At 45.2% G+C, this 144,179-nt stretch overlaps 2 protein-coding genes across 2 annotated transcripts; both read right to left on the reverse strand.

The window, feature by feature from the left end:
• Nucleotides 1–22,343: 22,343 nt before the first annotated feature.
• Nucleotides 22,344–22,955, reverse strand: LOC147978633 (uncharacterized). Its single transcript, XM_087514830.1, has one exon. It carries the CDS (start codon nucleotides 22,953–22,955, stop codon nucleotides 22,344–22,346), a length of 612 nt encoding a protein of 203 aa, XP_087370956.1.
• A 33,090-nt stretch (nucleotides 22,956–56,045) lies between these two features.
• Nucleotides 56,046–69,435, reverse strand: LOC125530154 (ephrin type-B receptor). The gene is made up of 22 exons (XM_087546418.1): nucleotides 68,350–69,435; nucleotides 67,315–67,430; nucleotides 66,599–66,807; nucleotides 64,725–64,844; nucleotides 64,516–64,644; nucleotides 64,305–64,430; nucleotides 63,740–63,795; nucleotides 63,543–63,642; nucleotides 63,337–63,454; nucleotides 61,910–62,119; nucleotides 61,515–61,824; nucleotides 60,378–60,471; nucleotides 59,963–60,071; nucleotides 59,329–59,600; nucleotides 59,076–59,203; nucleotides 58,666–58,900; nucleotides 57,970–58,158; nucleotides 57,602–57,888; nucleotides 57,332–57,512; nucleotides 57,000–57,242; nucleotides 56,792–56,874; nucleotides 56,046–56,655 (listed from the first exon to the last, which is right to left on the reverse strand). Exons 1-22 carry the CDS (start codon nucleotides 69,192–69,194, stop codon nucleotides 56,508–56,510), a joined length of 4,308 nt encoding a protein of 1,435 aa, XP_087402544.1. The 5' UTR covers nucleotides 69,195–69,435; the 3' UTR covers nucleotides 56,046–56,507.
• Between the last annotated feature and the right edge of the window lie 74,744 nt (nucleotides 69,436–144,179).

The following is a 144,179-nucleotide window of genomic DNA, read 5'->3' on the forward strand; positions in this document are numbered from 1 at the left end:
TGGGTTCAAATGGGCAAATATAAATAGCACTTGCTTCACAATGTGCCATTTAGGACAGAATAGGAAATGAATTTATTGAGCATGATGGGAAACATGGCCAATGATATAGTTTGCCATATTTGAGGAAGATATTACCCAAACAATTTATGATAATTATTTGGGAATTTTAGGAGTGACAGAAATATAGGTTGCTTCACAATCTAGGGTTTTAAGAGTTATTCCTTTATCAGAAAATGAATATTCCCAACAAAGGAATTTTGGGTTAGGTCAAGGATGGAAATGACATGATCTTGGGATGATGAAGAGGGTGGCAAGCCACTATAAAACCTAGGAAGACATGATCTTCCCAAGTTTCAGTACCACATAGCCACGGAAAAGCAAAACAAAACAGGAAATCCAAGAAAATCAAAGGAAAAAATAAAAGGGCAAAAATCCAGGTTGTTACTAATTATTAGAGGAATTTCCTGGAAAAGGCCTAGGATTAAAATTACCTCTATTGTTATTGAAATTGTTTCGCGAGAAAAAATTCACATCTACTGAATCACTATTTCTCTCAATCAAAGTACACAAAGGAACATCATTAAGATCAATAGGAGTACTTTTATTAGCAACCAATTTCATAAGAGCATCAACTTTTTCACTCAGAGAATTTATTTCCTCAACCGAATTGACTTTTTTACTAGTAGGAGCTCTTTTTGTATGCTATTGTGAATAATTTTCCATAATATTATCAAGCAACTTAGTAGCTTGACCCAAAGTAATTTCCATAAAAGTACCACCCGCAGCGGAATCTAAAAGATTTCTAGAGACAAAATTCAATCATGCATAAAAAAATTGTATGTTCATCCAATGATTTAAACCATGAGTAGGACAATTTCTTAGCATTAGTTTCATTCTTTCCCAAGATTGCGCAACATGTTTGTGCTCAAGTTGCTTAAAATTCATGATTTGTGTTCTAAGGGAAATAATTTTCACGGGAGGAAAATACTTAGTAATACAAGCATCTTTGCACTTATCCCAAGAATCAATACTATTGTGAGGCAAAGAAGAAAACCAAATTTTTGCATGATATCTCAAAGAAAACGTAAATAATTTCAACTTCACAATATCATTGTCCACATCTTTTTTCTTTTGCATATCGCATAATTCTACGAATGTGATTAGATGGGACGTGGCATCCTCATTAGGAGTACCAGAAAACTGATCTTTCATAAAAAGATTCAACAAAGCGGCATTAATATCACAAGATTCCACACTAGTGGCGGGGGGAGCAATCGGAGTGCTAATAAAATCATTATTATTGGTATTATAAAAATCACATAACTTGGTGTTCTCTTGAGTCATCATGACTACGCAAACAAGATTAAACACAAAAACAGATCAGACAAGAAAACGACGAACGAAAAAGAGGACGAATAAAAGGGCAAATTTCTGTGAAGTGGGGGAGATGAAAACGAGGGGCAAATGGCAAATAATGTAAATTTCATGGAGATGATATTTGTGATTGGAACCTGGTAGATGTTGATGATGTCTCCCCGGCAACAGCGCCAGAAATTCATTTTGATGCGGCTTGAACTATGACGGTATTTCCCCAAAGAGGAAGGGATGATGCAGCACAGCTACAGTAGGTACTTCCCTCAGTTATGAAACCAAGGTTGTTGGGGAACGCAGTAATTTCAAAAAAATCATGTCTCAAGATATATCATGGTGATACATAGCTACGAGAGGGAAGAGTGTTGTCCACGTACCCTCGTGGACCGTAAGCGGAAGCGTTATGAAAATGTCGTTGATATAGTCGTACGTCTTCACGATCCGACCGATCCTAGTACCGAAAGTACTGCACCTTCGCGATCTGCACACGTTTAGCTCGGTGACATCCCACAAACTCTCAATCCAGCTGAGTGTCGAGGGAGAGCTTCATCAGCACGATGACGTGATGACGGTGATGATGAAGCTATCGGCGCAGGGCTTCGCCTAAGCACTACAATGATATGACCGAGGTGGATTATGGTGGAGGGGGGCACCGCACACGGCTAATACAATGATCAACTTGTGTGTATCTGGGGTGCCCCTGCCTCCGTATATAAAGGATCAAGGGGGGAGGCCGGCTAGCCCTTGGGGCACGCCAGGAGAGGAGGAGTCCTCCTCCTAGTAGGAGTAGGACTCCCCTTTTCCTAGTCCTACTAGGAGGGGGAAAGGAGGGAGGAGAGGGAGAAGGAAAGGGGGCGCCGCCGCCCCTTCCCTAGTCCAATTCGGACCATAGGGGGAGGGGGGCGCGGCCTGCCCTGGCTGGCCCTCTCTCTCCCTCTCCACTAAGGCCCATGTGGCCCATTAGTTCCCCGGGGGGTTCCGGTAACCCTCCAGCACTCCGATTTTCTCCGAAATCACCTGGAACACTTCTGGTGTCCGAATATAGCCGTCCAACATATCAATCTTTATGTCTCGACCATTTCGAGACTCCTCGTCATGTCTGTGATCATATCCGGGACTCCGAACTACCTTTGGTACATCAAAACACATAAACTCATAATACCGATCGTCACCGAACGTTAAGCGTGCGGACCCTACGGGTTCGAGAACTATGTAGACATGACCGAGACTCATCTCCGGTCAATAACCAATAGAGGAACCTGGATTCTCATATTGGTTCCTACATATTCTACGAAGATCTTCATTGGTTAAACCGCACAACAACATACGTTGTTCCCTTTGTCATCGGTATGTTACTTGCCCGAGATTCGATCGTCGGTATCTCAATACCTAGTTCAATCTCGTTACCGGCAAGTCTCTTTACTCATTCTGTAATGCATCATCCCGCAACTAACTCATTAGTCACATTGCTTGCAAGGCTTATAGTGATGTGCATTACCGAGGGGGCCCAGAGATACCTCTCCGATACTCAGAGTGACAAATTCTAATCTCGATCTATGCCAACTCAACAAACACCATCGGAGACACCTGTAGAGCATCTTTATAGTCACCTAGTTACGTTGTGACGTTTAATAGCACACTAAGTGTTCCTCCGGTATTCGGGAGTTGCATGATCTCATAGTCATAGGAACATGTATAATTTATGGAGACAGCAATAGCAACAAACGAAACGATCATCATGCTAAGCTAACAGATGGATCAAGTCAATCACATCATTCTCTAATGATGTGATCCCATTAATCAAATGACAACTCATGTCTATGGTCAGGAAACATAACCATCATTGATTCAACGAGCTAGTCAAGTAGAGGCATACTAGTGAAACTCTGTTTGTCTATGTATTCACACATGTACTAAGTTTCCGGTTAATACAATTCTAGCATGAATAATAAACATTCATCATGATATAAGGAAATATAAATAACAATTTTATTATTGCCTCTAGGGCATATTTCCTTCAAAGGTATCAATCCAATAGGAGAACCAAGCAACACTATATAAACGGTACCTGCACATAAAGAACAAATATTTGCAACCCGACACGTATAAGGGGTTGTCAATCCCTTCTTTGGGTAACGGTGCCAGAAATTGTCAAGTTGATGGGATAAAATTGTGATAGATTGGATAAATAGATCTCGAATAAACATGAAATAAAAGATGCAAATAAAAAGTGCAACAAGGTATCTTTGGATTTTTGGAATAATAGATCTGAAAATAAAAGCGAATACAAATAGATCTCAAAGCAAATATGATAAAGAATAGACCCAGTGGCCGTAGATTTCACTAGTGGCTTCTCTCGAGAAAAATAGCATACGGCGGGTATACAAATTATTGTTGGGTAATTGATAGAACTTCAAATAAGTATGATGATATCTAGGCAATGATAATTATATAGGAATCACGTCCAAGATTAGTAGACCGACAACTGCCTACATCTACTACTATTACTCCACACATCGACCGCTATCTAGCATGCATCTAGTGTATTAAGTTCATGGAGAAATGGAGTAATGCAATAAGAACGATGATATGATGTAGACAAGATCTATTCATGTAGGAATAGACCCCATCTTATTATCATTAATAGCAATGATACATACGTGGCATGTCCCCTTCTATCACTGGGATTGAGCACCGTAAGATCGAACCCATCACAAAGCACATCTTCCCATGGAAAGAAAAATCGATCTATTTTGCCTAACTAAACCAAAGATTTGAAGAAGAAATACGAGGCTATAAGCAATCATGCATATAAGAGATCAAAACTCAAATAACTTTCACGGATAAAATAGATCTGATCATAAACTCAAAGTTCATTGGATCCCAACAAACACACCGCAAAAAGAGTTACATCAAATAGATCTCCAAGAGACCATTGTAATGAGAATCAAAAGAGAAAGAGGAAGCCATCTAGCTACTAACTGCGGACCCAAGTATCTACAATGAACTACTCACGCATCATCGGAGAGGCACCAATGAGGATGATGAACCCCTCTGTGGTGGTGTCTAGATTGGATCTGGTGTTTCTGGAAATTGCGGCGACTGGAATTGTGTTTCGTTGACTCCCCTATGATTTTTGGATTTTTGGGGTATTTATAGAGCAAAGAGGTGGTGCGGGAGTGACCGAGGTGGGCACAACCCACCAAGGTGCGCCTGGGCCCCTAGGCGCGCCCAGGTGGGTTGTTTTCCCCTCGGAGCCCCCTCTGGTACTTCCTTGGCCCATCGTGTGTCTTCTGGTCCAGAAAAAATCTCCAAAAAGTTTCGCTGCGTTTGGACTCCGTTTGGTATTGATTTTCTGCGAAGTAAAAAATACAAGCAAAAAATAGCAACTGGCACTGGGCACTATGTCAATAGGTTAGTCCCAAAAAATGATATAAAGTTGCTATAAAATGATTGTAAAACATCCAAGAATGATAATATAACATCATGGAACAATTAAAAATTATAGATACATTGGAGACGTATCAGTATCACACTCCTCGGCAAGTCTGCGAAGGCACTTGATACACGCCATATTTGCGTCAGCTCGTCAAAGTGGCCACCACCAAAGACACACTGCATTCAAAATGGCTTACCAGTGGTTATCTCCAAAATTTGTCGAAGTTATTCCCAATTTGCCCTTGCCTCGACCTGGGCCTCTTTTCGCGCCAGGTCGGGCCTTTTAATCTTGGCAACATCCTTCTCCTTTTCGGCCTTGAGGGTGTCACGCTCGGCGTACAGACCCTTTAGGTACTGCTCCACCTCTAATATCTGAGGTTGATCCTTCCTCCTAGCATTTCGCTCTTTGGCAAGCTCGGTGCGGAGGGCCTCCATCTCGGCTGCGGTAGCTAACACACCAAATTCATGTTAGCACTAGAGTTGTGTTAACAATAAATGAAGTCAAGGTGCTGAGTTTGTTTTCTACCTTGCACTTGGTCCATCTGCTTCTTCAGCAGATTGATGTCCTTTTCGGACCACGCAAGCTTGTCGTTCACCTCTTCCAACTCTTTCAAGTTGAACGCCAAAGATGAGGCAGAATCCTGCAAAAACCTTTGTTAGACTCTGAAAATCGAAGTCGATCCTCTCATCGGGCATACTTGACCGACGAGGATCTCAGGGGCTACTTCATATTCACTTTGGATATAACTTTTAAAACTAACAAATCGACCCCCAAGTCAGTTTGTTAAACTAACTCAGGGCTCGGGGGCTACTGTATATGTGCTCTTAAAAGCATAAGATGAATCTTGTTAAGTAAGTCTTCGGGCAACTTTCTTTTCGGAACATGTCGTTAAAGGGATACTAGGTGTATAAAACACTGAACTTGAGCATTGCACTTGTACAACTAACATACCTCGAAACCTTTTGAGAGGCTTATGAAGGCCTCCGCAATTCTGGCCTCTGGACCAGAACTGGTTGTAGGTCATGCCCAGAAGGGCATGGTGATGTGACAGCGGCCCAATCTTTCAATGAGAGTGGGATAACTATCGATTTGGTGGATTTTGACCTTGATGATCCGGCTATATCATACCCGACGATATGCCTCGACAATCGCTAAACCAATCTTCGATGGTTATTGACCTTGCTGTAGGCACGATCAACCTGAACAATGAGGTTTGAGTTCCTGCAAGCAACCGAAGAACCGGCAAGAACAAAGATGAATTGCAATATGAAATTGCGGATGAAAAATTAAGCACACGAACTAGATCAAAAGTTAGGGTTTCACTGTGGATCTGACAAGGCGGTAGTCCTACACATCTTGTAGATGCGCAATTGTAGCGATGGCTAAACAATACAATAAAACCCTAGTCTAAACTCTAATTTAGACTCTATTTGTTAAAAGGATTGATGGTTGACTCATGTCACAGGACGCCTGCTGTACGAAGGCCAGACACTGCATGGCGTGGCGGTTGCTTCTGCTGATGAGACGTGTTGGCCTGATGTGGTGTAATTAGTGCACCAAAAAATTCTTTGGACCAACATGTTTCTCCTCTTGACCCATGTAGCCAAAATCAAATTAACTGGCCCTTGTGGGGTTGGCTTCTTTTACGGTTGCATGCATGATGGATGGGATGGATGGTTTAGTGAGTGCATGCATGGATGCTTTGCATGCATGTATTTATATACACACCGATATGTGTGTGTATACATGCACCTTCGTATCTTGACACATGGTTTGCATAAATCTCTATTAACTCTGCACAAAATAACAGATTGTGTTGTATTTCTATTCAGAGAAACAAAATAATAATTTATATAATTATTAATAGAAATCACCTGAATATTGTATATGTGGACAATATTTTTGGTCACATCTATAGAGGTCATGTCCACATCACATGGTACTCGGGAAGAATTAAGGAGTGCTTTAAAGTGCCCTATGTCTCCTTATGCCGCCCCAAAATGGGCAGCCTAGCATCCTTGGCCTCGTCCCTCGCTGGAGAGGTGACGGTCGCCTTTGTACGGCTCGATGGTGCTAGAGCCGTCGGAGACAGGGACTCCGGGAGGTCAAGCATCAGTTCTTCTAGAGCCAAGGGAGTCCCCTCCCCTTGTTCCCCAGCAACCGAGGTCTGGACCTCGGCCATGGACGCATTGGAACCACTCTCAGTGTTTAACACAGGAGGGTCCGGATGCGAAGAAATCTCCCCGAGCTCTGCACGAGCAGGGGAAGGAGGCACGCGGCACCCGAGGAGCTCTCGGCTAGCTCGGGCAGGGGGACGGTGTTATCCGACCCTTCTCTGGGGAGGCGGCATTACAGGCTATAAAAGCAAATAGTGCATCTAAATCAGCAGCACACCCATTAAAACTTATTATGGGAAAATGTGTCCAATATGGCACCTTCTTGGTTGTGGCTTCTCCCTTCGTGGTGGTGGAAGCACGTCCTCGAAGGATTCGGAGTGTGTGACCTCAGCAGGGGCCGAGGACTGGCTTGGCTGGGCGGCAGAGGATTTTTGAAGCCTTTTATGAAACCAATGAGGGTCGTCCTCCTCGGCGTCTTCGGCGCCACCCTCCTCCTCTCAGGGTATGATTTCTTGCCCTCCTCCTCTTTGATAACCCACAAGTATAGGGGATCAATTGTAGCCTCTTTCGATAAGTAAGAGTGTCGAACCCAAGGAGCTAAATGTAGAACAAATATTCCCTCAAGTTCAATCGACCACCGATACAACTCTACACACGCTTAACGTTCGCTCTACCTAGAACAAGTATGAAACTAGAAGTACTTTGTAGGTGTTGTTGGATAGGTTTGCAAGATAATAAAGAGCACGTAAATAAAAGCTAGGGGCTGTTTAGATAAAGACACAACTAAGTTAGTTTCAGTAGGGAGCTTTTTTTCACGAGAAAGTTATTTGTCCCTAGGCAATCGATAACTAGACCGGTAATCACTATTGCAATTTTATTTAAGGGAGAGGCATAAGCTAACATACTTTCTCTTCTTGGATCATATGCACTTATGATTGGAACTCTAGCAAGCATCCTCAACTACTAAAGATCATTAAGGTAAAACCCAACCATAACATTAAAGTATCAAGTCCTCTTTATTCCCATACGCAAACAACCTACTTACTCGGGTCTGTGTTTCTATCACTCACGCCACCCACCATAAGCAAGTCATGAACATATTGCAAACCCTACAGCGGGGATCCCTCACACTTGCGCGACACGGAGAGCACCATAGGACAGCACCAATAATAAAACATGCAACTCAAACCAATCACGATCATCAATTAACCCATAGGACAAAACGGATCTACTCAAACATCATAGGATAGCCATACATCATTGGGAAATAATATATAGCGTTGAGCACCATGTTTAAGTAGAGATTACAGCGGGTAAAATAGGGGTTACACCGCTGCATAGAGGGGGGAAGAGTTGGTGACGATGGTGGTGAAGTTGTTGGTGTAGATTGCGGTGATGATGATGGCCCTGACGGCGTTCCGGCGCCACCGGAAGAGAGGGGGAGAGAGCCCCCCTCCTTCTTATTCTTCCTTGACCTTCTTCCTAGATGGGAGAAGGGTTTACCCTCTGGTCCATGGCCTCCATGGTGGCGGAGGGGCAAGAGCCCCTTCGAGATTGGATCTGTCTCTTTGTCTCTCTCTGTTTCTGCGTTCCAGATTCTGCCCTTTCACCGTTTCTTAAATTCCCGGAGATTGTAACTCCGATTGGGCTGAATTTTGGACACAATTTTTATTCGGATATTAGCTTTTGTGTGGTGAAAGAAGGGCACCAACCGCCTTACGGGGTGGCCACGAGGGCCCAGGGCGCGCCCCCTGCCTCGTGGCCCCCTCGGGAATCGTCTCGCGTTGATTTTTCTTCCCGAAAATCACATATATTCCAAAAAAATCTCCGTTAGTTTTTATCCCGTTTGGACTCCATTTGATATGGATTTACTACGAAACAAAAAACATGCAACAAACAGGAACTGGCACTAGGCACTAGATCAATATCTTAGTCCCAAAAATAGTATAAAAAGTTGCCAAAAGTATATATGAAAGTTGTAGAATATTGGCATGGAACAATCAAAAATTACATATACGACGGAGACGTATCAGCATCCCCAAGCTTAATTCTTGCTCGTCCTCGAGTAGGTAAATGATAAAAAAGATAATTTTTGAGGTGGAATGCTACCTAGCATAATCTTGATCATGTAATCTAATCATGGCATGAATATTAAGACACGAGTTATTCAAAGCAATAGTCTATCATTTGACATTAAGACAATAATACTTCAAGCATACTAATAAAGCAATCATGTCTTTTCAAAATAACATGGCCAAAGAAAGTTATCCCTACAAAATCATATAGTCTGGCTATGCTTCATCTTCACCACACAAAGCATTCAAATCATGCACAACCCCGATGACAAGCCAAGCAATTGTTCCATACTTTTGATGTTCTCAAACCTTTTCAACTTTCATGCAATACATGAGCGTGAGCCATGGACATAGCACTATAGGTGGAATAGAATATGATGGTGGAGGTTGTGTGGAGAAGACAAAAGGAGAAAGTCTCACATCGACGCGGCTAATCAATGGGCTATGGAGATGCCCATCAATTGATGTCAATGCTAGGAGTAGGGATTGCCATGCAACGGATGCACTAAGAGCTATAAGTGTATGAAAGCTCAAACTGAAACTAAGTGGGTGTGCATCCAACTTGCTTGCTCATGAAGACCTAGGGCATTTGAGGAAGCCCGTCATTGGAATATACAAGCCAAGTTATATAATGAAAATTCCCACTAGTATATGAAAGTGATAACTCAAGAGACTCTCTATATGAAGAACATGGTGCTACTCTGAAGCACAAGTGTGGTAAAAGGATAGTAACATTGTCCCTTCTTCTTTTTCTTTTTTTTCTTTTTTTATTTTTTTTGTAGGCTTCTTTGGCCTCTATATTTTTTTGGGCTTCTTTGGCCACTTTTATTTTGATCATGGGACAATGTTCTAATAATGATGATCATAACATTTCTGTTTACTTACAACTCAATATTACAACTCGATACTAGAATAAAGATATGACTCGATATGAATGCCTCCGGCGGTGTACCGGGATGTGAAATGATCTAGCGTAGCAATGACATCAAAAATGGACAAGCCATGAAAACATCGTGCTAGCTATCTTATGATCATGCAAAGCAATATGACAATAAATGCTCAAGTCATGTATATGATGATGATGGAAGTTGCGTGGCAATATATCTCGGAATGGCTATGGAAATGCCATGATAGGTATGTATGGTGGCTGTTTTGAGGAAGATATAAGGAGGCTTATGTGTGATAGAGCGTATCATATCACGGGGTTTGGATGCACCAGCGAAGTTTTCACCAACTCTCGAGGTGAGAAAGTGCAATGCACGGTACCGAAGAGGCTAGCAATGATGGAAGGGTGAGAGTGCGTATAATCCATGGACTCAACATTAGTCATAAAGAACTCACATACTTATTGCAAAAATCTATTAGTCATCAAAACAAAACAAATTACTACGTGCATGCTCCTAGGGGGATAGATTGGTAGGAAAATACCATCGCTCGTCCCCGACCGCCACTCATAAGGAAGACAATCAATAAATACCTCATGCTCCAACTTCGTTACTTACATAACGGTTCACCATATGTGCATGCTACGGGAATCACAAACTTCAACACAAATATTTCTACAATCCAAAACTACCCACTAGCATGACTCTAATATCACCATCTTTATATCGCAAAACTATTGCAAGGAATCAAACATATCATATTCAGTGATCTACAAGTTTTGTGTAGGATTTTATGACTAACCATGTGAATGACCAATTCCTGTCCTCTCTCTAAATAGATATAAGTGAAGCAAGAGAGTTTAATTCTTTCTACAAAATATATGCCCATGCTCTAACAAATATAATTGAAGCAAAAGATCATTCTACAAATGGTGGTTTTCTATGTGAAGAGAAACAGGCAATCCAAACTTCAAAAGATATAAGTGAAGCACACGAAGCATTCTATAAAGCCATACTCAAAAGATATAAGTGAAGTGCAATGAGCATTCTATAAATCAACCAAGGACTATCTCATACCAGCATGGTGCATCAAATAAAAGTGAAAAATAAATGCAAAAGACGCTCCGAGATTTACGTATATCATGTGACGAATAAAAATATAGCTCCAAGTGAAATTACCGATGATCGTTAGAAGAAAGAGGGGATGCCTTCCGGGGCATCCCCAAGCTTGGTTTCTTGGGAGTCCTTGAATATTTACTTGGGGTGCCTCTGGCATCCCCAAGCTTAGGCTCTTGCCACTCCTTATTCCTTCATCCATCATGATCTCTCCCAAAACTTGAAAACTTCAATCACACAAAACTTAACAGAAAGTTCGGTAAGATCTATTAGTATAATAAAGCAAATCACTACTCTATGTACTATTGCAAACCAATTCATATATTTTTTTGCATTGTAGCTATTGTAATAGAACTTTTCCATGGCTTAATCCACTGATAGAAATTAATAGTTTCATCAAAACAAGCAAACTATGAATCAAAAACAGAATATGTCTTAAATAGGACAGTCTGTAGTAATCTGAACATTCACCATACTTCTGGTACTCCAAAAATTCTTGAAAAATAAAAATTTGTATAGAAAGACATTGCAGAAAGTTTTAGAACCGTTTGACGTTCCAGTAAAAAATTTAAAATCGTGCACTATAGCCAAAGTTTCGGTTCTGCACTGCACAAACCAACAAGCAACATAAACATCCTAAAGGCAAATCTTGGCACGGTATTTTTATAATACAATGGAATTGTACAAGGGGATAATTATTTTTGTTGAAAAGTTTCTGTAATCAATATTCACAAAGTTTCCGTGAGCATGAACAAAGTTCAAGGAGCTCCCCCCACTTCAACAATGCTTGTCTCTCTCACTTTCACTTTCCTTTTTGAAAAGTTTTGGGTTCCCCTCTTTATTTTTTCGTTTTTAAACTATATAAAATCACTCAACAGAAATAAATGACTCTCTAAAACTTCCGGGTTGTCTCCCTGGCAGACCTTTCTTTAAAGCCATTAAGCTAGGCATATAGTGCTCAAGTAATGGATCCACCCGGATCCCAAGGTATATCAAAGCCAATTTTAATTAACAATGATTTTTGATTTAGTAGTGAGCACAAAGTAACATATATCATGCAACAACGAAGTCTAACTCTCTTCCTATGCATCGGCATGTCATAAAAGAACAATTCATGCACACATAGTAAAGGCCAATGCATAGTATAAACAGTTTCTTACAATTTTATCATATTGAAAACATGGAGAGGCGGAGATGTAGTTCCTCTCTCATAATAATTGCAAGTAGGAGCAGCAAGCACATGCATATTATATTCATCAAAATTATCATGTGTAACAGTAAAATGCAACCCATCAATATAATCCTTAATAAGGGCAAACTTCTCCGATATAGTGTAGTCGGGAGAATTCAAATAGATAATAGGACTATCGTGCGTGGGTGCAATAGCAATAATTTCATGTTTAACATAAGGAACTATAGCAAGTTCATCTCCATAAGCATAATTCATATCGCCATCTTGGCCACAAGCATAGCAAGCATCATCAAAAAGGGATATTTCAAAATAATAAATGGGATCATAACAATCATCATAGCAATCATCCTTCGGTAAGCACGAAGGGAAATTAAACAATGTATGAGTTGAAGAGCTACTCTCATTAGAAGGTGGGCACGGGTAGCTAATCCGCTCTTCCTCCTTTTGGTCTTCGCTCTCCTCATCATCTTTTTCATCCAATGAGCTCACATTTTCATCAATTTCTTCTTCCATAGACTCCTGCAAAATATTAGTCTCTTCTTGGACAACGGAGACTTTCTCAATAAATTCATCAATATCGGAATTGAATTCATAATTTTCATATCAATATTTAAGTATAGCAAAATTTTCAAGTCTGTAAACAGCATCATCAAGATTTTCACACTCTTTAAACAAAGATTCAATTTCATAAGCACCCATAAAAGCAACGAATTCTTCTATTCGTTCCACAGCATAGTAATCATATATACCATTAGCATATGAAGCTAAGGTTTCATTATCATTAAATTCGCATGAAAAGGGAAGGTGTGGAGCCTTCATCCTAGAGCAACAAGTATAATCATATCTCAAGCATAGTTCCCAAGCATACCAATGCAACATATAAATTTGATCCCATAATAGTTTCCCTTTTTGAGTCAAGCGATAATCCCTAAAGTATTCACGTTGATCCAACGTGTCTCCCATAACATAATTGAATGGGGTTTTCTCAGGATTATCAAAGTAGTACATAATCTCTTTCACATAATGAGAATCGAGGGTTTTAGGAGGTTCCCCATCTCCATGAGTCGCAAGTACACCTGATTTTTTTGGTATTTCATGTTCCATATCGATAACTAAAGATAGAGAACAACTTAGAACAGAAAAAAATTACTTAGTTATAAAGCAAACAAGCACACACGAGAATATTCACCCCACGCTATAACTCCCCGGCAACGGTGCCAGAAAAAGATCTTGATAACCCACGAGGAGCTAAAGGTAGAACAAATATTCCCTCAAGTTCTATCGACCACCGATACAACTCTACGCACACTTAACATTCGCTTTACCAAGAACAAGTATGAAACTAGAAGTACTTTGTAGGTGTTGTTGGATAGGTTTGCAAGATAATAAAGAGCATGTAAATAAAAGCTAGGGGATTTTTAGATAAAGACACAACTAAGTTAGTTTCACTAGGGAGCTTTTTGTCACGATAAAGTTATTTGTCCCTAGGCAATCGATAACTAGACCGGTAATCACTATTGCAATTTTATTTAAGAGAGAGGCATAAGCTAACATACTTTCTCTTCTTGGATCATATGCACTTATGATTGGAACTCTAGCAAGCATCCGCAACTACTAAAGATCATTAAGGTAAAACCCAACCATATCATTAAAGTATCAAGTCATCTTTATTCCCATACGCAAACAACCTACTTACTCGGGTCTGTGTTTCTATCACTCACGCCACCCGCCATAAGCAAATCATGAACATATTGCAAACCCTACAACGGGGATCCCTCACGCTTGCGCGACACAGAGAGCACCATAGGACAGCACCAATAATAAAAACATGCAACTCAAACCAATCACGATCATCAATTAACCCATAGGACAAAACGGATCTACTCAAACATCATAGGATAGCCATACATCATTGGGAAATAATATATAGCGTTGAGCACCATGTTTAAGTAGAGATTACAACGGGTAAAATAGGGGTTAGACCGCTGCATGGAGGGGGGAAGAGTTGGTGATGATGGCGGTGAAGTTGTTGGTGTAGATTGCGGTGATGATGATGGCCCCTGCGGTGTTCCGGTGCCACCGGAAGAGAGGGGAGAGAGCCCCCCTCCTTCTTATTCTTCCTTGATCTTCTCCCTAGAAGGGAGAAGGGTTTCCCCTCTGGTCCATGGCCTCCATGGCGGCGGAGGGGCAAGAGCCCCTCCGAGATTGGATCTGTCTCTCTGTCTCTCTCTGTTTCTGTGTTTCAGATTCTGCCCTTTCACCGTTTCTTAAATTCCTGGAGATCCATAACTCCGATTGGGCTGAATTTTGGACACGATTTTTATCTGGATATTAGATTTCTTGCGGCAAAAGAAGGGCACCAACTGCCTTACAGGGTGGTCACGAGGGCCCAGGGCGCACCTGACCCCCTAGGGTGTGCCCCCCTGCCTCGTGGCCCCCTCGGGCATCGTCTCGCGTTGATTTTTCTTCCCAAAAATCACATATATTCCAGAAAAAATCTCCGTCAGTTTTTATCCCATTTGGACTCCGTTTGATATGGATTTACTGTGAAACAAAAAATATGCAACAAACAGGAACTGGCACTGGGCACTGGATCAATATGTTAGTCCCAAAAATAGTATAAAAAGTTTCCAAAAGTATATGAAAGTTGTAGAATATTGGCATGGAACAATCAAAAATTATAGATACAATGGAGATGTATCACTCTTCCTCCTCCTCCTTCTCCTTCTCCTCCTCTTGGATGGAGGAGCCCTGGTTGTTTTCGGACCTGGCATCCGAAGGAGCTCCTCATATGTGAAGGTCCTCCTTCTTCTTTGTCTCCCCCTTCTCCTTGGTCGGAACCACATATGGCTCCTCGGCTAGGAGCGCTGTGAGCTAGGGGGTCCTAGCCCCTTCGAGCAGCAGCGCCAGAAACTTTATCTTCCAGTAGTAGTTGGATTAATGGTCTACTTGTCATGAACATAATGCCTATGTAATAATTATGCCATGAATGATCACAATTATAACTATGCTCAATTTTATCAATTGCCAAACAGTAAATTGTTTACCCACCGTTGCTATGCTTCCGAGAGAGATGCCACTGGTGAAGCTATGGCCCCGGGTGCATCTTCTATCAATACTTAAGTCTCCACAATTGCTATCTTATTTGTTCTTTTATTTTGTTTTGCTTTTCATATCACTATTTGCTTTTAACCTTGTGGCTAGCAAGAACAAGGGGAGTGACGACCCCCTTGCCTTTGTTGGGTGCGAGCAATTATTTTGTTTGTGTGCAGGTGCTACTAAAGTTGTTCGTGTGTTGCCTCCTACTGGTTCGATGAACCTTGGTTCTTAACTGAGGGAAATACTATCTGCTACTATACTACTTCACCCTTCCTCTTCAAGGAAATCCAACAACTCCATCACGGGTAGCACGCACGTGCCATCATCTAATATGGTAGCATATAATGCATCCTCTAAGCAATTGCAAAATTTCAGGGAACACTCCCAAATCATTGCCAAAAGGAATCTGAAAATATTATGGAGCAATGCTTTCCAAAAGCGGTTGTAGTTGCATTAAAAAGAGCTTAGCACAAAAATGAGAGGATTAGTGCTCTTTGCGTTGAACAACATGAAAATGGGTTGTTTTCTAATTATGATGCAATAAAAGCTAGAGTTTTGCAAGAATATGAATCTTTGCCAACTAATAAAATTGGCGAGCAAAAATATGGCTCTACAGCAATGGATATGCCTTCACCAAATACACAACATACTATACACCCCCTACACCCTTGCAAAGTTTCAGCAAAACTCATGTTTCATTGTCGAACGAGTCTAAAAGCATTGGGGGCAATCGTATTCGGAGTGGGATGAAATTGAGAAAATCTTAAAAACCTATTTTGCAGCTCGCCACCAGGAACAAACTAAAAAAGAATTGGCTCAAATAAAAGAAGCATTACCAATTGGTAGAGTCAATAAAAACAAGGTTGATTCGAAGAGTGAAAGTGCTTCAGTTGAAAAATCTGAATCAAACACTATACCTTCTGAATCCATTAGGACCAAAGCAGCAAGCTTTGTTAAGAAAGGGCATGACAAGCATAGGAAAACAGTCGTGCTTGATTTTTCTAAATTTAATGGAACCTATTTCCTACCCTATGAGTTCCGTGACGTAGAAATTAATGAGCCTCAAGGATAGGAACAAATAGGTGAACAAAGGTCTTCAAAGTAATGATGCATGGAATCAACAAAATAATGAGGAAAATGCATTGGGGATTCATCCAAAAGTGGAGAAAAATATTATTCAGGTCATCCAACCATCACGCTCTCCCAATGTATTTGAAGAGGTATGTTTAGCAAATAATTTATTGATATTCCGATTTGGCCATAAGTTTGTTGTTGATGCATCTATTAGAAAATCTTTATAGGCAATCTTGAGATAACAATGAAGAAGTTAGCAATAAAAAGATTACAAAGCATATCGGTCAACACATTGTGCCATTCAAACAGGCCGATAGTGACAACTTTTTGTAGCCAAAGCTTTCCCCATTGTTTTCTTTAAATTTTATATCTAATTGGGTAGCTTTGCTTGTTTGATACTTGGCTTACGTTTGGTCTCACATGATACATATATATGTTCTAACTATTTTTGTTCCACAAACATAAAGCCAAGTTTGGATTCTTTTGAGAAAATCGATGATAATATATTATCTTATCCAATGACATCAGAAAAAGAATGTAAAAGGAAATTCATTGCTGAATGGGGAGATGTCAAATCTGAACCATTCGTTTGCTTAGTTCCAAAGCCGTTCTCACAACAAGATCAGCTATAGAATGGAAACTATACATTCAATTCAAACATGTGTGATCAAATCTTTGATTTCTTGTTGAGGAATGATTCTATTAGAATTCTTGATCACCATGATGAGCCATCAATTCGAGGACGAGTGTATTGCAATTGCATGATTCGTTTGATCATAATTTTGAAGATTGCAACATGATTCATCAAATAGTACAATCGGCCATTGATAAAGGACGATGAGAATTTGTTGAAACACCAATGAATGACCAATCTACTCTGATTCATCAAGATGCCAAAAAAATTGTTGCATCGGCTGCCTCAAGCTGATTCATTTAAAGAAGAGGAGGTAACAAATGTAGGTGATGGGATCAAGCTCCAAGTAAAGAAGATGTTCGATAGCACAATGAAGATAATATTGAAGGAAATATGCCCTAGAGGCAATAATGTCACATCCCTAGTTCTGGTATGCACTAGGCTAGCCCTTCATGTGAGCATCATGTTTAAATTCAAATGAAATTTGAATTGAGGAATTTATAAAAGCCTCAGAAGACCTCTAAAAATAACCAACATTTAAATCTCATCAAATGAGTCCAAGAAAATGTTCCTGTTAATCTCTGGAAATATTGGCAAGGGATAAAATTCAAACCAATATTTCTAGAATCTCATAAACAATTATTTTTGGCCTTTCAATTAATCCAATTAATATTTGAATTGGATCTATATTTATTATATAATAAATATATGTTCAATAATTCTGGAAATTGTTGTGTAGCTTTGGATAAGTCCATTTAGTTCACACAATTATTTTCATGAATTTTGAAAATGGTTTGGTCTTTGAACTAAATCAAAACATAATAGAAAAAATAGAAAAACAGAACAATTAATAAGGGGGAGAGAGAGAGAGAAGGACTCATCTGGGCTTCTCACCTGCAGCAGAGTCGGCCCAGCTCCTGATCTGGCCCAGCCCACCAGGGGCTCCCGGGTCTTCTTCCTCCTTTGACAGAAGGACAGAGGCGCGTGGCCACCGCACGAGCCACCTCCTGCTTCCGCCACTTCTGGAGCCAGCCCCGAGTGCCACGCACTCCCTCTCGACCCCCTCGCTCTCTCCCTGGACCCCCTCCCCCTCCTCTGCTCTCTTTCGCAGCACCACCGAGCGCGTTCGCCGCTGCCGCTCGCCGTAGCCATGGCCACCACCTCTCCTACGCCCCCTGAAGCTGCCCACAAGCTCCGCCTCGTTCCTCTCTTCCTCCTCACCGCACCAAGTGAGCTGGGAAGCCCTGCAACGTCCTCACCACCCTCGTCTCCGTCCTCGGCCGCTCTAGACCGTCGCCGTCGATTTGCTCCGTCCAAGCCTTCACCGAGCACGCTGACCATCCCCTCGTATCCTCTGTGAGCTCCACTGCATTTCCCCTCTCTCTGTTTGCTCTCCTCCATGCCGTAGCACCGTTCCATGCCATGACCGAAGCTCGCCGCCGCATGGCCTTGTCGCCGCCGCGGCCTGAGATCAAACGGGTCGCGCCCATGCACCGAATCGAGCTCCTGGTGAACCCAGGAGGTTGCCCAGGCCTTTACTTTGCTTGTCCGCGTACTGCAACGCCGGTTCCGCCGAGGTGCAACTCCGGCCGCCGCCTGCCGTTGTTGCAGTCAACGTTCCGGGCCACCCCAGCTCCTCCCGCTTGCTCCATTGGATGCGCGCAGATGCTAGCTCGCAGTAGAGCCAAACCCCGCCGCGAACCACCTTCTGTAGCGCCATCCCGAGCAACTCCGGCGAGTCCCCGCCGTTGCTGTGGTCGCCAGCGTCAACTGCTGACGTGGCACCGGTTTAATTAGCGCTAATGATCCTTCTAAACACCCATAGAGCCACTGCCATGTGGGCCCCTGTGCCTGTTTAGGTTAGACTAATTTTATTTCTAGATTAGTGATAACCACGTGGCCCCACGTGTCGGCTTTGACTTTGACCTAGTCAGTGCTGACCCGACCCCACCTGTCAGCGACACTAACCAGCACCGTGTCATTGACATGTGGACCCCACACGTCAGGTTTGACCCGGAATAGCCCCTGTTAACCTGCTGACATCACAGTGACGCAATGCTGACGCAGTTAATAATTTTCTTGTGCTCTTTTCTAGTGGGGGCGCGCTAGCGCACCCACTGGGTGTAGCCCCCGAGATTCGGGCCAACTACGTAGTAGTTGGGCCAAATCTTAAGTCTTGCTTTTTTCTTCTACTGAGTCCTTCCTTTTTGCAGCCGAGGTGCTGTCCTGGCGGACTCGTCTGCTCCAGGCAGGTCATCACTACAACCGGCTCGTTGCCGACACCGGCCGTCTTGGCGTCGAGGCAGCGCAGGCAAGGGAGGAGGCGGTCGTGGCTCGGCGGTCTCTTGATGAGGCCAACCGGCTCCGTGAGCAACTGGCGGGTCACAAGAGCCGCCTCGAGGCCGAGGTGGAGCACCTTAAGGTGGAAGCCGCCAAGGTGGTGGAGGCGCAGCAGGCCCTGGCGGAGGCAGACCAGCAGCGCGGCCAGCTGGCCGAAGACAAGGGCCGGCTCCAGGCCGAGGTGGATCGCCTGCGGGAGCAGGTCACCACGGCTGAGGGGGCCCGTCAGAACGACGCCCATCGCCGCGAGGCGTCCGAGAAGGCGGCCGAAGACAAGGACGCCGAGGTGAAGGCGGCCCTTGACAAGGCGGCCGACCTGGAGAAGGCGCTGAAGGAGCGCGATCGCGCCATCGAACAAGAGCGGCGTGGTACGTTGCTTGAAGCGCAGCACCTGGAAGAGTTCTTCTCAAGTAAGTGCTTTTTCTTGTCGTTCGCCAGGTCGGGATCCGGCCTTTCTTCCTTGTTGTTCTTCTTCTAACTTGCTTCTTCCTTTGCGGCAGGGGCCTTCCCGGAGACGTAGCGGCTAGCGGAGGAAGCGTCCGCCATCAGCGCAACCCGACCGGCGTCGTTGGGTCCAGGACGGATCCGAGGGTGGCCTGGACCTTCTCGAAGATCATCGCTGCCGTTGAGGCCCACCTGCAGGTCCTGGGAGCGCAGTTGGGGCGGCTGTCCTAGGCTGGCACCGCGATGACGACGGCCCTATGGCCGGGCTCTGTCGAACCGAGCAGCTTCTCGCGCTTGGCGCGTTGGTTGGAGATGGGGTCGGACCGGCTCGGCGAGTGGCGCGTCTCCGCCGCTCGTGCCGGTGCTGAGATGGCGCTCCAGTTCACGTTGTCCTGGCATCCAGACCTGCAGCTCGACGCGTTGATGGGCCAGCAGGCCGGTTCGGAGCAGCACTTGCAGGAGCAAGCCGGCCGGATCACCTCTCGGGCCAGCTACATCGCTCATTTCGCCTTCCACGACGAGTTCCATCCGGAGCGGACGGAAGACGGCAGGGTCGTGGATGGTGAAGACTAAGCCTTGCTCCTCCACGATCCGGAGGGGAGCTCGGAGGAGACGGGCGTCTACCGCGACGCAGGTGCTGAGGAGGACACCGGTGCCTCGCTGGACCCGGAGGCCGCCAGGGGAGAGCCGTCGACGTCGCAATGCGGCGCTGGAGATGCCTGAGACACTTTGTAAAATTTGTTAAATAGTAGGTCCGCCCACCCACTGGGGGGTTTTAGGGTGTAATGAACTCGGGTCGTGGGCCTTTCCTTAAATATTTGTGTAAATGTCGTGGGTGCTTTCGCTTTTTGCCTTCCGTTTTTTGGACCGATTTCATGCGTTTTTTCCTTTCTCAAACCTCCCCCCCCCCCACGAGTCAGACGGCCAAGGCTCTGGTCCGTGACAAGGAGTTTGGTTCTTCGAGAGGAGCGCGTAGGACTTGGGTCCCTTGAAACATTGAGCGCGATCGAAACACCCACTGGGCCGGCTGGCGGCAATCCGGCGAAGCCGGTTGGCGAGCAGCCGATCGTGCGGCTGTTCATTCGATGAATGGCGGGCCGGGTTGATCGACCTGGCAGCCTTTGACTTAGTGTATGAAGCGTAAAGGAGTTTTGGCCCGTTGTGCTTCCCAGCCGACTGCCAAAGCTGGATCTCTGGATTTATGGCAAAGTGGGGGCCGTGGCATCCTAACTTTATCAGGAATCACCAAGTAAGGTGGCGGGGTGGCAACCGAGCCGGCCAGCCCCCGAGCCCCCGGGTCGAGCGAGTCGGACCGATGGCCGGGTTCAGTGGTATAGTGATGCAAGAAAATAGGACACAATAAATTGGTCGACAAAAGGCAGCCCTCGAGTCTTGTTCGAGGACCCCGTAGTATCATGCGTTTACAAAAGGCGATGATACATACGCTCGTGCGGCTAACTGTAAAACGGGCGGAGGAGTTCCGAGTTGCATGGCCGGGTCGTTTCTTCACCGGCGGTGTCCTTCTTGCGCTTCCTTGACTTGCGTGCGTCGATAAGGTAGTAGGCGTTGCGGTCGCGCAAGGCCCTGGTCATGATGAATGGGCTCTCCCATGGAGGGGACAACTTGTGCTGGCCTGCCTGCTCTTGGACGAGTCGGAGGATGAGGTCGCCCTCGCGGAACGCGAGGGGTTTGATCTTCTTGCTGTGGTAATGCCTCAGGCCTTGCTGGTAGATGGCCGAGCGACTGAGTGCCAGGAGGCATGCTTCTTCGAGCAGGTCGACGCCATCTTCGCGAGATTCTCTGGCTTCGGCTTCGGTGTACATCGCGACGCACGGCGAGTCGAACTCGACGTCGGTCGGGATGACGGCTTCGGCTCCGTAGACGAGGAAGAACGGGGTGAACCCGGTCGACCGATTTGGCGTGGTGCGTAGACTCCAGAGAACGGCTGGCAACTCGTCAAGCCAGCTGCCGGGTGAGCGGATGAGTGGCTCGACGAGTCGCGGCTTGACGCCGGACAAGATGAGTCCATTGGCCTGCTCGACCTGCCCGTTGGACTGCGGATGCGCAACGGAGGCCAGGACGAGGCGGATGCCGGAGGCGGAGCAGTATTGTTCGAGTGCGCCCTTGGCGAAGTTGGTGCTGTTGTCGGTGATGATGATGTTCGGCATGCCGTAGCGCACCGCTATGTCCTTGATGAACCGGACGGCTGTTGGCCCGTCCAGTTTCTTGATTGGTCTTGCCTCAATCCACTTGGTGAATTTCTCCACTGCCACCAGTAAGTGCGTCATGCCACCTCGAGCGGTTTTGAAGAGTCCCGCCATGTCGAGTCCCTAGACCACGAAGGGCCAGGCGATCGTTATGGTGCGGAGTGCTGACGCCGGCTGGTGGCTGCGTTTGCTGAAGCGCTGGCATCCCTCACACTTGAGGATGAGCGACTCGGCATCTTGGAGGGCCGTGGACCAGTAGAAACCGTGGCGAAACGCCTTGGCCACCAGGGATCGTGACGCGGCGTGGTGCCCGCACTCACCCTGGTGTATGTCGCGGAGGATGTCGATGCCTCATTCCTGCTCGACGCAGCGCTGGAACACACCGGTGGAGCTGCGCTTGATGAGCTCATTGTTGATGATGCTGTAAGCGGACGCCCGGCGTTGCACTTGCCGAGCTTCGGTCTCGTCCATGGGGAGAACCCCGTTCTCCAAAAATTCTAATATTGGGAGGGCCCAAGATGGAGCCGTAACCATGACAAAGACGGCCACCAGGGTGGGTTCCGAGTCAGCAGCCCCCGAGCCGGGTTGAGTAGCCCCCGGGTCGGGTATGGCGACGGTGGGGTCTGGGATGATGGTGGCCGGGTCAAGCTGAGCAGCCCCCGGGCCGGGTTGAGCAGTCCCTGGGCCGGGTTCGGCGGTCCCCGGGCCGGGTTCGGCGGTCCCCGGGCCGGGTTGAGGTGCGGCCGGGTCGTCTGGAACGTGGATGGACTCGGAGTCCGGCGATGGCTTGACGGACGGCTTGCGCAGGTGCTCGGGGGAGATGCCGGACGGGATGGCTTGTCGAGACGAGGCGATCTTGGCGAGCGTGTCGGTTGCTTCGTTCTCTGCGCGCGGGACGTGGAGGAACTTGCAACCCTTGAAGGATCCGGACAGCTTCTGTACGAGGAAGCGGTAGCTTGCCATGTTGGAGTCGCGGGCATCCCATTTGCCAGAGCACTGCTGCACCACCAGGTCCGAGTCACCATAGCACAGGATGCGTCGGATGCCGAGTTCCTTGGCAAGCCGGAGGCCGTGCACAAGGTCTTCGTACTCGGCGACGTTGTTGGAGGCGGTGAAGTGGATCTGGAGCGCTTAGCGGAGCTGGTCGCCCTTTGGGGATGACAGTACGATGTCGGCCCCAAAACCGAGTCGCATCTTGGACCCGTCGAAGTGCATGCGCCAATGCGTCGAGTCGGGAGGCGGCGGCAAGTACTGGGTCTCGGTCCAGTCAACGAGGAAGTTGGCCAGGGCTTGAGACTTGATCGTGGTGTGGGGCTCGTAGAGAATGGTGTGGCCGGCTAGCTGGATCGCCCACTTGGCAACCCGGCCAGAGGCGTCCCGGCACCCGATGATTTCTCCGATAGGCGTCGTGCTGACCATGGTGACAACGTGCTCTTGGAAATACCGCTTCAGCTTCTTGGCGGTGAGGTACACGCCGTAACACATCTTCTGGTAGTGCGGGTAGTTTTGCTTGGAGTTGGAGAGCACCTCGCTCAGATAGTAGACTGGGCGCTGGACGGCTTGGATCTTGCCCTTCTCTGGTCGCTCGACCACCAGCACCGTGCTGACCGCCCGCGAGGTCGCGGCTATGTAGAGCAGCAGCGGCTCCTTGTCGGTCGGCGCGGCCAGGACTGGTGTGGTGGAGATCATGCGCTTGAGGTCTTGGAAGGCCTCGTCTGCCTTGCCGTTCCATTCGAACGGGCTCGTCTTCTTCATCAGCTGGTACAGGGGTAGCGCCCTCTCGCCCAGCCGGCTTAGAAACCGGCTGACCGAGGCCAAGCATCCGGTGAACTTCTGGACATCGCACAGCCGAGCCGGCTTGCACATGCGCTCGATGGCCTTGATTTTCTTCAGGTTCACCTCAATGCCGCGTTCCGAGACGAGGAAGCCGAGTAGCTTTCCGGCCGGGACGCCGAAGACGCATTTTTTCGAGTTGAGCTTGACCTTGTATTCGTGGAGGTTGGCGAATGTTTCCTTCAAATCGTCGAGGAGCGTGAGGTGATGCTTGGTCTTTACCACGATGTCGTCCACGTACACGTGGATATTGCGGCCGAGTTGCGGCAGCAGGCATTTCTGCATGCAGCGCTGGAAGGTGGCGTCGGCGTTCTTCAAGCCGAACGACATGGTGATGTAGCAATACGCCCCAAAGGGCGTGATGAAGGGCGTCTTCAGGGCGTCGGTCGGGTTCGGCTTGATCTGGTGGTAGCCGGAGTAAGCGTCCAGGAAGGACAGGAGCTCACACCCGGCGGTCGAGTCGATGACTTGGTCGATCCGCGGGAGGGCGAACGGGTCCTTGGGACAGGCCTTGTTGAGGCTGGTGTAGTCTATACGCATGCGCCAGGTCTTGTTCTTCTTCAGGACGAGGACTGGATTGGCCAGCCACTCGAGGTGAAACACTTCCATTATGAAGTCGGCCGCCAAAAGCTTGGCGACCTCTTCACAAATGGTTCTTCTCTTTTCTTTGGAAAATCGTCATAGGGGTTGACAGACAGACTTGGCATCCTTGCGAACGTGAAGTTTGTGCTCGGCGTACTTCCTCGGGATACCCGGCATGTCCTTGGGGGTCCATGCGAAGATATCCCGATTCTCACGGAGGAAGTCGACGAGCTCGCCTTCCTATTTGTTGTCGAGGCGGGCACCTAGGATGACGTACTTGCTGCAGCTGGGGTCTTCTGGGTTGAGCTTCACTTTCTTGATCTCCTTGGAGGGCTTGAAGGCGGCCTCGTCGGCCGGGTCCGAGGGCGGGATCGACGCGGCGGAGGCCTCGCCTGCCAGGGCGACAATCCGATCGAGCTGGCGTCGCTCCTCGGCAATGATCAGTGACTCGGCCAACTTGGCGCCGTCTCGGGCGCACTCCAGGGACTTGCGGTAATCGGCGGTGATGATGATGAGGCCCTTGGGAGCCGGCATCTTCATCTTTAGGTATGTGTAGTGGGGAACCACCATGAACTTGGCGAGCGCGGGCCGACCCAGCAACGCGTGATACGCGCTGGACAGGTCCACCACCTCGAACCAGATCGGTTCGCACCGGAAGTGGCTGCTATCACCGAACAGGACATCTAGCCGGACCTGGCCAATGGGGCGCGGGAGAGGCCGGGCATGATTGCGTGGAAGATCGTTCGGGTCGGCTCCAGGTCCTCGGCCTTGAGGCCGAGCTTGGTCATCGTGTCGCGGTAGAGGATGTTGATGCTGCTGCCACCGTCGATGAGGACTCGGGAGAACTTGCATGTGCGTCGCGCGATGATGGTGGGGTTGAGGACGAGGGCGTAACCACCCGGACTCGGCATGACTACCGGGTGATCCTTCCGGGTCCAGGTGATCGGGCGATCCGACCAATGCATGAACTCCGGCTTGGCCGGGACGACGGTGTTCACCTCCTGCCGAAGGAGGCGCTCACTGCGCTTGTCATCGCCGAGGCTGGTGAAGACGACGTAGGCTGCGTTATGGTCCGGGTAGGCGTCGTTGCGCATCGCGCCGCCAGCTGGAGGCGGCGGTGGAGGCGGAGGCGGCTGTCCCGCGCCTGGAGCCGGAGCCGGAGGGGGCGGGACGTCGCCCCTCATGATGCGCTTGGTGATGGCGCACTGCCGAAGCGTGTGCGTGGAGGGTTTTGCGCCACTGTGGTGCTTGCAGGGGGCGTCGAGCATCTGCTCGAAGCTCATGGCGGGTTGCCATGTCGTCTTGCCGGTTTGCCGGCGCTTCGCCACCGGGTCCGCCGCGGCTCGACGGCCGCGACGAGCTGGTTGTCGCGACGCGGCGCCGGCTGGTCGGCCTTGCACTTGTTGTTCTGGTGATGCTGTTGTCAGCTGCTTTCACCGGCTGGCTTCGGAGGGGGAACCGGCTTCGCCTTGCCGGCTTCATCCAGCGCCACCTGGATCTTCATGGCAGAATCGGCGTTGGCGTACTTGTCCGCCGTCACCATGAGCGCGGCCATGGTGGCCGGCTCGGAGCGTAAGAGCTTGTGCTTGAGGAGGGTGCCGTCTCGGCACCCGTTGACGAAGTACTGGATCGCCTGGACTTCATGGACGCCCTCGCAGCTGTTCCGGAGCTCGGTCCAGCGTGCGAGGTACTCGCGGTCGATCTCCGTAGGTCCCTGCACGCACATGGCGAGCTGGCTAGGGCGGCCGGGTCGCTTGTAGGTCCCCGTGAAGTTGCGGGTGAAGGCCTCCTCGAAGTCCACCCACGTGTTGATGCTGCCCATCGGCAGGCTGTTCAACCATGTGCGGCACGACCCTTGGAGCATGAGCGGTGTGTAGCGCATGGCGAGACGACGATTGGCACCGGTGATGCCAATGGCCGTGGAGTAGTCGGTGAGCCCATCTTCTGGCTTCACCGTCCCATTATATTTGGGGGTGTCGCTGGGGAGCATGAATCCTTTGGGGAAGGGCTCCTCCCGGATGCGGGGGCCGAAGCACGCCGGCCCGATAGCGCCACTCTCCTCCATCTCCAGGGAGTGAGCAAGCCGATCAAGTCGGTGGCGAGCGTCGGCGTCGTCGATGGCGCGCGGGCCGAGTCGACTTGCGGCCAGGCCACGGGGGGCCGGGTCGGTTGGAGCCGGACACCGGCCATGTGGGTCGGGTCCGTGCTGGATCTCTAGGATGGGCTCGTCGCCCAATCCACCGGCGGCTGCAGCGGCCTGGTCGCGCTGAGTTCGGGCTCGTCCGGAGTGCGCCTCGCCGGGGGGCGAGGAAGCGGTGTGCAGAAGTTCGTTGGACCTGCTAAGGCGGGCGGAGCCGGATCCCGCCGGCTTGGCGAGCTGGTTGAGGCGGTCCTGCTGGGTGTTGGCGGCGTGGAGGAGTTCGCGCATCTGCCCAATGCGCTCTTTCAGCTCCTCACCCATGAGCTGGTCCAGGCCGGCTGCGGCTGCCTGGGCAGCGTGCATGTTCTTTGCTGGGGTCTCATAGACAGTTGGGACGGCGTCGAGGGCCCGGCTGATCGCTCCTCCCCGGGCACGCACATCGGCGACCCGGCTTGGGTCGGCCGCGGCGGGCGTGAATCTGTAGGCGGCATCGCGCTCCAGCTGAGCGGCGTCCAGACGACGCTGAGTGGTGGCGAGCGTCTCGGACAGCTCTAGCATCTGCTAGCGCCTTTCCTCGAGCTGGGTTCGGGCCTCGGCGATGTTGGTGGCATCGACGTCGGTGCCGATGGGGATGCGGAGGCTCCTCATCGCGGCGCGCAACGAATCAGACGGCTCGATCCGTTCCGCTGCGGCCCTGGCTTCGGCAGCCTTCCTCGTCTTGCTCAACGAGGAGGAGGCGCCGTCGCCGGTGACAAAGACCTCCACATGGACGTCCATTGCCCCGGTGAAAATGTCGCCGCCGAGGGAGAGGGGAGAATCAGAGTAGCTGAGCACCTCGCTGCGGTACTCGTCGGCCGCGAACGTATCGGAGATGCACAGCGCAGCGAAGGAGGTGACAAGCGCACCGACGACGTCGTCCGCCAGCGTGACGGACTCGTCGGTGTAGGAGAAGGGCCCCGTCTGAAGCATGTTCCCGGCCAGTTCCTCGAGCTGCCCCACGGTGGGTGCCAACTGTCATGGCGGGCGCACGGCAGATGCCAAGGGATGGCTAAAGAGAGGAGGAGGCTCGAGGGCGCTGGTGGACTCCAGAGGCGAGGTTGGCATGAGCGGGCGCGGGACGCTGGACATACCCAGGTTCAGGGCTCTCCAGAGAGATAATACCCCTAGTCCTGCCGAGTGTAGTTGGATGATCGATAGTACAATGTTGCTTCTGGAGCTGTATGGAGGAGGAAGGAAGCTGGCCAAGGCTTAGGCAGTTCCCTCTCCTTGGGTGTTGCTAACTAGGTGTGTGTGATGGAATGAGCTCTCTTCGCTCTATTGTGTTGTGATCGCGGGCTCCCGGGGGGTTTTATAGTCCAACCCCTCGGGGGTACAATGGTAATGTTACAAGTCGGTGGGTCCGTATTGTCGGTGTCCGGGAACCCGGGCTAGGTCCCGTTGAGGGCTTGTGGTTCGCCGGGTTCCCCTAGGTGTGGGCCCCGCATGCCTAGGGGGACTGTGCACCGTCTTGTCGATCGTCAGGGTGTGGCCAAGTCGAGTCGCGTATAGTGCTCTACGTCAAGTCGTCGCTTGCTGTTGTCAGCGGTGAAGGCGGGGCACTGTAGCCAGCCGGCCCTGGTCAGCGGGTAGGTGAGGGGCACTGTTGCTACGTACCCTCTGACCAGAGGCATGGGCGGGGCACTATTGCCTCGGTCATCATTGATTGAAGTCCCGTCCCATCATACGGCCTGGATGGGATGGGAGTTGACCCGTGGCTGGATTGCGTAGCACGCCACGGGTGGTGCTGGCTTGTTGAGGAGGCTTTGCTCATGCCGGGTTCGACTGTCTTGCGCTAGTTGTTGAGGCCGAGTCGACGCGTCTTGCCGAGTCAGCTAGTCTGGCCGGCTTGCGGGGCTTGGCCAGGTCGAGCGACCCGGCCAAGCGCGTGCCGGTATTGAGGGGCAGTGTCAACCCTGTAATTTTTGAAGAGGATCCGGGTTCCGTTGCCTGCCCGGGGTCCATCCCCCCGACAATCATCGTAACAAGAAAATAAAGTTTCTACGATCTGATCGTAGGTGAATATTTGAGTTATGAGTTTGGTCTTCATTTGAAATAATGTGGAATAGTTTCACAACTCACGCCACATGGAACACCACAGCATAATGGTGTGTCCGAACATCGTAACCGCACTTTATTAGATATGGTGAGATCTATGATGTCTCTTACTGATTTACCGCTATCGTTTTGGGGTTATGCTTTAGAGACGGCTACATTCACGTTAAATAGGGCACCATCGAAATCCGTTGAGACAACACCATATGAACTGTGGTTTGGCAAGAAACCCAAGTTGTCATTTCTTAAAGTTTGGGGCTGCGATGCTTATGTGAAAAAGCTTCAACCTGATAAGCTCGAACCCAAATCGGAGAAATGTGTCTTGATACGTCTCCAACGTATCTATAATTTTTTATTGTTCCATGCTATTATATTATCTGTTTTGGATGTTTAATGGGCTTTAATATGCACTTTTATATTATTTTTGGGACTAACCTATTAACTGAAGGCCCAGTGCCAATTTTTGTTTTTTGCCTATTTCAGTGTTTCGCAGAAAAGGAATATCAAACGGAACGAAACCTTCGCGAGGATCTTTCTTGGAACAAATGCAACCCAGGAGACTTGGAGTACAAGTCAAGAAGTCCGCGAAGCTTCCACGAGGCAGGGGGTGCGCCCAGGGGGTAGGCGCGCCCCCCACCCTCGTGGGCCCCACGGAGCTCCACCGACGTACTTCTTTCGCCTATATATACTCTTATACCCTAAAAACATCCAACAGAGCCACGAAACCACTTTTCCACCACTGCAACCTTCTGTACCCGTGAGATCCCATCTGGGGGCCTTTTCCGGCGATCTACCGGAGGGGGATTCGATCACGGAGGGCTTCTACATCAACACCATAGCCTCTCCGATGATGCGTGAGTAGTTTACCACAGACCTTCGGGTCCATTGTTAATAGCTAGATGGCTTCTTCTCTCTCTTTGATCTTCAATGCAAAGTTCTCCTCGATGTTCTTGGAGATCTATTCGATGTAATATTCTTTTGCGGTATGTTTGCCGAGATCCGATGAATTGTGGATTTATGATCAAGTTTATCTACAATATTTGGTTCTTCACAGAATTCTTATATGCATGATTTGCTATCTTTGCAAGTCTCTTCGAATTATCGGTTTAGTTTGGCCTACTAGATTGATCTTTCTTGCAATGGGAGAAGTGCTTAGCTTTGGGTTCAATCTTGTGGTCCCATTTCCCAGTGACAGTAGGGGCAGCAAGGCACGTATTGTATTGTTGCCATCGAGGATAAAAAGATGGGGTTTATATCATATTGCTTGAGTTAATCCCTCTACATCATGTCATCTTGCCTAAAGCATTACTCTGTTCTTATGAACTTAATACTCTAGATGCACGCTAGGTAGCGGTCGATGTGTGGAGTAATATTAGTAGATGCAGAATCGTTTCAGTCTACTTAACTCGGACGTGATGCCTATATTTCATAATCATGCCTAGATATTCTCATAACTATGCGCTTTTCTATCAATTGCTCGGCAGTAATTTGTTCACCCATCGTAATACATGCTATCATGAGAGAAGCCACTAGTGAAACCTATGGCCCCCGAGTCTATTTTATATCATATAAGTTTCCAATCTACAATTCTAGTTTACTATTTATTTTATTTTGCAATCTTTACTTTTCAATCTATACAACAAAAATACCAAAAATATGTATCTTATTATCTTTATCAGATCTCACTTTTGCAAGTGGTCGTGAAGGGATTGACAACCCCGTTATCGCGTTGGTTGCAAGGTTCTTGATTGTTTGTGCAGGTACTAGGCGACTTGCGTGTAGTCTGAAGGAAATATGTCCTAGAGGCAATAATAAAGTTATTATTTATTTCCTTATATCATGATAAATGTTTATTATTCATGCTAGAATTGTATTAACCGGAAACATAATACATGTGTGAATACATAGACAAACAGATTGTCACTAGTATGCCTCTACTTGACTAGCTCGTTGATCAAAGATGGTTATGTTTCCTAACATAGACATGAGTTGTCATTTGATTAACGGGGTCACATCATTAGGAGAATGATGTGATTGACATGACCCATTCCATTAGCTTAGCACACGATCGTTTAGTATTCTGCTATTGCTTTCTTCATGACTTATACATGTTCCTATGACTATGAGATTATGCAACTCCCGTTTACCGGAGGAACACTTTGTGTGCTACCAAACGTCACAACATAACTGGGTGATTATAAAGGTGCTCTACAGGTGTCTCCAAAGGTACTTGTTGGGTTGGCGTATTTCAAGATTAGGATTTGTCACTCCGATTGTCGGAGAGGTATCTCTGGGCCCTCTCGGTAATACACATCACTTAAGCCTTGCAAGCATTGCAACTAATGAGTTAGTTGTGGGATGATGTATTACGAAACGAGTAAAGAGACTTGCCGGTAACGAGATTGAACTAGGTATTGAGATACCGACGATCGAATCTCGGGCAAGTAACATACCAATGACAAAGGGAACAACGTATGTTGTTATGCGGTTTGACCGATAAAGATCTTCGTAGAATATGTGGGAGCCAATATGAGCATCCAGGTTCCGCTATTGGTTATTGACCGGAGACGTGTCTCGGTCATGTCTACATAGTTCTCGAACCCGTAGGGTCCGCACGCTTAACGTTACGATGACAGTTATATTATGAGTTTATATGTTTTGATGTACCGAAGGTTTTTCGGAGTCCCGGATATGATCACAGACATGACAAGGAGTCTCAAAATGGTCGATACATGAAGATTGATATATTGGAAGCCTATGTTTGGATATCGGAAGTGTTCCGGGTGAAATCGGGATTTTACCGGAGTACCGGGAGGTTACCGGAACCCCCCGGGAGGTAAATGGGCCTTAGTGGGCCTTTACGGAGAAGAGGAGAGGCGGCTAGGGCTGGGCCACGCGCCCCTCCCCCCTAGTACGAATAGGACAAGGAGAGGGGGCAGCGCCCCCCCCCCCCTTCCTTCTCTCCCTCCTCTTTCCCCCTCCCGAATCATATTCCAACTAGGAAAGGGGGGAGTCCTACTCCCGATGGGAGTAGGACTCCTCCTGGCGCGCCCTCTCCCTGGCCGGCCGCACCCCCCTTGCTCCTTTATATACGGGGGCAGGGGCACCCCATAGACACAACAATTGATCTGTTTGATCTTTTAGCCGTGTGCGGTGCCCCCTCCACCATAGTCCACCTCAATAATACTGTAGCGGTGCTTAGGCGAAGCCCTGCATCGGTAGAACATCAACATCGTCACCACACCGTCGTGTTGACGAAACTCTCCCTCAACACTCGGCTGGATTGGAGTTCGAGGGACGTCATCGGGTTGAACGTGTGCTGAACTCGGAGGTGACGTACGTTCGGTACTTGATCGGTCGGATCGTGAAGACGTACGACTACATCAACCGCATTGTGCTAACGCTTCCGCTTTCGGTCTACAAAGGTACGTAGACAACACTCTCCCCTCTCGTTGCTATGCATCACCATGATCTTGCGTGTGCGTAGGAAATTTTTTGAAATTACTATGTTCCCCAACATAGTCTCCTACTGGATTGATACCTTGGTTCTCAAAAACTGAGGGAAATACTTACGCTACTTTGCTGCATCACCCTTTCCTCTTCAAGGGAAAACCAACGCATGCTCAAGAGGTAGCAAGAAGGATTTCTGGCGCCGTTGTCGGGGAGATCTACGCTCAAGTCAATACATACCAAATACCCATCACAAACTCTTCTCACTCGCATTACATTATTTGCCATTTGCCTCTCGTTTTCCTCTCCCCCACTTCAGCTTTGCCATTTTATTCACCCCTTTTTTCCATTCGCCTCTTTTCGCTCGCTTCTTGTGTGATTGTGTGTTGGATTGATTGTTTGTCACGATGTCTCAAGATAATACTAAATGTGTGACTTCTCCAATACCAACAACAATGATTTTATTAGCACTCCGATTGCTCCTATTACCGATGCTGAATCTTGTGAAATTAATGCTGCTTTGTTGAATCTTGTCATGAAGGATCAATTTTCTGGCCTTCCTAGTGAAGATGCCGCTACCCATCTAAACAACTTTGTTGATTTGTGTGATATGCAAAAGAAGAAATATGTGGACAATGATATTGTTAAATTGAAGCTATTTCCATTTTCTCTTAGATATTGTGCTAAAACTTGGTTCTCTTCTTTGCCTAAAAATAGTATTGATTCATGGAATAAGTGCAAAGATGATTGTATCTCTAAATATTCTCCTCCTGCTAAGATCATCTCTCTTAGAAACGATATTATGAATTTTAAGCAACTTGATCATGAACATGTTGCACAAGCTTGGGAAGTGATGAAATTAATGATACGTAATTGCCCTACACATGGTTTGAATTTATGGATGATTATACATAAATTTTATGCCGGATTGAATTTTGCTTCTAGAAATCTTTTAGATTCGGCCGTGGGAGGCACTTTTATGGAAATCACTTTAGGAGAAGCTATTAAAGTCCTAGATAATATTATGGTTAATTATTCTCAATGGCATACTGAAAGATCCACTAGTAAAAAGGTTCATGCGATTGAAGAGATTAATATTTTGAGTGGAAAGATGATGAACTTATGAAATTGTTTGCTAATAAGAGTGTTTCTTATGATCCTAATGATATGCCTTTGTCCACTTTGATTGAGAATAATAATGAATCTATGGATGTGAATTTTGTTGGTAGGAACAATTTTGTTAACAACGCATATAGAGGAAATTTTCATTCTAGACCGTTTCCTAATAATTCCTCTAATAATTATGGTAATTCCTACAACAACTCTTATGGAAATTTTAATAAGATTCCCCCTGATTTTGAGACTAGTGTTAAAGAATTTATGAATTCACAAAAGAATGTCAATGCTTTGATTGAAGAAAAATTGCTTAAGATTGATGAGTTGGCTAGGAACGTAGATAGAATTTCTCTTGATGTTGATTCTTTGAAACTTAGATCTATTCCACCCAAGCATGATATCAATGAGTCTCTCAAAGCCATGAGAATTTCCATTGATGAATGCAAAGAAAGAACCGCTAGGATGCGTGCTAAAAAAGATTGCTTTGTAAAAGCGTGTTCTTCTAGTTTTCATGATAATAATGATGAAGATCCAAAAGTGATTGATGTGTCTCCTGTCAAATCTTTGTTTTCCAATATGAATCTTGATAAAGATGGGACTGGAGATGAGTCAACTTTAGTTAGAAGGCGTCCCAACAATTCGGAGTTTTTAGATCTTGATGCTAAAATTAATAAAAGTGGGATTGAAGAGGTCAAAACTTTATATAGCAATGAACCCATTATTTTGGATTTCAAGGAATTTAATTATGATAATTGCTCTTTGATAGATTGTATTTCCTTGTTGCAATCCGTATTAAATTCTCCTCATGCTTATGATCAAAATAAGGCTTTTACTAAACATATCGTTGATGCTTTAATGCAATCTTATAAAGAAAAGCTTGAATTAGAAGTTTCTATCCCTAGAAAACTTTATGATGAGTGGGAACTTACTATTAAAATTAAGATTAAAGATCATGAATTCTATGCTTTATGTGATTTGGGTGCTAGTGTTTCCACGATTCCAAAAACTTTGTGTGATGTGTTAGGTTTCCGTGAATTTGATGATTGTCCTTAAATTTGCACCTTGCGAATTCCACCGTTAAGAAACCTATAGGAAGAATTAATGATGTTCTTATTGTTGCAAATATGAATTATGTGTCCGTAGATTTCATTGTTCTTGATATAGATTGCAATCCTACATGTCCTATTATTCTTGGTAGACCTTTCCTTAGAACGATTGGTGCAATTATTGACATGAAAGAAGGAAATATTAGATTCCAATTTCCGCTAAGGAAAGGCATGGAACACTTTCTTAGAAAGAAAATTCAATTACCTTATGAATCTATTATGAGATCCACTTATGGATTGCATACCAGAGATGACAATACCTAGATCTATTCTTGCTTTTATGCCTAGCTAGGGGCGTTAAATGATAGCGCTTGTTGGGAGGCAACCCAATTTTATTTTTGTTCCTTGCTTTTTGTTCCTGATTAGTAATAAATAAATCATCTATCCTCTGTTATGATTGTGTTTTTTATGTTTCAATTAGTGTTTGTGCCAAGTAAAGCCTTTAGGATCTTCTTGGGTGATTGTTGTTTGATCTTGCTGAAAAAACAGAAAGTATGCGCTCGCGAGAATTATTTTAATTTTTTACCAGAGAGCGATAAAATACCAATTCCAACTGTAGTCGATCAATATGCAAATTATTTAGGTCTTCCTAATTTTTAAGAATTTTTGGAGTTACAGAAGTATTCGAAACCTCCAGATTTCTACAGACTGTTCTGTTTTTGACAGATTCTGTTTTTCGTGTGTTGTTTGCTTATTTTGATGAATCTATGGCTAGTACCAGGGGGTATGAACCATAGAGAAGTTGGAATACAGTAGGTTTAACACCAATATAAATAAATAATGAGTTCATTACAGTACCTTAAAGTGGTGATTTGTTTTCTTATACTAACGGAGCTCATGAAATTTTCTGTTGAGTTTTGTGTTGTGAAGTTTTCAAGTTTTTGGGTAAAGATTTGATGGATTTTGAACAAGGAGTGGCAAGATCCTAGGCTTGGGGATGCCCATGGCACCCCAAGGTAAAATTCAAGGACAACCAAAAGCCTAAGCTTGAGGATGACCCGGAAGGCATCCCCTCTTTCGTCTTCTTCTATCGGTAACTTTACTTGAGGCTATATTTTTATTCACCACATGATATGTGTTTTGCTTGGAGCGTCTTGTATGATTTGAGTCCTTGCTTTTTATTTTACCACAATCATCCTTACTGTACACACCTTTTGGGAGAGACACACATGAATGGGAATTTATTAGAATAATCTATGTGCTTCACTTATATCTTTTGAGCTAGATAATTTTGCTCTAGTGCTTCACTTATATCTTTTTTGAGCACGGTGGTGGTTTTATTTTATAGAAATTATTGATCTATCATGCTTCACTTATATTATTTTGAGAGTCTTTTAGAACAGGATGGTAATTTGCTTTGGTTATGAAATTAGTCCTAATATGATAGGCATCCAAGATGGGTATAATAAAAACTTTAATATAGAGTGCATTGAATATTATGAGAAGTTTGATACTTGATGATTGTTTTGAGATATGAAGATGGTGATATTAGAGTCATGCTAGTTGAGTATTTGTGAATTTGAGAAATACTTGTGTTGAGGTTTGCAAGTCCCGTAGCATGCACGTATGGTAACCGTTGTGTAACAAATTTGAAGCATGAGGTGTTTCTTTGATTGTCCTCCTTATGAGTGGCGGTCGGGGACGAGCGATGGTCTTTTCCTACCAATCTATCCCCCTAGGAGCATGCGTGTAGTGCTTGATTTTTGATGACTTGTAGATTTTTTCAATAAGTATGTGAGTTATTTATGACTAATGTTGAATCCATGGATTATACGCACTCTCACCCTTTCATCATTGCTAGCCTCTTCGGTACCATGCATTGCCCTTTCTCACCTCAAGAGTTGGTGCAAACTTCGCCGGTGCATCCAAGCCCCGTGATATGATATGCTCTATCACACATAAGCCTCCTTATATTTCCTCAAAACAGCCACCATACCTACCTATTATGGCATTTCCATAGCCATTCCGAGATATGTTGCCATGCAACTTTCCACCGTTCCGTTTATTATGACACATTTCATCATTGTAATATTGCCTTGCATGATCATGTAGTTGACATCATATTTGTGGCAAAGCCACCGCTCATAATTTTTTATACATGTCACTCTTGAATCATTGCACATCCCGGTACACCCTCGGAGGCATTCACATAGAGTCATATTTTTATTCTAGTATCGAGTTGTAATTTTTGAGTTGTAAATAAATAGAAGTGTGATGATCATCATTATTAGAGCATTGTCCTGTGTGAGGAAATAAATAAATAAAATGAGAGAAAAAAGAGAGAAGGGGCAATGTTACTATCCTTTTTTCCACACTTGTGCTTCAAAGTAGCACCATGTTCTTGAAGGAAATATGCCCTGGAGGCAATAATAAAGTTGTTATTTATATTTCCTTATATCATGATAAATGTTTATTATTCATGCTAGAATTGTATTAACCGGAAACTTAGTACATGTGTGAATAGATAGACAAACAGAGTGTCACTAGTATGCCTCTACTTGACTAGCTCATTAATCAAAGATGGTTAAGTTTCCTAGCCATGGACAAAGAGTTGTCATTTGATAAGCGGGATCACATCATTAGAGAATGATGTGATTGACTTGACCCATCCGTTAGCTTAGCACGATGATCGTTACAGTTTCATTGCTACTGCTTTCTTCATGACTTATACATGTTCCTCGGACTATGAGATTATGCAACTCCCGAATATCGGAGGAACACCTTGTGTGCTATCAAACGTCAGAACGTAACTGGGTGATTATAAAGATGCTCTACAGGTGTCTCCGATGGTGTTTGTTGAGTTGGCATAGATCAAGATTAGGATTTGTCACTCCGTGTATCGGAGAGGTATGTCTGGGCCCTCTCGGTAATGCACATCACTATAAGCCTTGCAAGCATTGTGACTAATGAGTTAGTTGCAGGATGATGCATTACGGAACGAGTAAAGAGACTTGCCGGTAATGAGATTGAACTAGGTATGAGGATACCTACGATCGAATCTCGGGCAAGTAACATACCGATGACACAGGGAACAACGTATGTTGTTATGCGGTTTGACCGATAAAGATCTTCGTAGAATATGTAGGAACCAATATGAGCATCCAGGTTCCGCTATTGGCTATTGACTGGAGATGAGTCTCGGTCATGTCTACATAGTTCTTGAACCCGTAGGGTCCGCACGCTTAACGTTCTGTGACGATTCGTATTATGAGTTATGTGATTTGCTGACTGAAGTTTGTTCGGAGTCCGAGATGAGATCGGGGACATGACGAGGAGTGTAGAAATGGTCGAGACGTAAAGATCAATATATTGGAAGGCTATATTCGGACATCGGAAAGGTTCCGAGTGATTCGGGTATTTTTCGGAGTACCGGAGAGTTACGGGAATCCGTATTGGACCTTAATGGGCCATACGGGAAAGGAGAGAAAGGCCTCAAGGGTGGCCGCACCCCTTCCCCATGGACTGGTCCGAATTGGACTAGGGAAAGGGGGCGCCCCCTTCCTTCCTACTCCTTTTCCCTTCCCTTTTTCCTATTCCATGTGGGAGGTGGAATCCTACTAGGACTAGGAAGTCCTAGTAGGACTCCACACTTTGGGCGCGCCCTATGAGGGTCGGCCTCCTCCTCCCTCCATCCTTTATAAACGTGGCAAGGGGGCACCCCATAGACACACAAGTTGATCATTGATCTCTTAGCCGTGTGCGGTGCCCCCCTCCACCATAATCCACCTCGTTCATATCGTAGCGGTGCTTAGACGAAGCCCTGTTCCGGTAGCATCATCATCATCGTCATCACGTCATCGTGCTAATGAAGCTCTCCCTCGACACTCTGCTGGATCATGAGTTCGTGGGACGTCACCGAGCCGAACGTGTGCAGATCGCGAAGGTGTCGTACTTTCGGTACTAGGATCGGTCGGTCATGAAGACGTATGACTACATCAACCGCGTTGTCATTAACGCTTCCGCTTACGGTCTACGAGGGTACATGGACAACATGTTGGAAATATGCCCTAGAGGCAATAATAAATTGATTATTATTATATTTCCTTGTTCATGATAATCGTTTATTATCCGTGCTATAATTGTATTGATAGGAAACTCAGATACATGTGTGGATACATAGACAACACAATGTCCCTAGTAAGCCTCTAGTTGACTAGCTCGTTGATCAATAGATGGTTACGGTTTCCTGACCATGGACATTGGATGTCATTGATAACGGGATCACATCATTAGGAGAATGATGTGATGGACAAGACCCAATCCTAAGCATAGCACTAGATCGTGTAGTTCGTATGCTAAAGCTTTTCTAATGTCAAGTATCATTTCCTTAGACCGTGAGATTGTGTAACTCCCGGATATCGTAGGAGTGCTTTGGGTGTGCCAAACGTCACAACATAACTGGGTGGCTATAAAGGTACACTACAGGTATCTCTGAAAGTGTCTGTTGGGTTGGCACGAATCGAGACTGGGATTTGTCACTCCGTGTGACGGAGAGGTATCTCTGGGCCCACTCGGTAGGACATCATCATAATGTGCACAATGTGATCAAGGAGTTGATCACGGGATGATGTGTTACGGAACGAGTAAAGAGACTTGCCGGTAACGAGATTGAACAAGGTATCGGGATACCGACGATCGAATCTCGGGCAAGTATCGTACCGCTAGACAAAGGGAATTGCATACGGGATTGATTAAGTCCTTGACATCGTGGTTCATCCGATGAGATCATCGTGGAACATATGGGAGCCAACATGGGTATCCAGATCCCGCTGTTGGTTATTGACCGGAGAGTCATCTTGGTCATGTCTGCATGTCTCCCGAACCCGTAGGGTCTACACACTTAAGGTTCGGTGACGCTAGGGTTATAGAGATATTAGTATGCGGTAACCCGAAAGTTGTTCGGAGTCCCGGATGAGATCCCGGACGTCATGAGGAGTTCCGGAATGGTCCGGAGGTAAAGAATTATATATAGGAAGTGCTGTTTCGGCCATCGGGACAAGTTTCGGGGTCACCGGTATTGTACCGGGACCACCGGAAGGGTCCCGGGGGCCCACCGGGTGGGGCCACCTGCCCCGGGGGGCCACATGGTCTGTAGGGGGTGCGCCTTGGCCTATATGGGCCAAGGGCATCAGCCCCTAGAGGCCCATGCGCCAAAGGGACAAGAGGAGGGGAGAGTCCTAAAGGGGGAAGGCACCTCCGAGGTGCCTTGGGGAGGAGGGACTCCTCCCTTGGCCGCACCCTTCCTTGGAGGAAGGGCCAAAGGCTGCGCCTCCCCTCTCCCTTGGCCCTATATATAGTGGGGGGAAGGGAGGGCAACCATACCTAAGCCCTGGCGCCTCCCTCTCCCTCCCACGACACATCTTCCTCCTCCCGCAGCGCTTGGCGAAGCCCTGTTGGAATCCCGCTACTTCCACCACCACGCCGTCGTGCTGTTGGATCTCCATCAACCTCTCCTCCCCCCTTGCTGGATCAAGAAGGAGGAGACGTCGCTGCTCCGTACGTGTGTTGAACGCGGAGGTGCCGTCCGTTCGGCGCTAGGATCATCGGTGATTTGGATCACGACGAGTACGACTCCATCAACCCCGTTCTCTTGAACGCTTCCGCGCGCGATCTACAAGGGTATGTAGATCCACTCCTCCCTCGTTGCTAGATGACTCCATAGATAGATCTTGGTGACACGTAGGAAAATTTTGAATTTATGCTACGTTACCCAACAGTGGTATCAGAGCCAGGTTTATGCGTAGTTTCTAAGCACGAGTAGAACACAAAGTAGTTGTGGGCGTTGATTTTGTTCAATATGCTTACCGTTACTAGTCCAATCTTGATTCGGTGGCATTGTGGGATGAAGCGGCCCGGACCGACCTTACACGTACTCTTACGTGAGACTGGTTCCACCGACTGACATGCACTAGTTGCATAAGGTGGCTAGCGGGTGTTTGTCTCTCCCACTTTAGTCGGATCGGATTCGATGAGAAGGGTCCTTATGAAGGGTAAATAGCAATTGGCATATCACGTTGTGGTTTTTGCGTAGGTAAGAAACGTTCTTGCTAGAAACCCATAGCAGCCACGTAAAACATGCAAACAACAATTAGAGGACGTCTAACTTGTTTTTGCAGGGTATGCTATGTGATGTGATATGGCTAAAAGGATGTGATGAATGATATATGTGATGTATGAGATTGATCATGTTCTTGTAATAGGAATCACGACTTGCATGTCGATGAGTATGACAACCGGCAGGAGCCATAGGAGTTGTCTTAATTTATTTATGACCTGCGTGTCAACATAAACGTCATGTAATTACTTTACTTTATTGCTAACCGTTAGCTATAGTAGTAGAAGTAATAATTGACGAGACAACTTCATGAAGACACGATGATAGAGATCATGATGATGGAGATCATGGTGTCATGCCGGTGACAAGATGATCATGGAGCCCCAAGATGGAGATCAAAGGAGCTATATGATATTGGCCATATCATGTCACTATCATTTGATTGCATGTGATGTTTATCATGTTTTTGCATCTTGTTTACTTAGAACGAAGGTAGTAAATAAGATGATCCCTCACTAAAATTTTAAGAAGGTGTTCCCCCTAACTGTGCACCGTTGCGAAAGTTCGTCGTTTCGAAGCACCACGTGATGATCGGGTGTGATAGATTCTTACATTCACATACAACGGGTGTAAGACATATTTACACACGCGAAACACTTAGGTTGACTTGACGAGCCTAGCATGTGTACAGACATGGCCTCGGAACACAAGAGACCGAAAGTTCGAGCATGAGTCGTATGGTAGATACGATCAACATGAAGATGTTCACCGATGTTGACTAGTCCGTCTCACGTGATGATCGGACACGGCCTAGTTGACTCGGATCATGTAATCACTTAGATGACTGGAGGGATGTCTATCTGAGTGGGAGTTCATAAGATGAACTTGTTTATCCTGAACATAGTCAAAAGGTCTTCGCAAATTATGTCGTAGCTCGCGCTTCAGTTCTACTGTTTAGATATGTTCCTAGAGAAAATTTAGTTGAAAGTTGATAGTAGAAATTATGCGGACTAGGTCCGTAAACCGAGGATTGTCCTCATTGCTTCATAGAAGGCTTATGTCCTTAATGCACCGCTCAGTGTGCTGAACCTCGAACGTTGTCTGTGGATGTTGCGAACATCTGACATACACATTTTGATAACTACGTGATAGTTCAGTTAAACGGTTTAGAGTTGAGGCACCGAAGACGTTTTTGAAATGTCGCAAAACATATGAGATGTTTTGAGGGCTGAAATTGGGATTTCAGGCTCGTGCCCACGTCAAGAGGTATAAGACCTCCGATGATTTTCTTAGGCTACAAACTAAGGAGAAAAGCTCAATTGTTGTGCTTGTGCTCAGATTGTCTGAGTACAACAATCGCTTGAATCGAGTGGGAGTTGATCTTCCAGATGAAATAGTGATGGTTCTCCGAAGTCATTACCACCAAGCTGCTAGAGCTTCGTGATGAACTATGATATATCAGGGACATATATGATGATCCTTGAGATATTCGCGATGTTTGACACCGCGAAAGTAGAAATCAAGAAGGAGCATCAATTGTTGATGGTTGGTGAAACCACTAGTTTCAAGAAGGGCACGGGAACAAAGGGGAACTTCATGAAACGGCAATTCAGCTGCTGCTCTAGTGAAGAAACCCAAGGTTGAACCCAAACCCGAGACTAAGTGCTTCTATAATAAAGGGAACAGCCACTGGAGCAGAATTACCCTAGACACTTGGTAGATAAGAAGGCTGGCAAGGTCGATAGAAGTATATCGGATGTATTATGTTAATGTGTACTTTACTAGTACTCCTAGTAGCACCAGGGTATTAGATACCGGTTCGGTTGCTAAGTGTTAGTAACTCGAAACAAAAGGCTACGGAATAAACGGAGACTAGCTAAAGGTGAGCTGACGATATGTGTTGGAAGTATTTCCAAGGTTGATCAAATATCGTACGCTCCCTCTACCATCGAGATTGGTGTTTGCGTTGAGCATAGACATGATTGGATTATGTCTATCGCAATACGGTTATTCATTTAAAGAGAATAATGGTTACTCTGTTTATTTGAATAATACCTTCAAATGGTCTTACACCTGAAATGAATGGTTTATTGAATCTCGATCGTAGTGATACACATGTTCATGCCAAAAGATAGTAATGATAGTACCACCTACTTGTGGCACTGCCACTTAAGTCATATCGGTATAAAACGCATGAAGAAGCTCCATGTTGATGGATCTTTGGGCTCACTCGTTTTTGAAAGGTTTGAGACATGCGAACCATGTCTATTGGTGTATATGCATGAAGAAACTCCATGCAAATGGATCGTTTGGACTCACTTGATTTTGAATCACTTGAGACATGCAAATCATACCACATGGGCAAGATGATTGAAAGCCTCGTTTTTCAGTAAAATGGAACTAGAAAGCAACTTGTTGGAAGTAATACATTTTGATGTGTGCAGTCCAATGAGTGCTGAGGCGCGTAGTGGACATCGTTATGTTCTTACTTCACAGATGGTTTGAGTAGATGTTGAGTACATTTACTTGATGAATCACGAGTCTGAATTATTGAAAGGTTCAAGTAATTTCAGGGTGAAGTTGAAAGATCGTCGTGACAAGAGGATAAAATATCTATGATATGATCATAGAGATGAATATCTGAATTACGAGTTTGGCACAGAATTGGGACATTGTGGAAATTGTTTCACAACTAATATAGCCTGGAACACCATAGTGTGATGGTGTGTCCGAACATCATAACTGCACCCTATTGGATATGATGCATACCATGATGTCTCTTATCGAATTACCACGATAGTTTATGGGTTAGGCATTAGAGACAACCGCATTCACTTTAAATAGGGCACCACGTAATTCCGATGAGATGACACCGTATGAACTATGGTTTAGAGAAACCTAAGCTATCATTTCTTAGAAGTTTGGGGCTGCGACGCTTATGTGAAAAAGTTTCAGGCTGATAAGCTCGAACCCAAAGCGGATAAATGCATCTTCATAGGACACCCAAAATAGTTGGGTATACCTCCTGTCTCAGATTCGAAAGCAATAAGGGATTGTTTCTAGAATCGGGTCCTTTCTCGAGGAAAAGTTTCTCTCGAAAGAATTGAGTGGGAGGGTGGTGGAGACTTGATGAGGTTATTGAACCGTCTCTTCAACTAGTGTGTGGCAGGGCACAGGAAGTTGTTCCTGTGGCACCTACACCAATTGAAGTGGAAGCTTATGATAGTGATCATGAAACTTCAGATCAAGTCACTACCAAACCTCGTGGGATGACAAGGATGCGTACTACTTCAGAGTGGTATGTAATCCTGTCTTGGAAGTCATGTTGCTAGACAACAATGAACCTACGAGCTATGGAGAAGCGATGGTGGGCCCGGATTCCGATAAATGGCTCGAGGCCATAAAATCCGAGAGAGGATCCATGTATGGAAACAAAGTGTAGACTTTGATAGAACGGCTCGATGGTCGTGAGGCTGTTGAGTACAGATGGATTTTAAAAGGAAGACGGATAATGATGGTAAATGTCACCATTAAGAAAGCTCGACTTGTCGTTAAGATGTTTTCCGACAAGTTCAAGGAGTTGACTACGATGAGACTTTCTCACTCATAGTGATGCTAAGAGTCTGTTGGAATTATATTAGCGATTACTACATTATTTATGAAATCTTGCAGATAGGATGTCAAAACATTGTTTCCTCGACGATTTTCTTGAGGAAAGGTTGTATGTGATACAACCGGAAGGTTTTGTCAATCCTGAAAGATGCTAATAAGTATGCAAAGCTCCAGCAATCCTTCTAAGGACTGGAGTAAGCATCTCGGAGTTGGAATGTATGCTTTGATGAGATGATCAAAGATTTTGGGTTTATACAAAGTTTATGAGAAACTTGTATTTCCAAAGAAGTGAGTGGGAGCACTATAGAATTTCTGATGAGTATATGTTATGGATCAGAAATGATGTAGAATTTCTGGAAAGCATATAGGGTTATTTGGAAAGTGTTTTTCAATGGAAAGCCTGGATTAAGCTACTTGAACATTGAGCATCAAGATCTATAAGGATAGATCAAAACGCTTAATGGTACTTTCAAATGAGCACATACCTTGACATGATCTTGAAGGTGTTCAAGATGGATCAGTCAAAGAAGGAGTTCTTGCCTGAGTTGTAAGGTATGAAGTTAAGACTTAAAGCTCGACCACGGCAGAAGAAAGAGGAAGGACGAAGGTCGTCCCCTATGCTTTTATCATAGGCTCTCTACAGTATGCTATGTTGTGTACCGCACCTGAAGTGTGCCTTGCCATGAGTTAGTCAAGGGGTACAAGAGTGATCCAAGAATGGATCACAGAACAGCGGTCAAAGTTATCCTTAGTAACTAGTGGACTAAGGAATTTTCTCGATTATGGAGGTGGTAAAAGAGTTCGTCGTAAAGGGTTACGCCGATGCAAACTTTGACACTAATCCAGATTATTCTGAATAGTAAACTGGATTCGTATAGTAGAACAGTTGTTCGGAATAGCTCCAAATGTAGCGTAGTAGTTGCATCTACAAGATGACATAGAAATTTGCGAAGTACATACGGATCTGAATGTTGCAGACCCGTTGACTAAAACCTCTCTCACAAGAAAAACATGATCAAACCCAGAACTCATTGAGTCTTAATCACATGATGATGTGAACTAGTTTAGTGACACTAGTAAACTCTTTGGATGTTGGTCACATGGCGATGTGACCTGTGAGTGTTAATCACATGACGATGTGAACTAGATTATTGACTCTAGTGCAAGTGGGAGACTGTTGGAAATATGCCCTAGAGGCAATAATAAATTGATTATTATTATATTTCCTTGTTCATGATAATCGTTTATTATCCATGCTATAATTGTATTGATAGGAAACTCAGATACATGTGTGGATACATAGACAACACAATGTCCCTAGTAAGCCTCTAGTTGACTAGCTCGTTGATCAATAGATGGTTACGGTTTCCTGACCATGGACATTGGATGTCATTGATAACGGGATCACATCATTAGGAGAATGATGTGATGGACAAGACCCAATCCTAAGCATAGCACTAGATCGTGTAGTTCGTATGCTAAAGCTTTTCTAATGTCAAGTATCATTTCCTTAGACCATGAGATTGTGTAACTCCCGGATACCGTAGGAGTGCTTTGGGTGTGCCAAACGTCACAACGTAACTGGGTGGCTATAAAGGTACACTACAGGTATCTCTGAAAGTGTCTGTTGGGTTGGCACGAATCGAGACTGGGATTTGTCACTCCGTGTGACGGAGAGGTATCTCTGGGCCCACTCGGTAGGACATCATCATAATGTGCACAATGTGATCAAGGAGTTGATCACGGGATGATGTGTTACGGAACGAGTAAAGAGACTTGCCGGTAACGAGATTGAACAAGGTATCGGGATACCGACGATCGAATCTCAGGCAAGTATCGTACCGCTAGACAAAGGGAATTGCATACAGGATTGATTAAGTCCTTGACATCGTGGTTCATCCGATGAGATCATCGTGGAACATGTGGGAGCCAACATGGGTATCCAGATCCCGCTGTTGGTTATTGACCGGAGAGTCATCTCGGTCATGTCTGCATGTCTCCCGAACCCGTAGGGTCTACACACTTAAGGTTCGGTGACGCTAGGGTTATAGAGATATTAGTATGCGGTAACCCGAAAGTTGTTCGGAGTCCCGGATGAGATCCCGGACGTCACGAGGAGTTCCGGAATGGCCTGGAGGTAAAGAATTATATATAGGAAGTGTTGTTTCGGCCATCGGGACAAGTTTCGGGGTCACCGGTATTGTACCGGGACCACCGGAAGGGTCCCGGGGGCCCACCGGGTGGGGCCACCTGCCCCGGGGGCCACATGGGCTGTAGGGGGTGCGCCTTGGCCTATATGGGCCAAGGGCACCAGCCCCTAGAGGCCCATGCGCCAAAGGGACAAGAGGAGGGGAGAGTCCTAAAGGGGGAAGGCACCTCCGAGGTGCCTTGGGGAGGAGGGACTCCTCCCTTGGCCGCACCCTTCCTTGGAGGAAGGGCCAAAGGCTGCGCCTCCCCTCTCCCTTGGCCCTATATATAGTGGGGGGAAGGGAGGGCAACCATACCTAAGCCCTGGCGCCTCCCTCTCCCTCCCACGACACATCTTCCTCCTCCCGCAGCGCTTGGCGAAGCCCTGTTGGAATCCCGCTACTTCCACCACCACGACGTCGTGCTGTTGGATCTCCATCAACCTCTCCTCCCCCCTTGCTGGATCAAGAAGGAGGAGACGTCGCTGCTCCGTACGTGTGTTGAACGCGGAGGTGCCGTCCGTTCGGCGCTAGGATCATCGGTGATTTGGATCACGACGAGTACGACTCCATCAACCCCGTTCTCTTGAACGCTTCCGCGCGCGATCTACAAGGGTATGTAGATCCAGTCCTCCCTCGTTGCTAGATGACTCCATAGATAGATCTTGGTGACACGTAGTAAAATTTTGAATTTATGCTACGTTACCCAACACAACACTCTTCCCTATTGTTGCTATGCATCACCATGATCTTGCGTGTGCGTAGGAATTTTTTTTAAATTTCTACGTTCCCCAGCAGTTCTTCATATAGAGAGTCTCTTATATTGTCACTTTCATATACTAGTGGGAATTTTCATTATAGAACTTGGCTTGTATATTCCAACGATGGGCTTCCTCAAAATGCCCTAGGTCTTCGTGAGCAAGCAAGTTGGATGCACACCCACTTAGTTTCTTTTGTTGAGCTTTCATACATTTATAGCTCTAGTGCATCTGTTGCATGGCAATCCCTACTCCTCGCATTGACAGCAATTGATGGGCATCTCCATAGCCCGTTGATTAGCCACGTCAATGTGAGACTTTCTCCTTTTTTGTCTTCTCCACACAACCTCCATCATCATATTCTATTCCACCTATAGTGATATGTTCATGGCTCGCGCTCATGTATTGCGTGAAAGTTGAAAAAGTTTGAGAATACTAAAGTATGAAACAATTGCTTGGCTTGTCATCGGGGCTGTGCATGATGGGAGCATTTTGTGTGACGAAAATTAAGCATGGCCAAACTATATGATTTTGTAAGGATGAGCTTTCTTTGGCTATGTTATTTTGAGAAGACATAATTGCTTGGTTAGTATGCTTGAAGTATTATTATTATGCCAATATTAAACTTTTGTCTTGGATCTTTTGGATCTGAATATTCATGCCACAATAAATAAAATTACATCGAAAATTATGTTAGGAAGCATTTCACATCAAAAATTCTGTTTTTATCATTTACCTACTCGAGGACGAGCAGGAGTTAAGCTTGGGGATGCTGATACGTCTCCAATGTATCTATAATTTTTGATTGTTCCATGCTATTATATTATCTACTTTGGATGTTTAATGGGCTTTAATATGCACTTTTATATTATTTTTGGGACTACCTATTAACCGGAGGCCCAGTGTCAGTTTCTGTTTTTTGCCTATTTTAGTGTTTCGCAGAAAAGGAATATCAAGCGGAATCCAAACGGAACGAAACCTTCGTAAGGATCTTCCTTGGAACAAACGCAACCCAGGAGGCTTGGAGTACAAGTCTGGAAGTCCGCAAAGTTTCCACGAGGCAGGGGCACACCCAGGGGGGTAGGCACGCCCCCACCCTCGTGGGCCCCACGGAGCTCCACCGACGTACTTCTTTCACCTATATATACTCTTATACCCTAAAAACATCCAGGAGAGCCACGAAACCACTTTTCCACTGTTGCAACCTTTCTATACCTGTGAGATCCCATCTGGGGGCCTTTTTCGGCGATCTGCCGGAGGGGGATTCGATCACGGAGGGCTTATACATCAACACCATAGCCTCTCCGATGATGTGTGAGTAGTTTACCACAGACCTTCGGGTCCATAGTTATTAGCTAGATGGCTTCTTCTCTCTCTTTGATCTTCAATACAAAGTTCTCCTCAATGTTCTTGGAGATCTATTTGATGTAATATTATTTTGCGGTGTGTTTGCCGAGATCCGATGAATTGTGGATTTATGATCAAGTTTATCTACAATATTTGGTTCTTCGCAGAATTCTTATATGCATGATTTGCTATCTTTGCAAGTCTCTTCGAATTATCGGTTTAGTTTGGCCTACTAGATTGTTCTTTCTTGCAATGGGAGAAGTGCTTAGCTTTGGGTTCAATCTTGTGGTGTCCTTTCCCAGTGACAGTAGGGGAAGCAAGGCACGTATTGTATTGTTGCCATCGAGGATAAAAATATGGGGTTTACATCATATTGTTTGAGTTTATCCCTCTACATCATGTCATCTTGCCTAAAGCATCACTCTGTTCTTATGAACTTAATATTCTAGATGCATGTTGGATAGCGGTCAATGTGTGGAGTAATAGTAGTAGATGCAGAATTGTTTCGGTCTACTTAACACGGACGTGATGCCTATATTTCATAATCATGCCTAGATATTCTCATAACTATGCGTTTTTCTATCAATTGCTCGGCAGTAATTTGTTCACCCACTGTAATACATGCTATCATGAGAGAAGCCACTAGGGAAACCTATGGCCCCCGGGTCTATTTTATATCATATAAGTTTCCGATCTACAATTCTAGTTTACTATTTATTTTATTTTGCAATCTTTACTTTTCAATTTATACAACAAAAATACCAAAAATATTTATCTTATTATCTTTATCAGATCTCACTTTTGCAAGTGGCGGTGAAGGGATTAACAACCCCTTTATCGCGTTGGTTGTAAGGTTCTTGATTGTTTGCGCAGGTACTAGGCGACTTGTGTGTAGTCTCCTACTGGATTGATACCTTGGTTCTCAAAAACTGAGAGAAATACTTATGCTACTTTGCTGCATCACCCTTTCCTCTTCAAGGGAAAACCAACGCATGCTCAAGAGGTAGCATGTCTTCATATGATACCCAAAGGAGACTGTTGGGTACACCTTCTATCACAGATCCGAAGGCAAGATATTCATTGCTAAGAATGGATCCTTTCTAGACAAGGAGTTTCTCTTGAAAGAAGTGAGTGGGAGATAAGTAGAACTTGATGAGGTAACTGTACCTTCTCCCTTATTGGAAAGTGGTTCATCATAGAAATCAGTTCCAGTGATTCCTACACCAATTAGTGAGGAAGCTAATGATGATGATCATGGAACTTCTAATCAAGTTACTACCGAATCTCGTAGGTCAACCAGAGCAAGATCCGCACCAGAGTGGTACGGCAATCCTGTTCTGGAGGTCATGTTACTTAACCATGACGAACCTACGAACTATGAGGAAGCGATGATGAGCCCAGATTCCGCAAAATGGCTAGAGGCCATGAAATCTGAGATGGGATCTATGTATGAGAAGAAAGTGTGGACTTTGATTGACTTGCCCGATGATCGGCAAGCCATAGAGAATAAATGGATCTTCAAGAAGAAGACTGACGCTGACGGTAATATTACTGTCTACAAAGCTCGACTTGTTGCGAAAGGTTTTCGACAAGTTCAAGGAGTTGACTACGATGAGACCTTCTCACCCATAGCGATGCTTAAGTCTGTCCGAATCATGTTAGAAATTGCCGCATTTTATGATTATGAAATTTGGCAAATGGATGTCAAAACTGCATTCCTTAATGGACATCTTAAAGAAGAGTTGTATATGATGCAACCAAAAGGTTTTGTCGATCCAAAAGGTGCTAACAAAGTGTTCAAGCTCCAACGATCCATTTTTGGACTGGTGCAAGCCTCTCGGAGTTGGAATATACGCTTTGATAGTGTGATCAAAGCATATGGTTTTATACATACTTTTGGAGAAGTCTGTATTTACAAGAAAGTGAGTGGGAGCTCCGTAGCATTTCTGATATTATATGTGGATGGCATATTATTGATCGGAAATGATACTGAATTTCTGAATAGAGTAAAAGGATACTTGAATAAGAATTTTTTAATGAAAGACCTTGGTGAAGCTGCTTATATATTGGGCATCAAGATCTATAGAGATAGATCAAGACGCTTAATAGGACTTTCACAAAGCACATACCTTGATAAAGTTTTGAAGAAGTTCAAAATGGATCAGTCAAAGAAAGGGTTCTTGCATGTATTACAAGGTGTGAAGTTGAGTCAGACTCCATGCCCGACCACTGGAGAAGATGGAGAGAAAATGAAAGTCATTCCCTATGCCTCAGCCATAGGTTCTATCATGTATGCAATGTTGTGTACCAGACCTGATGTGTGCCTTGCTATTAGTTTAGCAGGGAGGTACCAAAGTAATCCAGGAGTGGATCATTGGACAGCGGTCAAGAACATCCTGAAATACCTGAAAAGGACTAAGGATATGTTTCTCGTTTATGGAGGTGACAAAGAGCTCGTCGTAAACGGTTACGTCGATGCAAGCTTTGACGCTGATCCGGATGGCTCTAAGTCACAAACCGGATACGTATTTTTATTGAGTGGTGGAGCTGTCAGTTTGTGCAGTTCTAAGCAGAGCGTCGTGGCAGGATCTACGTGTGAAGCGGAATACATAGCTGCTTCGGAAGCAGCAAGTGAAGGAGTCTGTATGAAGGAGTTCATATCCGATCTAGGTGTAATACCTAGTGCATCGGGTCCAATGAAAATCTTTTGTGACAATACTGGTGCAATTGCCTTGGCAAAGGAATCCAGATTTCGCAAGAGAACCAAGCACGTCAAGAGACGCTTCAATTCCATCCGCGATCAAGTCAAGGAGGGAGACATGGAGATTTGCAAGATACATACGGGTCTGAATGTTGCAGACCCATTGACTAAGCCTCTCTCATGAGCAAAACATGATCAACACCAAGACTCCATGGGTGTTAGAATCATTACTATGTAATCTAGATTATTGACTCTAGTGCAAGTGGGAGACTAAAGGAAATATGCCCTGGAGGCAATAATAAAGTTGTTATTTATATTTCCTTATATAATGATAAATGTTTATTATTCATGCTAGAATTGTATTAACCGGAAACTTAGTACATGTGTGAATACATAGACAAACAGAGTGTCCCTAGTATGCCTCTACTTGACTAGCTCGTTAATCAAAGATGGTTAAGTTTCCTAGCCATAGACATGTGTTGTCATTTGATGAACGGGGTCACATCATTAGAGAATGATGTGATGGAGAAGACCAATCCGTTAGCTTAGCATAATGATCGTTTAGTTTTTCTGCTATTGCTTTCTTCATAACTTATGCATGTTCCTCGGACTATGAGATTATGCAACTCCCGAATACCGGAGGAACACCTTGTGTGCTATCAAACGTCACAACGTAACTGGGTGATTATAAAGATGCTCTACAGGTTTCTCCGATGGTGTTTGTTGAGTTGGCATAGATCGAGATTAGGATTTGTCACTCCGAGTATCGGAGAGATATCTCTAGGCCCTCTCGGTAATGCTCATCACTATAAGCCTTACAAGCAAAGTGACTAATGAGTTAGTTGCGGGATGATGCATTACGGAACGAGTAAAGAGACTTGCCGGTAACGATATTGAACTAGGCATGATGATGCCGACGATCGAATCTCAGGTAAGTAACATACCGATGACAAAGGGAACAACGTATGTTGTTATGCAGTTTGACTGACAAAAATCTTCGTAGAATATGTAGGAACCAATATGAGCATCCAGGTTCCGCTATTGGTTATTGGCCGGAGATGTGTCTCGGTCATGTCTACATAGTTCTCGAACCCGTAGGGTCCGCACGCTTAACGTTCGATGACGATTTATATTATGAGTTGTGTGATTTGATGACCGAATGTTGTTCGGAGTCCCGGATGAGATCACGGACATGACGAGGAGTCTCGAAAAGGTCGAGACATAAAGATTCATATATTGGAAGGTTACATTCGAACACCGGAATGGCTCGGGTCGTTTCGAATGAGTTTCGGAGTACCGGAACCCCCCCCCCCCCGGGGGGGGAGTTATTGGGCCTCATGGGCCTAGTGGTGGAAGAGAAGAGGCAGGGCAGGGAGTGGCGCGCGCCCCCTTGCCCAAACCGAATTGGACTAGGGTTGGGGGGTCCCCCCCTTTCCTTCTCTTCTCCTCCTCCTTCCCCCCTTTTCCTTGTGGGAGTAGGAAAGGGGGGGCGAATCCTACTTGGAGTAGGACTCCCCCCCTTGGGCGCGCCACACCTTGGTCGGCCTCCTCCTCCCTCCCCCTTTATATACGTGGGAGGGGGCACCCCATAGACACACAAGTTGATCTTTTAGCCGTGTGTGGTGCCCCCCCCCCACACAGTTACACACCTCGGTCATATCGTTGTAGTGCTTAGGCAAAGCCCTGCGTCGGTAACTTCATCATCACCGTTACCACGTCGTCATGCTGATAGAACTCTCCCTCGGCCTCAGTTGGATCAAGAGTTCGAGGGACGTCCCCGAGCTGAACGTGTGCAGATCGCGGAGGTGCCGTGCGTTCGGTACATGGATCGGTTGGATCGCGAAGACGTTCAACTACGTCAACCGTGTTACTAAACGCTTCCGCTTTCGGTCTACGAGGGTACGTAAACACACTCTCCCCTCTCGTTGCTATGCATGTCCTAGATAGATCTTGCGTGATCGTAGGTAAAAAATTTGAAATACTGCGTTCCCCAACAAATATTGAGGCGAGAATTCCATCAAAGCTACAATGAAGATGCCAAGCACTGGGGCAGCATGCAAATCCAATGATTGATGAAAACAAACCAAAAGAAAACAAAGGCCAGAATAAGCACAAGAGTAAGAGATCGAAAATCACCTTTGCTGAGCTATTAGATAAATATCAAAGAAGAGTGCAGAGGAATTCTTATTGGCTAAATCATGCAAAGAAACCAAGATCACCCCCTAGGCGCAAACCTGGGGATCAATATTGACAAATTGCGGATTTTTAATGCAACATATGCATATCCTTATTTTGGGCCGCCAATGCCAATGTCGTGGATACCTCCCTATGCTCATGTAAATCCATATCCATCACGGGATAGGTATGATACAAGGGCACATCCTCCATATTTTTTAGACCTTCTCACTAACATTATGCACCTCCGAGAAGATCAACATTTGAAGAACAATCACATGCCAAAGACCGTTTCAACCATGAGGAATCGGCACGAAGCTCAAGGAAAAGAAAGAGGTGGTCAGGCAAATTTACCGCGTTAAAAGAGATGGTCCTAAGAGTGCTACTTCAGATTTGATCTGAAATGAAAAGGAGCCAATTGAAGTGTTTACATTGGCTACTAAAGGCAAAGAGGCAATTCTATCAAGTGCCAAATCCAAAGAGAAAAAGTTGAGAGTGCATAGGTAAAACAAGAATTGCCATTACTTCAAACAAAATCACAGCTGAGGTGCCCACTCGGCTTATCATATTGGCAAAAAAAGAAATTGCAAAAGCTTAGTGCACAAGAACTTAAAAAGAGGAACATGGCATGGGTTCCCAAAGGAAGTACTCAAAACAAGAATGATATGCATGTTGCCAATGCAAGAAGTGTGGAAAAGGTGAAGAAACAAAAGAGTGAATGATATGAATAACCAAGCCAAAGGTTTCAACATCTTCAGTCCACACATTATCCACATTCTCCAACTATGCCAATGAATCTGATGCCATAGAATTCATCCTCGGGTATGATTAGTTACCCTCCATGGGCTTATTTTGATCCGTGGATGCAATATATTTTCTTACTTCTTGAAAGGATATTATCACATCATCATACATTCGATTAGTTGCATTTTGTTGCTAATCAAAATGGCCGATATAGAATTATTGACCAAAGCATAAACATGGCCAATATATACTTATCGCCCTTAGCACATAAGAAATGGCCGATGGAGTGTTGACATCGTCCTTAGATCAAGCTCTATGCAAGTTATTTTTTGACAGGCAAACTTTGCCGAAAAACAGGAGAGCATGTGTTGACACCAGATATTGGCATGGCTAAAAAGTTAATTCAGATGGCCTCATATAGAAAAGTCCTCAACATGAAAAGGTTATGTATCGTCAAAATGAGCAACTTTGATGTTTGGGTCATCGTCATCCGATCACATCTCAGTTGTGCTTGAAATACTGAGATCTGATATTCAGAGTACTGTTTGGCTGATTACGCATCCAAGAAGACCTCATATGAAAAAGTGTTCTACATGGTATGTCTTCATCTCTTCGGGGCGATTAATTTTTATATTTGGATCATCTTCATTTGAGCCCATATGCATCCTCGACGGACAAAATAGTTCTCTGTAGCAGCAGAAGAGTTTCATGACGGACGGACGAAAGCCCGGATGGTTAATCAGAGAAGAATTTCGTCCGGCTATAGGCGAATCATCTGGCTAGGTACCCGAATGTTTGAGTAATTATGCGACCAATATTCCATACTTTCTCTACCGCAGATGTTGGAAAATAGGCCAAAACACCCTCAAGATGACCTTAATTGGATTAAAAAAAACGTCCAACATGAAAGTTGTTCGTCTCGTTGAAACAGTTAAATTTGCATTTGGGCGCACCTCCATCCAAGGTCATATTTGGCCTATAGAATTTGTTGTCTCATAAATACCTAAATCCGAGTTCGGTTAATTTTGGAAGGATTTGGACGGGATTTGGAGTCATTTTCTTGTACGCGAAGTCCACACGCCTCCTATATAGACAATAGGTAATAGCCAATTGAACAACACACAATCGACAAACTCATGTACCACTTTTTACCTTTACCCATTCCCTTGTTCTTCTTCTACTTCCTCGTTCTTCGTTCGTTCTTCTTGTTACAGGGCGGCGAACCTCAAGGCCATAGTGGCGATCAGGCCGACCTAGGGCAGCCCATAGTCGCCACGCGCCCTGGTAGGGTTCCTTCCGGGCGTGTGGGGTTTTGGGTCTACAAAAGCTCCCGCCGGATTGCTTGCTTACCACCCTTCCGACCGGATCTCCTTCGACGTGAGTTGCGGTGCATCATCCCCGGCGTCGAGGGTACACAATGACGTGTTCGTGTGCGAACACATCCATGACCATTGATTGGCATCTTCATCTTCTTCCTCCACGAATGAACATATCGAGCTGATGTCGTGACTGAACCATAGCCACATGGTGCCACTACTGGGGTACTGCCCGGAGCGACGGCTGGTATTCAAGTGCATGACCAACAGCAACCTAAGGGAGTGCCTGGACGGCCTCAATAGGAAGCCCATGGACCGGGAAACGCCCGTCGGCATGGCGCTAGGCACGGCGAGGGGAGTACCTCCACAAGGCAACGACACCATGCATCTTCCACCGGGACATCAAATCCACCAACATCCTGCTCCATGAACGATTCAAGGCCAGGATCGTGGACTTATTAAGCCCTAGCCCGAATTGTGCTAGTTTTATGCTATTTACTATAAGGAAGGAGAGTCGGCTCATGAAGAGGATCACATTCTTTCCTCAAACTATGACCAACTACATAGGTCCGCGATAGCTTCAATGAACCAAACAATGTTCTACACACGAGATGTCACACTACATGCGATCACGTATGAGGTCCTTTTGTTTACAGGAAATCACCTATCATGTTCTAGTAAGCTACATAAGCAGCCAATTTGCAAGAACATGAACCATGAGCATGGTTGTACCGTGCATCCAAAATGATTATTCAGAATTCACAACATCATTCCGCCTGTCAAGGTCCACAACAGAAATCAGCTCATTTAGAACGGATAGAACATAAAGATGCCAACTTGATGATATGAACCTTGCTACTATTTGTTAATGAAAACCATGAGGCGTGTTAGTTCTTGTTTTATACAGTCAAGATACAACTCAAGTTACACACTGATGCCATGCCCAGCTCAACACAAGGGGCAAGGTCATAACAGTAACACAACAGCAACAACAAGCACAAACAATAAAATGACATCCCCCCCTCTCTTCAGTTAGCTTGGGTATTTGTTTTTAACTCTATGGTGTCTAAATCCTACAAAGAATGGATCGAGAACACCTTTATATATACAAACAGAACACAGGTTGTGTGCCTGCATATGATTAAACGAGGGGCGAGGAAGTATGCATATATAGCACTGTAGTTGCTTCTTTGGCCCGGTCAATAAAGAAAGGCCGAGCTGCCCCCCACTCCTTTTCTTTTATCAACTCCCAAAAAATCGAGTTGTAAAAAGCTATCAAAAGCACCTCTGTTAAAACCGGATGTCACGACTGCCAGAATATGTTCGGGTCCTTGCTGTATACTGCTTGGTCTTGGATCTCTAGATTACCCACATGCCAATCAACAAGCCTTGCTTGGATGCATTTCAACAACATGAGTCCAGTCGGAAACAGCCACCAGCCACTTTCATCCCTGCATAGGATTTCAAAATGTGCAATAAACGACAGGATAAAGAAAATGCAAGCAAAAGATGAGGTTGACAGCCTAATATAATTGAGTTTACAAACATGCATATAAGTTTGTGCTTAGCAGAGAAAATTATTCTTACGTTCCAAAGTTCCATGGCTGTGTGCTTGGATGTCTCTTGGTTGACGACTTATAGTGTACGAATCCGCATATCAAAGCCACAACCTGAACATGCATGTCAAGCAAGTTATGGAAATGAAGTAAACTTTGGTATAGCCAAGCAAAAATCATACTATTGCAGATATCAGTGACCAATGCAAACACAGTCCTAAAACATTCTGAGTACTTACAACATTAACCAGTGAAGTAATGTTCCACAATGCATATACACGAGCAAGGCCTGCTGATCGCCGTGGTCCATGACTAAAAAGAGCATTTATTCCAGCAGGGAAAGGCGACAGTATCGCAAGAGGAAGAACAAACAGAACTAAGAGAACGTCGGCCATTGAGTATGAGTATAGCTGGAGAAAAGTAAGCAACACTAAGCTGAAATCTGCCAGGAGCAATATTGAGATTACTAAGCCAACAAGATCCTGCAATTAAAAACAAATGAATGGTAAGTGCAAAATTACATAATTCAGTCATAATCATTCTATAAGCTGAAATGGTAGCATAGACAAACCTGATGGCCAACTGGTTTAGAGTTGTGCAAGATAAGAGAAAACGGGTACAGAAAATCTCTCCTGTCTTTAAGTGCCCGTAAGGTAGTACTATCTAGAATGCCGCCAGTAATCCTTTTCCGCATAAGAGCATCCTTAATCCTTGAGCGGCTTAGTTGAGCATCAGCAAGCATGTCCTGCACTCTGCATGATGCAATAGAACATTATAAATAAATATAGCTTAGCAAGAAAAATGATAAATGCTGAGGACCAGCAGATAAATAATAACTCACGGCGAATGCTGCTCTATTTTAATTCTTGGGCTGCCATCAAGTTCAGCAGTCACTGGTTCTCCCTCGACAGTGTAAACAACAAGACCCAGTTGGCAATACCCTAATGCTGTAGCTTGGAACCACGCAAGATCGACACGGACACCATTCACGCCCAAAGCAGGATCCGCATGAGTTTCAAGCCAATTAAGGACAGGAAGAAATGTTGCTTTGAGATTTCCACGTCGAACCAAACGCAACTGGGCATTCAATCCAGCTACAAGACGGTGCCATATCCAAGGTTGCACAGCCTGTGAATTGGAAATAACATCAGGCTCTAAGAAAAACTCTGCAGCATGAACAATGCAGCTTGAAAGATCTTAAACTCATACCTGGCTCATAAGACTGGTCAGGACACTGTCACTATGAAGTGAAAATGGAGCCATGTAACTTCCATCACCACCAAAAATCAAGGACATCGGAAACCTTTGACGAAGTCTAGGAGGAAGATCAGGCCTTTTCTCATCTCCACCAAGGAAGAAATCTAAATATCCCAACATTAGATCTGGGGTTGCAGTCACCTGTAGATTAGAGTAACAGGCATATCTTAGTTTCAATCGTGACTCAAAAGGTATTGTTTCAGTCTGAAAAGAGAAAATGAAGAAGGCTACAGCTGTCTTACTTTACAACTGTCCAAAATATTCTCTCAAATGGTTTATCTGAAACTTGAATTTACTCCCTGTTGATATTCCTAAATTTATGCACAATGGTCCGCATTTATAGATTATTTTAAACATCAACAATCAAGCTAACAACATTTACTACTTGCCTATCTATCCATCATAAAAACTTTAAAAGTACAACTTTTATCTGCCCACCCTCAGAGGATATTTCATCAGTTACAAGATGAACAGTTAGTTTCAAAGTGCAACTGGAAGTCATTTCAATTTTCTGACAGAAAAACACAATTATGGGTACAATTAGTAAGACTAGCAAAAGAAAATATCAAAGACAAGTTTATACGATCATTCCACGAACATCTAGTGATTGCTGTTTTTAGATACAAAGTGAAATGCAGAGTAACGGACCTTGAGACCTTCATAAAGCGCACGCGAACGGCAAGACCGTAAGCATGAATGATCATACTCAGAGCGAACAAATTCACGAAGTCTTTGTAATTTTTTTCTTCTACGCCACTGTTGCCATGACCAAGCCAAGGGGTATGCGAGTATACAAAGGATACTGTAAATTGATCCCTCCCACCACTGATAAGCTGCAAGTGTGTTTATCTCATCAACAAATCGATTAAATGCATCCTCATACCTGAAAATTCAGAGACAGCACAAATAAGCAAGAATTGCATCATTTCAATGGAATATCCAACAGCCAAGGTATATTTGAATCATAGCAGTGAACCACCAAAGCACTGGGGACTGCTGAACAAAATGATCAGAAAGATTAAATCAAAGCGGCTAGGTTTGAAGACAAGCATGCATACACAATCTCTGTAATCTGTTCTGCTGGGGTGTGTGGGAGATGCCAAGGTTCACTGAAGGTGTTTGGGCCCATGAAATACATCCTGTGTACATGACCATGTGATTCTTCAGCTCTATTAGTTTCCAAGACCTGCAACAATAGCAAAACTTCAATTTTAATTCGGCATGTTCGTTTTCTCAACAACAACAACAAAAACAGCCTTCATGTGGTATTTAAACTAAATATGAGCTGGAACGGCAGAATCTATACAGTACCTCATTTAGCGATTCTAGGAAAGGGAAGGAGTGATCAATCTGCGACCCTTGTTGAGTTGGTGCTGGCCCGGGTAACTCATCAGTGCCAGCAAATTTCATCCGAGCAACACTTAAAACAAGAGCTAACAAAATAAGAAGGCCTGAAAGAAGTAGACCAAATAACCAAGGTCCCCCAAAAGTGTATATTAACTCTTCAAGAGCAGTATAACAGTGAGGCATGCGATATCTGTCTGACACACATATGTACGGGCATGGAGTTTCAGCAGCCCCTCCTGTCAAACATAAGCTCCAGTTAGAATATTCAAGAAAAAAAATTAAGTGTCTCATACTTACAGAACCCGAAAGTGAGTTTTTTGTTCGAAGCAATCAATATAACATAAAAAAGGAAACGTAGAAGAAATAACATAGTAGCAAGAAAAAAGATTCTAGATTTGAATCTAATGACTAGTTGCAGGGATATTTCGAAAGAAGTAAAACTGATTACTTAGGTTGCACTTATACAACCTCCGTCTGGAATTAACCGTCGGTGAAATGAGTGTATGTAGACGCGTTTTGTAGATACACTATTTCAGCGACAGTTTCCAGACGGAGGGAGTACTATATATCACACCATAATTAATATACAAAGAATTACCTCGGACACTTGTGTACACGGCACGGCGAGGAAGTTCGCCTGAAGGGCACGGAAAGCAGAGAGATTTTGAAGATCCGGTAACATTCTTGTATGTTCCCAAAGGGCATTCCTGCATTTTCCAAAGGAACACCTCCACATTAACAACATAAGTACAGTTCACATATGCATATAGCCACCAATACACAATTAGAAATGGATTGCTCAGTGTTTTACTAATTTTGATAAATGTGGTGATGGACACATGGACTGATTTAAGCACTATCATGATAGTGAACTACAACCTCCGTCCGAAAATATAAGACGTTTTTGCAGTTCAAATTTGACCTGCAACAACGTCTTATATTTTGGGACAGAGGTAGTAACAAGTTGATGCAAATAATACGAGACACAGGGGGTACACGTTTATGGCATATACCTTGCAAAATGTACCATAAAGACCTTTTGGGCAAGCTCTTCCTGTAACTGTTCCATTCTCACCAGGGAATCCTGGCCCTTTGCTGATTCCTCCGCTGCACAAGAATATACAATCAGCAATGTAACAATATATATAACAACTGCTGTTGATGGAAGGAAAATGTGCAAAAATCAAGCATTGCATCATGCACATCACAAGTTAACACAACTCAGCCCCAAATTATAGAATTTGATCATAGCATGCATAAAATAAACACAACTCAATTACACATCCACCTTGGATAAATCAAAATACTGCAAGACACAGATTTCCTTTAAATACATCCAAATTTGATCATAATTGAAATGTCCCAAAATTGATGGAATCACATACTCCCTCCGTCCCAAAATAAGTGACTCAACTTTGTACTAGCTTTAGTACAAAGTTAGTGTAAAGTTGAGTCACTTATTTTGGTACGGAGGGAGTATTATCTTATTTTAACTTTTAAGTAATGATGTTTCTGATATCTTACGGTACCTTCAAACCAACAAGCATACTTTCCTTTTTGTGATGGCAAAGGATGCATAAACATACAAACACCATCACGCCCGCGCGCCTAGGTGAGTGGCCCCATTATAACACAAGCACGGAGGATAAATCCACAAGTGCCACAAAGTTCACAGTGAAGCACACTCGAACGCATACATGAGTCTGAACCTAATTTCAATAGTTTATTTTCTGCAAATTCATCCGTACTACCTATACAATGATACGTAACCACATACAGTTCGAGCGAGCATGATGCAGGGAGTTAAACTCCAAATGTTAAAAGGTACGAGAAGGGGGGGGGGGGGGGGGATAGCACGCAGCCTACAAACTTGAACTGTAATTCGGCTATTTCTTGGCCTCGTCATCACATAACATCCCCATAACAAAATTAGACTAGACATGAAGAGTAGCCAAATATAGATTTCAAGTATTGCAAGATTAGATTTGAACAACCAAAAATAATAAATTCCCTAATACCATTAACACCAGATGGTATGTCCTAAATTGCCAAACATACTGCAAATCTAGAGTAGCCTGTATATAGTTTTGCACATCCATCCAGGAAAACAGAACATTAGAAGTAATATTAGAGAAAAGATCAAATCAGACCTTGCAAGTATTGATCCTTTAATAGCTGCAACAGGAACATACTCATCTCCAGTAGGAATGTTAGACCAGTGAAAGTGAATCCTTCCCCCTCCACCCCCACCGCTGCCAGCTCTACCAAAGCCACCAACACTCGAAAGGACGGAACTCTCTGCTAGGGACAAAGTGCGCACAAATAGAAGAACCGTACCCCCAGAACCACCACCAGGTCCAATGGAGGAATTAGTTACAGCATCAGTCAAACTACCACCATTTGATTCTATTGTACCGTAGAGCGTGAGACTTGGTAGAGAATACTCCCATGAGCCCAACACTGGAATATAGTCACAACAACCATAAGACACAAGTTTTTGAGACCTATTAAACTAAATATGGTCAACCATGGATATATGTGTTACCTATTATACCACCACCAGCTGTGGAAAGCCCTGTTGAGTCATTGCCACTTCCACTGCCAAGTTCACAAGGCAAATCGGCATTACCATATGTAGGTCCACCCTCAGCACGGCTTCCATTAACAACACTGTTCCCCCCTTTACCACCGTGTCCACCACCACCACTTAGGCCGCTACTTAATAATCTTCCTCGTCCTATTCCACTTTTGCAGCCTGAAGTCATAAGAAATGGAAATGAAGAAACTGAGACGAAATAGTTTGAAACATATGCTAATATAAAGCACCATGAAGTAAAATAGCATGCACAAAATACACGGTTCTCCTCATGCCCCGCAAAGGGGTTCACACTAGCTAATCAAGCTGAGACGAACAGAGAAATGATAAGCAATTCATGTGGCGAATAAGGGAAATCTGGGTGTCCATTCATTTCAGGATTTCTATCTATTTATCGAATTACTTGAAAATGGTGAAGGTATGAACACATTATTCAAAGACTGCTTCATAAGGACAGAATAGAGAGGTTCGCTGAAATATATGAGATACAAAAGAAGATAATAAAAATGGATGACGAAGCAAACAAGAGCTGTGCGTCTAATATTCCCATTGCAGCCAACAGGAAAAGCATGCGTCTAATATTTACACAAGGCAAATATTCCTGAAAGCACAGAGAGAACTACTCCATTCTACAGCATTCAATGTGCATGAGGTACAAAGAGGGGCTGTGTACTCGTAATGAAATTTAGTGTACTTCCACATGAAGCTTATTTTACTTTAAATGAGTGATATTAGATGATCATGAATTAAAAATTGCAACTTCAAATGAATGGGAGGGTAACTAATTAATGTTACATTTATTTTTGTTAGTGGGTTCCACATGTAGTGTTCTTAGTTATTGAGGATGTACCGGCATTGCCTATCCATGGCCCACCTCACATGTATTGATGGCTGTATTTACCATATATTCAATCAAAATCAATACCTGATTTTCCCTATAAAAAAAGTTGAACCATCTAAATGCAATTCTCTGCAGTATAGCTAGAGGTTTCCGTACCCAAGCGCCAAAATCCGCATCGGGTATTATCAGCATTAGACTGCTTATTTTGTGCTCACCTGGTTGGAATACAATATAACATATACTGTATTTGCTACTGAAAACAACAAAATAGACCACTAAATTTTGACAAACTGGCTGAATCTTAAAAATTAATGTTAGCATGTGTCGGAAGTTACAGAATTGTAATATTAGAGTGTTCTGAAAGACTTAATAAGCAAGCAGCTCTAGAATTTTCTACAGTATATTTAAATCGTATAGCTGATCAATAGGGGCTGGTCTACTCAAAGGATCCACAGGATAAATCAAGGTGCCCCTAAAAGTGAGGGCCAAAAGTCAACTGCATATTCTGGCAGACAAAAGGAAGATAGGACATTACCCAATCCTGTTGTGCTGATAGTCCCAGATGTGTGAACAGTAACACTTCTTGCCCTATTGAAATGAATTACAGTTCCTTGTATGAGACCCCAGACATCAATGTCTTCTACGCGGCATACCTAAAGGGAAGAGGGGTAGTAATGCTTATGTTACCAACAAAGTAGCCTAATATGCATCACACCAGAAAGATTAAAAAAAACAGTGTACCTGGAGAGTAAATGACAGTGAAGAATTCAGATTGCAATCTTCTGGTGGATGAATTATTTCTACAGGGCAACTCTCATCTTCACAGTTCAGCTTTGGGGACCTAATAGATGTACAAAATTTAACAGCTCATTAACGAGCAAAAAACTTTCCAGCACTGGAAATATGTCAATGCAATAGTTCAAGGTTGAAGTATTTACACATCGCCGTTACTTCCATTTACAAGTGGACCCCGTATAATGGAGCCAGGTCCAACCTACAAAATATACAACATTATAGGTACTTCTTTCAGTAGTAGTTACAGAAAGGCCGGTTACCTCATGAAGCAACTTACGCAACATCATAAGTACAGGAGAAAATAGACAGCAGAGAGGACCCATTAAGGAAATAGAATTAACTATCACGCCAAAGTTGAATGAGTGGAAAAATATGAGCCATCTTAATCAGGACATCTCTATAAATGACACCTAGTTAAACACAGCATATTGGGTTGATTAAAGTGCGGAGACAAAAGAAAGGCTATATACAATAAGCAAAAATGTAAACTGCATTGAGGAAAAGTTTTCATCTGCAGCTGAATAAGTATGACAAGGATATTCGACACGAGTAAAATATATAGAAAACAGTAACAAGGTTGTTGCTTATAAATAGAATCTGCAGTGATGGGCTAAAAAGTAAAAATGAATATGCAAAATAACATGTAGATACAAACAAATATTTGGATAAAGAAACAGAACATGTTATACTGAAGGATATCTATCATACCCGTATGCTGTAGAACAGTGACAAAATAAGACGTGGTGCCTCGATTATGTCTCCATCTCCAGATAAGTTCAGCAGACCTTGACCGCGAACTCCAAGATTAGCAGTAGAATGTATCACAGATGATTCCTGACAAATATACAAGAAATTGATGTGCGTAAATAAAAGCAGCAAAAGGGAAAAAAGAGTCAATGACAGTGGACCGATAATGGACCTTCAGGACTATCAAATTGCTAGCATCCAGTAAGGACGTTGCAACTACTGAATCTCCACCACCATTAATAAGCATTCTGGAGTTCCACATAAGGAGCATCTTAACAGACATTCTCAAAGCACCGAACACCTACAAAAGTTCAAAATAGTGTGACATATGTAAAACTGATGCACCAGAAAGACAGCAAATAACAAGAACAGCTAAATCACCTTGATTGTTGAGTCACTCATAAGAAGCTCCTCAGCCATCAGTTCAAACTCCGAGTATGGATAACCGGTCAATCCAAACGTCAGAACAGCACCAGATTTTAGGCTAAGTTGCCCTTGAACCTGAAAAATGAAAATAATTGGTACCATGCTATTTTCAAATACTTTGAAAAAACATGGAGTTATTGCCTTATTATAAGGGAACTTCAACTTGCATCATATATATGAGTGAATTTCACAAAACCACAACGCTTCAGGAGAACTCGTGTCAATTTACCACAACTTTTAGGTTTTCTGTCGCAAAACCACAAGTTTAGTGCTAATGATTCCAGTGTTTTCAAGGCGTCACTTAGGCATCAAGGCGCACTCCAACCGTGAGGCGCCACGCCCTCCTTAGACAGCAGCTTAAGGCGTGGACTTTGAGGCACGTAGGGTGCCGCCCTGGGCCAAGATGGACATCATAGCCAGAGCAACAACGAGCGGGGACCAGAGCCCTCGAGCGGGAAATTGGTATAAGGAGGAGAAAGAGAAGCAAACCATATTAAACGATTAAGAGCAGAGCTCTCGGTTTCTCCTCTCTGGATACCTAGGCGGCGGTTGGCAACTGCAACTTGAGCACCACCTTCCATGGCTCAGATCTGCGCGGGTGGCCTCATCCTCTCAAGTCTCCTCCTCTGGCGCAGCCCAATGAGGTCATGGGGTCGCCAAGTCGTCTTCAAGAGCCTGCTTAACCGCCGCCACTCTGGTAAAGGCTCCACTTCTTTTCTCCTCCGCCTCTACTCCTCCCCATCTGCTGCCCCTTCTCCGCATCTGATTCTCCACGGCTCCACCACAAGGCCATAGCCACACCACCTTGCTGCTCTCCTTACCCATGCATCCCTTCACTCCTCTGCTTTCTCCTCCTCTTCTCTGATCCCTTTGGCCTTTGCGCATTCTTTGTATTGCCACAGTGCCAAAGTGACCCCTGCTCTGATGGAATCTGAGGCTACGGCTGCTGATGCTTATGATATCCAATGATCCTAGGCAAAGACCTACATCCTACGATCCAGCTTTGCTGCCAGTTATCATGTTATGCAACCCATGGTACATTTTGTTAATGCTAGTTGTTAAATCTCCTACTTGGCTGCCATATATTATGTGTGTGTGTGTGTGTCTAAGGCGTCACCTCGCCTTACGGTTTAAGAGCTTAAAAGGTGAGGCAGTGCTACAGCGCCTCGCCTCGCCTTACCACCTTAAAAACATTGAATGATTCACACAAGACCAAAAATCCCCATTAATGTCAAAACTGGCCGTCACTTGCTACAGTGGCGACAATGGAGTTAACCCGTGTGTTACCCCAAGACCAGGCGTTAACAAAATAATACCCATTTTGGGAAAGATCCGTCTTGTTTGGATTTGCAGTTTGAGTTTCCAGAAAAAACTTGTGTGAGTCAGCTCCAACACTACTTCAGCATGCATATGCATGGGAGCATGAAGTCATGAAAAGGAAAAATATTTGCAAGGTAGCGGGAGCACAAACCCCACAAGACACCTCAACAAATGTTGGAGTGCTTTGTTCACACGATATTAACACAGAGGAGAATGCCAAATGTAAATCACAGTGCTTCCTTTTGGTTGTAAAGTAGCATATGTAGCGGCATAGCATTTGTGATAAATAGATAATACAACAGATGATTAAAAATAAAAATATCAAATATATATCCTGCTGCTTTTTTAGAGCATAGATAAATTAAAGACGAATTGAAGCACGATTCACCCAAACTGTCATGGTCAGCGCGCTAGAGCATTAAACAGATCCATGCCAGGGAAGTGGCATTACTGAAGATGCCACAACCGGTAGAGCATTAATCATTATAATACTGCAAAGCATTGTGTACCTGAACACGACTCCAGAGCAAGGGCACAACAACTTTGGCATGATTCCTGATGTTAACATTTGTCCATAGCGGCTGATTTGGGAAGTCCAACAGAAGAGTGTCAGTCTGTGTACTCATGTTATTGTTGTTAACATCAAGACTCTTAGGTACTGCATCATAGAGAGTTCCAGCAGCTCCTGCATTATCTGGGCAGCCCGAACTCATTCCACCTGGCAAAGGTAACACACTTTAAACGCAAACGCAAATAAAACATTAAATCAATAGGGTTGTCTAGACACTGCATTCATCCCTAAATCGGTAAGAAAGTTGCTCAAGAGTACTCAAACTGGGAACTTCACTAGCACTTCATCTAATAAACATGTTGAAACCTAAGAGCGAGCATACAAAAGGAGTAGACGTGTAGTAGCATAGCATGCTTCCATGGCTGAATAGTGAATATTATTGTATTTGAGACAAACAGTGCAGAGCATTCAGGTGATCATGTCTCTTGCAAATGCAGAGTTGCTAAGCTAAATTTAGGAATGCAAGAACATAGAAAAATATGGTAAAATATGGGTACACAACTATATATGAGTGTCAGCGAGTGCACCAGAGCAACAAGGTGTAATAGCATACAGTCAGCAAATTTGTACTAGCAACTTGTCAGATCCATAAGGGATGATGACTTGTGAACAAAAGATAAATCTGCATCAAATATTCAGATTTGAAAAAGTTACCATGAACAAATATCTGGGTGTCATCATGCCTACTGAAAACATTAATAGAAACCCGTCCTCCACCACCCCCAGCCAAGCCGTTGCCTCCAGAAGCACTGATTTTGCCAGCACCATGCCTGTCACCAACAAAAGATCAGAGAGGGAAAACCTGCACGTACTCACTAGAATACTGACATACATAGTCAAAGGACTTGCAACAAAAGCAAAATAGCATTAGTCAAACTATAAGAGGAAAGACACCGGAAATTTTTCAGTTCAAATGGCTCTGGTAATAAAAGTAGCTAGGTGCGCAGCAATAGATAGAAGAACTATTCCTCACTGGTCACACTGGTATAGCACTCAACCAATGATTGCAGTAGAATACCAATTTTAGTATATATTTGTGTTACTGGAAACTTATTATCAGTAGAAAATCTTTGCTAAATCGACAAACTATTAACTGTATGCGTCATTTCGCTACCACTCATTATCCAGTGTGATCTTCGAGCGAAAGATAATCCCCAAATCCACTTGACAGAGTAACGTAGTGAAGACAGTGATTATTACTTACATGGTAAACCAAACTAAGTTTCCATTTATTAGCATCGCAACATGACAATTTTCAGCACTAGTTCGAACCAGACTACGCTCCTAGAATTCTGAGTACATATTTATGTTCTTTCAGTCATTAAAGTATAATCTACTGTATGATTAATGAATGTAATAATCAATGAAATATAAGCGAAAGGGAACGTTCGTCTCTTATATTTTAATTCACTGACCCCGACCCCGAAAGCCCAACTAAGTTCAGTGTAGTTACAAATTTCACGCATCATTATATGACGCAATCACAACACGAACACTGTTATACTCCTAAATCCCAACTAGTTCCTAATCAACAGGACCTACCAGTCCATCAGCGCAGTCTCCAATTTGGGAAACCATTTGCCAATCTTCAAGTTAATCAGTTAAATTAAATAGCTTAACTGCTAGTTGGTCAGCCCAATCGGTAGAAAGGAAGCAGGATGGGTATTAAAGCATTTCACGAACACTCACATAGTCTTGGCCTTGATATAGATGCTCCCACCAGAGCCACCCCCGCCCTTATCACTGCTATCACCACCATCTGCGAGCACTGTACCATTCATTAGCAGGTCATCCGCAAACAGCCACAAGATACCACCGCCGACGCCGCCATAGTCCTTCTCAACACTAGTAGAGCCCCCTTTGCTTCCATAGCTAAACGGGTGCTCGAGGTCTGACCATGCGTAGGCATCACCTCCCCATGAGTCCTCCTGCGACTGCCCATCCTTGACGTAGCAGCTGGCACCTCGGCCGCCGTGACCCCCTCCATCCCCGTGAGTCCCCGTGGGGACGCCGCTGGTGCGGTCAGGCGGATCGCCTGCTAGACCGCTAGTGTTCACAATGACCGTGTCGGCGATTGTGATGTTAGCGGCCGCGAGGGAGACCCACCCGGCGACGACCCGCACGCCGCGGCCGAGACGCACCTCGCCGGAGAGGTTTGCTGATATGACGCACCCGGGCTTCTCGCAGGTCAGGGCCGCACCGGAGTTGAGGACCAGACTGCCGTTGCCGGTGATGTAGACGTCGCCGTCCAGCTGGACCTCTTCGGATAGCTCACAGGTCGTGCTGAAGTCCCCCTTCCCATGGAGGTCCTCGGCGCAGGTCGCCGCCGGCGCCGCCGGCGGGGGCGGCGGGGGCGGCGGCGACGGCGGCGAGTAGTCGTGCCACGTCAGGATCGAGTACGGGTCCGTCTCGGCCCGATCTGACGCCTCCGGCCCGTGGCCCAGGCCGGGGGCGGCACTCCCGAGGCCGAGGGCGACAGCGAGCACCAGCGAGAGGAGGCGGGCCTGGGGGGCGAGACGGGGGTGGGGGGCCATGGGCTGGGACGCATCAGAGTCCAGGCGCTGAGGGGTTAGCGGCAGCCCTAGGGTTTGGGCGCCGCAGTGGTCGCCGCGGTCGCCGGAGATGGCGGCGGCGGCGTGCGTTGTGGGTTGGGTTTGGTGCGCCTAGTCGGGTTTAGTTTCTCTCTCTCCCCTTTCTGCTTTTTCTCGCCCTCGGCGTAATGGATGGGAGGGACTGTGGAAGGGGGGCGAGGAGAGTGGGGGGAGGAGGCGCCCGGGGCGTCGGATCCGCTTCACGATTCGCGACAGTGGTACGTGGTGGTTCGGTTTTGTATGTGGACTGCGGTAGAGACAAGTGGAGCAGAACACGCCGCTTTTTCACTTGTCCTTTTCCATGTTTTTACTTCTTTCCTAGTGGTTTGGAAAAAAAAAACTTTATGTTTCTTACCGTGTAAGAAATGTATTTCAGTGCGAACCAACATGTGGTTGGATGGTTATAGGGACAGTGGTATTCCCAGCCTTTCTGACGATGTACTTTCAGCGGGAGGAGACGTTCTCATCGATGACGAGGCGCCTATGGTGACTTCATAAATCTCAAGATGGTATGTCGGCTCAGTCTCTCGAAGGTGCTTATAGAGGTAGGGTGTGCGTGTGTGCGTTCATATGGGTGAATGTACGCGCGTATGTATGAGCGTTTGCGTCTGTATTGTGTTAAAAAAATGTATTCTAGTTATTTGGATATTTTGAGTCATTATTATCTAAAAAATAACAAATCTTGTCTTTCTCTAGCTAAGTTACAAATGTGTTCTAGACTAGAAGTGATTGATTCTCGAATAATTGAAATTCCTAGGAGTATGGGTCTAAATTTTCACCAACCAACTCTCTTTATGACGCGTGCTCTAACTGTAAAATAGACGAGTCAGAAGCATGCAAGATGTAAATGGTGACAAGGGCCGAAGGTCAGGGTTTCGGGGCTTCACAAATTGATTGTTACATTTACAGATGAGGGGCACCTCCATCCATAAGAGAGAAAAATGTGTCCCTCGATGTCGGAGTTCTGGTAAGATATTCGATGGTGATGGTTGGGCACAAGGTGGCTGGCGCACATGTGATACGCACATTAGTGCGTCATGTGAGATGTGGGCCAAAAGTCAAATGTCATCGATGTTGCCAGATACGAGGAAGACATGTCGGTACAAGAACTAAGGGTGTGTTTGGTTGAGGAACCAAGTCAGAAAGGAACAGTTTCGTTCGCGTGATTGGTAGAGGCACGAGATAGAATGGAATGGTCGATCTTGGTGTTTGGTCGAGGAGATATAATGACACGAAGTTGATGGTGTACAGAAATGGTGATGCTACCTCTAGTATATGTAAATTTCCATATTAACTCAGTTGCATTCTTATTTGCATTTTTTTAGTTGTATTCCATTTGTATAAAATCTTATCATCTTCAAGTTATACACACGAGTAGTAAACTGACCAGCCAAGTGCGGAACGATGAAATCATGATCTAACGCCAAAGGTGCGGCCGCCAAATCTCCGCTCCCCGGCAAATTGTCGCCACCACATGTTGGTCGTGCTCAAGCTTTGGCCACAAATGCTATGCTATGCTCCGCTTGCCACTGACATGTCCTTGCTGCTTGGTGATGTTGCTTAACACCACTGCTGCACCCAAGATCCCCAACTGCTGGTCGGTGCCTCACGTTGTTGCTACGCTCAGGTTCCCCTCTATCGTGAGAAGTGTTTCGCCCTAACGCTGCTAGCCCACCAGCAAATACACCCTTTCCGCATCTAGCTTGTCGTCAAGCTGCTACCATGCCATCGTTCAGGGGTAGGGAGAGACGATATAGATGGGGGAGAGGTGGGGGCATTCGGGAGGGATGAGGAGGAGTGGATCTAAAGGGAATTGTATAGAGAGGGAGAGAGAGCTGATGGAGTGGCGACGGGGGCGTGCAGGTGGGATAAGGTTTCATGGGGGAGTGCGTCAGGGGAAGGCGGGAGTGCTGAACAAGAGGGCACTCTGCGTGATTCCTCTGTTTTGGAGGAACATGTACGTTCAGCATGTTGGGAGAATATTCAGTTCAGGAGAACGAGTGGTTTCGTTCCCCAATCCATCCAAACACGACAACGAGGCCCGTGTGTGAAATGGGCTCGTTCCATTTAGATATATTATATAATTGCGCACTTTTCCTACCCTCTCAGACCATTAGCATTGGTATCCGTTGGATCGTCACTTTAGGCCTCGGCCGTTGGATTGACTCTTAATCACATGGAAATCGGGCGATCGTTGCTCCGGTAGTTTTTTCATCCCTCTGAGATTCAATTGGGCCTATTGGGCCAGTATTAGGCTACTGTGCAACCGAAAAGCGGAAAACCATAAACCAATCTGGACGCTCGTGGCCCTGTTTTCCTATGCTCGCAACCTCTCGCCTGGCGGCGCCTCTCCATGGTTGACCGATCTGAAGGAAATATACCCTAGAGGCAATAATAAAGTTATTTTTTATTTCTTTATTTCATGATAAATGTTTATTATTCATGCTAGAATTGTATTAACCAGAAAGTTAGTACATGTGTAAATACATAGACAAAACAAAGTGTCCCTAGTATGCCTCTACTTGACTAGCTCGTTTATCAAAGATGGTTATGTTTCCCAACCATAAACATGGGTTGTCATTTAATGAACGGGATTACATCATTAGGAGAATGATGTGATGGACAAGACCCATTCGTTAGCTTAGCATTATGGTCGTTACAGTTTCATTGCTACTGCTTTCTTCATGACTTATACATGTTCCTCAGACTATGAGATTATGCAACTCCCGAATACCAGAGGAACACCTTATGTGCTATCAAACGTCACAACGTAACTGGGTGATTATAAAGATGCTCTACAGGTGTCTCCGATGGTGTTTGTTGAGTTGGCATAGGTGGAGATTAGGATTTGTCACTCCGTGTATCGGAGAGGTGTCTCTGGGCCCTCTCGGTAATGCACATCACTCTAAGCCTTGCAAGCATTGTGACTAATGAGTTAGTTGCGGGATAATGCATTACGGAACGAGTAAAGAGACTTGCCGGTAACAAGATTGAACTAGGTATTGAGATACCGACGATCGAATCTCGGGCAAGTAACATACCGATGACAAAGGGAACAGCGTACATCGTTATGCGGTCTGACCGATAAAGATCTCTGTAGAATATGTGGGAGCCAATATGAGCATCTAGGTTCCGCTATTAGTTATTGACCGGAGATGAGTCTCGGTCATGTCTACATAGTTCTCGAACCCGTAGGGTCCGCACGCTTAACGTTCAGTGACGATCGGTATTATGAGTTTATGTGTTTTGATGAACCGAAGGTAGTTCGGAGTCCCGGATTTGATCACGGACACGACGAGGAGTCTCGAAATGGTCGAGACGTAAAGATTGATATATTGTAAGCCTATGTTTGGACATCGAAATGGTTCCGGATGAGTTCGGGCATTTTTTGGAGTACCGAGAGGTTACCGGAACCCCCCGGGAGTATATGGGCCTTATTGGGCTTTAGGGGAAAGAGAGAGGGGCTGCCTAGGGCAGGCCGCCCCCCCCCAAGGCCTAGTCCGAATTGGACTAGGGGGGCGGGGCGGCGCCCCCTCCTTCCTTCTCTTCTCTCCTTCCCTTCCTTCTCTCCTACTCCTACTTGGAAAGGGGGGAATCCTACTCCCGGTGGGAGTAGGACTCCCTAGGGCGCGCCATAGTAGAGGGTCGGCCCTCCCCCTCCTCCACTCCTTTATATATGGGGGAGGGGGCACCCCACACACAAGTTGATCATTGATCTCTTAGCCATGTGCGGTGCCCCCCTCCACCATAATCCACCTTGGTCATATCGTAGCGGTGCTTAGGCGAAGCCCTGTTCCGGTAGCATCATCATCACCGTCATCACACCGTCGTGCTGACAAAGCTCTCCCTCGACACTCTGCTAGATCGTGAGTTCGTGGGACGTCACCGAGCCGAACGTGTGCAGATCGGGGACGTGTCATACTTTCGGTACTAGGATCGGTCGACCGTGAAGACGTACGACTAGATCAACCGCGTTGTCATAACGCTTCCGCTTACGGTCTACGAGGGTACGTAGACAATACTCTCCCCTCTCGTTGCTATGCATCACCATGATCTTGCGTGTGCATAGATTTTTTTTTGAAATTACTGTGTTCCCCAACAGTGGCATCCGAGCCAGGTCTATGCGTAGATGTTATATGCACGAGTAGAACACAAAGGAGTTGTGGGCGTGGGTATATACATATTGCTTGCTGTCACTATTTGTTTCTTGATTCGGCGGTATTGTTGGATGAAGCGGCTCAGACCGACATTACGCGTACGCTTACGCGAGACTGGTTCTACCGAAGTGCTTCGCACACAAGTGGCTAGTGGGTGCCAGTTTCTCCAATTTTAGTTGAATCAGATTCAACAAACAGGGTTCTTTCTGAAGATCAAAAAGCAATCACTATACCGCATTGTGTTTTTTTATGCGTAGATAAGAACGGTTCTTGCTCAGCCTGTAGCAGCCACGTAAAACTTGCAACAACAAATTAGAGGAGGTCTAACTTGTTTTTGCAGGGCATGTTGTGATGTGATATGGTCAAGACGTGATGAGATATAAATTGTTATATGAGATGATCATGTTTTGTTAAAGTTATCGGCAACTGGCAGGAGCCTTATGGTTGTCTCTTTATTGCATAGAGATGTAAGCGCCATATAATTGCTTTACTTTATCGCTATGCGATAGCAATAGTTGCAAAAGCAATAGTTGGTGAGACGACCATGTGACGACACATTGATAGAGATCAAGATGATGGAGATCATGGTGTCATGCCGGTGACGATAGAGATCATTACGGTGTTTTGGAGATGGAAATCAAAGTCACAAGATGATGATGGCCATATCATGTCACATATTTTGATTACATGTGATGTTTATCCTTTATGTACCTTATTTTGCTTAGTTCGACGGTAGCATTGTAAGATGATCTCTCACTAAATTTCAAGGTATAAGCGTTCTCCCTGAGTATGCACCGTTGCGACAGTTCATCGTGCCAAGACACCACGTGATGACCGGGTGTGATAAGCTCTACGTTCACATACAATGGGTGCAAGCCAGTTTTGCACACGCGGAATACTCGGGTTAAACTTGACGAGCCTAGCATATGCAGATATGGCCTAGGAACACTGGAGACCGAAAGGTCGAGCATGAATCATACAGTAGATATGATCAACATAGTGATGTTCACCATTGAAAACTACTCCATCTCACGTGATGATCGGACATGGTTTAGTTGATTTGGATCACGTGATCATTTATATGACTAGAGGGATGTCTATCTAAGTGGGAGTTCTTAAGTAATATGATTAATTAAACTTTAATTTATCATGAACTTAGTCCTGATAGTATTTGCATAACTATGTTGTAGATCAATAGCTCGCGATGTAGCTCCCCGTTTATTTTTGATATGTTCCTAGAGAAAAACTATGTTGAAAGATGATGGTAGCAATGATGCGGACTAGGTCCCTGATCTGAGGATTATCCTCATTGCTGCATAGAAGGATTATGTCCTTGATGCACCGCTAGGTGACGGATCTATTGCAGGAGCAGATGCAGACGTTATGAATGTTTGGCAAAGCTCGGTATGATGACTACTTGATAGTTTAGTGTGCCATGCTTTACGGCTTAGAACCGGGACTTCAAAAACGTCTTGAACACCACGGAACATATAAGATGTTCCAGGAGCTGAAATTGGTATTTCAGACTCATGCCCGAGTCGAGAGGTATGAGACCTCTGACAAGTACTTTGCCTACAAGATGGAGGAGAATAGCTCAACCAGTGAGCATGTGCTCAGATTGTCTGGGTACTACAATTGCTTGAATCAAGTGGGAGTTACTCTTCCAGATAAGATAGTGATTGACAGAGTTCTCTAGTCACTACCGCCAAGTTACTGGAACTTCGCGATGAACTACAATATGCAAGGGATGACATAAACGATTCCTAAGCTCTTCGTGATGCTGAAATCAACGAAGGCAGAAATCAAGAAAATCATCAAATTTTGATGGTTGACAAAACCGCTAGTTTCAAGTAAAAGGGCAAGGGAAAGAAAGGGAACTTCAAGAAGTATGGTAAGTAAGTTGTCACTCCCATGAAGAAGCCCAAAGCTAGACCCAAGCCTGAAACTGAGTGCTTCTACTGCAAAGGAAATGGTCACTGGAAGCGGAACTGCCCCAAATACTTGGCGGATAAGAAGGATGGCAAAGTGAACAAAAGTATATATGATATACATGTTATTGATGTGTACTTTACTAGTGTTCATAGTAACCCCTGGGTATTTGATACTGGTTCAGTTGCTATGATTAGTAACTTGAAACAGGAGTTACAAAATGAACACATACTAGTTGAGGGCAAAGTGACGATGTGTGTTGGAAGAGATTCCAAGGTTGATAAGATCACCATCGCATACTCTCTCTACCTTCAGGATTAGTGTTGAACCTAAATAAATGTTATTTGGTGTTTGCATTGAGCATAATATGATTGGATCATGTTTATTGCAATACAGTTATTCATTTAAGTCAAAGAATAATTGTTGTTCTGTTTACAAGAAAAAAACCTTCTATGGTCATACACTTAAAATAAATAGTTTATTGAATCTCGATCGTAGCGATACACATATTCATAATATTGAAGCCAAAAGATGCAAAGTTAATAATGATAATGCAACTTATTTGTGGCACTGTCGTTATTGGTGTAAAGCGCACGAAGAAACTCCATGCTGATGGGCTTTTGGAATCACTTGATTATGAATCATATGATGCTTGCGAATCATGCCTCGTGGGCAAGACGACTAAAACTCCGTTCTCCGGAACAATGGAGAAAGCAACTGACTTATTGGGAATAATACATACTGATGTATACAATCCGATGAGTGTTGAGGCTCGCGGCGGGTATCATTATTTTCTGATCTTCACAGATGATTTGAGCAGATATGGGTATATCTACTTGATGAAACATAAGTCTGAAACATTTGAAAAGTTCAAAGAATTTCAGAGTGAAGTGGAAAATCATCGTAACACGAAAATAAAGTTTCTGCGATCTGATCGTGGAGGAGAATATTTGAGTTACGAGTTTGGTCTTCATTTGAAACAATGCAGAATAGTTTCGCAACTCACGCCACCTGGAACACCACATCGTAATGGTGTGTCTGAACGTCATAACCGTACTTTATTAGATATGGTGCGATCTATGATGTCTCTTACCGATTTATCACTATCATTTTGGGGTTATGCATTAGAGACACATGCATTCATGTTAAATATGGCACCATCTAAATCCGTTGAGATGACACCATATGAACTATGGTTTAGCAAGAAACCTAAGCTGTCGTTTCTTAAAGTTTGGGGTTATGATGTTTATGTGAAAAAGTTTCAACCTGATAAGCTCGAACCCAAATCAGAGAAATGTGTCTTCATAGGATACCCAAAGGAAACTGTTGGGTACACCTTCTATCACAGATCCGAAAGCAAGATATTTGTTGCTAAGAATGGATCCTTTCTAGAGAAGGAGTTTCTCTCGAAAGAAGTGAGTGGGAGGAAAGTAGAACTTGATGAGGTAATTGTACCTACTCCCTTATTGGAAAGTAGTTCATCACTGAAATTAGTTCCAGTGATTCCTACACCAGTAAGTGAGGAAGCTTATGATGATGATCATGAAACTTCTGATCAAGTTACTACTGAACCTCGTAGGTCAACCAGAGTAAGATCCGCAATAGAGTGGTACGGTGTAATGCCCCGGACACACCCGCCGGTGGTCGTTACTCCTGGCGGGATCTAGACTGGCCCCACAGATCAATACTAGTCTTTTCTGCGCACTTTGTCCTCACTCATGCACACCCGGGAGCAACTTCCGGGTCGGTCACCCATCCTGACACTACTCCAAGCTGAGCACGCTTAACTTTGGAGTTCTGTCCGAATGGGCTACCGGAAAAGAAGGAATTCCTTATTGATATGAGTAGTCTATCATCCCTAATAAGCTAGACCATCACATACACCCCCACTCAGAGGAACCGACGTCCTCGTCGGGCCACAGGAACGTTCCCTCTTGGCACATACGTCTGTGCTTCCAGTCCAGTACATGTGCCATGCCGTGTGCCATGATGGGTCACAAATGTCATGAACAACATGACCACGCACCTGTCCGCAACCATCCGTGTAACCGCGAGGGTCGGCTCTGATACCAACTTGTAACGCCCTGGACACACCCGCCGGTGGTCGTTACTCCTGGCGTTCTGTCCGAATGGGCTATCGGAAAAGAAGGAATTCCTTATTGATATGAGTAGTCTATCATCCCTAATAAGCTAGACCATCACATACACCCCCACTCAGAGGAACCGACATCCTCGTCGGGCCACAGGAACGTTCCCTCTTGGCACATACGCCTGTGCTTCCAGTCCAGTACATGTGCCATGCCGTGTGCCATGATGGGTCACAAATGTCATGAACAACATGACCACGCACCTGTCCACAACCATCCGTGTAACCGCGAGGGTCGGCTCTGATACCAACTTGTAATGCCCCGGACACACTCGCCGGTGGTCGTTACTCCTGGCGGGATCTAGACTGGCCCCACAGATCAATACTAATCTTTTCTGCACACTTTGTCCTCACTCATGCGCACCCGGGAGCAACTTCCCGGTCGGTCACCCATCCTGACACTACTCCAAGCTGAGCACGCTTAACTTTGGAGTTCTGTCTGAATGGGCTACCAAAAAAGAAGGAATTCCTTATTGATATGAGTAGTCTATCATCCCTAATAAGCCAGGCCATCACATACGGTAATCCTATTCTCGAGGTCATGTTACTTGACCATAACGAACCTACGGACTATGAGGAAGCGATGATGAGCCCATATTCCGTAAAATGGCTTGAGGCCATGAAATCTGAGATGGGATCCATGTATGAGAACAAAGTGTGGACTTTGGTTGACTTGCCCGTTGATCGGCAGACCATAGAGAATAAATGGATCTTCAAGAGGAAGACGGACGCTGATAGTAGGAGTTGACTACGATGAGATTTTCTCACTTGTATCATTGCTTAAAAGTCTATCCGAATCATGTTAACAGTTGCTGCATTTTATGAAATCTAGCAAATGGATGTCAAAATTGCATTCCTTAATGGATTTCTTAAAGAAGAGTTGTATATGATGCAACCAGAAGGTTTTGTCGATCCTAAAGGTGCTAACAAAGTGAGGAAGGTCCAGTGATCTATCTATGGACTGGTGCAAGCATCTCAGAGTTGGAATATATGCTTTGATAAAGTGATCAAAGGATATGGTTTTATACAGACTTGCGGTGAAGCCTGTATTTACAAGAAAGTGAGTGGGAGCACTACATCATTTCTGATAAGTATATGTGAATGACATATTGTTGATCGGAAATAATGTAGAATTTTCTGGAAAGCATAAATTAGTGTTTGAAAGGAGTTTTTCAAACAAAGACCTAAGTGAAGCTACTTACATATTAAGCATCAAGATCTATAGAGATAGATCAAGACGCTTGATATATTTTCAATGAGTATATACCATGACAAGATTTTGAAGTAGTTCAAAATGGAACAGTCAAAGAAGGAGTTCTTGCCTGTGTTGCAAGGTGTGAAGTTGAGTAAAGACTCAAAACCCGACCACGACAGAAAATAGAAAGAGAATGAAAAGTCATTCCCTATGCCTCAGTCATAGGTTCTATGAAGTATGTTATGTTGTGTACCAGACCTATTGTGTACCTCACCATAAGTTTGGCAAGAGGGTACAATAGTGATCCAGGAGTGGATCACTGGACAGCGGTCAAAAATATCCTTAGTGGAATAAGGAAATGTTTCTTAGTTATGGAGGTGACAAAGAGTTCGTCGTAAAGAGTTACGTCGATGCAAGCTTTGACACCGATCTGGATGATTCTAAGTCTCGATCTAGATACATATTGAAAGTGGGAGCAATTAGCTAGAGTAGCTCCATGCAAAGCATTGTAGACATAGAAAATTTGCAAAATACATACAGCTCTGAATGTGGCAAACCCGTTGACTAAACTTCTCTCACAAGCAAAACATGATCACACCTTAGTACTCTTTGGGTGTTAATCACATGGCGATGTGAACTAAGATTATTGACTCGAGTAAACCCTTTGAGTGTTGGTCACATGGCGATGTGAACTATGGGTGTTAATCACATGGTGATGTGAACTATTGGTGTTAAATCACATGGCGATGTGAACTAGATTATTGACTCTGGTGCAAGTGGGAGACTGAAGGAAATATTCCCTAGAGGCAATAATAAAGTTATTATTTATTTCCTTATTTCATGATAAATGTTTATTATTCATGCTACAATTGTATTATCCGGAAACTTAATACATGTGTGAATACATAGACAAAACAAAGTGTCCCTAGTATGCTTCTACTTGACTAGCTCATTTATCAAAGATGGTTATGTTTCCTAATAATAGACATGTGTTGTCATTTGATGAACGAGATCACATAATTAGGAGAATGATGTGATGGACAAGACCCATTCGTTAGCTTAGCATTATGATCGTTACAGTTTCATTGCTACTGCTTTCTTCATGACTTATACATGTTCCTCAGACTATGAGATTATGCAACTCCCAAATACCGGAGGAACACCTTGTGTGCTATCAAACGTCAAAATGTAATTGGGTGATTATAAAGATGATCTACAGTGTCTCTGATGGTGTTTGTTGAGTTGGCATAGATCGAGATTAGGATTTGTCACTCCGTGTATCGGAGAGGTATCTCTGGACCCTCTCGGTAATGCACATCACTCTAAGCCTTGCAAGCATTGTGACTAATGAGTTAGTTGTGGGATGATGCATTACAGAACGAGTAAATAGACTTGCTGGTAACGAGATTGAACTAGGTATTGAGATAGCGACGATCGAATCTCGAGCAAGTAACATACCGATGACAAAGGGAACAACGTATATCATTATGTGGTTTGACCAATAAAGATCTTCATAGAATATGTGGGAGCCAATATGAACATCCAAGTTCCACTATTGGTTATTGTCCGGAGATGAGTCTCGCTCATGTCTACATAGTTCTTGAACCCGTAGGGTCCGCACGCTTAACGCTCGATGATGATCAGTATTATGAGTTTATGTGTTTTGATGAACCGAAGGTAGTTCGGAGTCCTGGATTTGATCATGGACATGAAAAGGAGTCTCGAAATGGTCGAGATGCAAATATCGATATATTGGAAGCCTATGTTTGGACATCGGAATGGTTCCGGATGAGTTCGGGCATTTTCTCGAGTACCGGGAGGTTACCGGTACCCCCCGGGGAGTATATGGGCCTTATTGGGCTTTAGGGGAAAGAGAGAGGGGCTACCTAGGGCAGGCCGCGTGCCCCCCAAGGCCTAGTCCGAATTGGACTAGGGGGGAGGGGCGGCTCCCCCTCCTTCCTTCTCTTCTCTCCTTCCCTTCCTTCTCTCCTACTCCTACTTGGGGCGCGCCATAGTAGAGGGCCGGCCTTCCCCCTCCTCCACTCCTTTATATACAGGGGAGGGGGGCACCCCATAGACACACAAGTTAATCATTGATCTCTTAGCCGTGTGCGGTGCCCCCCTCCACCATAATCCACCTCGGCCATATCGTAGTGGTGCTTAGGCAAAGCCCTTTTTCGGTAGCATCATCATCACAGTCATCACGCCGTCGTGTTGACGAAGCTCTCCCTCGACACTCTACTGGATCGTGAGTTCGTGGGACGTCACCGAGCCGAACGTGTGCAGATCGCGGAGGTGCCGTACTTTCGGCACTAGGATCGGTTGATCATGAAGACGTACGACTACATCAACCGCGTCGTCATAACGCTTCCGCTTACGGTCTATGAGGGTACGTAGATAATACTCGCCCCTCTCGTTGCTATCATCACCATGATCTTGCGTGTGCATAGGATTTTTTTTTGAAATTACTGCGTTCCCCAACATGATCTAGGTGGCAACCGATGTGGGACTTGGACTGCAATAGCGACTGGCTGAGTTTGCACGGATGCGAGGGACTATGACCCGAACCAAACACCCCCTAAGGAGATGATAACATGATCTGAGAAGTTCTAATTAAGCGAAAGGATTATGGATTGTGGGAAGGAGATTCGAGTGACTGGGATTTCTAATGCTTCTGATAAACCTAAAATATCAGAAAATGTTTGAGTATTGTTTTCGTTCGAATGTACTGAGTTGCATGCACCAACCAACTCGTCTTAAAACACGAGCAATGCACTTATACTTCAATGCACCCCTCATGATAAGCTCTCTTGGCTTGGCCGAACATTTTTTCTAATTAGGGGAAATGCCCTCGGCCTTTGCATCGAATGAGGCACACATCTTTTTAAGATTATTTCAAAGTTCATCATCCAAGCACAAAAAAGTACAATAAAATACCACCACATGTGACTGTCCCAAGGGCAGATTAAAAGAAGAAAACACAAGGAGAATGAGCCTCATGTATCACAAATCCTATTAATAGGCTGCCGATCAAATCAGTTAACAAATCCCGAGAGACCATATCCCATCGGTTGCGCCCAAAGACCGTGGGCGCCCGATCCTCCTCTTTGCATAGTAATGACCATGTATGGATCCAACCGATGGCCTTGAAGATAACCTAAAAAATGGAACTTTTGTTCTCTCAAAAATACAATCATTTCGACTATTCCGAATGCCCAAAATAAAGCACAAATTCTCAAATGGGTCTGAGACTTCAGCCTATGATGTACCTCGACTAACCATCTTCTGATCATATTTTTACTACTCGTGGGTGGAGGTAGATTAAAAGTACAGACATATCTCTGTAGGATCGAAAGTATGTCTAGAGGGGGGTGATTAGACTACTTGACCAAATAAAAACTTAACCTTTTCCCAATTTTAGTTCTTGGCAGATTTTAGCTATTTTAGGACAAGTCAAGCAATCATCACACAATTCAAGCAAGCATGCAAAGAGTATATTGGCAGCGGAAAGTAAAGCATGCAACTTGCAAGAATGTAAAGGGAAGGGTTTGGAGAATTCAAACGCAATTGGAGACACGGATGTTTTTCCCGTGGTTCGGATAGGTGGTGCTATCCTACATCCACGTTGATGGAGACTTCAACCCACAAAGGGTAACGGTTGCGCGAGTCCACACAGGGCTCCACCCACGAAGGGTCCACGAAGAAGCAACCACCCACAAAGGGTCCACGAAGAAGCAACCTTGTCTATCCCACCATGGCCATCGCCCACACAGGACTTGCCTCACTAGCGGTAGATCTTCACGAAGTAGGCGATCTCCTTGCCCTTACAAACTCCTTGGTTCAACTCCACAATCTTGTCGGAGGCTCCCAAGTGACACCTAGCCAATCTAGGAGACACCACTCTCCAAGAAGTAACAAATGGTGTGTAGGTAATGAACTCCTTGCTCTTGTGCTTCAAATGATAGTCTCCCCAACACTCAACTCTCTCTCATAGGATTTGGATTTTGTGGAAAGAAGATTTGAGTGGAAAGCAACTTGGAGAGGCTAGAGATCAAGATTCATATGGTAGGAATGGAATATCTTGGTCTCAACACATGAGTAGGTGGTTCTCTCTCAGAACATATGAGTTGGAGTGGTGTATGTGTTCTGATGGCTCTCTCTTAGAATGAAGAGGAGGTGGAGGGGTATATATAGCCTCCACACAAAATCCAACCGTTAGACACAGTTTTCCAATCTCGGTGGGACCGAATCAACAAACTCGGTCGGACCGAAAATGTAAACCTAGTGACCGTTAGAGATTTTCGGTGGGACTGACATGCAACTCGGTAGGACCGATATGGTTAGGGTTTGGGCATAACGTAATCTCGGTGAGACCGATTACACAAACTCGGTGAGACCGAATTTGGTAATTAGCTAACCAGAGAGTTGGTCAGGCAAACTCGGTGGGACCGATTTGCTCTTTCGGTGAGACCGAAAAGTTACAAAGGGGAAACACTGAATTTACATTGCAATCTCGGTGGGACCGATTCGCTCTTTCGGTGAGACCCAAAAGTTACGAAAGGGAAACAGAGAGTTTGCAATCCCATCTCGGTGAGACCGAGATCCCTATCGGTAGAACCGAATTGCTAGGGTTTGGCAGTGGCTTATGACAAGTGAAACTCGGTGGCGCCGGATAGAAAGAATCGGTAGGACCGAGTTTAGCTTAGGGTTTAGGTCATATGTGGATATGGGAAAGTAGTTGAGGGTTTTGGAGCATATCACTAAGCACATGAAGCAAGAGGCTCATTAAGCAACACCTCATCCCTCCTTGATAGTATTGGCTTTTCCTAAAGACTCAATGTGATCTTGGATCACTAAAATATAAAATGAAGAGTCTTGAGCTTTTGAGCTTGAGCCAATCCTTTGTCCTTAGCATTTTTAGGGTTCCACTTTCACATCCATGCCATGCCAATCATTGAGCTTTCCTGAAATAATCATCTTGGAATAGCATTAGCTCAATGAGCTATATGTTGTTATGAATTACCAAAACCACCTAGGGATAGTTGCACTTTCAATCTCCCTAATAGTTTGGCAAGCGGGCATTGAAGGACTAGATGCTGAATCAACTCCTCATTACCACAAAAGCAATACTTACTCCATCATTGCCAATTCCTTTTTTACAGATTATCTTTTGTCAGGATGATATGGTGATCTAAATACCACATGAAGTTTTTTATTTTCAGTGGTACTTTCATTTTCCAAATATATTTGTGGTGAAAAGGTTGCCCATCATTGATGATGTTTGAATACAAGGATTTGACAATAAAGGCACCTGAAGTAGCTAGCTTCCAACGAAATGTATCTGATTCCTGTGGAAGATCAACCATCATCAATCTTTCAACAAGATAGAACATATTGCCTCTAATACCATATTGAGTCTGCACCTCAATCAAATCTTAAACTAACCGAGAAATAAAATCAATGCACTCATACTTTGATATAATAAGTAATAAGTAAATTAGCTCACCATCAGGAAGCAATTAATCTGGTAGATAGTGATGACACAAAACATTATTATTACCCGTTTGTAATTTCAAACACAAACAACACATTTTAGATCGTTTAAATAAGTATGTTGGGACGAAGATAGTAATTTTGGCAAAAAAATTGCATATGTAACTCATATTCTCTCTCCTCATGTTTTCGTTGTTAGAGTCCGTAAATTTTGTGTAATAATTCACGGGTATAAGTCATGATGTATAGTGTGCATTTGTGAAAACTCATAAAAAACATATGACTTCTTGTGCCCCATGCAAAGAGGACACAAGCTTATATCATGTGCATGCCATTTAACTCAAGCATCATTCCATTGGAAATTTTCTTTTGTTACAAATGATTATATCTAGAAACTGGTACTTGATGGCTCGAGGATTTGTAAGTATTTATAAATAGTTGTGGTGAGGTTTCGCCGATTTTTAGTTATTTCTCAGTTATTCCTAACATTAGTCTTTCAAGAGAGAAGAAAACTTGTATTTCCATTGTTTGGAAGGAAATTTATTTATGGAAGGGAACCAACCAGGATTACACCAGATCAAGCCATTTGAAGCAACTTCCACATTGGAATATCCTTCACCATGCGCACCAGAACGCAATATGGCCACCAGCCGCCGCCAGCTCCCCCTCATCTATCGGAGCAACTATCGTGAAGGCAAAGGGAGCGTCAAACATTCCTAGTTGCTGCCACATCATCTAGAACACAAGGAAAGGAGATCTGAAGAAGAAGAACCACCGGGGATCATTTTTGTCTCGTTTACCATCTTTGTCTATTCCATTTCATCATCATTTGTGGAGGAATTACATATTGTAAGATCAGGGTGTAAACTCTATACATACTCTTGTGGAGATTGAGATGTGTTAAATCATTCATATTATTGTGGATCTTTTGGGTATTATCAATATGGTTTTCATGGAATCATTCTCTGCGATGATTGGTTTTTCTTCTCCGATGTGTGAATAATTCCTCCTAGGCATGGGAGACGTAGGTGAGTGGTAAGATTCATTTGTGTCTATTCTATATGTCGTCATTTGTGTTTGTAGTTTAATGGTTGTCAAGTAAGTTGTTACACTATGGTGAGCGCAATGCGCGTTGTCCAAATTAAGGGCCCAGACAACATGATCAAAAGAAATACATGGGTAACACGTATTGTTCAGGGAATCCGTGACCTTCAACGTGATAGGTGGAGATATCTACGAGGACCGAAGACAATATAAGATAATAGTGAACCACCGAACAAAATGCACGATTCTAGTTTAACAACCGTAATTGTGGAGACGACCACGTTGTGGAAACGTCAAAGCAAGAGCATAGTATGGAATGTAACCTCGTGTGGAGAAGTTCCATAACCCTAGGGTAACCCGCCTACTGAAAAAACAACTTTAATACTAAAAAAACAAGACAAGGTAATTGGAAATACCGTCGCACTGGCACACTTGATGTATTCTATGACCCGAAGTTTCTCTGCGCGTAATCTCTTTTTTGCAGGAAAACACTTCCATTTTCAATATTTTATTTATGTTCTAAGTTGTTACTATTTGTCAGTGTCAAAACCGACAGATCTCGGGTAGGGGGTCCCGAACTGTGCGTCTAAGGATCAAAGGTAACAGGAGACAGGGACACGGTGTTTACCCAGGTTCGGACCCTCTTGATGGAGGTAATACCCTACGTCCTTCTTGATTGACTTTGGTGAGTATATGGGTTACAAGAGTTGATCTACCACGAGATCATAATGGCTAAACCCTAGATGTCTAGCATGTATGAGTATGATTGATTCTATGGACTAAACCCTCCGCTTTATATAGACACCGGAGGGGGCTAGGGTTGTACAAAGTCGGTTTACAGAGAAAGGAATCTTCACATCCGAACGTCAAGCTTGCCATCCACGCAAAGGAGAGTCCCATCCGTACACAGGGGAAAGTCTTCTATCTTGCATCTTCGCGGCCCATTAGTCCGGCCCATGTTGCATAGCCCGGACGCCCGAGGACCCCCTTATCCAGGACTCCCTCAGTAGCCCCTGAACCAGGCTTCAATGATGATGTGTCCAGCGCGTAGATTGTCTTCGGCATTGCAAGGCGGGTTCCTCCTCCGAATACTTTAAAGTAGTTGATCAACGAGAACTATGTCAGTATTTGTTTAACAGATTAACCCTCCAACCATAAAAGCATAATACTTAAAATAAGATATATCCATCGACGGCTTTTTCCAGTGAAACATCACGCTTAGCTCTGCTATCATTTCGAACCGTTTTTGGGCCTCCCGCCTCGCGGTTTAACACGCAACTCCTATCAGCACGTCTTGTCAAAACAGAGATCATGTCCCCTTATTGCGGGATTCTCATCAATACGAGTTTTGGTAATCTAACAGTGTTGTTCGCACGACCCCTTGGGAACAGACGAGTTTTAAGGCTCAAGGGAGGGAGGACGCTTGATATTCGCAGTCCATATAAGTGGATAGAATCCAACTCTTCCATCCCACGCCCCATTCTCTCTCTGCCTCCCCATCCTTGAGCTCCCGCACCCAAGTTTCAACCTTTTCTTCCCTCCGCAACTCCTTCGACCATGGCCGACTCTCAGGGCAAGTGGATGGCTTCCTCGGTCATGGAGGAGAATATCAAGGAGCTGTGGGAGGCGCGGTATCTAACCGCGGAAATCAAGCACAGGCTTCCCAATCCGGCGTAGGTCATCCCCACTTCGGAGCACGGCGAGAGGGTGGTATTCATCCCCCACTTCCTCCACGGACTCGGATTCGCCCTCCCCCCCTTTGTGATGGATCTCATGTTCTACTACGGGCTAGATTTTCACGATCTGGCCCCAAATTCATTCCTTCACGGCGTTCATCTGTTGGGTAACGCAGTAATTTCAAAATTTTCCTACGCACATGCAAGATCATGGTGATGCATAGCAATGAGAGGGGAGAGTGTTGTCTACGTACCCCCGTAGACCGTAAGCGGAAGCGTTATAACAACGCGGTTGATGTAGTCGTACATCTTCACGATCGACCGATCCTAGTACCGAAAGTACGGCACCTCCGTGATCTGCACACGTTCGGCTCGGTGACGTCCCACGAACTCACAATCCAGCAGAGTGTCGAGGGAGAGCTTTGTTAGCACGACGGCGTGATGACAGTGATGATGATGCTACCGGAACAGGGCTTCGCCTAAGCACCGCTACGATATGACCGAGGTGGATTATGGTGGAGGGGGGCACCGCACACGGCTGGAAACAATCAACTTGTGTGTGCTAGGGTGCCCCCTGCCCCCGTATATAAAGGAGCAAGGGGGAGGCCGGCCGACATTGGGGCGCGTGATGTCTACTACACAACCTTCTTCTTGTGGACGTTGTTGGGCCTCCAAGTGCAGAGGTTTGTACGACACTAGCAAATTTCCCTCAAGTGGATGACCTAAGGTTTATCAATCCGTAGGAGGCGTAGGATGAAGATGGTCTCTCTCAAGCAACCCTGCAACCAAATAACAAAGAGTCTCTTGTGTCCCCAACACACCCAATAGAATGGTAAATTGTATAGGTGCACTAGTTCAGCGAAGAGATGGTGATACAAGTGGTATATGGATGGTAGATAAAGGTATTTGTAATCTGAAATTATAAAAACAGCCTAAACGGTATTGCAATGCGTGGAAATAAGGCCTAGGGTTCATACTTTCGCTAGTGCAAGTTCTCTCAACAATAATATTCATAATTGGATCACATAACTATCCCTCAACATGCAACAAAGAGTCACTCCAAAGTCACTAATAGCGGAGAACGAACGAAGAGATTATGGTAGGGTACGAAACCACCTCAAAGTTATTCTTTCCAATCAATCCGTTGGGCTATTCCTATAAGTGTCACAAACAGCCCTAGAGTTCGTACTAGAATAACACCTTAAGACACAAATCAACCAAAACCCTATTGTCACCTAGATACTCCAATGTCACCTCAAGTATCCACGGGTATGATTATACGATATGCGTCACACAATCTCAGATTCATCTATTCAACCAACACAAAGGACCTCAAAGAGTGCCCCAAAGTTTCTACCGGAGAATCACGACTAAAACGTGTGCCAACCCCTATGCATAGGTTCATGGGCAGAACCCGCAAGTTGATCACCAAAACATACATCAAGTGAATCACGTGGTATCCCATTGTCACCACAGATACGCACGGCAAGACATACATCAAGTGTTCTCAAATCTTTAAAGACTCAATCCGATGAGATAACTCCAAAGGGGAAACTCAATTCATTACAAGAGAGTAGAGGGGGGAAGAAACATCATAGGATCCAAATATAATAGCAAAGCTCGCGATACATCAAGATCGTATCACCTCAAGAACACGAGAGAGAGAGAGAGAGAGATCAAACGCATAGCTACTGGTACATACCCTCAGCCCCGAGGGAGAACTACTCCCTCCTCGTCATGGAGAGCACCGGGATGATGAAGATGGCCACCGGAGAAGGATTGCCCCCTCCGGCAGGGTGCCGGAACGGGTCTAGATTGGCTTTCGGTGGCTACGGAGGCTTCTGGCGGCGGAACTCCCGATCTATTCTCTGTTCTGGAAGTTTTAGGATACGTGGGTATATATGGGTGAAAGGAGTGGGGGGCCATGAGGCAGGGGGAGCGCCCCAGGGGGGGGGGGGTGGGCGCGCCCCCTACCCTCGTGAGCCCCTCCTTCATCTTCTGACGTAGGGTCCAAGTCTATCCGGTAGGTTTCCTTCCAAAAATAACTTCTCCAGTTGATTTCGTTCCGTTTCGACTCCGTTTGATATTCCTTTTCTTCGAAACACTGAAATAGGCATAAAACAGTAAATCTGGGCTGGGCCTCCGGTTAATAGGTTAGTCCCAAAAGTAATATAAAAGTGGATAATAAAGCCCAATATTGCCCAAAACAGTAGATAATATAGCATGGAGCAATCAAAAATTATAGATACGTTGGAGACGTATCAGCGCGCCAAGGAGGGGGAGGAGTCCTCCTCCTAGCAGGAGTAGGACTACCCTTTTCCTAGTCCAACTAGGAGGAGGGAGGAGGAAGGAAGGAGAGGGAGAGAGGGAGGGAAAGAGGGGGCGCCGCCCCCCTCCTTGTCCAATTCGAACTCCCAAGAGGGGGCGCGCGACCAGGCCTATGCCCCCTCCTCTCTCTCTCATAAGGCCCATGTTGGCTCATTAGTTCCCCCGGGGGTTCCGATAACCCCCCCGACACTCCGATAATTATCCGGTGACCCCCGGAACTCATCCGGTGTCCGAATATAGTCATCCAATATATCAATCTTTATGTCTCGACCATTTCAAGACTCCTCGTCATGTCCGTGATCACATCCGGGACTCTGAACTACCTTCGGTACATCAAAACACATAAACTCATAATACCGATCGTCACCGAACATTAAGCGTGCGGACCCTACGGGTTCGAGAACTATGTAGACATGACCAAGACATGTCTCCGGTCAATAACCAATAGCGGAACCTGGATGTTCATATTGGCTCCCACATATTCTACGAAGATCTTTATCGGTCAAACTGCATAACGATATACATTGTTCCCTTTGTCATCGGTATGTTACTTGCCCAAGATTCGATCGTCGGTATCTCAATACCTAGTTCAATCTCGTTACCGGCAAGTCTCTTTACTCTTTCCGTAATGCATCATCCCGCAACTAACTCATTAGGCACATTTCTTGCAAGGCTTATATTGATGTGCATTACTGAGAGGGCCCAGAGATACCTCTCCGACAATCAGAGTGACAAATCCTAATCTCGATCTATGCAACAAACACCATCGGAGACACCTGTAGAGAACCTTTATGATCACCCAGTTACGTTGTGATGTTTGGTAGCACACAAAGTGTTCCTCCGGTATTCGGGAGTTGCATGATCTCATAGTCATAGGAACATGTATAAGTTATGGAGAAAGCAATAGCAACAAACTAAACGATCATCGTGCTAAGCTAACGGATGGGTCAAGTCAATCACATCATTCTCTAATGATGTGATCCCGTTAATCATATGACAACTCATGTCTATGGTTAGGAAACATAACCATCATTGATTCAATGAGCTAGTCAAGTAGAGGCATACTAGTGACATTCTGTTTGTCTATGTATTCACACATGTACTAAGTTTCCAGTTTAATACAATTCTAGCATGAATAATAAACATTTATCATGATATAATGAAATATAAATAACAACTTTATTATTGCCTTTAGGGCATATTTCCTTCAGTCTCCCACTTGCACTAGAGTCAATAATCTAGATTACATTGTAATGATTCTAACACCCATGGAGTCTTGGTGCTGATCATGTTTTGCTCGTGAGAGAGGCTTAGTCAATGGGTCTGCAACATTCGGATTCGCATGTTTCTTGCAAATCTCTATGTCTCCCTCCTTGACTTGATCGCGGATGGAATTGAAGCGTCTCTTGATGTGCTTAGTTCTCTTGTGAAATCTGGATTCCTTTGCCAAGGCAATTGCACCAGTATTGTCACAAAAGATTTTGATTGGACCCGATGCACTAGGTATGACACCTGGATCGGATATGAACTCCTTCATCCAGACTCCTTCATTTGCTGCTTTTGAAGCAGCCATGTATTCCGCTTCACACGTAGATCCCACCACGATGCTCTGCTTGGAACTGCACCAACCGACAGCTCCACCATTTAATAAAAACACGTATCCGGTTTGTGACTTAGAGTCTTCCAGATTAGTGTCAAAGCTTGCATTGACGTAACCGTTTACGACGAGCTCTTTGTCACCTCCATATATGAGAAACATATCCTTAGTCCTTTTCAGGTATTTCAGGATGTTCTTGACCGCTGTCCAGTGATCCACTCCTGGATTACTTTGGTACCTCCTTGCTAGACTGATAGCAAGGCACACATCAGGTCTGGTACACAGCATTGCATACATGATAGAGCCTATTGCTGAAGCATAGGGAACACCTTTCATTTTCTCTCTATCTTCTGAAGTGGTCGGGCATTGAGTCTGACTCAACTTCACACCTTGTAACACAGGCAAGAACCCTTTCTTTGCTTGATCCATTTTGAACTTCTTCAAAACTTTATCAAGGCATGTGCTTTGTGAAAGTCCAATTAAGCGTCTTGATCTATCTCTATAGATCTTGATGCCTAATATATAAGCAGCTTCACTGAGGTCTTTCATTGAAAAATCTTATTCAAGTATCCTTTTATGTTATTCAGAAATTCAGTATCGTTTCTGATCAACAATATGTCATCTACATATAATATTAGAAATGCTACAGAGCTCCCACTCACTTTCTTGTAAATACAGGCTTCTCCAAAAGTTTGTATAAAACCATATGCTTTGATCACACTATCAAAATGTATATTCCAACTCCGAGAGGCTTGCACCAGTCCATAAATGGATCGCTGGAGCTTGCACACTTTATTAGCACCTTTTGGATTGACAAAACCTTCTGGTTGCATGATATACAACTCTTCTTTAAGATATCCATTAAGGAATGCAGTTTTGACATCCATTTGCCAAATTTCATAATCATAAAATGCGACAATTGCTAACATGATTCGGGCGGACTTAAGCATCACTACGGGTGAGAAGGTCTCATCGTAGTCAACTCCTTGAACTTGTCGAAAACCTTTTGTAACAAGTCGAGCTTTGTAGACAATAACATTACCGTCAGCGCCAGTCTTCTTCTTGAAGATCCATTTATTCTCTATGGCCTGCCGATCATCGGGCAAGTCAACAAAAGTCCATACTTTGTTCTCATACATGGATCCCATCTCAGATTTCATGGCCTCAAGCCATTTTGCGGAATCTGGTCTCATCATCGCTTCCTCATAGTTCATAGGTTCATCATGGTCAAGTAACATGACTTCTAGAACAGGATTACCGTACAACTCTGGTGCGGATCGTACTCTGGTTGACCTACAAAGTTCGGTAGTAACTTGATCAGAAGTTTCATGATCATCATCATTAGCTTCCTCACTTACTGGTGTAGGAATCACTGGAACTGATTTCAGTGATGAACTACTTTCCAATAAGGGAGAAGGTATAATTACCTCGTCAAGTTCTACTTTCCTCCCACTCACTTCTTTCAAGAGGAACTCCTTCTCTAGAAAGGATCCATTCTTAGCAACGAATATCTTGCCTTTGGATCTGTGATAGAAGGTGTACCCAATAGTCTCCTTTGGGTATCCTATGAAGACACATTTCTCCAATTTGGGTTCGAGCTTATCAGGTTGAAGCTTATTCACATAAGCATCGCAGCCCCAAACTTTAAGAAATGACAACTTGGGTTTCTTGCCAAACCAGAGTTCATAAGGTGTCATCTCAACGGATTTTGATGGTGCCCTATTAAACGTGAATGCAGCCGTCTCTAAAGCATAATCCCAAAACGACAGCGTTAAATCAGTGAGAGACATCATAGATCGCACCACATCTAATAAAGTGCGGTTATGACATTCGGACACACCATTACGTTGTGGTGTTCCAGGTGGCGTAAGTTGCGAAACTATTGTGCATTGTTTCAAATGAAGTCCAAACTCATAACTCAAATATTCACCTCCATGATCAGATCGCGGAAACTTGATTTTCTTGTTACGATGATTTTTCCACTTCACTCTGAAATACTTTGAACTTTTCAAATGTTTCAGACTTATGTTTCATTAAGTAGATATACCCATATCTGCTCAAATCATCTGTGAAGGTGTGAAAATAACGATATCCACCGCGAGCTTCAATGTTCATTGGACCACATACATCAGTATGTATGATTTCCAATAACTCTGTTGCTCTCTCCATTGTTCCGGAGAACAAAGTTTTAGTCATCTTGCCCATGAGGCATGGTTCGCAAGTACCAAGTGATTCATAATCAAGTGATTCCAGAAGTTCATCAGAATGGTGTTTCTTCATGCGCTTTACACCAATATGACCTAAACGGCAGTGCCACAAATAAGTTGCACTATCATTATCAACTCTGCATCTTTTGGCTTCAATACTATGAACATGTGTATCACTACTATCAAGATTTAGTAAAAATGGACCACTCATCAAGGGTGCATGACCATAAAAGATATTACCCATATAAATAGAACAACCATTATTCTCTGATTTAAATGAATAACCGTCTCGCATCAAACAAGATCCAAATATAATGTTCATGCTCAACGCTGGCACCAAATAACAATTATTTAGGTCTAAAACTAATCCCGAAAGTAGATGTAGAGGTAGCGTGCCGACGGCAATCACATCGACTTTGGAACCATTTCCCACGCACATCGTCACCTCATCCTTAGCCAATCTTCGGTTAATCCGTAGCCCCTATTTCGAGTTGCAAATGTTAGCAACTGAACCAGTATCAAATACCCAGGCACTACTGCGAGCATTACTAAGGTACACATCAATAACATGTATATCAAATATACCTTTCACTTTGCCATCCTTCTTCTCTGCCAAATACTTGGGGCAGTTCCGCTTCGAGTGACCAGTCCCTTTGCAGTAGAAACACTCAGTCTCAGGTTTAGGTCCAGACTTGGGTTTCTTCACTTGAGCAGCAACTGGCTTGCTGTTCTTCTTGAAGTTCACCTTCTTCCATTTACCCTTTTTCTTGAAACTGGTGGTCTTGTTGACCATCAACACTTGATGCTCCTTCTTGATTTCTACCTCCGCAGCCTTTAGCGTTGCAAAGAGCTCAGGAATCGTCTTATCCATCCCTTGCATATTATAGTTCATCATGAAGCTCTTGTAGCTTGGTGGTAGTGATTGAAGAACTCTGTCAATGACACTATCATCAGGACGATTAACTCCCAACCGAGTCAAGTGGTTATGGTACCCAGACATTCTGAGTATATGTTCACTGACAGAACTATTCTCCTCCATTTTGCAGCTGTAGAACTTATTGGAGACTTCACATCTCTCAATCCGGGCATTTGCTTGAAATATTAACTTCAACTCCTGGAACATCATATGCTCCATGACGTTCAAAACGTCGTTGAAGTCCCGGTTCTAAGCCGTAAATCATGGCACACTGAACTATCGAGTAGTCATCAGCTTTGCTCTGCCAGGTGTTCACAACATCTGGCGTTGCTCCTGCAGCGGGTTTGTCACCTAGCGGTGCTTCCAGGACGTAATTCTTTTGTGCAGTAATGAGGATAATCCTCAAGTTATATACCCAGACCGTGTAGTTGCTACCATCATCTTCCAACTTAGCTTTCTCTAGGAACGCATTAAAATTCAATGGAACAACAGCACGGGCCATCTATCTACAACAGCATAGACATGCAAAATGCTATCAGGTACTAAGTTCATGACAAATTAAAGTTCAATTAATCAAATTACTTAAGAACTCCCACTTAGACAGACATCTCTCTAATCTTCTAAGTGATCACGTGATCCATATCAACTAAACCATGTCCGATCATCATGTGAGATGGAGTAGTTTTCAATGGTGAACATCACTATGTTGATCATATCTACTATATGATTCACGCTCGACCTTTCGGTCTCAATGTTTCGCGGCCATATCTGCATATGCTAGGCTCGTCAAGTTTAACCTGAGTTCTGCGTGTGCAAAACTGGCTTGCACCCGTTGTATGTGAACGTAGAGCTTATTACACCCGATCATCATGTGGTGTATCAGCACGACGAACTATAGCAAAGGTGCATACTCAGGGAGAACACTTATACCTTGAAATTTAGTGAGAGATCATCTTATAATGCTACCGCCGAATTAAGCAAAATAAGATGCATAAAGGATAAACATCACATGCAATCAATATAAGTGATATGATATGGCCATCATCATCTTGTGCCTTTGATCTCCATCTCCAAAGCACCATCATGATCACCATCGTCACCAGCTTGACACCTTGATCTCCATCGAAGCATCGTTGTCGTCTCGCCAACTATTGCTTCTACGACTATCGCTATCGCTTAGTGATAAAGTAAATCAACTACATGGCGATTGCATTTCATGCAATAAAGCGACAACCATATGGCTCCTGCCAGTTGCCGATAACTGTGTTACAAAACATGATCATCTCATACAATAAAATTTTGCATCATGTCTTGACCATATCACATCACAACATACCCTGCAAAAACAAGTTAGACGTCCTCTACTTTGTTGTTGCAAGTTTTACGTGGCTGCTACGGGCTTCTAGCAAGAACCGTTCTTACCTACGCATCAAAAACCACAACGCGGTATAATGATTGCCTTTTGATATTCAAAAAGAACCATATTCATTGAATCCGATTCAACTAAAGTTGGAGAAACTTACACCCACCAGCCACCTGTGTGCGAAGCACGTCGGCAGAACCAGACTCGCGTAAGCGTACGCATAATGTCGGTCTGGGCTGCTTCATCCAATAATACCGTCGAATCAAGAATCAACTAGTGACGGCAAGCAATATGTATATACCCATGCCCACAACTCCTTTGTGTTCTACTCGTGCATATAACATCTACGCATAAACCTGGCTCGGATGCCACTTTTGGGTAACGCAGTAATTTCAAAATTTTCCTATGCACACGCAAGATCATGGTGATGCATAGCAACGAGATGGGAGAGTGTTGTCTACATACCCTCGTAGACCGTAAGCGAAAGCGTTATGACAACATGGTTGATGTAGTCGTACATCTTCACGATCGACCGATCCTAGTACCGAAAGTACGACACCTCCACGATCTGCACACGTTCGGCTCGGTGACGTCCCACGAACTCACGATCCAGCAAAGTGTCGAGGGAGAGCTTCGTCAGCACGACGGCGTGATGACGGTGATGATGATGCTACCGGAACAGGGCTTCGCCTAAGCACCGCTACGATATGACCGAGGTGGATTATGGTGGAGGGGGGCACCGCACATGGCTGGAAACAATCAACTTGTGTTTTCTAGGGTGCCCCTGCCCCCGTATATAAAGGAGAAAGGGGGAGGCCGACCGGCCTTGGGGCACGCCAAGGAGGGGGAGGAGTCCTCCTCCTAGTAGGAGTAGGACTCCCCTTTTCCCAGTCCAACTAGGATGAGGGAGGGGGAGGGAAGGAGAGGGAGAGAGGGAGGGAAAGAGGGGGTGCCGCCCCCCTCCTTGTCCAATTCGGACTCCCAAGGGGGGACACGCGGCCAACCCTATGGCCCCTCCTCTCTCTCTCATAAGGCCCATGTTGGCCCATTAGTTCCCCTGGGGGTTCCGATAACCCCCCGGCACTACGATAATTATCCGGTGACCCCTGGAACTCATCCTGTGTTTGAATATAGTCATCCAATATATCAATCTTTATGTCTCGACCATTTCGAGACTCCTCGTCATGTCCGTGATCACATCTGGGACTCTGAACTACCTTTGGTACATCAAAACACATAAACTCATAATACCGATCGTGACCAAACGTTAAGCGTGCGGACCCTACGGGCTCGAGAACTATGTAGACATGACCGAGACACATCTCCGGTCAATAACCAATAGCTGAACCTGGATGTTCATATTGGCTCCCACATATTCTACGAAGATCTTTATCGGTCAAACCGCATACAATATACGTTGTTCCCTTTGTCATCGGTATGTTACTTGCCCGAGATTCGATCGTAGGTATCTCAATACCTAGTTCAATCTTGTTACTGGCAAGTCTCTTTACTCGTTTCATAATGCATCATCCCGCAACTAACTCATTAGTCACATTGCTTGCAAGGATTATATTGATGTGCATTACCGAGAGGGCCTAGAGATACCTCTCCGACAATCGGAGTGACAAATCCTAATCTAGATCTATGCCAACTCAACAAACACCATCGGAGACACCTGTAGAGCACCTTTATAATCACCCAGTTACATTGTGACGTTTGGTAGCACACAAACTGTTCCTCCGGTATTTGGGAGTTGCATGATCTCATAGTCATAGGAACATGTATAAGTTATAGAGAAAGCAATAACAACAAACTAAACGATCATCGTGCTAAGCTAATGGATGGGTCAAGTCAATCACATCATTCTCTAATGATGTGATCCCGTTAATCAAATGACAAATCATGTCTATGGTTAATAAAAATAACCATCATTGATTCAACGAGCTAGTCAAGTAGAGGCATACTAGTGACATTCTTTTTTTCTATGTATTCACACATGTACTAAGTTTCCGGTTAATACAATTCTAGCATGAATAATAAACATTTATCATGATATAAGGAAATATAAATAACAACTTTATTATTGTCTCTAGGGCATATTTCCTTCATCATCGTCGTGTGTGAGGCCTTCCTCCGCGTCCCTCCACACTTCGGCTTATGGCTCAAGATTTTCAACGTGAAGCCGAAGGTGGTCGATGGCAACACGCGGACTGCGGTGGCTCCATGGTGAGCAAGGTCCCCAAAGTCAACTGGCCAAAGGGAGCCTTTGTGGACACCGTCAGGATATGGCAACAGGAATGTTTCTACATCGCAGAACCCCACGGCTCTAAGTGGGCAGCCGCTCCAGCCTTCAGACCCGGACCCCCACTAAGGCTCACATCCTGGACCGACAAGGGTCCGGACTAGGGGTCGGTCAATGAGGTGCCGCTGCTGCAGAAGCACGTCCAAGGCATGATAGCGAATGACATTACCCTCGCTGATGTGATCCAAGTGATGTTGATCTGCCGAGCACTTCCCTGCCAGCGGTGGTCCCTCGGGATGTGGGAGTTCAATCCGGCAGGGCCGCGGACCCTACAATGGTTCTACAGCACAACGCATAAGGGGATCCTGAAGCTGCTTTTCAAGAAGCAGAAGTCCTGGCCAAAGTCACCGGTCGACACCAGCCTCGACTGCAATCATCCAGCCTCCGAGGTAAGTTCTAAAACCTCCGAACACCAATTGGTGCGTCCATCCTAAGGAGAAGTATTGAGTAGTCTATCTCCAAACAGGTCTGGACCAAAAAGGCGGAGCAGATCCGGTGTTCGGCTCCGCTCCCCGAAAACCCAGCCGATCCTCTACTAATGAGGATGCTCGTCCCGGCGCCATACCAGGCGCCAGTAAAGAAGAAGAAGAAGAAGAAGGAGGAGGAGGAGGAGGGCGCTTCAGATGCAGTGTCCAGAGAAGTTGATGCCCAGTCCTCCCATGAGGGCAGCGACAACGAGGAGGAGGAGGAAGAAGAAGATGCCACCCTACAAGGGCAAGAAGAGGGCATCCTCCGAAGGCCTGGAGGCCGAAGCATCCAAGAGGGACAAGATTACCCTCTCCGATGACTCGGAATCAGACGCCGAGGCCATCCCGACGCACCGTCGCTGGACCAAGCCCCAAGCCGACTCGTAAGTAGTCCAGGATTTTTCCACATACATCCAATCTCTATGGATTGTGATGATAACTCTAAGTTCAATTTTTTTGTTAGTCCGGCCCGTAGTCTCCCCCAGCAATCCTCATCCTCGGGGGATCTGCCGCCGGAGATGATGGAGAGCGAATCGCCTCCCCTAGCTTCCACGCCGCCTAGGGCGGATGACACCGAGGTGTCATTGCATAGGCCCTCCCCGGGCCTCAAAGAGATGCGAGGGGCGACTTTACGGCGTCGGAGGGCAACACCTCAGCTGCCGAAGGGCTAAGGGGTATTTCCCCCACGGAGACCGACGACAGGGGCCCCGGTCAATCCGACCCACAGCCACATACTACTCCGGAGACCCATACAGCTCCGGAGTCAAGTGAGCGACCCCTTGTAGGGGAAGGGGGAGCGGCATCTGTCATGGATCTAAGACTGACAGTAGAATGGGGGGTAGGTATGAGGAGGCAAGATCCTAGCTATGGAGTAGTTGTACACATGAGTTTTACGAGTTCAGGCCCTTCTCGGAGGAAGTAACAGCCCTACGTCTCGGTGCCCTGAGGCGGTTGACTGGATTATATGTGTGTGTGTGTTTACAAAAGTGCGGACCCTTGTCCCAGAGGAGGGGGTGGCTTATATAGAGTGCGCCAGGACCCCAGCTCCCCTTCGTTACTCAGGGTTCAATGCTCATAAAGGGAAGGCGTTACTGGTAACGTCTACAGTAAAATGTCATAAATGCTCATAATGCTATGGTTTAAGTCTTAACCGTTGCAGAGTGGAGGGTTCCTCATCTTCTGGTGGTCGAGTGTCTTCAAGGTGGTCGAGTGAGCGCATCTCCGCAGTCGAGTGGATGATGATTTCTCTTCGACTGCTTCTGATTCTTTGTAAAGATGTCCTTGGGGAGGGTATGCTGAACAGGTCCATGACCCTACCCTAGGTACATAGCTTCATCATTAGCCCCCGAATGGATCAGGGTTTGAGTGAGGAAGGGGTTGAGAACACTTCCGACCCACTCTTTGCGCTATGAATATGCCTTGTCCTGAAACAATGAGTTGAGGAGATGACATCGACTCCTTTCTCAATCGCCTTGGTCCATTCTTGGTTATTGTCGAGTGAACTTTCATGGTAGAATTCCGAATGATGATGTAGAGGGTGTTTGCCTTCAGTCTGACAGGTTGTTCTGCTCTCCGCGGATCTCGCGGGATTCAAATTTTGGGAAGTGCGCCAGACGGGAGGAACCGAGGTTATCGGGACGGATTAGGCAAGACTCCTCGATCCCCGCGCCACCTTTTTCGCCACATACTGCATGCGCGACTGTTGCGGGATTTTTTAGATCGCTTGGGTCCACCAGTCAGCCACTTGGTGGAAGGCCTTATAAAAGGTCTCGGGCCAGGCCTCTGCTCCGCACGCCCCCATTCTCTCTTCTCTTTCTCTTGATCCCTCTGCCACCCTCGCTTCCGCCTCGTCGCCGGACCTCCGCTCGAGCTCGATCTGCCACCATGGGGAAGGATAAGACGGCGGTGCTGGAACGCTCAAAGAAGGCGACCGCGAAGGCGAAGGGCAAGCGGACCAGCCGGGGCGGATCCTCGTCGAGGTCTGGCCTGCCGACGGGCTGGATCCAGGGCGACTGGATCCGCTCGGCAATCACGCAGGACGACCTCGACGACCTGGTGGAGGGGGGATTGATCCCTCACAAGTCAGCTCGGCTCTCGGGGGACGAAACCGAGCTGCAGCCTAGAGAGGGTAAGTGTGTCCTCCTCGCAACCCACGTAGATCGCGGATTCTCACTGCCTCCCCACCCTTTCTTCTGGGGTTTTTTGAACTTCTTTGGGGCTCAGCTCCACCATTTCACTCCGAACACCATAGTCTATCTGGTCGCTTTCGTTTCCATGTGCGAAAACTTCTCGGGCCGTCGACCGCACTGGGGGCTTTTCAAACACATCTTCACTTGCCGTTCCTAGTCGGTCAAAAAGGCCAAGTCGAGTGATGAGAGGACGCGGGTGATCCAGATGTGCAGTGGTCTGGGGATCCAGATGGAGAGCAAGAGCACTTTCCCAGCGATGATCCTTCCTGACTCGGTCTGGGGCTGGCAGTCGACTTGGTTTTACTGCAAGGATCAGCCAACCCCTGGCCAGTCGACTGGACTTCCTCCTTTTTCCTTGGCTCGAGTGGAGAAGCCTGCTCCCCTGAAGGTAGTTCCAGAAGAGAAGGCGCAGGTCAAGGAGCTGGTTGAACGGGTCGTCCAGCTTGTCCGCGACGGAGTGACCGGGATGGATCTGCTGGAGGTCTTTCTCGGTCGACATATCCAACCTCTTCAGGCGCGCGATCATCCAATGTGGATGTACTCTGGGCTCGAGGATACCACTCGGATCCACCCGGAGGAGGTTAGCGAGGATATCTTGGAGAACTGGTTGAGGGGAATCACTGGCAACAAAGACAACCCTCGGGGATCCAGGAGGGTGATTCCATTCGACAACTCGCACCAGCCGGAGCAGGTATATTTCTATTTTATCAAGTATCTTTCCGATTCACCACGTGATGTCCCGTTTGTGGTCGACTGAATGTCTTTTGATTGTTACCTTTTCAGGCCCTCATTGAAATGTACTCGATGCCCAACGGAGTGCAGGACCCAGGCGCTGAAGAAGAAGGGAGCGGGGGCGAGAGCGGCGAGGTGCATTCGGAAGTTGAGGAGGACGAGGAGAGCGATGAATCGACCGATGAGGAAGAACTCGACTTGCCTCCTCGCAGGGAGAGGAGGTCCAAGCACACTCATGACCCGGCACGTGCTCCAGACTTGGTGACTGCGCCGATCGGGCAATCCTCGAAGCGCCCCAGGACGTCTTCCCCGACGCCGATTAAGAAGCCTCCAAAGCAATCCAAGGTCGCGCCGCTTCCAGTGCCGAAAGTGCCGAAAGCCATCCCTTCCAAACCGCCCAAAGCTTTGCCTCGGATGAAAGTGAACGTTCCTACTATCTCCGGGTAACCATCTGACTTGTCTTTTATGTGGATTCGATTAACTGGGTGTAACCGATTGAATGCGGGCCTTTGCAGTGCTGCTACGTCAGGGACCTCTTCACACCAGTACTGGGACGAGGAAATGGAGGATGCGGTAACCTCTAACCCAGGTATGAACTCTTGCGATTTCGATTCTTGATCCTTTTAGGGTCGAGTGGTTTACTTGGGGTCAAATGTTCTGTCTTGCAGCTCCACCCAACATCATTGACCTTCCGGACGATGACGAAGATGTGGCTCCTAAGCCTAGGAAGAGCAAGAAGGTAACATCTGGCAGGGTGGCTCGGCAAGAACCAACTGCAACGCCTCCCGTCTGTCAAGCTGAAGGCGCGGGCAGGGCCACTGTGACGTTCGCTGTACCCTTGCCGAGTGGGCATCCCACGCGGTCGACCGCACGTGTGGTTCCTTCAACAATCCAACACCACACCACGGAGCCTCAAGCAGCCGCACCTGGGTCGTCTGCACATTTTTTCACCAGCTACCCCGTCCCAGACAACTAGTCGGAAGCGGCTGCGGAAGCCATCCGACATGCTGATATGATGATGGAGCGGGTGAAGATAGTGCACGAGAGCAGTCAGGCTGCTTACGACGCTAGTGCCGCCCTTCGGGCCAACGTCCAGGTGAGTAGACTTTCCGACTATTTTTGTTCTCAAAAAATCTTCTTCTGCACAATCTCCTGTTGTTCGTGTTGAATTAGAGCACCCACTGGGTGTTGCTATCGTTTTTGGTAGTTTCGCTCTTCCACTCGGTCTGGGCGAGTGGGATCAGAACCGGTGGGGGCACGCTAAGTGCACCCACTGGGTGTAGTCCCCGAGACCGCGGTCGACTGCTGGCAGTCGACTGTGGTCTGATTTCTTCTTTCTTGACGGCGCAATTGTTCTCTCTCTCTCTCTCTCTCTCTCTCTCTCTTTCTCTCTCTCTCTCTTACTCCTTGCACTCGACTCCGGCGGGCCGGTCGAGTGGGATCAGAACCGGTGGGGGCACGCCAAGTGCACCCACTAGGTGTAGTCCCCGAGACCGCGGTCGACTGCTGGCAGTCGACTGGGGTCTGAACAACTTGTTGTCCACTTCTTTAGGTTTTATTCACTCGGAAATGAACTGCCTTCGAACCTATCGATTGATCTGTCCCTTGCCTCCTGCAGAAGTCTTGTACTCTTATCTCCAAGTTTGCCGAACTCGAAGAGAAGCAGAGGCAACTCAACTTAGACTTGGAATTGGCTCAGCAAAATCTGAAAAAAGCTCAAGACGAGGCCGCTGGTATGGAAGGTAACTGATTGCCGACTGAACTTCAATATATCTCTTTGATCTCTTTTTTGATTCGATTATTTCTTTTGCAGAGAAAATGAAGTTGGCTCTGGACAAGAAGGACTCGGACCTTGTCGCCGCGCAAAAAGCATCCCAAGACAAAACCGTTCTCGCAGACAAGAAGCTTGCTTCAGTCAGAACGCTTGAAGGAGACGTGACTAGACTGACATCTTGTCTTAATGAAGCTAACCGCGAAGTGACCAGCCTGAAGAAGGATAAGGTCGTCTTGAATGAAAAGTTGGAGTCTGCGATCCGCAAGAGGAACGACACGGAAGCTTATCTGAGGACCCTCGCTAAGAAGCTTTATCTCATGCTGGGAGGTATTTCTTTTAATCCGACTGTGTTGATGCTTGCCATCGGATTTTGCTCGGTTGATTGAACTGACTTTTGGCTGCAGAACTCTGTCAAGACTTTGACGAAGAAACTAGAAGGGTCGAGACGGGTCTGGACCCTATCGCTTCCCCGGTCTGCGACGAAACTGCGATGAACGTGCTCCGACTGGAGTTTCGTATCGCCAGCGCCACAAGCTACCTCGCACGCCTGAAGGAGGTTGTCTCTCGAATCGACTCGACGCTTTGGCCGGTGGCGACGCTTCAGAATGATCTGGAATCTCTGATGACTCGACTGAATGAGATCCCTAACCGAGTGTAAGAATGGAAGAAATCCTCTGCCCGGTGTGGCGCTGACGTGGCGCTGTCCCTGGTGCGATTCCATTGCAAGGAGGCTCGTGAAGACAAGCTGGCTGCGATCAAAGTCGCTAACACCAAAAAGCACGACTTCCAGTCCTTCATGGAGACTTTCATTGCTGCCGCAACTCGGATCACTGATGGGATCGATCTGGACTCATTCGTGGAGCCTGCCAGCCCTCCCCGGCCGAGTGAACAATCTTATGAAACTTGGATACGCTTTAAATTTGCCTCGGAATGCCAAGTGGTTTCTGTAACCGTTAAACTCCTTCGAGCTTGGTGCCCGAGTACCTTTGATTCGCTGCTTGGAACCTTTTAGTATTTATCTGAATTTGGTTTATCTCCGAATGTGCTTGTGTTTGCCTTCGGATGGACTTTGCTTGCTGCACCTCTTTGTCCTTGCGGATAGGGATGGAGCGGGCGTTGTATTTGTGCTGCAGCTTCGAAGGAGAAGGTGGCAGTCGACTTGCACCTCGTCGTCCTTGCGGATGAGGATGGAGCGGACATTGTATTTGTGTTGCAGCTCCGAAGGAGAAGGTTGCAGTCGACCTGCACCTCATTGTCCTTGCGGATAAGGATGGAGCGGACGTTGTATTTGTGCCGCAGCTCCGAAGGAGAAGGTGGCAGTCGACCTGCACCTCGTCGTCCTTGCGGATAGGGATGGAGCAGACGTTGTATTTGTGCCGCAGCTCCGAAGGAGAAGGTTGCAGTCGACCTGCACCTCGTCTTCCTTGCGGATAGGGATGGAGCGGATGTTGTATTTGTGCCGCAGCTCCGAAGGAGAAGGTTGCAGTCGACCTGCACCTCGTCGTCCTTGCGGATAGGGATGGGTCTCAAACTTAGGCGAGTACTAGACTGCAGCTAAGCCCCCGAGTGGGAGGATTGCTCTCCACTCGGTAGGATTTTTCCAAACTTAGGCGAGTGTTGGACTGCCGTTAAGCCTCTTAGTGAGAGAACTTAGGCGAGTGCTCGACTGCAGCTAAGCCTTCGAGTGGGAGGACTGCTCTCCACTCGGTAGGATTTTTTCAAACTTAGGTGAGTGCTGGACTGCCGTTAAGTCTCTTAGTGAGAGAAATTAGGCAAGTGCTCGACTGCAGCTAAGCCCCCGAGTGGGAGGATTGCTCTCCACTCGGTAGGATTTTTTCAAACTTAGGCAAGTGCGGGACTGCCGTTAAGTCTCTTAGCGAGAGAACTTAGGCGAGTGCTCGACTGCAGCTAAGCCCTCGAGTGGGAGGACTGCTCTCCACTCGGTAGGATTTTTTCAAACTTAAGCGAGTGCTGGACTGCCGTTAAGCTTCTTAGTGAGAGAACTTAGGCGAGTGCTCGACTGCAGCTAAGCCCCCAAGTGGGAGGATTGCTCTCCACTCGGTAGGATTTTTTCAAACTTAGGCGAGTATTGGACTGCCGTTAAGCCTCTTATTGAGAGAACTTAGGCGAGTGCTCGACTGCAGCTAAGCCCCCGAGTGGGAGGACTGCTCTCCACTCGGTAGGATTTTTTCAAACTTAGGTGAGTGCTGGACTGCCATTAAGCCTCTTAGTGAGAGAACTTAGGCGAGTGCTCGACTGCGGCTAAGCCCCCGAGTGGGAGGATTGCTCTCCACTCGGTAGGATTTTTTCGAACTTAGGCAGAACGGATTCGCGACTAAGCCCACCCACTAGGGGATTTCAGGAGTAAATAAGAACAACACAATCGAATGAGAGAACCATAAGCTCTAGTCTTTGATAAACGAATTACAAAAGGTGTTGCTTATTACATTTTATTCAAACGAGTGTTTAAGTATAAAAGGGGCAGAGCAGCTCCGCGTTCCAAGCCCGTGGCTCGTCTTTCTGATGCTCGATACTGTAAAGATGGTATGCTCCATTGTGGAGAACTTTGGTGATGACGAAGGGGCCTTCCCAAGTTGGAGCGAGCTTGTGTGGTTTCTGCTGATCCACTCGAAGAACCAAGTCTCCTTCTTGAAAGGCCCGACCCCTCACATTCCTGGCATGGAATCGACGCAAATCTTGCTGATAAATGGTCGAGCGGATCAAGGCCATCTCTATTTCCTCCTCTAAGAGATCGACTGAATCTTGCCGGGCCTGCTCTGCTTCTGCTTCGGAGAAGAGTTCAACTCAGGGTGCATTGTGGAGCAAGTCACTTGGCAGAATAGCTTCGGCTCCATAGACTAAGAAGAAAGGAGTTCTTCCAGTTGACCGATTAGGAGTTGTCCTTAAACCCCACAGAACTGATGGAAGTTCATCGACCCAAGCACTTGCTGCCTGTTTGAGATCACGCATCAGTCGGGGCTTCAGTCCTTTGAGAATTAGGCCATTGGCTCTTTCTGCTTGTCCATTCGACTGCGGGTGAGCAACAGAAGCATAGTCGACTCGAGTGCCCTGAGAGGCGCAGAAAATTCTGAACTCATCGGAATCGAAGTTCGATCCGTTGTCCGTGATGATGCTGTGTGGGACTCCATATCTGAATGTCAATTCTCTGATAAAACTAACAGCGGTGCTAGCGTCAAGGTTCTTGATAGATTTGGCTTCAATCCATTTGGTAAACTTGTCGACTGCAATGAGCACGTGAGTGAAGCTGCTTTTGCCGGTCCTCAGCGGTCCAACCATATCCAGTCCCCAAACAGCGAAGGGCCAGACGAGGGGAATGGTCTTAAGGGCTGACGTTGGCTTGTGAGACATATTGGAGTAAAATTGACAGTCTTCACATCTGCCGACTGTATCTTTTGCCATCTCATTTTCTCGTGGCCAATAGAATCCAGCTCGGTATGCTTTAGCCACAATGGCCCGAGAGGACGCATGGTGGCCACAGGTCCCCGAGTGGATGTCATTGAGGATCATTCGAGCTTCTTCTGGTGTTATGCACTTCTGACCGACTCCAGTCACACTTTCTCTGAACAGCTGCCCTCTTATCACAGTAAAAGCTTTAGATCGGCGGACGATCTGTCGAGCTTCTTCTTCATCCTCTGGGAGCTCTTTCCTGAGGATGTACGCAATGTAGGGCACCGTCCAGTCGGGAGTAATGGTTAGAACCTCCATGATTAGGTTGACCACAGTTGGGACCTCGACTTCAGTCGGATCCGTGGCGCTCTTGGGTTGTGGGGGCTCTTCAGTGAAAGGGTCTTCCTGAACTGTCGGCGTGTGAATATGCTCCAAGAACACATTGCTGGGAATGGCTTCTCTCTTGGAACCTATCTTTGCCAATTCATCGGCTGCTTGGTTTTTCAATCGGGGGATGTGGTGGAGTTCTAACCCCTCGAACTTCTTCTCAAGCTTTCTCACCGCGTTGCAGTAACCAGTCATGGCTGGGCTTCTGACGTCCCACTCCTTCATCACTTGATTAACTACCAAATTTGAGTCGCCATAGACCATGAGGCGACGGACGCCGAGTGAGATGGCCATGCGCAACCCATACAGGAGTGCTTCATACTCTGCTTCATTGTTGGAGGTATCAAAGTGAATCTGGAGGACATATCTGAGCTTGTCTCCTCGGGGGGATACCAGAATTACTCCAGCACCAGAACCGTTCAACATCTTGGATCCGTCAAAGAACATGGTCCAGTGCTCTGAGTGAACTTGAGTCGGTAGTTGCTGTTCGATCCACTCGGCGAGGAAATCTGCTATTGCTTGGGACTTGATAGCTTTCTTTGCCTCAAACTTGATATCCAAGGGAAGGAGTTCAATCGCCCATTTTGCCACTCGACCAGTTGCATCCCTGTTGTGCAGAATCTCTGACAATGGAGCGTCACTGACGACTGTAACAGGGTGATCTGAGAAGTAGTGTGCAACCTTCTTCGTGGTCATGTAAATTCCATAGACAAGCTTCTGATAGTGAGGATATCTCTGCTTTGACGGGGTCAGGACTTTGGAAATATAATAAACTGGGCGTTGAACTTTGTACGCTTTTCCTTCTTCTTCCCGCTCGACTGTAAGTACTGTACTGACGACTTGTCCAGTGGCTGCTATATAAAGCAAAAGAGGCTCTTTGCTGATTGGAGTAGCAAGCACCAGCTGGGTGGAAAGCAGGGCTTTTAGCTCTGCAAATGCTGTATCAGCTTCTGGAGTCCACTTGAACTTATCTAAGTTCTTCATCAGTCGGTAAAGAGGCAACGCCTTTTCACCGAGGCGAGAAATGAATCGACTTAGGGCGGCCAAGCAACCAGTAAGCTTCTGGACATCATGCACACGCATAGGGCGTTTCATTCGGAGTATAGCGCCTACTTTCTCTGGGTTAGTATCGATTCATTGTTCGAAAACAAGAAAACATGCACTTTGATGGATTGAGCTTGATATCATACCTTCTGAGGTTGGCAAAGGTTTCAGCGAGGTCGGTCAGCAGGTCGGAACCTTTACGTGACTTGACCAGAATGTCATCCATGTATGCTTCCACATTCCGACTGATCTGAGTGAGCAGGCACTTCTGAATCATTCGCATAAATGTGGCTCCAGCGTTCTTCAAGCCGAATGGCATTGTGACATAACAGAAGCACCTGAACGGGGTGATAAAGGCTATCTTTATTTCATCGGGTCCGTACAGACGGATCTGGTGGTACCCGGAGTAGGCATCCAAAAAGGACAAACGCTCGCACCCAGCAGTCGAGTCGACAATCTGATCGATGCGAGGGAGAGGGAAGTGATCTTTCGGGCAGGCCCGATTGATATGCTTGAAATCGATGCACATGCGGAGTGAGTCATCTTTCTTTGGGACCATGACAACATTGGCTAACCACTCAGAGTGGTAAATCTCTTGGATAAACTCAGCTACCAAAAGCCGAGCCACCTCTTCGCCGATTGCTTTTCTTTTCTGGACAGCAGACCGTCGAAGATGCTCTTTGACTGGTTTTACTTTCGGGTTGACTCGCAAACGATGCTCAACCAGTCCCCTCGGAACACCTAGCATGTCAGAAGGCTTCCATGCAAACATGTCCCAGTTCTCACGGAGGAACTGGATGAGCGCTTCTTCCTATTTGGAGTCGAGTGTGGTCGAAATGTGGGTCGAAACTGCATTGGGGTCCGTCAGGTGGATGTTAACAAACTTCGTCTCGCCAGACGACTGGAATGCTGAATCTGTGGCTGGCTTCTTGGCTCGCAACAAGGCACTCGGGTCTGCATTTTTCTGGTATTCTTGCAATTCTGCCACGGCCATCTGGGCATCGGCGATCTTTGAGCCCTTCTGGAAACACTCTTCCGCCTTTTTCCGATTACCAGAGATAGTGATCACTCCTCTGGGACCAGGCATCTTCAGTTTGAGGTACACGTAACAAGGTCGAGCCATGAATCGTGCATAAGCCAGCCTGCCCAGAATTGCATGATATGCACTCTGAAAATCTACGACTTCAAACGTCAACTTTTCTTTGCGGTAATTTTTGGCATCACCGAAAACCACGTCGAGTGCAATCTGACCGAGGGACGCAGCCTTCTTGCCTAGGATGACCCCATGGAAACTCATATGGCTTTCACTGAGTTTGGACATCAGAATGCCCATTCCTTTCAACGTTTCTTCATATAGAATGTTTAGGCCACTGCCACCGTCCATCAGGACCTTTGTCAGTCGAGTGCCTTCGACCACCGGGTTGACCACCAGCGCTTGCCTCCCAGGGGTGGCGATGTGCGCTGGGTGATCAGACTGGTCGAATGTAATGGCAGTCTGCGACCATTTCAAGTAACTGGGTGTCGCCGGAGCGACCATGTTCACTTCTCTGTTGATGACTTTCAATCGACCCTTGTTTTCAACATCAGCAAAAATCATCAGAGTGGAATTCATGTGAGGATAACCATCATCATCTTCCCCTTCACTCTCAGTCTTGTCTGCCTCCTTCTCCTTTTCCTTGGGTTGTTTCTCTCGAAACTGCTGGATCAGGAGCCGACACTGTCGAGTGGTATGCTTTGGGTAAATGAAATTACCTTCTTTGTCTTTTTTAGTGTGGATATGGCACGGCAGATCCAACACGTCATTTCCATCCTGACCTTTTACTTTCTTGGGGTTCCACGGCCCTTTGGGCTTCCCCTTGAACTTTCCTTGAACCACAGCCAAGGCCTCACCCGGAGCAGCTGGTTCGGCCTTGCGTTTTTGTTTCCGACTGGAGTTTCCTCCTCCGGCTTCGTGGGCGAATGCTTTGTGCTTGCCGCTCTGCAGTCATTCCTCCTCTTCACCATTGGCATACTTGGTGGCGATTTCCATCATCTGAGTCAGAGTCATGTTTCTTGTCCGACCGAATTTCAGGTTCAACTCCCGGTACCTGACGCCTTCCTTGAAAGCACAAATTGCCTGATGATCAGACACATCTTTCACCGTGTGGTGCAGGGTGATCCACCTCTGTATATAATCTCTCAAAGTTTCATTCGGTTTCTGGACGCAACACTGTAATTCTGCCAAACCTGCTAGCCGCTTGCAAGTGCCCTCAAACATTCTGACAAACACTCGGGTGAGATCTTCCCAAGTATAGATGCTGCCAGGTGCCAACTGATTCAGCCACGCCCTAGCCGAGCCCTCCAACATCAGAGGAAGGTGTTTCATGGCCACCTCATCATTGCCGCCACCAATTTGGACAGCCACTCAGTAGTCTTCGAGCCAAGTGTCAGGCTTGGACTCTCCGGTGAACTTACTGACTCCAGTCGCCAACCTGAAGTTGGGGGGACTCACTGCAGCTCTGATAGCTCTGCTGAAGCACTCTGGGCCAGAGACATGCACCCTATTGCTGGTTTGCGGGCCTCTGTCATGGCCATCTCGGTGAGCTCTGTTTCTGTCAACCAAGCCTTGTACGAGAATAGATCTCGCATCAAAGCCTGGCTCCCTGGGGTCGACTGGAATACCTCTTCCGACGCTGTTAGGGCGCCTGTCTTCATGTGGCCGCGACACATATGACCCACTCCTTGGAGGAGGCGTGGGCACTCGACGGCGACCATCGCGATCGGCTCGACGATCATACTGCTCCTGGTTTCTGTACTGATCACGCCGCTCTCCACGTCCCTCACGCCTCGGGGGCAATCTCGGCTATGGGCCGACTGGGCCGTATCTGCAATCACAGATCTTCTATGGATCCTATCCTGCGACTGAGACACGGCCATATTCTGCTCTCCTGCGGCCCGGAGCAAGGCCCTGATCTGCGCCAGACCTCGGCCAGCTTATGACTGGGAAGGTTGAATCGACTCTCCTATCCGTGTAGCAGCTGCTAGGTTTTGGATCGGTGTCCGGTATACCTGAGCCGGAGGTGGAAAAAGTTGGCGTCGGCTGGACTCAGGAGCACGTTGACGAGCATGATCGTTGAGTGCGCGCTGTAGGTTCTCCAGCCGAGTGCGCTCAGCCATATTGGCCAAGCGAGCCTGATCCAAGGCCTGGGCCTCGGGAGTTTCTCCAACTATAGGAGTATGCAGGGCATCCATGTTTCGACGACGAAGTTCTTCTCTCTGCCGTGAGGAGAGAGGCTCGGGGCGGTACTCCTCGTGAACACGCGACGGATCGCCGTTCCCGTCACCTCCGTATTCACGATCGAAGCCAGGGGACCGCATGGTCCATTGACCATCAGGACTTCCGCTGCCGAGTCATTGCTACCGCACTCGGATGCAGTCTCTACGGAGCTAGTCGACAGATGGAACAAGCCGTAGAGAGACTCGTCGGGCTCGAGCGCCGCGACTTGAGGGGTGGCCGACTGGCGGGCCACCGCATGGTTCACCCACCGTTGAATCCTCGACCGGCCGGTGCGCTTGCTCCGGCGGGTCGCAGGGAGGGGGAAAGCCATTGGAGTCGATTGGTACTGGGTCGACGGTTGTCACAGGAGGACGCCGCGGACGCACGCGTGAAAGTGCGTCGCCCCGCGGGCGGGGAGCGCGTCGACGTCGAGTGGTGCCTCCTGAAGCCAAGCGGAGTCGTCGGCGACAAACACGAGCGCGCCGAGATGGATCTCGCGGCCTTCAGCCAAACCTCCGCCTGGAACCATGATGATGGGGATCGGAAAAATTGCAACTTCTCCAATAAGTCGCTAAGACACCTGCCCCAAGGTGGGCGCCAACTGTCGTGGATCTAAGACTGACAGTAGAATGGGGGGTAGGTATGAGGAGGCAAGATCCTAGCTATGGAGTAGTTGTACACACGAGTTTTACGAGTTCAGGCCCTTCTCGGAGGAAGTAACAGCCCTACGTCTCGGTGCCCTGAGGCGGTCGACTGGATTATATGTGTGTGTGTGTTTACAAAAGTGCGAACCCTTGTCCCAGAGGAGGGGATGGCTTATATAGAGTGCGCCAGGACCCCAACTCCCCTCCGTTACTCAGGGTTCAATGCTCATAAAGGGAAGGCGTTACCGGTAATGTCTACAGTAAAATTTCATAAATGCTCATAATGCTATGGTTTAAGTCTTAACCGTTGCAGAGTGGAGGGTTCCTCATCTTCTGGTGGTCGAGTGTCTACAAGGTGGTCGAGTGAGCGCATCTCCGCGGTCGAGTGGATGCTGATTTCTCTTTAACTGCTTCTGATTCTTTGTAAAGATGTCCTTGGGGAGGGTATGCTGGACAGGTCCATGACCCTACCCTAGGTACATAGCTTCATCAGCGTCCTCTGTTAATCGGGAGGCACCGAATACCACAGCGGACACATTGCAAAGTGCATCCGTCCTGGATGAGCACCGCATCCTGATGGGTACGGTGGCTGAGAAGATTCAGTCCGCCAAGAGCGGGCTGAACGAAGCCTTCTGCAGCCTGCTAGCAGGCTTCGAGGTATGCAATGTAATATTTTTGATCATTTTTATGAGAAATATGCCTGTATATAGACAGTAGCCCCTGAGACTCTGTTCGGTCTTTGAAAGAAAAGCGAGCAGAGTATCAGTAGTCAGTTGTCAGGTGGTAACATGCTATTTTATTTGGATTAAAACGTGCCTCCTTGTTGGCGGCGACTGCCCAATCAGCGGAAATTGCCGAACTCAAACGGAAACTGGAGTGAGCTGATGAGGATCTAGTCCTTGTTAACAAGTGGCTCGACCAGGCGCAGGTATGAGATACTCTTATTTTATGCCTGTTTATGTCCGTATTCTATGGGATTTCCAGAGCTGCAATGTGTGTGTTTGTGCAGATGCTGCTGCCACGGTTGAAACCCAAAAGGGCGAGCTTACCCAAGCCAAGGAGCAAGCTAGGGTAAGCAAGGCCGCTGATAAAGCGGCTGCGGATTTAACGGCCGAACAGGCCGCTCGGCGCCGTTTTGAGGAATGGGTGACTGAGGTGGAGCAGAAGCTCAAGGACACCGCCCGCAAGTGCGAGTCCTTCGAATAGGAAAATAAGGCGAAGGGGACCGAACTCGCCAAGGCCTTTGAAGACGCCAAGGAGGCGCCGTCCGAATCCCGCGCGGTGCGCGAGGAAATCCGTCAAGCCAGACAGATAGCGGCTGGAAAGCCCTTTCCGTTACAGGCTAAATTTGGGGATCGAGGGTATGCCTTGCTTAATCGACTATGGAGTTCTCCAGATGCATATGCGGATCTGCCGAAGAGTGCTGCGGACGCTGCCAAATTCTTCTGGGCCCAGGAGGGGTACTCAACAGAGAAGCTTTTCTGGTCACAGTTTGCAGGGTAGGAGCGTACCGCACTGTTAAATGACCAGATGGCACAATGGGCGGAGCTGCATAAGATGTCCAGCGCAGCCATGAAGGACGTAATAGTCCGGTTGTGGCTGATCGAGGCCATTCCGGACAGCTACTTCGGCCTTGTGCGACGTCTCGTCGATGCGGTGCCCCGAATTGATGCCATCAAGAGGTGGTCCTGCATAGAAGGAGCACGAATGGCCTTCGCCCGTGTTAAGATGCACTGGGTGAAGATTGATACGTCCATTTTGCATCATGCTTTTATATCGATATTTATTGCATTATGGGCTGTTATTACACATTGTGTCACAATACTTATGCCTACTCTCTCTTATTTTACAAGGTTTACATGAAGAGGGGGAATGCCGGCAGTTGGAATTCTAGGCTAGAAAAGGAGCAAATATTAGAGACCTATTCTACACATCTCCAAAAGTCCTGAAACTCCACAGGAATTATTTTCAGAATATATAAAAAATATTGGGCGAAGAAAGTACCAGAGGGGGGCCACCCACCGTCCACGAGGGTGGGGGGCGCGCCCAGGGCGCGCTCCCTGCCTCGTGGGCCCCTGGTGGCCCTCTGATGCTCATCTTTGGCTATATGGAGTCTTTCATCGAGAAAAAAAACAAAAGCAAGCTCACGGGACGAAACTCCGCCGCCACGAGGTGGAACCTTGGCGGAATCAATCTAGGGCTCCGGCGGAGCTGTTCTGCCGGGGAAACTTCCCTCTGGGAAGGGGAAATCATCATCATCGTCATCACCAATGATCCTCTCATCGGGAGGGGGTCAACCTCCATCAACATCTTCACCAGCACCATCTCATCTCAAACCCTAGTTCATCTCTTGTATCCAATCTTTGTATCCAAACCTCAGATTGGTACCTGTGGGTTGCTAGTAGTGTTGATTACTCCTTGTAGTTGATGCTAGTTGGTTTACTTGGTGGAAGATCATATGTTCAGATCCATTATGCATATTAATAACCCTCTGATTATGAACATGAATATGCTTTGTTAGTAGTTACGTTTGTTCCTGAGGACATGGGAGAAGTCTTGCTATAAGTAGTCATGTGAATTTGGTATTCGTTTGATATTTTGATGAGATGTATGTTGTCATCCCTCTAGTGGTGTCATGTGAACGTTGACTACATGACACTTCACCATTGTTTGGGCCTAGAGGGAGGCATTTGGAAGTAATAAGTAGATGATGTGTTGCTAGAGTGATAGAAGCTTAAACCCTAGTTTATGCGTTGCTTCGTAAGGGGCTGATTTGGATCCATATGTTTCATGCTATGGTTAGGTTTACCTTAATACTTCTGTTGTAGTTGCGGATGCTTGCAATAGGGGTTAATCATAAGTGGGATGCTTGTCCAAGTAAGGACAGTACCCAAGCACCGTCCACCCACATATCAAATTATCAAAGTACCGAACACGAATCATATGAACGTGATGAAAACTAGCTTGACAATAATTCCATGTGTCCTCGGGAGCGCTTTCCTTTGTATAAGAGCTCGTCCAGGCTTGTCCTTTGCTACAAAAGTATTGGGCCATCTTGCTGCACCTTATTTACTTGCATTACTTGTTACCCGTTACAAATTACCTTATCACAAAACTATCTGTTACCGATAATTTCAGTGCTTGCAGAAAATACCTTGCTGAAAACCGCTTATCATTTCCTTCTGCTCCTCGTTGGGTTCGACACTCTTACTTATTGAAAAGGCTACGATAGATCCCCTACACTTGTGGGTCATCAAGACTCTTTTCTGGTGCCATTGCCAGGGAGTGAAGCGCCTTTGGTAGGTGGAATTTGGTAAGGAAAAATTTATATAGTGTGCTGAAATTTACTGTCAATTGTTACTATGGAACATAATCCTTTGAGGGGCTTGTTCGGGGTATCTTCACCCCGATCAGTAGAGCAAAGAGTTGCTCCTCAACCTACTGAACCTACTAAAAATGTTTACTTTGAAATTCCTTCGAGTATGATAGAGAAAATGTTGGCTAATCCTTTCACAGGTGATGGAACATTACATCCCGATTTTCACCTAATCTATGTGGATGAAGTTTGTGGATTATTTAAGCTTGTAGGTATGCCCAAGGATGTTATCAAGAAGAAGGTCTTCCCTTTATATTTGAAGGGAGATGCATTGACATGGTTTAGGCTATGTGATGATATTGGATCATGGAACTACCAACGATTGAAATTGGAATTTCATCAGAAGTTTTATCCTATGCATCTTGTTCATCGTGATCGTAATTATATATATAATTTTTGGCCTCGTGAAGGAGAAAGCATCGCTCAAGCTTGGGGGAGGCTTAAGTCAATGTTATATTCATGCCCCAACCATGAGCTCTCAAAATAAATGATTATTCAAAAAATTTATGCTCGGCTTTCTCTCAGTAATCGTTCCATGCTCGATACTTGTTGTACTGGATCTTTTATGATGAAGACTATTGAATTCAAATGGGATTTATTGGAAAGAATTAAACGCAACTCTAAAGATTGGGACCTCGACAAAGGTAAGGAGCCAGGTATAACACCTAAGTTTGATTGTGTTAAATCTTTTATGGATACCGATGCTTTCCGTGAATTTAGCACTAAATATGGACTTGACTCTGAGATAGTAGCTTCTTTCTGTGAATCCTTCGCTACTCATGTTGATCTCCCTAAGGAGAAGTGGTTTAAATATAATCCTCCCATTGAAGTAAAAGTAGTTGCACCTATTAAAGTTGAAGAAAAGACTATCACTTATAATGATCCTGTTGTTCCTACTACTTATATCAAGAAACCACCTTTTCCTGTTAGAATAAAGGATCATGCTAAAGCTTCAACTGTGATCAGGGCCGGCCCTGAGGGGGGGGGGGGCAGAGGGGGCGGCTGCGGGCCCCCAAATTCCAGGGGCCCCCTCCCAGCATGTACGTACATACTAGTAGCCCAAACTTCTTCTGAAAAAGCTCACGTTTTAGCACGGCTTCAGGCCTATTACGTGTACACAAAAATTCTGATCAGGCCCAAGTTGGTTGCTGGGTTATATAAGATGCAATACACGCACGATCTCTAATCTTTCGGAAAGAAAACCGAATGCAGCATGGCTGATCTATCAGATCAGATCTTTCCCTGAAAAAAGGATCAGATCAGATCTCTCGGAGAGAAAAACGCATGCAGCACGCCGATGGATGAATTTTGCCATCGCCTGATCATCATCTGACCTCGCACGTTCCCTTTGCCTTATCACAATATCACCTACATGCGCAGCAGCAGCCAGGAACAAGCGACAAGAGCAGATGAGTGCTGCATACAATCAGTCAGAAAATCTATCAATTGATTTTAAATCCATGTTCTACAGCTCAAAGGTAACCTTTCTGGTAGTCCCTTTCCTAATTTTTTTGTTAACTGAAGTTGATGCCGAGACTTGTTTTTGATAATCCAATCATTGGATCGGATTAGTCTTTTGAAAACCGCATTATTTGTGCTTAATTTTGAGACGACACGACAATCAAATTTGTAATGTTTATGGATTCCTTTCACATCAAACCAAATTTGTTCAGTTTGGATTAATTGTTGTTGAGCTATCACAAGGACAGTTTTGATGGACAAGTACTTTCAAAGTTTAGTACATATTTTTTTAGAAAATTTTAGGAGATTTCTATTTCGCAAGAACTAGTCTATTTTTAGGCATAACCATTTTTTGATTACAAGATGAAACAGGTAGATAACTTCCTGTTGAACATCCTGATTTGCTTATTTTCTTTATTTGGTAGACTGGAACAATATTTATATCCTAGAAATTTGTGTACGAGTGCTTTGGAGTTCATATTAAAAGGAGAATCCAAGTTGTGATTGTAAATTTACCTAAATATGCATAGACATTTTTGAAATCAAGAGCCAAAGCCAAAACTTTTTTATGTTTATATTAAAGGCCCCCGGTTTTACCTACGCCCCGGGCCCCCAAAATGTCAGGACCAACCCTGACTGTGATTAACAAAAGTAATATTAAGACACCTAAACCCCCTGAGCAAATTAAAGTTGAACCTAGTGTTGCTATGGTTAAAGATCTCTTAGCCGATAATATTGATGGGCATGTTATTTACTTCTGCAATGAATCTGCTAGAATTGCTAGACCTGATACTAAAAATAAACATAGACCTGTTGTAGGCATGCCTATTATTTCTGTTAAAATAGGAGATCATTGCTATCATGGCTTATGTGATATTGGTGCTAGTGCAAGTGCAATACCTCATTCCTTATACAAAGAAATTATGCATGATATTGCACCTGCCGAGATAGAAGAGATTGATGTTACTATTAAGCTTGCCAATAGAGATACTATTTCACCAGTTGGGATTGTTAGAGATGTCGAAGTCTTGTGTGGGAAAGTTAAATATCCTGCTGATTTTCTTGTTCTTGGTTCCCCACAAGATGACTTTTGTCCCATTATATGTGGTAGACCCTTCTTGAATACTGTTAATGCTAATATAGACTGCAATAAGGATATTGTTTCTGTTGGTTTAGGGGATATGTCTCATGAGTTTAATTTTGCTAAATTTCGTAGACAACCCCATGATAAAGAATTGCCTAGTAAAGATGAAATTATTGGTCTTGCTTCTATTGCCGTGCCTCCTAGTGATCCTTTATAAAAATATTTGCTAGATCACGAAAATGATATGTTTATGAATGAAAGAAGGGAAATAGATGAAGTACTCTTTAAACAGGGACCTATTTTGAAGCACAACTTACCCGTTGAAATTCTAGGGGATCCTCCTCCACCCAAGGGTGATCACGTGTTTGAGCTTAAACCTTTACCCGATACTCTTAAATATGCTTATCTTGATGAGAAGGAAATATATCCTGTTATTATTAGTGCTAACCTTTCAGAGCATGAAGAAAAGAAATTATTGAAAACTCTGAAGAAGCACCGTGCTGCTATTGGATATACTCTTGATGACCTTAAGGGCATTAGTCCCACTCTATGCCAGCACAAATTTTTTTTGGAGAAATACGCTAAACCAGTTGTTGATCACCAACGAAGGTTAAATCCTAAGATGAAAGAAGTGGTAAGAAAAGAAATACTAAAGCTTCTAGAGGCAGGTATAATTTATCCTGTTGCTGATAGTCAGTGGGTAAGTCCTGTCCATTGTGTCCCTAAGAAGGGAGGTATTACTGTTGTTCCTAATGATAAAGATGAATTGATCCCACAAAGAATTGTTACAGGTTATAGAATGGTAATTGATTTCCGCAAATTAAATAACTACTAAAAAGGATCATTACCCATTACCTTTTATTGATCAAATGCTAGAAAGATTATCCAAAAATACACATTTTTGCTTTCTAGATGGTTATTCTGGTGTCTCTCAAATACCTGTGTCAAAAGAGGATCAAGAAAAGACAACTTTTACTTGCCCTTTCGGTACCTTTGCTTATAGACGTGTGCCTTTTGGTTTATGTAATGCACCTGCTACCTTTCAAAGATGTATTACTGCTATATTCTCTGACTTTTGTGAAAAGATTGTTGAGGTATTCATGGATGATTTCTCTGTTTATGGGACTTCTTTTGATGATTACTTAAGCAACCTTGATCGAGTTTTGCAGAGATGTGAAGAAACTAATCTTGTCTTGAATTGGGAGAAGTGCCACTTTATGGTTAATGAAGGTACTGTCTTGGGGCATAAAATTTCTGAAAGAGGTATTGAAGTTGATAATGCTAAGGTTGATGCTATTGAAAAGATGCTGTGTCCCAAGGACATTAAAGGTATAAGAAGTTTCCTTGGTCATGCCGGTTTTTATAGGAGGTTCATTAAGGAATTTTCTAAAATTTCTCGGCCTCTGACTAATCTTTTACAAAAAGATGTTCCTTTTATCTTTGATGATGACTGTGTAGAAGCATTTGAAATACTTAACAAAGCTTTGGTTTCTGCACCTATTGTCCAGCCTCCTGATTGGAATTTACCATTTGAAATTACGTGTGATGCTAGTGATTATGCTGTAGGGGCTGTTCTAGGACAAAGAGTTGATAAGAAATTAAATGTTATCCAATATGCTAGTAAAACTCTAGACAGTGCTCAAAGAAATTATGCTACTACTGAAAAAGAATTCTTAGCAATTGTATTTGCTTGTGATAAGTTCAGACCTTAGATTGTTGATTCTAAAGTAACTGTTCACATTGATCATGCTGCTATTAAATATCTTATGGAAAAGAAAGATGCTAAACCTAGACTTATTAGATGGGTTCTCTTGCTACAAGAATTTGATTTGCATATTATTGATAGAAAAGGAGTTGAGAACCCCGTTGCAGACAACTTGTCTAGGTTAGAAAATGTTCTTGATGACCCACTACCTATTAATGATAGCTTTCCTGATGAACAATTAGCTATCATAAATGCTTCTCATACTGCTCCATGGTATGCTGATTATGCTAATTACATTGTTGCTAAATTTATACCACCTAGTTTCACATACCAGCAAAAGAAAAAGTTCTTCTATGATTTAAGACATTACTTCTGGGATGACCCACATCTTTATAAAGAAGGAGTAGATGGTGTTATTAGACGTTTTCTACCTGAGCATGAACATGAACAGATCCTACACAAGCGCCACTCCGAGGCTTATGGAGGACAGCATGCTGGAGACAGAACTGCACATAAGGTATTGCAATCCGGTTTTTATTGGCCTACTCTCTTCAAGGATGCCCGTAAGTTTGTCTTGTCTTGTGATGAATGTCAAAGAATTGGTAATATTAGTAGACGTCAAGAAATGCCTATGAATTATTCACTTGTTATTGAACCATTTGATGTTTGGGGCTTTGATTATATGGGACCGTTTCCTTCCTCTAATGGTTATACACATATTTTAGTTGCTGTTGATTACATTACTAAGTGGGTAGAAGCTATTCCAACTAGTAGTGCTGATCATAACACCTCTATTAAGATGCTTAAAGAAGTCATTTTTCCGAGGTTTGGAGTCCCTAGATATCTAATGACTAATGGTGGTTCACATTTCATTCATGGTGCTTTTCGTAAAATGCTTGCTAAGTATGATGTTAATCATAGAATTGCATCTCCTTATCATTCACACTCTAGTGGTCAAGTAGAACTGAGCAATAGAGAGCTTAAATTAATTTTGCAAAAGACTGTTAATAGATCTAGAAAGAATTGGTCCAAGAAACTTGATGATGCATTATGGGCATATAGGACTGCATACAAAAATCCTATGGGTATGTCTCCGTATAAAATGGTTTATGGTAAAGCATGTCACTTACCTCTTGAACTAGAACATAAGGCATATTGGGCAATTAAAGAGCTCAATTATGATTTCAAACTTGCCGGTGAGAAGAGGCTTTTTGACATTAGCTCACTTGATGAATGGAGAACACAGGCCTACAAAAATGCCAAACTGTTTAAAGAAAAAGTTAAAAGATGGCATGATAAAAGGATACAAAAGCGTGAGTTTAATGCAGGTGATTATGTATTGCTATACAAATCTCGTTTAAGATTTTTTATAGGCAAACTCCTCTCTAAATGGGAAGGTCCTTACATCATCGAGGAGGTCTACCGTTCCGGTGCCATAAAAATCAACAACTTCGAAGGCACAAATCCAAGGGTGGTGAACGGTCAAAGAATCAAACATTATATCTCAGGTAATCCTATAAGTGTTGAAACTAATGTTATCGAAACCGTAACCCTGGAGGAATACATAAGGGACACTTTCCAGAATGTTTCAGACTCCGAAAAGGAATAGGTATGAGGTACTGTAAGTAAACCGACTCCAAAACAGTTCTAATGGCAATTTTTCTCCGTTTTGGAATATATAAGAAAATAGGAAAATAAGAAGTAGTTCGGGAAGGACACGAGGCGTCCACGAGGGTGGAGGGCGCGCCCCCTGCCTCATGGTCACCTCGTGTGCCCTCCGGACTCCGTTTTCTTGCACGATACTTCTTTTGGTCGGTAAAAATTCATTATATAATATCCCAAAGGTTTTGACCACCGTATCATGCAAATATCCTCTGTCTTTGTTTCAAGTTGTTTTTCTGACAGATCTAGATCGCCATGGCTTCTTCAAGTGCCCCCAAGGACAAGTTCTTCGAGAAGGTCATCAACCCCTACCTTGCAGAGGTGTTGCAACACCCTCAAACCATTGAGATGCGTGAGGGTTTGCTGCACATTCGTGATGTGGAGGGACCAAGGAGGACCGGAAGCGTGGAGACAAGGCTCGAGGCATTGGAGCAATAAGTTTTCAAGTGCCAGGAGATGGTGGAACGTGGACTCGAATCCAATCATATAATGATCATGGAGTTCACCAACAACCACAAGCTGGATGACAAGAACATTGGGGATGCCATCTTCAAGCTTCACGAGAAAATCGAGCGCCTCCAAGCCCAGATCTATGACCTGCAAAACCAAAACTGTGAGTATGAATATAGATTCAAGAGGATGAGTTTGGATGCAGATTTGAGGATCCCGGAGACTCGATCATCCTTCTATGATGGTGAGCCTATGCCTTGGAAGATGGACGACAAGCCTACATCATCAACAACTCCATCATGTCCACCTCCGAGGAAGGATACATAAACACATGGGTATGGGCACTCCCCTTGGCAACTGCCAAGCTTGGGGGAGTGCCCCGGTATCATATCACCATCACACCTTTATCTTTACCATTTTTTTAGTTCGATCCTTTTGGTAATATCTTGATCTAGTAGAATAAAGTTTTAGTATGATCTAGTTGTGAGTTTTTCTTTATGATCCTTCTATGTAATCGAGTCCGTGAGCTATATATAATAAAGATTAGTGTTGAGTCAAGGGCTTGATTATTTTGCTACGATCTTGAGAGAATAAAAGAGTAGAAATAAAAAGTAATAAAGAGATCATATGGATCTTATGGAGAGTAATGACTTCACATATAAAGAGTATGATGAATAAAAATTGTTGAGAGTTGACAAACATAGTTTTGGTCATCGTTGCAATTAATAGGAAGTAATAAAGAAAGAGAGGTTTTCACATATAAATATACTATCTTGGACATCTTTTAAGCACTCATTAAAATATGACATGCTAAAGAGTTGATGTTGGACAAGGAAGACAACGTAATGGGTTATGTTTTCTTGCATCTAAGATAAATTATATTATCATGGATCATCCAACATGTTGAGCTTGCCTTTCCCTCTCATGCTAGCCAAATTCTTTGCACCAAGTAGAGATACTACTTGTGCTTCCAAATATCCTTAAACCTAGTTTTGCCATGAGAGTCCACCATATCTACCTATGGATCGAGTAAGATCCTTCAAGTAAGTTTTCATCGTTGCAAGCAATAAAAATTGCTCTCTAAATATGTATGATTTATTAGTGTGGAGAAAATAAGCTTTATACGATCTTGTGATGTGGAAGAAATAAAAGCGACAGACTGCATAATAAAGGTCCATATCACAAATGGCAATCTAAAGTGACGTTCTTTCGCATTAATATTTTATGCATACAACCCTAAAAGCACATGGCAACCTCTGCTTCCCTCTGCGAAGGGCCTATCTTTTATTCTTGTCTTATAATTCATGCAGGAGTCACGGTGATCTTCACCTTTCCTTTTTACATTTTATCCTTTGGCAAGCACAATGTGTTGGAAAGATCCTGATATATATAGCTAATTGGATGTAAGTTTTCATGAACTATTATTGTTGACATTACCCTTGAGGTAAAAGGTTGGGAGGCAAAACTATAAGCCCCTATCTTTATCTGTGTCCGATTAAAACTTCATAACCATAAATATTGCATGAGTGTTAGCAATTGTGGAAGACTAAATGATGGTTGAGTATGTGGACTTGCTGAAAAGCTCTTATATTGACTCTTTATCATGTTATGATAAATTGCAATTGCTTCAATGACTAAGATTATAGTTTGTCGGTTCTCAATGAAGTTTCTGATTCATACTTGAAATTGTGATTGAATTATTACTTTAGCATAAGAGATCATATGACGATATATATATATATGTATATTGCTGTTCTAAGAATGATCATGATTCCCTCATGTCCGTATTTTATTTTATCGACACCTCTATCTCTAAACATGTGGACATATTTTTCGATTTCGGCTTTCGCTTGAGGACAAGCGAGGTCTAAGCTTGGGGGAGTTGATACGTCCATTTTGCATCATGCTTTTATATCAATATTTATTGCATTATGGGCTGTTATTACACATTGTGTCACAATACTTATGCCTATTCTCTCTTATTTTACAAGGTTTACATGAAGAGGGGGAATGCAGGCAGCTGGAATTCTGGGCTGGAAAAGGAGCAAATATTAGAGAGCTATTCTGCACATCTCCAAAAGTCCTGAAACTCCACAGGAATTATTTTCAGAATATATAAAAAATATTGAGCGAAGAAAGTACCAGAGGGGGGCCACCCACCATCCACGAGGGTGGGGGGCGCGCCCCCTGCCTTGTGGGCCCCCTGGTGGCCCTTTGATGCTCATCTTTGGCTATATGGAGTCTTTCGTAGAGAAAAAAAATCATAAGTAAGCTCACGGGACAAAACTCCGCCGCCACGAGGCGGAACCTTGGCGGAACCAATCTAGGGCTCCGGCGGAGCTGTTCTGCCGGGGAAACTTCCCTTCGGGAGGGGGAAATCATCATCATCGTCATCACCAACGATCCACTCATCGGGAGGGGGTCAATCTCCATCAACATCTTCACCAGCACCATCTCATCTCAAACCCTAGTTCATCTCTTGTATCCAGTCTTTGTATCCAAACCTCAGATTGGTACCTGTGCGTTGCTAGTAGTGATGATTACTCCTTGTAGTTGATGCTAGTTGGTTTACTTGGTGGAAGATCATATGTTCAGATCCATTCTGCATATTAATACCCCTCTGATTATGAACATGAATATGCTTTGTTAGTAGTTACGTTTGTTCCTGAGGACATGGGAGAAGTCTTGCTATAAGTAGTCATGTGAATTTGGTATTCGTTTGATATTTTGATGAGATGTATGTTGTCATCCCTCTAGTGGTGTCATGTGAACGTTGACTACATGACACTTCACCATTGTTTGGGCCTAGAGGGAGGCATTTGGAAGTAATAAGTAGATGATGTGTTGCTAGAGTGATAGAAGCTTAAACCCTAGTTTATGCGTTGCTTCGTAAGGGGTTGATTTGGATCCATATGTTTCATGCTATGGTTAGGTTTACCTTAATACTTCTGTTGTAGTTGTGGATGCTTGCAATAGGGGTTAATCATAAGTGGGATGCTTGTCCAAGTAAGGACAGTACCCAAGCACCGGTCCACCCACATATCAAATTATCAAAGTACCGAATGCGAATCATATGAACGTGATGAAAACTAGCTTGACAATAATTCCATGTGTCCTCGGGAGCGCTTTCCTTTGTATAAGAGCTCGTCCAGGCTTGTCCTTTGCTACAAAAGTATTGGGCCATCTTGTTGCACCTTATTTACTTGCATTACTTGTTACCCGTTACAAATTACCTTACACTACAAAAAAATACACTTCCGTGATGATACGTGTTTGTCAGAGTAGGTCGCATTTTTTGTCATGCATGTACATCCATGACAAATTTATGACAGAATCAAGATAGTCATACCTGTGCTATCGTAGAAGCGTTCCATGACATTACCAAAATTATCATCACGGAAGTGTCCACTTCCATGATGATAAATCGCGCGTCATAGAAGTGCTTTCGTCAAGGGTGACCGACACGTGGCATCCACCGTAATGGAACGCCGTTAAGCTATCGGGTTGGGTTTTGGATCCGACAAACCGTTAACAGCCCCAACCAATGGGAAATTTCCACGTGTAAAATTCTTATTGGCCGGACAAAACACGTGTCAGCTCGTCAGTGGGTCAGATAGGCGCCTATGATATGTCGACACGTGCCACGGCCCACCACTGGACCATTTAGCTTACAAAGCTGGCCCGTTTGACTTGGTCAAAAGTTAACGGGCTAGCCCATGAAAAGCCTGTTAACGGTCTCTTCGCAAATAGCCCATTTTATGGCCCGTTAACTCACGGCCCGTTAGGCCCTGAAGGAAATCGGCCCAACAACGTCATGTGGGCCGTCGAATATAACACCAACCCATTTCACTTTCGGCCCATGTATGGCCCACGACGTCTTTCGGCCCATATGAGGCCTTCATATCTTTCGGCCCTTTACAGGTCCATAGTGACTCTAGCCCATAATGAACAGTAATTTTCTTTATAGCCGCTAACGGCCTGTGATTTACATGGGCCGTTTCCAGCCCGTGTTAGTTTTCGGCCTATTGACGGCCCATACGTTCTTGGGCTCCTTTTCGGCCCTCGATTACTTTCGGCCCGTCACTGGCCTGTTCCCCTAATGGGCCAAATTCGGCCCATGGCAAGAGTCAGCCCGTTACTGGCCTGTTCCCCTAATGGGCCAAATTCGGCCCATGTCAAGAGTCAGCCCGTTACTGGCCTGTTACCCTAATGGGCCAAATTCGGCCCATGGCAAGAGTCGGCCCGTTTCTGGCCTGTTAACCTGTTGTGCCGTTTCCAGCCCGTCCTATATTCTGGCCCATTAACGACCCATTATGCCTATGACAAAATTAAGCCTTTGCTATCCTACAGCCTATTAACGGCCTGTTACCGTGTTGGGCCAATACCAGTTATGCTCGATTACGGCCCATGTAGACCCATTTATCCGATGGCCCGAGGCCCACCGATTACAGGCCCATTTATCGACGGCCCGTAGGAGACCCATGGATCCTACGGGCCGTATATGGCCCATGGTAGTTGCGGCCACTAGCAAACCAGGGAAAAAGAAGACTAGGAAATAAATAAGGCCGAAACTAATGCTAGGCTATTAAGGCGATTGCACAGATTACATCCACTCGGCATCAAAGATCGCCACCAGTGCAAATATAGGGAACACCCTACACTATACAAAAATGGCTTGCTATTTTCTTTAGCCGGTGGCTGCACGTTAAGAATAAATTTTGTATCGCACCAAAACAAATTACAACTATATAACAAAAGTAAGGTTGGCATAAAACTTAACAGTCTAGCAGATAAATGCACCACGAGAAGTTCAGAAGCTCAGTTCATTTGACCTGACTGTTACGTTTTCATGTTGTATTGTCCGATGGAGCACCATTACCCTCGCCTTCATTTCCCCTAGGCTCCTGAACAACATAGAAAATGTCTGATAGTCTGGTTTCAAAACCATGCATATCTTGACGACATTGAGCAATGTTTCTCCTTGTTTCACAAAGGGTCTCTGTTAGGGAATGGACTTGTGTCTGGAGCGCAGATACAACATTGCTTTGAGCTTGCATATCTTGATCATGAGGCAGTTTGGACGATATTGCCTTAAAAACCAACCCAGTATTACGCAGGAACGTGCTTTTGGCACTGTTAGTGGACAGGTACTGACCCACTGCAGCAAGAGCTGACATTGCGGTTATAGTTGCCTCGCCACCTTTAGAAGGTGGCGGTTCCACCATTTTTTCCATAGCTCACTGAAAAGTTGAGGTTTTACATTAGTAGTACCAGAACAGAAGATATTAAGGAGGCGGCAAAACCAAACAAAATAGCTTTGGTCTATATACAAAACTTATTCTGGTGAACCCATGTAAAATATTAGTTGTATTTTATTGCAAAGTACATAATAAAACCAGGTTCCAAACATATGACCATGTACCATCGCTAATGTATTGTCTATTTCTTCACATTGTATTGAGGGCTAAGGATAAAGAGACGAAGTTTATAATACGGTAAGCATAGTATGACATCATTCATATCACAAAACAACTGAGAATAGACAAACAAGCAATTGTAACGTTGTGTGGGCAAGTCCAGCACGGAACTAGATTATGGGTAAAGATCAAAGGAACATCACTCCTCTCTTTTAAACCTTGTAAGGTGCAATGATATGCTAAGACAATTGTGTATAAAATTGAAAAGAGTAATAGACATTGGCTGCAAACCATGCAGTTCAAGGCACAAGTCAGAGTAAGTAGTAGTTAAAAGGCATGAGGATTAAGGACTTACAACAGCGGCTTTGACTGGTGTAGTCATGCCCTTCTTCTTGCTGGTGTGACAGTCCTTGAAGATTTCCACAACATTTGGTTCAGGTACTTTTTGGTCCTTGCGGGCTTTCCTCTGCATTTCGAACAAGTCAATATAGATCTGATAATATGGTACAGCGAAAAGAGTGAAACAACAACTAATTACAAGAGCCTCACAGTGTGCAATATAGCTACAAGATCCTGTCGTCTGTTGGGATTTCACTTTCGTACGGTTGGCCTTGTTCTTTGAAAAGTTCACTTACAAGAAGATAGATTTGTGTGGCACATGCATAAATAGGAGTTCAACATGTGATCTGATCACATATATATAATGTACCTGATACTTCAGATCAGACCAGTGTTTAACAAGGCCCCTCTAGTCTTCATCCGATATATTTTCCACTGGAGATGTTTGGGAAAGTTCACTGTTAGCCTTGCCTTCAAAGTTAGTTTTCCTCAAGTTATACCGATACTGTCGTAGAGAAGACTTGAAAACATGGGTGCAAGCTTGTCTGGTTGCATCATCTTGGCTATCCAACTTGAACCTCATCTGTTGAAAATTATGGGAGTCTCATTATCAGCAACCTAGAAAGTATGGGACAGAGCAAGACGATATTACTAGTTTCCATACATAACCATACTTACAGATAAATGGTCGAGGAAGGTGTTGAACTGGGTTTCGTATTTGTCATTCCTGTACTGAATCCATGTTGGGAGGATACGTACATGACACCTAACGGCAACCACTGCCTCTGATACTAACTTGGCTGACTCTGTAGCATCACGTGGCCTGTTTAAACCTGCCTCAAAACGGATCTCCATTCTTCCTCCTCTAGATTTAGTTAACCTATTGAGCATTGTCCCTGATGTTTGTTTCCTCTTGCGCCTAGGTGCTAGTCCAACAACGAACATAGGAAGTGTTAGTGTACATAAACTGTGAGACTACATATAAAGAAGCATGCAACTATAACTTGACTCCAGCAACTACCTTCTTGCTGTTGAAGCTCACAAGGTTCATCTGATATTGCCAACTCGTCTTGTGTCAAGAGTGCTTGGGAAGTAGTGTCAGGTGGCAAGGGAGCTTGGGAACGTGCTGCTAGCTCAGTTGACGCACGAGTAAGTCGTGCAGCTGGTAGTACTGTGGTAGGTGTTGCAAGAACTAGGGTTGTCTCTGCTTGTTTGGTGGAAGCTATTTGTTTCTGTTTGGATTTTTTTGTAACTCGTGTAGCATGGGATGCCGTGTTTGTAGAATTTTCCACTGGACTTTGACCTTCTATTGCACCATCAGTACCAGCAGAATCTGCAGGATTCATCCGCTTCTCATTCCCTGCCATTCTGTGTTTCTTTCCTCTTTCTCTGTGCCATGTTAAGTCAAGCAGACAAGAAAAACGAATAACAATTTAGTTCTTCAGAACAAATTGATGCGTGATGCAGATGAACTGAACTTTGATGTTAGACAACCACATGATAGGAGGATGTAATATGTATGAAAAATAGGACGGAAGAGATAACCAGAACTATGATGTGTAAACTAAGAAGAAGACATTTCACCATATTAGAAGCAATGCAATGGAAGGTAGACACCATATGAAAGATGCTACAAATATCGCTCTGCCAAGTTAACAGTGTCTCGTCATAAATGGCGTTTAAACAAATGTGAAGCAGTACAAGAAATAAATCATATGCAAGATGCAAACAACATCACACTACCATGTTAGAGGTCTCTCGTCATTAGTGCCATTGCATATTCACAGCATTGCATATTCACAGCTTATGATGTGTAAACTAAGGAGAAGGCATTTCAACAAATTAGAAGCAATGAAAGCTAGACACCATATGAAAGATGCAACGAATATCACTCTACCAAGTTAAAACTGTCTCGTCATAAGTGCCATTTCAACAAATTAGCAGTACAAGCTAGAAAAGAATGTGAGATGTAACCTATATCACACTCCGAAGTCAAACGTGTCTTATGATAAGTGATTGTTGCAGGTTACACAACAATAGTAATTTGATGTAAGAACATGGTGTGATAGACAGATATTGTATGTTCTAGAAACAAGAACACGTGTCTTATTCAAGTATAATGTGTAAAGTAAGCAGATGGAATTCAACAAAATTAGAAGCAATACAAGCTAGACATCACACATAACATGCAACCACATATAACAGTGCCAAGTTAGAGGGAGCACCGGTGATGCTGCACTAGGGGAGACGTGCTCATCATAAACACAGCTTTGTTGAGTGTCTATGCATGTGTTGTCTTGGAAATCATCTTGGGGGTGTGGAGGAGTAGAAACTGTAGAGGCCCTCCGTTCAGAAGGAGCACCTTTATCCGCTACCTTGCTAACTTCCTTCCGCTTTATTGATTTTGAATTGTCAAGTAAAACCGACAAGAAAAAGCAATAAAATTCTCTCTTCAGAATTCATTCATGCATGATACCGACAATCACTACTTTGATGTAAGGCAAACACATCATACCAGGATGGAATATGTACGAAAAACAGGACGACATGGCATGTTCACAATTGTTTGTGTAAACTAAGCAGAAACCATTCCAGCAAATAAGAAGCAATGCAAACTAGACACCACATGAAAGATGCAACCAATATGACTCTGCCAAGTTAAAAGTGTCCCATCATAAATGGAATTTCAACAAATTAGAAGCAGCGCATGCTATAAATCATATGAAAGATGCAACTAATATCGCACTGCATATACTAAAGGTGTCTCATCATGTTGATTGATGCGGGATACAAAAAAAACAATAGTTTTATGTAAGGACATGCTTAATAGACAGATGTACTATGTACTAAATACAGGAAGGCATGTCACATTAACAGGTATAATGTATAAGCTAAGCAGACTAGCACATGCAGTTTAACCAGATTGTAAGAATTACAATCTAGACACCATATGCAACATGCAACCACATATCACGCTGCCAAGTTAGAGCAAGCACCTGCGATGCTAGTGTAGGGGAAATGCTGTAATCAACTACAGAGCTACATTCACTATCTTCATCTAGCATTTCTGTTTCTTGAGAATCATGTCGGGAGGCTGACGCTACATTCTTTAAATGAGGAGTAGTCCCCTTGCCTGCCTGCCTCGTCATAAGTGATTGGTGAGGGATACACAAGAACATTAGTTTGATGTAAGAACATGGTTAATACACAGATGTACTAGTATGTACCAAAAACGGAAAGGCATGTCATATTCAAAGGTATAATGTGTAAGCTAAGCAGATGTAATTTAACCAAATTGGAAGCAATACAAGCTAGACATCCGGCTGGAGTGGTGAGCATGATTATCTAGGACCTGAGAGCCTGGTGGGAGGCGGGCTGCTTCGCCACCATCGCAGCTTTTTAGTTGGCTTCCAGGTGATGCCTATCTTTGCTGGGCTTGTCACTGGCTCGGCCAGTGCCCTGACTAGCTATTTGTCTTCTGGTGCTCACGGGATGGTGGTTCATGTAAAAAAATATCTTTCCTTATCTTACCGACTTCGGCCTTTCGAATACAAGATATACACCATATGGAACATGCAACCACATATGACACCGCGAAGTTAAAGCAAGCACCTGAGATGGTGGTTCATTGCGAGCGAGGTCATCAACTCCAGAGCTACGTTTACCGTCTCCATCTGCTGACACCGCACCCTTTATAGCGCTGTAACGTGTCTTGCCTACCCGCATACAAAGCTGGAGCGACTTCTCTCTTTTCTTTTTGGCTTCTCTCATGGCAGCAGAGTCTGAAATACCCCTGCATAAAAACACAATAGTGAGAGTAAGGGTGAAGTGTGCAGAACTAGTGCACTATAAAAGTAGCAGATAACAGGTGGCTGAAAAATAAATGACAGGAGACATATGATAGCTCTACAACATTTCATGGCAAACAAAATTAGATTCTACTCCGTATGATTTTGTAATATATGAGCACATGAAATGTAGGTACTCCTCCAGCACACCACCACATGTGGTCATATCTAAGATAACAGTCGAGTGAAAATAAATAGGTTAGTTGATTTTTTTAATGAACCGTCCGATCTATAAGGAATGGGCAGATGGCCTTCGCCTACCTCCCGCCAGTCACTGTTAATGATCTTTCTTGAACCGCCAGTGACCACCGGCCCAGACCCCTGCCTCTGCCGCCCCGCCCTCCCATCGACCTCACACCACCGCCGTGCTTGGCAGCGCCCCCAGGCCATCCCTTTAATCCCCGCCGACCTCCAGATCGGGCGCCAGTAGCTCTAGGCTGCACACGCCCCTAAGATAAACACCAAGGTGCTGCTTCCTTGGCGTAATAGGCATACTAGCGCCTGTTATGCCGGGGAATGCTTCCGTTAATTGGGAATCAACTGGCCAGAAATTGAAATTCAGGGGGGCGACGGACCTCTAGCTAAGGTGAAATAGTATATGAGGAGAAACCTTGTGCATCGCGAGTTACTAGGAACATCTAGTATTAATAAGAAGCGGTCAACTAGTGTCTTCCGTGGGATGAATACCGTGCAAGCAGAGACGTAAGATTTGCACGAATAAGGGAATAGGAGTACCTTTTTCGGTTGCCAGTGTAGTCACCTCCACATGTCGAGCCGATCTTCTTCTTTTTACCGGGGAAACCGATGTTCTGGAGGGTGCAGGCTTGGACGAACCCATGGGCAAATTGCTGACTGTGTTGTCGTGGCCGTATGTCGGCGGAGGGGAAGCAGATCTGAGGCGGCGAAGGACGGCGTAGCAGGAACAACTCCATTGCGGTGGAGGGTGGCGAAGTTGGAGCGGCAGCGGTGAGGCGCAGGACGGCGTGGTTGAACTGGCTCGGGTACGGACGGCTCGGCCTCGGCTTCAACTACTAGCCATGGAGGGCGTTGCGGTTGAGGTTGCGGTGGACGACGACGTCGGGGTATTGTCTCCGGCGTGATGGAGGAGGGCGATGGTTGATGGGTGGGATGGGGTGGCGGACGGAGGACGCCGGGGTTTCACGGCTGGTGGAGAGGTAGTTTTGGCGCCCACGGGGTATGAATGGGGAATCGGACGGTTGGGGGGAACCATGTTTCGGTCTGGGACGCGCTTGTTTTTGGCTTTTTTGAACAGAAGATGAGACGCGCTTGTTTGAAATTTGGGGAATGTACAAACTTTGCCGCCCTCTTAAATTTCGGACCTACTGCGGGTCGGGGGTAGGATGGTAATCCCAGGTGTCCCAAATAGTGGGCGGGAGCGATTTCGGCCGCACGCATGTGTGCTTAGGTGGCCATTGTGTATGAACATTTTTCGGATGCGGTTGCGTGGCGTCTAGATGAAGCTACAAACCTACCCCGGTTTAGACCTTTGGACGTCGGGCCGGTAGGTTTCACGGGTCGGAGTTATTAGAAAAGTAATTTCCTTGTACTACCAAACATTGGTCTCACGCGGTTTCGGACGATTAGAGGCTCTTTTGGCGCTTCGTTCGAAATTTTGAAACACAAGCATTCATGTTTAGAGTACTCTTGAACTATGAGGATTGACCTAAATAGACAATGTTATGTTTGACCTTGTATGTTTGAAAACCTCATTAAATTATATGCTTCTTTTTGAAATTTTGACACTTGAAAATCCTATAACTATGATTATTTTGGAATGGAGGAGCTAAATTTGAATCTATTTTGTACACGACTACATATGCTATTATGTACAAAATCAGAGCAAAGATTGGTGCCCCCATAATTTAGGTATGGTTTACAAATGCCATGATATCAAATTCAAATAATTGAATGGACTTCATGTTGAATTCGATTTTTTAAACCACCTTAAGTTGAATTCAAATGTATGCTAGTTCATAGGTAGCTATTTATAATGTCCATTGTGTAAATTTCGTATGTATAATGTGCTTTACACACACAACATGAACTATACTCACGTTTATATTCGATTGCTAAAGCGATGCATTGTCTGGAGTTCAAAATACTAACTATGTGGATCAATTGTGTCGAATAATAACATAGACATGCTCAAATTCGATAGAATCTAGATGTCTGATGGATCAATGACCGCTCCTTACGTGAATTGCAAATATCATGATCCCATCCTAATATTTGGATACAATTTATATCTTTAATCAATGTGTAGAGCAGTCTTTTACGTGTAGTTTCACTCTCCATCGATGGTCTCTGACACATGCTCACACACTCTCTCCCGAGTGTCTTTCTCGCACACATGCTCTAGATATAACCCTCCCTCCCTCTCGTAACCATTTACAACTATTTCCACTAACCTTTATCACAAGCACTCTTCCTCTCGCAAACATACACACGCACAATCCTCATCGACCCTTTCTATATACATGGACCTGCCTACGTGTCTCATGTACGCACATTATCTTTACGCCTGTCTCTCACGCATTGTCTCACACCTCTCTTCCTAATCGACCAGTATGATTCTAGCAGAGCATTTTGTAGGATGCCCCTTAAAGTTAGGTTGGATGAATAGTAATATCAGAGATAAAGGGGTTACCTTAGTTCGAGAACCTAGGGTTAGAAATCCTAGCCGGCTTTGTCAGTGGACACAGAGTCCTTCACAATTCTGCTATCTTTGTCTTGTACGACTAGTCATCCATGGGTCTTCCTAAATGCGTCACGGGCCGACCAATGTGGCGCAGGACGGAACCGAACGAAGGGCCTCACCGCGACCCACCGGACCTCATGCGGTGACACACCCTCTGCCCCCACGTCTCATTATCTTCTCACACCCACACATATCAACACAAACACCACACACACAGAAAATTTCTCCTGGTGCCTCTATTCCCTCCCCCTTGCATATACACACTCAAGGGAATGAAATCTCTTGTCGTGACGTCATATTCGTCTCTCTCTCTAGACCACTCTCATTTCTTGTGCTATCTCTCCCACGCCCCCCATAGGCCCCTCTATCCATGCCTCTCTCGAATACGTAATACACACACATACCTCTCTAGGCCCCGCCAAATGCATCAACTACACATTCACACATGTTACATCACGTACCCCATTGATCTAAAAAGCCCTCTCTTCACGTTTATTTCGCATACAACATTCCTTTTGAATAAAGTGTGGCCAAAAAATTATTTTAGAGTTTCTACATATATACAACATTACAAAGTTATATGGAGGAGTACGAACGGTAATTTGCATTGCATGGTGCCCACAATGATATTTATTCCGCACCGTGAATTTGTATATTTTTATACTATATACAAAGTTAGTCATAATAAAGAGAAACGAAGAGCATCTCTCTCTCCATCGCATACCCCCCTGTACGCCCCTTTCACGTATGCACACAAAACTATCTCCAGGTCCTCTAATAGTAAGCCCCCAGAAAATTCACGCATGTTTCATCTTTCTCTCGCGATATATGCAATGACGATCACTGTATTTGAAGCGAAAGCACGATACGTACATTGGATTTCAGAATCCACTCATTAGGGTCACCATTTACGTTTAGTGGTTATTATACAGTCACGGGCTCACCGTACAACTCTATATTTGCTCATGACATGACTAGTTGACCAGTTAAACGCTCCACGTGGCACCTCTAGTGTTGCATCACATTATCTCACTACCATCGTGCCCATCTGTCGACTTGTATCTACTCTACATCTACACTCTTATAAAATACATAAAGTACACTCTTATAAAAACAGAGTTGGTGATGATGGTGTGCCTGCCATCCTGCAATATAGGCCGTCCGATTTATATCTGACGGATAGGAAAGAAACTATGGCAATTTTGCAAAAAGGTACCCACACACCTCTCCACATTTGCAAATAAGGCCATCCCTCGTTCATCCTTTTCTCTCACAAGATAAACAAGTCATACAAATGCATCTTGATGTTACGTGCAACGCACGGGCATCTTGCTAGTAAGAATGAAAACAAACGACAAAAAATATTTGGACGGTGGTTCGAAGTCATGACCGCGGGCACATCGGACAAGGTGGCCTTGTATTGGTATGCTGAGCCGTCTGTTTTGACAAACAAGAGCTGGTGTGGTGATTATACACACACGCACGCATGCACACGAACTGCATCCACGCAACACTCACACAAACACATGCACCCACACACGCATGCAACACTCACACGTACACACGCAGCCACGCACGCATGCAACACTCACACGCACACACGCAACACTCACACGCACGCACGCAACACTCACACGCACACACGCACGCATGCATGCACACACCAGTACACCACACGACCAACACACACTCTCACGCTCCAGTGCTCAACCTACACGTGCATGCGCACACATCAGGCCCTGACAGACACATACACAACCAGGTGATTCCCGCGCACGGGTTGGAGCCTTGTCGCGCCTGTGTAAATTTGTGTTTATCTGACCTTTTGCCTATGCAAACTGACATGTGGGACCCACAAGGAACGTGGTCAATTTAACTAGTCAACATGGCACCACGCAGACTATTTGGCCGGTCAACAGAGTGCAATCCGATGCTGAACTGTGAGCAAGTGACCGTATAATCACCGCAAACGTATATAGTGACCGTAATCAGCTTATTCTGAAGTTCGGTGACCGTATTACGCTTTTCTCTCTGTAGGCCCTCCAAAACTACATCTCTACACGTCCTCGCATGTTACATCTAACAACTATAGTATGCAATACATCACTACTACTACACTCTAACACAATAAATCATATGTGTTTTTAATTTTACTAGATATCATATTGTTACTTATAATTATTCAGTTTGCATACATTAAAATTGCCTTTGAAATGTATGGCCAGTATCATCTACCACGCGGAAAAAATCTCGCCCTTTCCTGTTTAATCGGGTTTGTATCAATGGATTGTGCGAAACAGCAAAACTATAGTACTATACAGTACACGTGACAGTTCACTGGGCCGTCGTGTCGTCTACTCCTCCATAGTAAGAGTGGAGCGCTCGCTTTCATAAATATTCTAGTCCCTTTCGCCGACATGTGGAACATCAAGCTACCGGGTCCACGTGCCATACCGGAATACAGTGCAGAGCAGCCGGGGTGAAGCACCCCAGTCATGGAGCCGGCGTAGTAATGTGCAATGAGGCGTCAAATCACAAAGCTGCACCTTTCCCGCAGTTAAGTTGGAGGGACGAAGAAACCATCATTTCACTCGTTGCTGAATCCGCTTCTCCCTCATCTTCTTCAACTTAACCACGTGTTGCTTCTGCCGTTGTTCTACCTCATGTGGGACGCGGATCGGCTTGGTAAAGCACTGACACATGGGACCGCATGTTAGCAAACCGCCAGGACAATGTCCTCCGAAAATAAGAAGCCTAATCCTAGACTTACAAAGGGCTACGTAGCTGCTACGTATACTTTCCATCTAATATATATATGCCCCCCTGATTTTTAGGTGGGGTGGGCCTAATCCTCTCCTTTAATCCAATCAAATAGTCCCACATCACATCGGTTCGTAACTTTACGTAAACCATTACGTGGATGTAGCATTTCTCAAATAAGAAACCTCCCCGCCATCCGCGCGGCAAAATCGCCTCCTTTTTACTAATCTTGATTCTATAATTTTTAGATCAATATAATTGAGATTTGTATAGATAGCACACAGGAGCAAAACCAAGTGGTACGGTTAAGGGCATCCACAATGTGTAGCCAAATGTGAAAATAGCTTTTGGCATCGTGGGAACCATTGTGGACGGTGTTGCCAAAGCCAAAAAGATGGAACCGAAGCTTCCTGATTGATTGATTGAAGGAATAGAAAAATGCAATGTCTCTCCTCTTTCTCCCATGCTTGGACGCATGTAGTACAGTATAGAGCACAGAGTCTACTCCCCTATCCCTTCTATCACAAATCACAAAGCAGTGAGGCGTCAAATCACAAAAGCACTGACGAAGCAACCATTATTTCACTCTTCGCTGACTCCGCTTCTCCATCGTCTTCTTCGAGAAACCATCTCACCGCACTAGTACTCCTAGTAGTACTCCCTCCGGTCCTTTTTTGTCTGTGTCTAAGAAAATTTCGTTTTCCCCGCAATGCTCTGCGCATTGGCATTTTTTCGCTGCTCTTTCCAACCGGGCCCTCCATCCCTTTCCACCGCATGCGTGCCTGCAGTAATCCCATCTCTCTTTCCCATGTGCTTCGCATCTTCCCAAGGCAGAGAGAGCTGCTTGCATGCAGAAACAGGAGAGAGAGCGAGAGGCGCATGCGTGCAGAGAGATGGACAGGGGAGAGAGAGACGACATGCATGCATGTGGAAGTGAGAAGGTTGGTTTGCATGGCGCTGCATTAATCAAGCGATGAGGAGTGAGATGGTTAGCTCTTTGGTATTTGGAGAAAAAAATACGCATTAATTGACACGTGAAACGAGGATTTGTATCGATTAAATCCCGTGAAGGAAAACCCCGCCTTTCTTTTTTAACACTAGTACTCCTAGTACGTACGTACTTATCCTGTTTGGGTCTAGGCCTTGCATTGCCAAACTTCGCCACACATTTTTGCCAAGCTTGCCTAAAGTTTTCAAAATGAGAAGGAGGTACACTTGCGCACTGTCGCGGTTGCACCGCACCCTCACACGGTCGCTCCTGCACGCCGCGGTCGCACCGCACCCTCACACAGTCGCTCCTGCATGCTGCAAACCCAACCAAGGGAACGCACCCTCACTGACACATGCCGTCGCATGTGAACAAACCAAACTCAGCCATCCTATCACTGACACATAATTTTCGTTGATAGAGTATGTTTATCCAACCGCATGTTGGGGAGTATCCGTACGACTCATGCGGTGGTCTGTTGGGGAAGAAGAAGAGGTGAGGAAGAAGGAAAGAAGGGTTAGGAGACGTAGGATATTCATCCAACCGCCTGAAATGGTAGACTGACCCAAGTCAGGTGACTTGCATAACAAATATATGTTTTTACACATCAAAAGATCCATAAAAACAACAACATAAAGAAAAACTATCACTGCTCACGGAAAGTGTCGTGGGTTTGTCATGGCAGATGTCCTCGTGAAAGGACTTAGTCGTGGAGCCATCGCAACGGGTTAGCTTAAAGGGGTTAAATCGGACAAGGGGACACGGGAGTTTATACTAGTTCGGCCCCTTCGATGAAGGTAAAAGCCTACGTCTAGTTGTGATTGGTATTGCTAGGGTTTCAAAGGCCAAGGAGCGAATCCGCTTTGTCTGGCTCTCGAGTTGTTGTTGTCTGTCTCTAAACCGCGGCCGGGTCATCCCTTTATATACATAGGTTGACGCCCGCCGGGCTACAGAGTCCCGAAGCCGGATCATAAACGTATCCGGTTCGGCCTCTCTCTTTCTATCTTACTATACAAGTTACATGACTAGGCCGGTTTACATTTACATGACTAGGCCGGTTTACATTTACAGACTGTAACCCGCCTTTGGGCCCTCCGCAAAGTGCCATCATCTTTACATCTTCATGGGCCTCTAATCTTCAAAGAGTCAACCCGGCTACATAAGGCCGGTTTACCTCCAGTAGTAATATCCCCAACATTAGGCCCCAGATTGGTTTGAACTTGTTCATGTCAATCTTCCATACTTAGAAAAAATCTTCTCTCTTATCTTCATTTTTGATCATGTAAACCGCCGTGACGTCATACTTCAAAGTTACGATAAACCGCCCTGATGTCATCCATCTGTTGATGTTGGAAATTTCCTTCATTTAATATATATCCAGTCATCGAGGCGACACCTTTACTGACTTATCCATTTTTTGGGCTCCTTGATTCCCGTACTTGCCATTTTATCACTTCGCCTTATAAGTAGGACCGAGGGGTCATTTTCACCGTTTCCCCCCATGCCTCTTCGCATCGTCTTCCTCGCGCCGCTCAGCCTCTGGAGCTCCACCGCCACCGTCGACCGTCGCCTCTGCTCCGACCTTGGCCGCTGCATCACCCTGACCGCACCAGAATACTGCGGTGCCCTTCCGCTTCCTCACCAGCTCCGGTAGGTTCTCTGCTTTTTTCACCATAGATCTGTTCTAGGGTTTCGACATTCTTCGCAGTTCTTCCGAAGTTCATCAGTGCTATTCTTCCCTGTTCTTCCTTTAATAGATGGACACTTCATGCTTGATGCATCTCTTGCCGTAGCTTACCTACCATGGTCATCACAAATCCTTATGCACAAAGAACTGATCTAGTCTGTCAAAAATTGCTTCAGTTCTGCACCCCTTCAAGATCCAATTATTTTTGCTTTTCTGCCTTATCTTTAGATCCAAAAGTTTTATACATCACTGTGAGATCTGTTTCTATGTTCCTGTGAGATCCGTTTCTCCTCGCACCAATATAAGCGGTTTAACATTGTATAAATAGTCTATGCCATTAGCCCTCTGATAAACCAAAGAGCATGTTACCTTCATAATTATGCTCCGGTTTAACAGTGTCTAATCAATCCTGTGCTAGCATTACCTTTCTCTCTCATTATACTAGTCTCCGAGTTGTACCATTTATCATATCAGTATGTTTCTTACTCCCTTGTCTCTTGTGTATAATCATGCGTAATTTATAAACCGACCTTTCATTTTCAGTTTGTTCGCTTTGCAATGGCCAAACAATTCACTGCCTGCCACTGGGCTTGTTCCCGGGTTACTGAGGCTCAATTGAATGAGATGGTTAGCATCGGCTCTCTAACTAAGAAAACTGAGATCAAATGGCGAGTTCCAGGAACAGAGAATCCTCCAACCCCAAGACAGGGCGAGGTGGTAATCTTTGTTGACCATATAGGCCGTGGTGTCAAACCGCCAGGGTCAAAATTTTATCGAGATGTGCTTGCCAGCTTCCAACTGCATCCACAAGATATTGGTCCCAACTCAGTCTCCAACTTATGCAATTTCTAAGTCTTCTGTGAAGTCTATTTACAAGAAGAACCAACTGTAGAACTGCTTCGGGATTTCTTTCACTTAAACCGGCGCATAGAGTTTGTGAATGGCCCGAACACAGAGCTTGGTGGTGTCTCGATTCAAAAGCGGAAAGAAGTGGAATTTCCTCATGCCAAACATCATAGCCACCCAAAGGAATGGAACCAAACATGGTTTTATTGCAGAGACACTTCGCCTGAGGATGAAAATCCCCTCCCCGGCTTCTGTGATCATAGATTATCCAATACTCACCCAATGCCACAATGCCTGAGCTCTTCAGAAAGGGCAAAATACGCTCCTCAAATCGCCAAGCTCCGGGCCTTTATGGCAAACGGTTTAACAGGTGTGGATTTTGTGCGCCGTTGGATATCCTGGAGTATCTTGCCGCTAAGCCAGCGTCCCGGTTTAATGTGCGAATATACCGGTGAAGTTGACGATCCTCAACGCCACTGCAACATCCAATTATCTGAGGAAGAAGTTACTGAAGGTGTAAAGAAGATTCTGAAGGAATCGGAACTAGTCTGTAGTCAAACCGGTCTGAGTCCCTTCTATACCAAGAACAAACCACCTGCTGTAAGCATTACACTTCCTCTTCATCTCTAATATCTTTAACTTATACAAGCTGTAACCCTTCTTCTTTATATATATAGGGTGATGACCCCTTCTGGAAATAGAAATCCATAGAGAAAGCGGCAAAGCCAACTGGAGACAAAGTGGTCAAACCAACCCGCCCGAAGACCAAAGCCGTAAAATGGACGTCAAAGCGGAAAACGGCTGACCGGATTAATATGGAAGTTGATGATGATACCGATGACCTAGAAGTTGAGGTAGAACTTGACTCACTTGGCTCTCTTTTTATGCATCTTGTTAACAATGATCTTCCTCAGGAGGAGGCAGAAGCTAGTCAGGCTGATGACGTAGAGGTAATTACCCTTTCCTCCGGTTCAGACTCTATGCCAACACAAAAAACTCGCCAAGTAATCCGGAAAGTAAGCTTTTCTCATCCTCTTGCTCACTTGGATCCAACATCTGTTTTGAAGACTCAACAACATGAAGCTCGCCGGACAACCCGGCATAGTGGCCAACAGGTCACCTCTGCCGGTTTACCTGATACTCCGGTTCGGAAGCGCTGGTCTGAGGTCTCTCCTACTTCTGACCATTCTTACCCCAAGGCAGGTTATTTCAGATAGCCTCTTAATCCGTCCGATTCAAATTATCAGGTGACATCTCCTTCCTCTTCTGGTGAATCAACAGCAACTCAACTCCCCCCTTTGAAAACTGTGGCCGGGTGAGTTATGAAAAACCTTTCCTTTCAATGCGCCCTACATCTTTTGAACAGGATGTTAATCCCTTTTTATTCTGTTTGCAGGGCCAAAGCCAGACCCAGCAAGAAAGCTAGGGTCACCAATCTGCCAGAAGACCCTGTTGCCGAAGAAGAAGAACCAAGAGGTGAACCAGAGCAGACTGGTGAACCGGAAGGCCTCCATCCTAAAACAACTTTTGATGATCCGCCCCTTGACGGCCAACATACTGACGAACCAACAGATGCTGAGCCTGCCGCCCCTGATACTGAACCGGCAGAACCAAACCGGGCTAATCCAATGAAAGATACTGAAATTCCATCATCATCCACCAAAAATCCTGAAGGCCAAGGTGATGACGTTATTATTACTGGAATAGGCCACAACTCTCCTGGTCATCCCGTCATTTTGGCTTAGCATGGTGCCAAAGAAGAGCAAATTGCCAGGGATAAAGGTAAATGGAGCAGCGGCTTATCAAACTATGCTCATCTTAACGCTGATGAGCTTCATTCCGGCTTCTTGAACCGTCTGCACTCAAACCGGGATTATGAAGCCGGTTTGGTGAATTTGATGAAAGAACGATATGAGGTAAATGCTTCTCCCTTGTACATTGATTTATAGCTGAAATACTATTCCAAGTAGCCTCCAAGAACCGTTTTATGATTGTTAATCATAAACCGGGTCTTTGTAACACTTCAAGCATCCCATCATTGATCCTTGCAAAGGCATGTCCTCAATCATAGATAAGACTCATGTTTGAAAAATTTAGATAACGTTCTACAGCATAGCCCCCAAAGGCCGGTTTAACTTGGCAAGTTAATCCGGTTTTTAATCCACACCGCCGGTTTAGAACAAACGTACATTATCCCCCAAGTGTCAAGGATAATGCTTGCATTGTTTTGGAGACTTGTATAGAGTGGTAGTATTTGAGAGCAAATAGGCATTATCCCCCAAGTATGAAGTGGATAACTTGTTATATGCTTTATACTTAGTGCATAAATATGTTGTTTTGTTGAATATACCTTCAATGTTGCAGGCTGAACTGAGAAGCAAAGATGCCCAAAACTTTGACTTGCAAGAAAATGTGAAGTCTCAACAAGCCGAAGCTGCAAAAGCCAAAGAGGAGCTGACGCAGGCCCTGGCCGGAATGGAAAATATGAAAGAATCCTTCAACCAAGATCGTGCTGAATGGGAAACCGAAAAAGCCGGTTTAACCAAAAGAGCTATAGATGCCGAGGAAGCCCTGAAACCGCTGGTTGAAGAACTAGCCGGTTTGAAGCGCCAAATCAACGCTATGACCTCTGCTATCTTTGGTAAGTGTCTGCTTATGTATGTTGCACCAGTCAATGAATCTTAAAACTGACCAAAATGTTGATAAAATCTTTGGCAGGAACTCGGATCACTCATCTTGGTGCAGATATGCGGATGAAGCTCAAAGCGGCATATACATTGGTTGAGCAGCTATACTCTGGGTCTCAGCGAGCCATTAGTACAACGGCTTATAACAAACCGACGCCAACGTTGATTAAGGAGACCCTTGAGAAGCTGGGCATGTTACCGGCGCGTATTGTCGAGTTGAAAAGAGCTGCTGCGAGAGCAGGAGCATTAACCGCCCTTATTCGAGCCAAGGTCTGGATTCCAGACCTTGAAGCGGAGGATATCATTAAAGGATATCCAGGCGTTAAAGAAGACGGTTCAAACTTTGACAATGATGATCTTCGGCGGCTGACCAAACAGATGCGGCCAGCGGCCAGCAAATTGGCTAAGGACACCGATTTGTCCCATTTTCAACCGTTTTATGATGCAGAAGGGAAAAGACAGCCGGCCGATATCCATGAAGTCGAAGAACTTGTGCCTCCGATTCGTAAGCACACTTATGCCCCTGATATTAACCCTTCTGATCTTATCCATGAGGAAGCAATGTTCCAAGCTTTAACCAGAATCAATTGGTCAACGGCTGATTTCCAGCGGCTGGGGAGGGATGAAGAAGTGCCTACACCAACTGATCCGCAACCGTCAAACCATCGTGATGAAGAGTCCTGATCCGGTTGCCGGTTTATATGGCTACTGTGAAAAACAATGGCACTGTTTGAGCCGCTTTGAAGCTTCATGTAATAGGATAGCTGAAACTTTGTTTATCTGCCATGCCATCGAGCATGTTTCATAACGCTTTGTGACAATCTGTGCCGCCCTTCAGGATATATTTTATGCATAGCCTATGATGACTTGCTTTCCTGGGTCCAAAAAACTTAAAAGTGACTGTCGGTTTACCGCTAAACATGTCATAATATCCAAGAAGTATATAGTACTTTAGCCGAATAATCAAGTGTTTGTACAAAAAATAATGTACATAACATACCTCATTGATTGACCAAACATGTATACAGCAAAGGTGTTTAACACCAACCCGATACGTTTGATAATCTCATCTTCATAATGCTGGTCTATCTATTAAACCGGACCGGTATAACTACCGGATTTTCTTTATAACACCGGTGATTTAGTCAAACTAGACCGGGTCAATGACCACCAGTTTATAATTGATCATGTGCCAACCACTGATGGTTGGAAAGCCAGCCGGGTCAAGGATGCTGGTTTATCAAAAAATACTTATGATTGTCAACAAACAAAATTCAAATAGGAAAATATGCGAGGCTTTTTACGAGCTGCCAGGCTCCAAATTGAGGCTCTTCATGGGCTGCCAGGCCTCTGAGTTAAACCATTTAACAAAGACTTTTAAGATGGGCCTCCAATTAACCAATCATCGTTTTAACTGTGACAAGTTCAGGGTCTGTAAAAGATTGACTTGTCAAACGTTCGATGGGTCATGCCAGGATTACCTGGATAGGAGTGGCTTACTTGATGAAGGCAGGTTAACCTGGGGTTTTAGGTGAATACACCAGGCTTCCAAGCCGTGGCTTGATAGCCAATTACAAGGGTCCTTTCAAACTCTTTGTTGTTTTGCAAAAAAGAGCCCCCAAGTAACTTTGTGAGCGATGCTCAG

Source organism: Triticum urartu, chromosome 3A (assembly GCF_056163025.1).
Source record: "Triticum urartu cultivar PI428250 chromosome 3A, HENAU_Tu73, whole genome shotgun sequence".
NCBI lineage: Eukaryota > Viridiplantae > Streptophyta > Magnoliopsida > Poales > Poaceae > Triticum > Triticum urartu.

Coding starts and splice junctions, on each gene's coding strand:
- LOC147978633 (XM_087514830.1), bottom strand. CDS start 22,955: ATGGCAAGCTACCGCTTCCTCGTACAGAAGCTGTCCGGATCCTTCAAG.
- LOC125530154 (XM_087546418.1), bottom strand. CDS start 69,194: ATGGCCCCCCACCCCCGTCTCGCCCCCCAGGCCCGCCTCCTCTCGCTG. Junction 59,601..59,962: donor CGTGTACACAAGTGTCCGAG/GTAATTCTTTGT, acceptor TATGTTTGACAG/GAGGGGCTGCTGAAACTCCA. Junction 57,889..57,969: donor TGACCAGTCTTATGAGCCAG/GTATGAGTTTAA, acceptor TCCAATTCACAG/GCTGTGCAACCTTGGATATG.